We start from the raw sequence: 134,236 nt of genomic DNA, 5'->3' as shown, positions 1-134,236 counted from the left end.
ATTGTCAGTGTTGTCACCTGACAAATTTTGATGGTCCATGTTTGGCAATTTGAGCTGCCTGTTGGATCAGACCACACGGACCAGTCTTCATTCCCCACGCACATCAACGAGCCTTGGCTGCCCATGACCCTGTTGCTGGGTCACCTTGGACTGCTTTTGATAGGTATTTTTATATTTTTCATTTCACCTGTCAGTACTCATTATGTTATGCAAAATCAGCTCAAGTACATAATAAGCCAGTATTCTGAAATGAAAATATGATTCAAATTTTCCTTATTTTTAAGTATAATAACCTATAAAACAAATGCAGCAGGTTTAATAAACACACCCTGCAGATAGTTCATAAAGCAGAAGCAGCTTCTGCTGTGATAAGAGCAGTAAATGCATTTAGATTACCTCATAACGCACTGTTGTCATCCTCTTAATATATTAATGCCTGTTGGGACTTAGGGTTAGGGTTAGGGCAAGAAACTAACATGGTCAAGTTACATGTTTTTGGAGGGAAAACAATATGAATATGTAATGCCTTCAATAAATATGAAGAGATCACTGTTAGAACACTGCTGTGGAAAAAATAGGCAAAGCAAGAGACAAGCTTCCTCATTCCCACCTTTGTGATAGCACTAGGAATCTAACCTTTGAAATCAGCTTCACTTTATAATACTATCTCCTGTGCAGCTGCACACTACTTCTATTTTCTGCCCATAAACGAGCAATAAACAACAAAAAAGGCCAGTCAACCACTTCAAATGGTACAGGGAAAGTTAACACACCAAAAGTGTGTCATGCTGAGAGAATATTAAGTTACACCAAGAATACATAATGTCTTACACTACTATTATTTTAGTGTTACTGAAAGGTTTATATTCCATGCTGGGCTATGCTGAAACAGTTTTGTAAAGTTCATGGACGTTTTTCACCACAAGCTGTTTTTTCTTTTCATAGTACAAATTTTGCTACATTCAAATCAAATCAAAACAAATCAGGAATTTATTTATATAATGACAAATCATAATGGAGTTACCCCAAAGCTCTTTATATAGAGCGTTATTAAAGATACCATGATCAAGCACTTTGTGACAGTGAAGGGATAAACTTCCTTTAAGAGGCAGAGACCTCAGAGAGGAACCAGGTTCGGGGGGGGGGAGGGGGTGGAGCCACCTGCCTCTACTGGTTGGGTTGAGAGAGAATAAGAGCAAGAAGAGACATAATAAAATACAAGCAAAATATAGAGCTGTACATAGAATTAGTGATAGGTACTACTAAATGTGAATTTGTAAATATTAGCATTCATGAAAATAGCATCATGGCTGCTCCCTCTGTGTATGGTAGCTCCTAGTGTGTTCATCTTTCTCTTTCAGTCTCCGTGGTGTCACGCATCAGGCTGCAGATGTGGGTGGATCCTTCTCCACTCTCTGGGTGCTACCTCCACCTCCAATCCTATGTCATGTTCCACTTCGAGTTTTTTAACCACTCCTTACAAGATTGTTGTACTTGCCACAGTGGTATAGGAGCTCTTGGACAACTTATTCTCTTTTGCTCGTATTTTCTGAGGTATAATCTTATCTCTCATGTACCTCAGGGTAATTTGCATGCCATACAATCTCTGGTCGCTGGCAGAAATCAGTGACCAGAGAAGTTCTCCACCATCCCCCAGTCTGCATTTCACTTGTTTCAATCCCTGCCTGACTTTACTTCACTTCCTGTTGTTTTCCCTGCTAAATTGTATGTTACCATGTTGGTTTCTTGAAACCAGAAGAAATCATATTTGGAAAACAAGGTGGAGATGAGGAGAAGTGATTGTGATCCTGATTGTGTGGTACAGTCTGTTAAACATACATTAAACATGCCCTAATGTATCACCAGCTTTATGGTATATTTTCTTCTAAATGGGACCAAAAAATTAACATTATGTTGTACTAAGGACTTGAAACCAGAGATTAAGACCCACTGTTGCCAGCTCCTTGGCAGGGAAAGCTGCTATTGGACATAGGGTTAGGGTTAGGGTCGTTGGGTGGCGTCATCGCATAATCTGCATAATTTATTCAATTAATTTTAATGAAAAATGTCTTTAACTATTTTTCAAAAAGCTTAAGGTTTACAAATTATTATTCAAATTAATGTATTTTTATGCAACAATGTATTTACATTAAAGTTTATAGCTTATATAATATAATGTAATAATGCATCATGGACTGCTGGCCTGCGACAGTTTGATATTAAATGAGTACTAGGTAGTAGTGTGTGTAATGATAATGAAAGGTGACTCAGCTCCTTTAGGATGGGAAACAGGAAGAGACAGGACAGGGGGGACTCAAAATTGAATGTAGGTATGGATGTGATTTTGAGTGGCTGTTTGTCTTTGTCTCTATATGTTGGCCTTGTGATAGATTGGCCATCTGTCCAGGGTATACCCTAACCCTCGCTGAGAACATTAGCTGGCTCCAGAGTGCCCGTGACCCTGAAACAGATAAGCAGTAGAAAATGATTGAAAGAGAGTGAGAATTATTTATTCATTCATTCATTCATCTTCAACCGCTTATCAATTTCCAGATTGCGGGGGAGTTTTTTAATGCAATACAAATGAAACTGAATTGAACTAACACTGGTTTCTGCTCAAACACTTAAGTGTATAATAGGTAATAGGTAATACAATAGCCAACTCTGACTGACCTGTCTTCAAGGCCGATGTGTAGCCGACGACAGCACCTCTCATTTTACTCCTTGTATCACTTCTCTCATCTTAAAGGTAAATTTCTTATGTTCAGCTGCTTATAAAAACTTAGATCAGGGTTCTTTACCCAGTTAGTAGTGCACCCTACCACACAGCAGATTTTGAGCATTTGTTTGTGTTTGCTGGCGTACAGAGAGTGACAAGAGACACCTTCACACAATACAAAGTCAATGGAGAGCTCTTGATTGTTTTCCTCTCAGTTGTGGGCGGGGCTTAAATGCGCTCTGTTTCTATGGAGGAAAGACGTGACAATGATGAAAGCGATGATAAAGAAAAATGTTGATTGTCTCAAATAGGAAAGCAGTTGTTCATTATTAAGTGAAATGACTTATTTTCTCATATATACAATAATTTTCTATAGTTATAATTGCTCTTTAACTACACAAAAATATGTTTTATCCGATTACTCAATTAATCAATAGAATTTTTTATTTGATAGCAGCAGCCCTAGTGCTTCTAAGGCCAAGAAAAGTAGGTAAAAAAAAAACTCTTTGTACCTGTCTCGATGAGAGTCTTAAATTCTTAAATATTACAGTTGATGTTTGGTTTGATGTTATGACTGCTACCATAAGTGGAAGTATTTGTTGCAGTATTTCTTTGTATACATATACATATAAGTAAATATGTAGCTATATGTGCAGTGACTCAGTAAGGTGGAGGCAACATTGTCCAAAGTGCAGTAGTGCGTAAGGTGTGTGAGGTGTGCACATGTATGAGTGTCTCTGTGTGTGTGTGTGTTTGTTATGTGGTGTTCAACAGCCTGATGGCTTGGGGGAAGAAGCTCCTCCTCATCCTCTCCGTGTTGGCCCTTAGCTGTCGATAGCGTCTTCCTGATGGGAGTAGGGTGAAAAGTCCATTTGCCCAGTGGTTGGGATGGCTGATAATCCTCCTTGCTCTGTTCCTGCAGTGGCTGGAATAAATATCCTGCAGGTTTGGGAGGGTGGTCCTGATGGTCCTATCAGCAGAGCGAACCATCCTCCTGAGAGCCAGATAGTCCCTTTTGGTGGCATGTCCCATCCAGTTCGTGATGCTTCCACTCAGGACACTCTCCATAGTGCAAGTTTAGAAGTGCTTCAGTGTCCTGAGTGGAAGTTTGAACTCCCTCAGTCTCCTCAAGAAGAAAAGGCGCTGGCAGCCTTTCTTCACCAGGGTGTTGATGTGACAGGACCAGGAGAGGTCCTGGGTGATGGTGACCCCTAGGTATTTAAAGTTTCCCACCCTCTCTACCTGGGCCCTGTTTATGCAGATGGGTTGATGGTCTCTCTGCTGCTTCCTGTGGAAATCCAATATCAGCTCCTTAGTCTTGCAGATGTTGGGTGTTAAGTTATTGTTCTCACTCCAATCTCGCTTCCACAAGATTAAACATCTCGTGCACTGGAGCAGACTAATCATTATTTGAGATGAGGCCCACCACCGCTTTGTCATTCGCAAATTTCATGATGATGGTCTTGGAGTCTGATGTGGCTGCTCAGTCATACGTGGAAAGAGAATAGAGCAGGGGGCTCATCTGTGGATCTATTGGAACGGTAGGCAAATTGAAGGGGGTCAAGAGTTGCAGGCAGGGAGGAGGTGATGATGGATTTTACTAACCTTTTGAAACATTTCATTACCACAGATGTAAGGGCTATTGGCCAGTATCAGACAGCTGGGCTGTTGTTTCTTGGGCACAGGGACTATGACAGACTGTTTGAAGCAGATGGGGACAGTACACTGAGAGAGGGAGAGGTTGAATTTTACCGTCGGGTGCCAGCTGATTTGCACAGGCCTTGAGGACACGACCTGTAATCCCATCAGGGCCTGCTTCCTGGGGTTCACTCTAGGTGTCCTCCTCACGGATACGTCGGCTTGTTGACCAGGTGCCTCGAAGTGAGCATAAAAGTCATTCGGTTCATCTGCAATAATCAGGGGAACGCGTTGTTGTTTATAGTCCGTGATGATCCGTAGACCTTGCCATTGCCCCTGGGATCGTGCTGTTGTAACTGATCCTCCAGCCTCCATCCATACCGCTGTTTAACCACCTTCACCGCTCTGTGAACGTTGTAAGAGGCAGCCTTATATTACTCCATGTTTCCAGTTAACAGCCCCGTGTTGTAGGTAGAAGTTCATCCCGTCCTGAACAGGTCTGTGTATTAATATTGAGTCAGAGCTAGAGCGCCACCTACTGGACACAGAAAGGAGTTTTCAGGGACCACGCCTCAGATGAATTAACTCCTCCTGCAGTTCATATTCACTAAGTATCATCTCAAGACCATGAAAATGAAAAACTATCAAAATCTTTTTCAACCCTTATTCCTGCAGGGTGTGGTGTGGCATCAATTTTAATGTGTCTCCATAACCTCTTATGGAAAGATTCTTATGGAAATCCTCACAACTCCAGAATACAGTGGGTATGGAAAGTATTCTTAAATTTTTCACTCTTTGTTATAGTGCCGCCCTTTGCTAAAATAATTTAAGTAATTTTTTTACTCATTAAAGTACACACAGCACCCCATTTGACAGAAAAACATGGAATTGTAGACATTTTTGCAAATTTATTAAAGAACTAAAATTTAAATATCATATGGTCACAAGTTTTCAGACCTTTTACTCAGTATTGAGTAGAAGTACCCTTTTGAGCCAACATACCAATGAGTCTTCTTGGAGATGATACAAGTTTTTCACACCTGGATTTGGGGATCCCCTGCCATTCACCCTTGCACATCCTCTCCAGTTCTGTCAGGTTGGAGGGTGAACGTTGGTGGACAGCCATTTTCAGGTCTCTCTGGAGATGCTCAATTGGGCTTCAGTCAGGGCTCTGGCTGGGCCATTCAAGAACAGTCATGGAGTGGAGAGGCTTCCATCAAGCCACTCTGCCATAAAGCCCCAAATGGTGATGGGCTGCAGTGATGGTTGACTTTCCAGAACTTTCTCCCATCTTCCCACTGCATCTCTGGAATCGTTGGGTTCTTCTTTACCTCTCTCACCAAGGCTCTTCTCCCTCGATTGCTCAGTATGGTCGGACGGTCAGCTTTAGGAAGTTTAGGAGCTTTAGGAGTCCTAGTCGTCCATTTCAGGATTATGGAGGTCACTGTGATCTTAGGAACCTTAAGTGCAGCATAAATTATTTTGTAACTTTAGCCAGATCTGTGCCTTGCCCCAATTCTTTTTCTGAGCCCTTTGGGCAGTTCCTTCGACCTCATGATTCTCATTTGCTCTTGCATGCGCTGTAAGGTCTTATATTGACAGGTGTGTGCCTTTCCTAATGAAGTCTAATCAATTTAATTACACACATATGGACTCCAATGAAAGTGGAAAACCATCTCAAGGATGATCAGAAATGGACAGCACCTGAGTTAAATATACAAGTGTCACAGCAAAGGGTCTGAATATTTATGGCCATGTGATATTTCAGTTTTTGTTCTTTAGTAAATTAGCGAAAATGTCTACATTTCTGTGTTTTTTTTGTCAATATCGGGTGCCGTGTGTACATTAATGAGAAAAAAATCTACTACTATCTACTCAAATCAAATCAAATCAAATCAGATTTATTTGTATAGCGCCAAATCATAACAAAGTTACATCAAGGCACTTTACATATAGAGCAGGTCTAGACCAAACTCTTTATAAATTTATTTAAAGAGACCCAACAGATCCCCAGATGACAATAGAGTCAAGGAAAACTTCCTTTAAGAGGCAGAAACCTCGAGCAGAACCAGGCTCGGGGGGGCGGCCATCTGCCTCGACCGGTTGGGTTGAGAGTGGGAGAGAGAGAGCGAGAGAGAGAGTGAGATAGGCATTGAGGGGAGGGTATAGGCAGGAACATGTTGCTGCATGAAGTTCATGGAGTTGAGCTGTAGTGCAGAATTCATGAAATATGGGACCAGCAGGTGTTGTAGGAACATGGGATGGCAATGAGTCACCACCTGCAGGATGAGGACAGGGAGAGAAAGGAGAGGAACTGGGAGAGACAGAGACTTTGGCAGAACATGGTTAGTAAATGCAGTATAAATGCTTAGAACTGGGTGAAACTGTGTTTTTTAAGAAGGATGGTTCTTTTCAACGCATGCAAGGGGGGACGAAAGGAGAACAAGCGAGAGGGAGGGAGGGAGAGAGAAAGAGGGAGAGGGGGAGAGAGGGTGACAGGGAGAGACAGAGAGAGAGAGAGAGAAGCTCAGTCCTTCCCCCAGAAGCCTAGGCCTATAGCAGCATAGCTAGAGTAGAGGACTTTAACTTTTTAACTATAAGCTCTGTCATACAGGAAAGTTTTAAGCCTGGTCTTGAAAATTACTAAAGAGTCCACCCCCCGGATCGATACTGGAAGTTGGTTCCATAGAAGAGGAGCCTGATAACTGAACGATCTGCCTCCAGATTTACTCTTGGAGACTCTAGGAACCACAAGTAAACCTCCATCTAGAGAGCGGAGTGGCCTGCTAGGACAGTAAGGAACTATGAGCTCTCTGAGATATGATGGAGCTTGGCCATTAAGAGCTTTATACGTTAAAAGAAGGATTTTGAATTCTACTCTATATTTTACTGCCAGCCAACGAAGAGCGGCTAACACAGCAAAGATCAGATAGACAGATAGTAATGAGTTACAGTAGTCCAGCCTAGAAGTTACGAATGTATGGACTAGTTTTTCTGCATCATCCTGAGAAAGGATGTTTCTGATTTTCCTAATGTTTCTCAGGTGGAAGAAAGCTGCCTGACTAACTTGTTTTATGTGAGGGACAAAGGACATGTCCTGGTAAAAAATTACTCCAAGGTTTCTTACAGTGGAGCTGGAAGCCAAAGTAATGCCGTCCAGACTGATGAGATGATTAGATAGTATTTTTCTGAGGTGCTTAGGACCGAGTACAATAACTTCTGTTTTGTCAGAGTTGAGAAGTAAAAAATTTCCAGTCATCAAGACTTTTATGTCTTCAAGACATGCCTGCAGTCTGACTATCTGAGTGACTTCATTTGGCTTCATTGATAAGTACAGCTGAGTATCATCTGCATAGCAGTGGAAGCTGATGCTGTGTTTCCTGATAATGTTGCCTAGAGGAAGCAGATAAAGTGTCAAGAGGATTGGTCCAAGTACTGAACCCTGTGGGACTCCATGACTGACTACAGTACATGAGGAGGAGCTGTTAAGATGAAAAAACCTATGTCTATCTGATAAGTAGGATTTGAACCACCTTAGTGCAGTTCCTTTAATTCCAATTTCATGTTCCAGTCTCTGTAGTAAAATATTATGATCTATGGTGTCGAATGCAGCACTAAGATCTAGAAGGAGTGTGGATCTGGAGTGTGGAGGCTGATCCATTGTCTGAGGCCATTAGAATGTCATTGGAGACTTTCAAATCAAATTATTTCTTGCAGCAAGGTAACAAGTGCAAACGGCTTTCCATTTTATTGATATGTGTTTCTCTCAATGCTGAGACAGTTCTTTGTGTATCACAAAGAAACAAATGGGTGTGATACCTCAAGACTTCCTCTTAGACCACCTAACAGCTACATAAGCTATTCCAGCACACATAAATGACACGTGAGTCTAAGAGAGTGTGATGGAAAATCATTTCCCTCTTGTTTATACTTTACCTAACACAGAGGCCTTTTACACTAGAGAAATTAAGGTGATCGAACAATTGCACCAATTTAGAACATTTTGAGTTTCAGTTTTGATACATACATACATTGCCTTCAACTGCTTATCTGTTTCCGCGTCATGGTGGGTGCTGGAACAAAGCCCAATATCAAATCCCCTGAGAAAAGAAGAAATGAATCCATTCAATTTTCCAAACCCTGTTTCCATCAGTTTACTAAGTGGGTTATTGACGTCCGAGTGTTTGTCGAGTTTATTTGAGAGAACTGTTGGTAGCCCTTGGATGGCTCTGGTGATGCTTCCACCAGGGGCTGTGTTGTTGGGGATGAAGGTACAACACCTATCTCCAAACATTCAGCAGACACCCCCTTTCTCTGCCAAGAGAATGTCCAAGGCCACTCTGTTCTGCCATGCAACCAAGCTGGTTTTCTCCAACTGCTCAGCTATGCCTTTAAGACTATCCCATGTATAATTCACAAATCTCAGTTGGTTATAATAAATAAGATTTATCAAGTCCACATTTTTATCAGTTGTAGCTAGGGTGACCAGATGTCCTGAAAAATTCGGGACAGTCCCGAAATTAAAGCAGTTGTCCTGAATCCCAAATCCTGCCCTAATTGTCCCGAGAATCACACTAGAGTAGAGTCTGGAGTAATTTCCTGATAGAACTTTAAAAACTGATCATGGTGGTTGAGTCGTCCTGCAGCAAGATGATGAAGAGAGAGGGAAGGGGCAGCGCAGGCAAATTTTACCCATTCTCACCTGACCCTAGTAAGAGCCCATCAGATAGACACAAAGACATTTTGATTACAGGCTTTCCAGTTGTAGGGTAATATGGATCTGAGTGTTTTGCCTCCACAGAACATACAAACATTGGCGCAAGGAATAGACTGTTTGTCTTTTTTTTAAGCCAGTTGTCCTGAATACCTGTGCTGTTAGCTGTTAATGAAACATTGCACCATGAGAGCTCCCCCACATCCCGCCCCGATCCTTTTTGCTCAATAATTTACCCTTTCTGCTCTCGTCCTCCTCTTCCATGTCATCAGATTATGGGAACAGTGCAAAATATAAAAACAATAATAGTCTGAAACCTGAGCACAGCTAGTTTAATATTAATCATTTCCTATTCTCTAGGAATAGAAGTGGGCAGAATAGTTTGAAGGGCAAAGTGAGCATGGCTGGAGTTAATAAAAATGGTAGATTAGAGGGAAAGAAGCTCCAGGTTTGTCCTTGTGGTTGGCAAAAAGTAACTTCAGTTAGAAGCCTTAGAGTGCATCAGGAAAGAAAGAGATGTGTGGGAAAGGAAGGGCAGTGTGGCCGCATCAATCAGAACTTTTTAAGAAGTCAGTTGAGTAAGTCGGATGAAATCCAGCGACAGGCAGAAAACCAATTGATATCAAAGGATATCAACAACACAGCCACAGAGGTGGAGGAGGAGGTTATAAGAAGGGATGCAGCTGATATTGAGGTGAACAGGCCAGTCAAAGAGAGAAATATGGAGCAGAAAGCTAGAGTTAAATGGCGTAGATCAGGAATGTCAAACTCAATTGCACAAGGGGCCAAAATTCAAAACACACTTTAGGTCGCGGGCCAAACAGGATAAACATTTATTGAACACACTAAAACTAAATGTTTTTGGAACATAAATATGAATAAAAACAGACAGGAATATTATTCTGAAACAAACTTAAACCTAAAATAACTTATAATATAATATTAAGCAATTATAATATTTAAATATTGCTCTCCATAAAAATATCTTGTTAAATTATACAACTTAGAACTTAAATTAAACAATTTAACATTAAAATAACATTCAAATCCTTTGCTCCTTTGTCAATGTATATAAAAAAATAAACTTAAATATCCCAAAAGATTTTGCTCTCCTTAAAAATATCTCCTGTCAAAATTATACAAGTTAGAACATGCTACAAAACCTGGAAATATACATAAAATGTGTGCTTTTCAGCAATGACAATTCAAATCATTCAGTTTTCTTTGCTCTTATGACTCTGATCTGATCATATGCTCTGATCGCAGCCGGACACCTGGCATCTTTTTTTGGCAACAAGTTGGTTTATGTTTGGTGTGAAGTCCTGTGTTGTCGAGATTCTCAGGATGGACTGCAGGTGCTCATCAGTGAGACGACTTCTGTGTGCTGTTTTGTTAATCTTCATCACTGAGAAGACCTTCTCACACAGATATGTGCTCCAAAACATGCACAAGGTTCGAGCCGCATGAAGACGGAGCTGAGGGTTACTGTAGGGATGGAGTGAATGAACTGTGCGGGTCCTGCAGTGTCGTACTTTGCCTTCAGTGTCCCATTACACTGTAGCTCAATCAATTCCATCTGAATCTGCACAGGTGCAGTTTCAACATCAACGGCAAATGGGTTGCGAAGCAACTCAAAACTCTTTTTTTGTGCTTCAAAGTCACTAAAGCGCCGTGCGAACTCCGCGCGTAGTGTGCTCAGTTTGTCGGCAAAGTGGGTTTTGGGGAACACAGTTGCGCCGACTTGGTTCAACATTACTTGGCAACAGGGAAAGTGAGGCAAGTTGCACTGTTGCATTTGTGTCTCCCATAAAAGCAGCTTCACTTGAAATGCTTTCACTGCGTCATACATGTCAGTGATCATGCGGTAACGTCCCTGAAGCTGCAGATTTAAGGCGTTAAGATGAGCTGTTATGTCAGCCAGAAACGCTAACTCGCACTTCCATTTTTCATCCCTCAAAACAATGGAGTCTTTTCCTTTACTGTCCATGAACTGACAGATTTCGTTGGTGAGCTCAAAAACTCTGTTGAGAACTTTCCCCCGACTTAGCCAACGCACCTCTGTATGATAAGGAATGTCGGCAAACTCTGAATCTATCTCCTGCATAAAGGACCTAAACTGCCGGTGATTTAACCCTTTAGCTCGGATAAAGTTTACGGTTTGCGTTACAGTGCTCATTACATGGTCCATCTTCAGGACTTTGCCGCATAGTGCTTCCTGGTGTATGATGCAGTGATATGCTGTTAACTCACCAGTACAGTTCTCCTCCTGCATCTTCACACGCATCCTTCCCACTAGTCCACTTTTTTCACTGCACATAGCCGATGCTCCATCGGTTGTAAGTCCAATAAGTTTGTCCCAGGGCAGTTTCATGTCGGTTACACTTTGACATACGTTTTCAAAAATGTCTTTTCCAGTCGTTGTCCCGTGCATCGATTTAATGTCCATCACTTCCTCTGTTACGCGCAAATTGGAGTCCACTCCACGGATGAAGATGGCCAGTTGTGCAGTATCAGTCAGGTCAGTACTTTCATCCACAGCAAGAGAGTAGGCAATAAAGTCTTTGCTTCTTTCACTCAACTGTGCTCTTAAATCAGTGGCTATCTCACAAATTCGATCAGTGACCGTATTTCTACTCAGGCTTATATTTGCCAGCATCTGCTTTTTGTCTGGACATAAGACGTCGAACACCTTGATCATGCAGCTCTTCAGAAATTCTCCCTCCGTAAATGGCCGCGCTGATTTGGCGATCTCCTCTGCCACGATAAAACTTGCTTTCACAGCAGCTTCACTTTGTGATTTTGCACGGGTAAAAAACGTCTGCTGGAATGTCAGATTCTTCTTTAACTCTTCTGCTTTCTGTTTCTTCTGCTCTGCATCCAGGTCTTTCAGATTATCCTTATGTTTTGTCTCAAAGTGCCGTCTTAGATTGAATTCTTTAGTTACAGCCACATTAGCGCCACAAATGAGACACACGGGTTTACCGGCAATGTCAGTAAACATATACTCAGCCTCCCATCGGTTATTAAAGGCTCTGTTTTCAGAATCAACTTTTCTCCTCGGCATCGTGAGGGGTATCTTTCGCTAACGGCTATCTTCGTAATATCTTGTAATAACTAGACTTAATTGATGCGGGAAGTGCACGGCAAGGCAGCCGAAGCCTTGCATTATGGGATATGTAGTTATCAACGTTTCATATCGACGGGCCATTAATAACGATAATGTAAAATGATCTTTCGGGCCGGATATGATTACACGGCGGGCCGGATGTGGCCCGCGGGCCGTGAGTTTGACACATGTGCCCTAAGGGTATACAAAGGTCTTGGCTACAAATGTAGGCTGACCAAACGTCCTCTTTTCCCCGGACATGTCCACTTTTTACGTACCATCCGGGGGGTTTTATTAATTAATGATAATGTCAGGTTTTCCTTCTGTGTGTGTATATGTGTGTACCCCCTCCCCCGGTTGTCATTGTTTGGGTTAGCGTGTGTGACGTAATCCCCGAGAGGCTGCCTCCTTAACCTGTTCGCTCAGTCCCCCTAGTGTTTGGGACTAACATTAACATATGAAAGGCGTCCTTTATATAACGAAAGTAGGCAGGGTTTAATGCAAATTTCAACGCAGACGTTTTTAACACACTTTCAGCTACATGCACAAAATTTTGAAGTTTTGAGACAATAACTGGGACAGCTCTCTACTGCAACTGGGGCACGGAAAAAGCAAGATGAAGAGTCATAGAGGGACATCACCGGGGTCCCCTGCTGAGGGCGCTGGCGTCCAGCCAATGCCCTCCTGTTCAAACTCGGAACCACACCCCCGAGGTGGATCCTGGGGTCATGGCGACTAAAAGTGTGTTTTTACTGCCCCAAGTTTTAATGTAATTATGAAATTTATAATTTAAAAAAATCAAAGACAATACATGAAATTTCAGAAATTATTATTATTTTTTTTTTTTATTAAATTTATTTCAGAAATTTCGAAGGTCTTTGTTAATTTCAACCATCCCTGATAGTTGTGGGTTTACGTCTGGAGTTCTAAAGCTTCAAAATAACAACATAAAACAGGCAAAAACAGGTCAAATTCGTGTTTGGATAGGTTTTGGACAGGTTTCGGCCCTATAAATGCAATTTTCAAATGAAATTTTACTTTTGTAACTGGTGTTTCTAAAAGCAGTCATGTCTGTGATTGGCCAAAAAAAGTTTTCTGTTAAAAAAAATGTGTATATCACTGAAATCTTGCAGTGTGAATTTTAGCCAAATTGGACCATTTTGGATAGGTTTGGCACACTGGAGATCGCCAAGGGACACTGTTTGGTAAAAACTCTATGGCGGTCCACAAGGCACCGGTTGCAGTCAGCTGTGTGGCGCAGGGCAGCACGGGTCTTCTTCCAGATCCTGCGGCAGCGACGGAGGTGAGCCTGTACTGAAGGCACAGAGACTTCCTCTTCCTGAGCTGGGAACAAAGGGGGTTGATAGTCTAAAGAACTCTCAAAAGGGGACATATCAGTTGCAGTGCAGGTCAGCGAGTTGTGGGCATACTCAACCCAGGGAAAGTGTGAGCTCCAGGAAGAGGGATTTTTTTGCACCCACACAGCAGAGGGCAGCTTCCAGGTCCTGATTAGCACGCTCAGCTTGACCTTTAGTTTGGGGATGAAAACCAGAGGAGAGACTCACTGATGCTCCAAGAGCTCGACAAAATGACTTCCATACCTGAGAGATGAACCGTGAGCCTCTGTCAGACACTATGTCCAAAGGGATGCCATGGAGACGGAAAACATGATGGACCAGCAGCTCTGAAGTCTCGAGGGCTGTGGGGAGTTTAGCTAGGGGCACAAAATGCACAGCCTTTGAGAAACGGTCAATAATTGTGAGTATGGTTGTGTTACCTTCGAACGAGGGTAATCCAGTGACAAAAATCTATAGCAATATGGGACCATGGACGGCCAGGTATTTGCAGTGGGCGGAGCAGACCAGCTGGAGGGTGGCGACTGGCCTTTCCCCAAGCACACACAGTGCAGGCAATAACAAAGCCTCGAGTATCAGCATCCATGGTGGGCCCCCAGAAGCGCCTCTTCCGGAGAGAGAGAGTGCGGCCAATACCAGGATGACCGGCAAAACGAGAAGAGTGACCCCACTGGAGAACCTGGGAACGGACAGCGTTAGGCACAAAAACACGATTAGGGGGTCCGTTACCTGGATCAGGCTGGGTGCGCTGTGCTTCTTTGATGAGGGACTCAATCTCCCAGGTAATAGCTGCCACAACACAGGAGGTAGAGAGAATGGTGACCAGGGTGGTAGGTGAGTGTGAACCGAAAGCGGCCAAAAAACAATGCCCAGCGGGCTTGGCGTGAGCTCAGGCGTTTGGCTGTTTGAATGTAGGCAAGATTTTTATGGTCTTTCCATACTATGAAGGGATGCTCAGCACCTTCCAGCCAATGACTCCATTCCTCCAATGCCAGTTTTACTGCAAGCAACTCACGATTCCCAACATAGTTGCGTTTGGCGGGAGACAGACGGCAAGAGAAAGAAGCACAAGGGTGGAGCTTCTGATCTGAAGCAGAGCGCTGGGAGAGAACAGCCCCGACTCCAGTATCTGAAGCATCCACTTCCACAATAAACTGATGTGAAGGGTCAGGCTGAACTAAAACAGGTGCAGCAGTGAAGTGCCTCTTGAGTTCTGTGAAAGCATGTTCAGCCTCTGCAGTCCAGGAGAAGGGTACAACAGAGGAGGTGGTTAGGGGTGCGGCGACACGACTGTAGTCTCTAATGAAGCGTTGGTAGAAATTAGCAAAGCCCAGGAACCGTTGAAGCTGTTTCACAGAAGTGGGTGTTGGCCATGCTGCCACTGCCTGAATCTTGTCAGGATCCGTCTTCACCTGCCCACCTTCAATGATGTACCCCAGAAAGCTCACTGAACTGACATGAAACTCACATTTCTCTGCCTTAACGTACAGCTTGTTCTCCTGAAGACGTTGCAACACCTGGCGGACATGTTGAATGTGCTCCTCCATGCTCCGGGAGAAAACCAGGATGTCATCAAGGTAAACGAAGACGGAGCAGTTGAGCAGGTCTCAAAGCACATCATTAACGAGAGCCTGGAAGACAGCTGGGGCACTTGTCAGCCTAAAGGGCATAACCAGATACTCGAAGTGTCCAAGGGGTGTGTTGAAGGCGGACTTCCACTCATCTCCCTCCTGTATCTGAACCAGATGGTAGGCGTTTCTCAGGTCCAGTTTACTGAAGACTGTGGCATTCTGTAGGGGCTCGAAGGCGGAGCTAATCAGAGGCAGGGGGTATTTGTTCTTAATAGGCTTTAATAGGTTCTTATTCAGGCCACGATAATCAATACAGGGATGGAGAGTATGTAGACACAAAGAAAAACCCCAGACCAACAGGGGAGGAGGATGGGCGAATAATTCCTGCTGCTAGAGAATCCTTGATGTACTTCTCCATGGATTCTCTCTCTGGACGGGAGAGGTTGTACAAATGGCTGGTAGGGAGGGGGGCTCCTGGGAGGAGGTCAATACCACAGTCATATGGGCAGTGAGGAGGAAGGGATTGGGCATGTTGTTTACTGAAGACCTCACTGAGGTCGTGATATTCGGGAGGAACAAGGGAAAGATCAGAAGGTTCTGATTTGGATGGTGAGGTTGGAGTATCAATGCCCACGGGGGAAAGAGCAGATTGTAGACATGTACAATGGCAGTAGGAACTCCAGCTCACCACTTTTGCTGCTGTCCAGTTGATATGGGGATTATACAGTCTCAGCCAAGGTTGTCCAAGTATTATCGGGGCCAGAGGGGATGAGATGAGGTGAAACTGAATCTGCTCACGGTGGTTTCCTGAGAGGATGAGAAGCAGGGGACAAGTTTTGTGAGTGACTCGAGACAGAAGTCTCCCATCTAGAGCGTCAGCATCCATGGGTTTAGCCAGTGGCTCAAAAGGAATGCCAGCTTGGGAGGCGAGATTAATATCCAAAGAATTCTCATCTGCACCAGAGTCTACTAAGGCTGACAAGGGCAACATCTCAACTCCCCAGCACAATGTGGCTTGGAGCTGCATACGTGGGAAAAAGGAAGTTTGACTCACCAGTACTCCCACAGCTACAGGTGAGCTCCTCCTTTTGGCCGGAGGGAGCATGAGTCAAGGAAGTGGCCCGTCTGGCCACAATACAGGCACTCGCCTGCCCTTATTCTTCGGTAACATTCTGATAGGGACAAATGTGCCCGGCCCAGCTGCATGGGCTCTTCAACAGAGGTGGCAGCACTGGCAGGAGGATTACTGGGGTTGGTTCTCACATTAGGGGGAGATGGATTGTGAGAAATGGACCAGGATGGTGGGCGGCTAACTCTCTCCCTACGACGTTCTCGTAGGTTGATTTTGATTGACAGGGAAATGAGGGAGTCTAGACTGTTGGTATCGTCTCTCGCTGCCAATTCATCCTTGACTACAGCATTAAGCCCATTCAGAAAAACTCCCTGGAGGGACTCATCATTCCAGACAGAATCTGCAGCTATAGTCCTAAACTCAACTGAATATTCTGCTACACTACGGGTTCCCTGACGAATATGGAGCAGACGTCTGGCAGCATCTTTACCTCGGACAGGATGATCAAAAACCTTTCTCATCTCAGAAACAAAGTTAACATATGAGGAGCTAACTGCAGGCTGACCCTCCCACACAGCTGTAGCCCAAGCTAATGCACTCCCACTAAGCAGCCCTATAATGTACGTTATCTTGGACTTATCTGTGGTGTAGGTTGATAGCTGCTGTTCGAAGAATAAGGAACACTGCATCAAGAAGGCCCTGCATGTTCCCAAATCCCCGGAATAGCACTCCAGCGCTGGAACATAAGGCTCTCTGGCTGGGAGAACAGGAGAGGCTGCTGCAACCACCGGTGGAGACTGGCTGGGCTGGGGTTCAGGCGCAGGGTTGGAAAGGTGAGTAGAGAAAAAAAATCCACCTGACTCCCAATTCAAACTACCTGAGTTGAAAGAGTCCTGAGGGTTTCCATAACTTCTTGGAGAAGCTGATCGTGGTGACTAACACGAGCACCTTGGGCAGCAAGGGCATGACGGAGTGAGTCAGAGTCAGCATGGGAAAAAACAGGTTCTCGGGGGGAGGGATCTGTGTCTGTTGGGTCAATTGTGGCCAGATCGTTCTGTTACAATCATTGAGGAGGACCCAAATGCAGAACACAGACAACCGGAGTGTGGGGAGGAAAGAATGGAAGTTTATTGCAGGAATGATGAATGTAGCATGAGGAGAATATGTCCGTGGGATGGAGGCTGAGGGGAGTCGGTAGATGGCCAAGGTACAGAGACGGGGGTGGAAGATCTTAGCTGGCTGGAAGCGTGGCAGGCAGGCAGGCAGGCAGGCAGGTGAGCGAGCAAGCAAGCAAGCAAGCAAGCAAGCAGGCAGGCAGGCAGGCAGGCAGGTAGGTTGTCGATGTCCACGCGTCGTCTTCCACTTCTGATTGGTCTGCTATGAATCTGCATGCAGTGCACCTGTTTTCTCTCTGATTGACCTAACCTCGCTGCTATCTGACTCCTCTTTGTCTGTCTGTGAGAGATCTTTCCTTTCTGTCACAAGTACGCACACTCTCTGTCATTTTCTGACGCACACACTTTACAAGGACATCTACTTCAAACCCTGTGTCTTCTGTATGTTCATTTCTAACGGACACTCTGTACTTTTCCACTATCCAAGCAACTACATATTCTTCATAACACATCAAGCTTGGAAGCACACATCTTAATACAAAAAGGCATACTGGTAATTAACTGTTATCTGAATACATACTTTTAATATGTACAATATCCCAACAGTCCCCCTTTTGGTCTCATTAAACATGAGACCACTTACACCTCGACCTCCGACTCAGAGTCTGGGCTCGGGTTCCCAAGTAGAGCAGTTGTCTCAATCTGAGCCATTTGATAAGGAGGGGGAGGATAAGGACTCTTCTTCTCCACTGCTGCTACTATCATGCGTTCACAAAGAGATCTAATGCATGGGATACAACAACATCCACACAAGCCTAATACAGCAATCATTCCAATCAGGGAGAGCAATACCGAGACCACCAAATTTTTCCACTTACCGAACCACTGCTCAAACACACCACCCAATGGGTTATTGATACCTGAGTTGTCGTGCATTTCTTGTGAGAGGGTGCGTAGCCCTTCCAGTGCTCTTGTCACCGAACCGTCCGGAGCGGTGTTGTTGGGAATAAAAGTACAGCACAATCCCTGAAACATAGAACATACGCCCCCTTTTTCTGCCAATAACATGTCTAAGGCAATGCGGTTCTGCACTGTCATTAATGAGGTAGCTGCCAGCTGTTCTGACAGTCCACTCACTGCATCTCTAGTGGCGTTAGCAAGTCTAAGGACATTGTAATGAACATAATTGATTCTGTCAACATTTTTATTAGGAGTAATAGGGAATAGGGCGGATAATATGGGTATGTTTTCAAATCCTGCGGCTACCTGATCAGCCAGTTTATACTCATCTGGCACTCCCCTAGGGATGCCTATGGAGTCCATGTATGTGGTTGACCCAGTGCCAATTTCGAATGTATTTCTCTTTCTTCTATTGTGTGCAGACCCTGTGTCCCTACTGCCAAGGAGGACCAGGGGAACTGCCAGTCTCACCATGGCACATGTGCCACTCCAGGATGCTGGGAGAGACAAATGGAGAGTCTTATCACCACAATACCAAAACAGATCTCCTCTGGCTATTATCATTGTACTTGCGTTTGCCCAGGTGGTCATATTGATGAGGTGGTTGCACCAATCCATCTGCATATGTCCCATGTCCGTCACTTGGCCTGAGGACAGGTTTCTGTGGAAACAGGTATAGTTATTCTTTTTAGGAGTAAAGGTTGGTGGGACAGTGTGATTTTTTACAACAGGAAATACTGAGCTAAGTGTGCGGCATCCACTAGGTTCGGCAAACCTGGTCATGTTAATCATGCAATTAAATCCTCTTGGATCTTCCTCCGGGAATAAAGGGGCTGGCGTGGTGAACATAGTAGGTCTAGCTGAAGAGCAGGCTACACAGTTTGACATATTCATTGAGCTTGCTGTAGCGGCAATCCAATCTAGCCATAAGTTTCTGTCACCATATCCTGTAGCAATTTTAATCATATCACTGCGTGTCAATTTAGAGTAGTCAATGCTAATTATACCTTCCTTTTGCACTGTCATCGCTGGAGTCGAGGCTGTGTCGGTTTGCGGTGTAGTCGTACTAGTTTTATTCGGAGGAGGCGGTTGTAAGAATGTGATTTTAATTAACCCTTTGGTGTCTGTGCCAGGATGATGTACTCCTAAGATAAAATAAGCTGTTCCGTCTGTTGTGCTGCAGGGGCCACGGGGGAGAGGGTTCTGTGTCAGGTTATATACACTGAGCAATATGGGGTTATGCTCGTGTGAGCCTTGGTGTGATTGATATGTTTGTCGTTGCAAGTTTACCTTATCTCTCGCACACCACTTCCCTTTCTTGCAGGGTCTAGGTGTCCAACTAACACCCGTCCAGGTGAGCACAGAGTCCCAGGTTGGACACCACCTGCCTTTATTTGTTAACATACATAAATATACATCATACCCCCTCCAGTTCGCCTCCTTGTTTCCACAGTTTATTACAGAGCACAGGTCGAACTGGAACCCCGTGTTCTGTCCCATTGTGTACTTTAATTCCATGCCTCCATATCTGTCGATGCAGTCTGTGCTCTGAGTGCTGCGTTTGGAGTGGTTCAGTGGTGGGGTCTGGTCTGCGTCCCTGAAGGAAGATTCATAAAACATTAAAGATACAACAATTACACCTGTTAATGTAATAACTCCCAGCCAACACCACTTATCATGGTGAGGCTCTATTCCCAATCTAGTAAACATCTTAATATCCCGCTAAATCTACTTAAAATGGAATGTATATGTAAATGCAAGCTATCTTTCTAGATCCTGGACTATTGTCTTCTCACTTATACTCTAGGCAAGAATAATCACCTATAGGAGCTTTAAACCTTCTCACCTTTCACAGGACCACCGTCCGCACTTTGCTAATAGTAAAAAAAACTAAAAAGTGTCAGCTGTATGCTACAGCTAAGAGAACTTGTTCCCCCTTTTCAAGTCTTTCAGTTTCTACTCTTTGCAACTTGCTATCTCTTCCAGTGTTCGAGCAGGGGGTTCTGCTGCGGCACACTGACTCCAATGATACCAAGTGTCACCTTTCCCTTGGAGTTTCACTGCGTGGGACGTCCGTTCCACGACTTTGTAGGGGCCAGTCCACCTTGGTTCTGACCACTTTCTTTTGAGCACTTTCAGGAGGACCCACTCTGCTGTTGAGGGCTCCTTTTCCTCTCCACCTTTCTCCGGTTCAGTCACCTGTTTGGAAAAAGCTGACACCAAAGCTGTTAGTTGGTCATAATATGGTTTGTATTTCAAACCTTTCCTTTCCTCCTCTACGGTCTGCACTCCAGCTCCCGGTCCCGGGAACTGCTGACCCGTTTTCAACTCATATGGGGTAAACCCTGTTAATGAGCTGACTGAGCTCCTGATTGACATCAGAGCTAAGGGTAAAGCATCTACCCAATTCATCTTAGTCTGAGCACAAATTTTGCCTATCTTCCCTTTGATAGACTGATTCATCCTTTCTACTTTTCCTTGCGATTGAGGATTGTAAACAGAACCGAAGTTATGTTTTAACCCGAGCATTTCTTCAACCTTTTGTAGATCGTGATTTTTGAAGTGAGTGCCATTGTCCGACCGGACCTTTTCTGGAAAACCATGTCTTGGAATGTAATGGTTCACCAGAAACTTTACCACAGACTTACTGTCTTCCCGCTTTGTGGGGATGGCTTCTGGCCATCCTGAATACGCATCCACACATACCAACATATACCTGTAACCTTGGGCCGGATTCACCATATCTGTGTAGTCTATGATGATCTCTTTCCCTGCTTTTGTCTCAAGAGGGAAACGTCCAGGATGTGGTTCGACTGCTGGTCGAGCATTATACATTGTACACTCATGACAAGTATTTACATGATATTTACACATTTCTTTCAAAAATGGATGCCACCAATTTTCCAGATTCCTCTGCATCTGTGTAGCCCCAACATGCCCCACTCCATGCGCCTCCGTCAGTACTAGTGGTTTTATTCCCGGTGGCAGTCGTGTGTGAAAGTGAGATTAGGTGCCTCTCAATGCAGTGAGTGTGAATGTAGTTGAATTGACATAGGCAACAACACTGTGAGTGGTTAGAATGTGTAGTGGGTGGTCCATGACGATGTGTGCTGTTTTTTGTATGATTTTTGCTATCCCTGCTGCATGTTGTGTACAAAGTGGATGACGTTTTTCCATGTTATCTAGCATTGTGCTGATGTACATCAATACTTTCCTATCTCCCCCTTTTTTCTGGAACAGCACTCCATTCACGCAATGTGCTGTGCCAGAAACATCAAGATAAAACGTGGAAGAGTAGTCAGGGACAGCTAGACTGGCAGCGAATCGATCATACGTGCCGCATCAGGATGATCAGTTTTTTCGCGTCCATGGTGTCGAAAAACCTGGGCATGGTCCATAAGTGCCTGATCAGTGCAAGAGACCTGTATTTTGTAGATTTCAGCAGAGGGGGAATACAACAGTGACGACGCAAGAGGTTTCCAATCAGTTAGTAGCTGCGCCGTTTTCACAATCGAGCCTAATTCTTTAGCTTGATGTTCGGGATGCAAAGCAAGGGAGATGTGGGGAGCAGCTTCATCACTCATCATGTACCACTCTTGTTGTTCAGGGGTGAGTGTTACTTCTGCAGCAACACCAATAGGAGCCACATAAATAGCACATGAATGTAGTTCCCAATTTTGTCCCTCTATGTCTTTATTAAACTGTTCCTCATACCACTGAGTTTCCTGTCTGTCATAAAACAAAGTCATATGGAGAGGGTCAGGAGGGGCCACGTAGGGGCGAATCTGGGAGATCCAGGGCTTCCAGGTGAGATAGGCCGACAAGATTCCACCTTTGTCTACTTTTTCACTGTGCAATAAACCCCAATAGACGTCAGCTGCTTTTTCAGCGATGGGTTGGATGAGGTATTGACTCGAATGTGTGGCGCCGGCGCAGTCACATGGCAGAGAGGTGCCATCAGGAAAAGAGACTGTGAGGCCGTCCGGGGAGCAGAGGATGGTTGCTCCCAAGCGAGTCAGAAGATCTCTCCCTAGAAGATTGGAAGGCACTTCAGGAGAATGCACAAATGGGTGCAACACAGTCTGGTTACCCAACCGGGTAGTGAGAGGCTTGGTGTAAGACAGAGTAGTAAGAACCCCAGAGAAACCCATGACTGTTATGACTTCAGTTGACAACAAGTTTTTTTGTACAGTCTTGATGGTGGAAACGGTGGCACCTGTATCCACAAGGAAAGGCAGTGTGTCTTGATTTACTGCCACTGACAACACCGGTTCTGCCGTGAGGTGCTGTTCAGGGCTTCTCTGTGGGGTGTGTCACTCGGCATCCTGCCACAGGGGGAACTGTGGGTAGGGAGGATGAGAGCCATCTCCATGGCCTCCTCTTTGTTGCTCCCCTCCCCTTCCTCTCAGTTGATATCCACCACGTGCTGAGGCCGGGTTGTATGGACCGTCCTTCATCCAGTGGGAGGAGTCACCACACAGGAAACAGACACGGTTTCGTCCATAAGACCATCCCCCTGAGAACCCTCTCCTTCCCCCGCCCCTCGGACCTCTCCACCCTCTGTTTATTCCTCCCCCCCCTTCTATGGTGCGGCTCCCATGGCGGAGTGTGAGAAAAATCCGGATAAGCCGGGGTGATATCTCCTCCCCCAGACTGTACTGTCTGGGCCATTATCTTAGTTGGCTCTTTCTTGCCTTTTTTCTTTTCATTAACTTCCTCCCTGACCTTGGCTAGTTGCAGTTTGAGCAATTGATTTTGAAGGTCAGTGTGTTCCTTCTCATCTTGTTGTGTTTTATCTTGGGCGGCAGTGAGATGATGAACGAGGTGCTTTTCCCACACACACAGGTGGCATCCCAGCATATCAGGATTGTTTTTCATGGCCTGTTGCACTGACTCAGGGACTCCATTCAAAACAGCTTGGCGGAACCACTCGGCCTGAGAGCCACTATTTCCTGGATGCAGTCCTGTTTGAGTGGTCCAAATGTCTTTTACTGCACTTAAAAATTGACGAGGGTTTTGTTTTGGGTCCCATGTGATTTTAGGTATAGCAGTAGCGTTGGGCAAAGGGAAGTGAGTACGCATGGCAGCTCCAATTTCAGTACAGTGGTTTAAGAATGGGCTATTATTAGGTAAATGGTGAATGTGCGCGTCTGTCTCAGTGTTTTGTGTGTTGGGTGTTTCAAGGCTCATTATGCCTTTATCTATGTAAAATGTTGACACAGGATACATTCCTAGCGCTGGAGGTGCATATGGCGGGGGACATGTGTAGGTGTCAGATGCAGTTACCAGTCCGGAGAGTTGCTCCTTTTGATGCAGGTGTTTGGTGCCCTGCCAGTGAACCAGCAGCTCAGACCACTCCTGTCGCTCCTTCTCCCCCTCCTGCTCCTTCTTCTTCCAGCTCTGTCTCTGCAACATACCTGCGCTCTGACCCTGCTCTGCCGCTTCCTGCTTTTTGTTTATGGCTGCTCTGTCTTTATCTACGATGCCAGATAATAGTTGTGTTCTAATGTTTTTATATTGGTTGCGTACTAATCCGTCGCACCCTCCATACTCCCCATACTCCCTCTCGAACTCTCCCTCTATGGTAATGTAACAATGTAGTCACACTTTTACAAGAATTATCAAACTATGTTCCTTTGTAACTACACGCCACGTGACTGCGACTGCATGCAGATCACCGCGGACTTACTCTTCCCTTTTACTGCTGTGATTCTGCTTCTCAAGTTCCACTAGCTGCAGGCCGACACATCCAAGCTTCTACACCTCTCTCCTAAGAGGGTGCGGGATGCCTATTGCTCGGCGACAGTTAGCTTCTATCTTGAGGCAAAATTACACAACTTCCTCCCTTATGCCCCACCGAACACGACACCGCTCGAGATCCGACAAAGCGCTGGAATTTGGGCCACCTCTACTAGGCCCTACACAGCACTTCCGCCTCGTAAAAATAGCTGGTTGTCGGTAAACCACCCACACAATTTATACCATAATTATTTTATACAAACCAACAATACTTCATATCTTACACTCTCCAGAAATGGAGTGGTTTTGCAAGCCGCTGAATATACGTGTCTCAATTTGAGCGATAGTATTCAGGTTGAGGATCACATGGCACACGCTCCCCCGCTTACAAAACTCCGTAACCTCTTTTCTGTGTTTCCACAATCAACACAGGGGTCTTTCAACCTCTTTTTCACTCTTTAGTACTTCTCTCAGGACGCTCACGACTATACCACCAGCTGTCCAAGGAGCCACCTTATGGATGTCTCCCCGAGCTATCTATATCATTACCTGTCCAAGGGACCACCTTATGGATGTTCCCCCGAGGCGAGGTCACCTCTGTAGAGACTGGATGGCACACCCTAAGTCTCAGGGCCTCTTAGACTATGTTTAATATTTAGGAGATGATTTTATGAATCATTCCAGGGCCATTCCCCCGACTATGTCTCGTGTTTGGAGAGAGTGCGGACTTAAGGTCCGTCTCCGGGCATCTCACCCCCGTCCTGTTGTCGACAACTTATCGTTTTAAGCTTTATTCTTTCTGCTTTAGGTTTACTAGGAGGCTTTAGTTAAATGACAACACACTTTTGGTATGTCCAATTGCAGAACTTTTGATTAAACAGGCGTCTGCTTACCTTTCGTTTGTGGCCGGCCAAGTGTTGTCACCGAACTGCGATCCTCCGCTGTGTACTCTTTTTTTTCCTTTTTCTCCGTCACTTCTCCTTCTTCATCACGTCAGGGTCACCAATTTGTTGGAGAACAGTCTGCTCAATCTACTAAACAACGTACTCTATGTGTGAGCCGTCTCCAGCGCGTTCTTTTATGAAGAGAATAGGAGAAGATATTCGGTCTCAATTCAAGTATTTATTTAATCCAGCAGAAGAATAAAGCTTACAGAGCTCTGGGTCGAAACTTCTTTCCCTAACACCAACAAATGTGTGTCAGTTCACGAAGTCTCACACTCTGTATTTCCCTGACCCAGTATATAAGACGTAACAGTTCAGATAAATGTGCACGCAAGCCGATGTCCTCTTCTGATTGGTCCGTTGTCGATGTCCACGCGTCGTCTTCCACTTCTGATTGGTCTGCTATGAATCTGCATGCAGTGCACCTGTTTTCTCTCTGATTGACCTAACCTCGCTGCTATCTGACTCCTCTTTGTCTGTCTGTGAGAGATCTTTCCTTTCTGTCACAAGTACGCACACTCTCTGTCATTTTCTGACGCACACACTTTACAAGGACATCTACTTCAAACCCTGTGTCTTCTGTATGTTCATTTCTAACGGACACTCTGTACTTTTCCACTATCCAAGCAACTACATATTCTTCATAACACATCAAGCTTGGAAGCACACATCTTAATACAAAAAGGCATACTGGTAATTAACTGTTATCTGAATACATACTTTTAATATGTACAATATCCCAACAGTAGGTAGGCAGGCGATCCACAGTGATGGTGTTTAGATGGCAGTAGGTATTCATTTCGTTTCGTTTATGTATGGTTAAATGTGTATATGTATGTATGCATGTGCACTGAGAAAAATTACAGGAAGTTCTTTGTTGAAGTTTTCTTTGTATTTCATGGTAGGCTAATCTCTATATGTCTAGGGCACATGTGTCAAACTCACGGCCCGCGGGCCACATCCGGGAGTCCTCAGTGTAGGACGAGTTGATCAAATAGGCGGACTTCAAATCTGTGGCAACGGCACGAAACATTTTCTGTTCCATTTACTGCCAAAATGGCGGTGTAAACAAAAGCTATCACGTGACGTCCTGAGCGCTATATGGAACATGGATGTGAGCTAGCTGGTACAACTCACTTTCAATCAAACTACACTTGTAGTTTGTATTACATTTTCCTCTTCTTTTTTGCGTAGATGACTGAACGGAAACAACTTTTTCTCGGTGTATATCGGCCAAGCGGAACCATAACAATGTAAATCGAGAGGATGGGGACACTTTTAATGCGACACCGCAGTGAAGACTTAGTTTCCGTAAATACACAGCTCTCTTCCTTCTACGAAAACACTTCACGTGTGTTTGCTCGGTTCCTGCGTAGTCTGGACCTCGATAAGGAAACATTCATTATCGCATCTGAACGTTGAGCTGTGATACTGATACTGATACATTATTAATAATAATAATACCGTGTATTTTTCGCTTAAGGCCCAAATTGTAGCGGAAGGACAGCTAACGTTAGCTTTACAAAAAGTTCCTGGTTGAATGACAATCGAAATGGAGATAAACGACAGGGATTTTTTAAACAGCCCTCCTGTGAAGACGGTGAGATTTGGGGGCAATGTTGCGGAAATGTTAGTGAAATATAAACGGGTGAGTGCTGACGCCGTGTTGCTCTATTCAGAAGGCGAAGTGCTCGGCATTTCTGATACACACCAGATTCACTTTTCTTTTTCTTCTTGTTTGAAGGGGGACTGCACTGATTATGAGCTACTGAAACATCAGCTGGGTGATCCTGAGATAAAGGTGCCGCAGAACATTGTGATCGAGGTGACCTGGAATCAGTGGCATAAGAAGTCATGTCATGCTGTGTTTGTTTCTCCTCTCCTCAGGATGCTCAGATCATTAACTGGCTTCAAGAAATTCGCAGTTGTGTGACCCAACTGACCAAAGAGCACGAACAGCTCATTTACACGATCTTGGTGAGTCATTTTTCAATTAGCTTTTTATCAATGTAATAATGAACCACTTTCCTAACTTCATATTACAGACACTCTGAAATTATATTGTAAAAGATTTTTCCTACATTGATTAGTTGATAGGACATTCCTGCTGAAGCTAAAAACTGGTTCTGGTCTTTGTCACAATGAGAAGTGAAGACAAGATCTTTGAGCCTCTCTCCTGGGCTTTGGGAAATATGAGCATTTTATAGATAAAACTTTTAAAATGCATTAGGATCGAGATTGAGAATAATTGATAATGAAAATTAGAATTTATTTTGTTAGGTAATATATTGACCAGATTTCCCCAAAACATAATCTTCATATATATCTATATCTATACATCTCTCTCTCTCTCTCTCTCTCTCTCTCTCTATATATATATATATATATATATATATATATATATATATATATATATATATATATATACACATACATACATACCAGTTAAATTATTTTTCAGTAAAGGATTTTTTGTGGTACCCGGGGACATAGATCGGTGGTAGAACTACATGCCTTGCATGCAGAGAGGCCCTGGGTTTAAACCCCAGCCACAAACTGTGCTTATGCCGGTCCCAAGCACAGATAAAAGGGTAAGTTTGTGAAAGGAAGGCCATCTGGTGTAAAATTGTAGCCAAATCAGCCACGCAAGTCCGTGACTTGCATGGCTGTGGTGACCCTGAACAGTGAAAAGCCAAAAGAATAAAATAAGTGTGGTAACCAATTTCATTTTAATAATTGAGATAGATAAAACAATGTGTATGTAAAAATGCATATGTGTTTAAGTGCATGTCAGGTTTTGTAAATTTCTATAGCAACCACTGCAACCATTAAAAACTCATATGGGTTCAGAACTTCATGCAACGGCACGTGACTTTAAAAGAATCTGAAATCCACATCATAAATGTGTAGATACATTTCCGTATCCGGTGCTTCAGTAAGAGGCCAGACCTTCATCCTGGACATTCTCCTGAGAATATTTCTGAGCTGAAGTAGCAAATTCCTCCTTTAATGAAGGTCACTTTGAGATAAGAACATTAGTCCTTCCTGCCCATGTATGAGCACTAGGTCATGATACAAACAGACACCCTGCCAGCTCACTTGGTCAAGCCATACCAATAAAGGCTTTTCTGAATCTCACTGCAGCTATAATAAAAGCATAAAAAACAAAATGCAAGACCTGCATGAAACACACAGTCTGCAGTTGTCCCATCAAAGGGAGAATGTAACAGGCTTTGAATGTTCACATGATGATGACGTCCCTTTTGTGTGTATATGTATGTTCTAGAGGCTTCAGTGGGTAGGTCGGAGTCAGGCTGTGGTGGAGGAGTACCTGGCTTTCCTCAGTAACCTAGTCACAGCGCAGACTGTCTACCTATGTGCCTGCCTCAAGATGGTGGTCTCGCATTTCACTCCCAGTATGTTCCCTTTTAACTAATGGTTACCTAATCCAGTGTCTCATAAGTGAACTTCTGAAATCCAGGTGTGTGCCCTCACATCAGTGTTTGTTTGTTTGTTTGTTTTCAGAGAGAGTGACCATCTGTGAAGCAGGGGTGGATATGTCTGATTCGGATGATGAAGATGAGAGTAAGTACAATTTTCTTTTTATATCTATTTGATTACCTTGGTTGCTTAAAGCATCCACCACCTGCTACTCTCTGAAAATATCCTATTTCTGTACTATGGCTGCCTGCTGAAATTTGGGCAAGTTTAAAAGAGGAGAACACCATTAATTCTAACTTCTCCACTTTTCACTATTTTTCTTCAGACCTCGCCAGAAATTTTGATCAAAGTCACCAAGCACTGCAACTCATCAACAGATTTGTCCCATCGTAAGTCACTTTATGTAAAGTTGTGCCAGTTTCTCTCTGTGCTATCAGGAGTATGAATTAATATCACACTATCCACATTCTCACATAGTTCAAATCTTGTACCTTGAACCTTGTAAGTATTTGCTGCCTTCTTTCAGCACAAGTCGCTTTCTCATGCCCATTCTCCAGGAGAACTTCCCCTTCGTACAGAAGTCCTCCAGAACCCTGGTAAGAAAGAACTGCAAATGCTGTGATTCACACAGGCTGCCAGGGCTGATGCACAGCCATCATGCCCTAATCAGCTAGAACATATGGTCACCTCAGGAAACCGACTTCTAAGCCTGTGGAGGGGCAACGAAGAGATTCAGACAAAGAGGTTCAGAGTAAATAGAATCTGAATAGTTTGATTGGATGTTGGCAATAATCAGTGAAAAATTGATCATCCTGAAATAGACTGTGGAGGTGGATACAGTCATAGTTTTTATATCAATATTGATGTCATCACTAGGGCTGTAAGGTAAAGCCATTCCATCTGCCACCTGCATTTCATTTAATCCATTCAATCCACCGGTGGTAAAAAGAAGTCTATGTGAAAGCAGTCTTCTTCTTACTTGATTTAGTATCTTGGTAAAAGTGTTCCGAATTACTTTATTGTCTCAGTCTCTAATTTCAAGTCTTCTATACATAACATGATTTTTTTTTTTTTAAATGAAGCTCCCATTTAAATGAAAATATACCATAACATAGGGTTTCGATTAGGATGTGACTACTGGTTGACAGACTGTATCACACAATCAGGATAGAGTACAGAGTGGGCCAGATCCACCCCTCAGTCTTCTTCAGCTCCACCTTCATTTCAAACTGTGGAAGCTTCAAAAAAGAAGGTCACAAACCTATGGGTGACTTCACAGGGCCTTACATACAATGATAATTCTCTCCCTTTGCAACAAAAAACCTGTTTCAAGACCCTTGTCTAAACATGGCGCCAAACACAGTTAATGATTGCTGAGATTTGTATATTTACATACAAAACTCTGAATGACCAAGCTCCATCATATCTCAGAGAGCTCATAATTCCTTATTTTCCCAGTAGGTAACTTGTTGTTGGATCACTTGTGCTTCCTAGAGTCTGCAGGGGTAAATCAGTAGGCAGATGTTTCAGTTATCAGGCTCCTGTTCTATGGAATGAACTACCAGTATCAGTCCAGGGGGCAGACTCTGCAGCTTTCAAGATCAGGCTTAAAATCTTCCTTTATGGCAAAGCCTACAGTTAAAAAGATAGCCCTCTCTCTCTGCCTCCACATTCATGTGCATTACAACATTACATGTCACGAACTTTGTTTCTTCCCGTAGTCTGTGTTTTGTCCCTCCTTGCCTCTTCCTGTCCCTGTCCTACATGGGCTTAATCATTGCAATAGTTCCCATTAGTTATCTTAATACACTACTGTTCATTTGCGATTGTTACTTCTTCTGCTAAAAACCCTTTTTTTTCCACCTACTGCTACTATTTACTTGCACACATTAAGTGTTACAAGGCTTCAATCACTTTTTGCTGTCTGTTTATTTTGCTTGCATTTTTTATGGCACCCCGCCTCACCTTTCCTCTCCTTAACGATGTACACCAGTGCTCAAATAGTGGGGTGCACTCACATACCAGGGGGGCCCATGTGACTCCAGGGAAGATGTTTAACTCATATTTTAGCTTTTTCATTGTTGGACCAAAAAAGTGTAATTGCACCCCCACTACCGCAGGTGGCAGTGGCACTTTCATGTGGCAGAAGAAACACCGGTGTATGTTGTGTCTAAAAGACTAGCAGTGGACAGCATGAAGCCAAATAAATTAAGGCAACACTGACATGCATTACAACTGAATCATGCTGATAAGCTGCCTGAGTTTTGCCATTAATCCTGTGAAAGACTTCATCATTTTGATTTAAAAAAAAAAAAAAAAATCAGCACAGTATATTTTTGTAGTTAGTGTTTTATTTGCATCTGGCATAAAAACTATGGCCAAATCAATCATGGAAGTAACAGAGATGACATGTTGAGACGACCCCGAACAAAAAGCCGAAAGAGGAAAGAGAAAAAAGTCCTTTTATTTATTGTCCTCCTGAGGTTATTACGTTTATTTTCCAGTAACAAATGGTTCAAGCGGTTGTTGTAAGTTTGTTATAACTTATTTCCTGGAAGTTGATACAGCAGACACATTCATCTTGTTGGTTTAAAAGTGTTTAATGTTTACCAAGATTTAACTTTGTTGAAGTTAATGCAAATTGATGTACTGTTAATCAATTCTGAAAATGCATTCAGACTGAAAACAAGGTTAATAAAGTCCATCTTTATGTAAGTGGATCTGTACTTCTTTTTTTTATTTATTTAAATAAGCATACAGTGATACGCAGAGGTGTACTTGTAACAAATTTATAAATAAACACAATAACAGTATTACTTGTAAAGTAAGACTACTTATAGTAGTGGTGGGGGGCAAAATTTTTACTGCTTTGTAGTGGGGTCCTAGCAGAAAACAATTGAGAACTGCTGATATACACGCCGTCTTTCTTGATCCCTCCCCCTCCACCTCTCCCCCAACTTAACCAGTTGAGGCAGATGGCAACCCACCTTGAGATTGGTTCCAACTGAGGTTTCTGCCAGTTAGAGGAAGTTTTTCCTTACTACTGTTGCCAAGTGCTTGCTCTTGGAGGGATGTGTTGGGTCTCTTTAACAACTCCACAAAGAGTTTTGTCTAGACCTGCTGTATGTGTAAAGTACCTTAATTTAATTATTTTGTGATTTGGCACTATATACATTGGTTTGATTTTGAAGCACTGATGAACACTGTGGTGTCTTGGTTACTGACAGTTTTGTGTTTTCTATAGGAGTGTTACGTCCACAACCTCCTGAGGGTGACAGTGTACATTCCGTCCATCCGTGGAGAAGTTCTGGAGGTGATCATTGGAAAGATGCTCAAACTGGACGTGAGTTAAACACAGAAAAGTTTAGCACAAAGGGGGAGTCACAGCTTTGTAACAATATATCTTGTGGGTGATGGCAAACAATGGCACCTTTCATTTAATTTGTCAATTAGTAACCGTTACTGTAAATGTGCAAGTGTAAGCCGCATGGCTAATTTTCCGCTACAGTGCTGAGGCAAGATGTTTTCAAGAACCATCAATGGCATCAAAGGCATTGTCACAGAAGTCAAGAGAACAAAGATAAAGTGCTTGAATGAATAAAAAAAAAAAAGCTGTGCAAAGCGGTATACCAAGGCAATAATATGACAACGTAATTAGCATACAGCTGTGCAAACAACACAAACACGCAGATGACTTTGCAGGGTAGTTATAAACGGTAAATAAAATAGTCATCATGGTAGGCTAATCTCTATATGTCTAGGGCAACATCTATGTCACGGCCCGCGGGCCACATCCGGGAGTCCTCAGTGTAGGACGAGTTGATCAAATAGGCGGACTTCAAATCTGTGGCAACAGCACGAAACATTTTCTGTTCCATTTACTGCCAAAATGGCGGTGTAAACAAAAGCTATCACGTGACGTCCTGAGCGCTATATGGAACATGGATGTGAGCTAGCTGGTACAACTCACTTTCAATCAAACTGCACTTGTATCGGTTTAAATTTTCCCCACTTTCATGTCGCGTAATTTCCTCAGACCATCTGTTTAGATTTATTTTCATCTCAATGCTCAAAGGAGCTGCTTGCTCTTTCAGCTTTCCTGCTCAGGCAGTTGTATGAGTAAGGTATGGTAGTTATGGTGAAGCTCTGTCTTGCTTTGAAACTTTCACCCTGTTTACACCAGATTTGAAATTGAGACCTGTATCCTGATTTGTTGACAACACCTGTGTTTACACCTGTATTGCTGTATATTGTTTTTATCCTCATTGACACCATAATGCAAAACCTGCACATGCAGTTGCCAAAGATTGTGCTGACACAAACCTGAGATTCAAGCACAACGTCAGCTAGAGAACTGCAGAACTGGAGATTCTGACATTGTCACAGACCTTTGAGTTATTTTAAGGAAAAGTATTTAAAGTAAATCCAGTTTACCCGCTCATATTTGTAGAATTAATGGTCATGCATGTGCTGTTTAAATGGAGTTTGCACTTTATATAATTAAAGAAACAAGTCTGTGATTGACATACACAATAGGAGAAACGATGAGTGTATCATTCTCCCATGTGTGTTCTAGGTCAGTGTATCCCGGGCTGACATTGAGGAGGCTGAGGAGAAAATGGAGCAGAATCAAGGGGCAGAGGAGCTGAATGAAGAGGGACTCTTTGAAATGGTAATGGTAACCCAAAAAAAAAAAAAAACTCAAGTTTTGTCTTGCTCCTCCTCAACATTTTTCATAATATCAGTAAACACATTTAAAATAAACTGAAATGGAACTGGCTGCCTTCAAATTATCTTCTCCATAAAGGAATGAAATGTAAAGAATAGAAAAAATCGGTGCCAAAAACAACCATGTCTGCTTTTTTTGGTTAACAGACAGTCCTGACAGTCTGCCCAGCAGTACAAAATGTACACTTAAAAGGTGTGAATGATTCTTGTACACAGAGATCTGAACAGAGAAATTCTCTATCTTATATTTATTCTGTGTCAAGTGTTTGATTAGATTTGGTTAGTCTTGGTGATAATTTACTTTTCACAAATACTGCATTGTGCCCTGTTATATCGTGTTTCATTAAATGTGACCATTGAGAGGCTGCAGCCTCTCAAAACACAACAAATGCATACACATGGTGAGCCCTGTCTCTGGGCCTAACCCAAAATGTCAAGTTTTTCCTTGATGCTTCAATACAGCTAATTGTCAGCACTTTTAGTTCTTGGCACATCAAACATACTGAATGCTTATTGCGCGGCTGGCATTAATCAGATTATCTTCTTAGGTATCAAAAAGAAATATTTTAATACTCAATGTTATTGAGACATTTCGTTCTGTGCCAAAAAACATATCAAGTTTTAATACCCAGCCCTACTGCAGCTGTGAAAAAAAAGTGTAAATGGATGTTTGGAAAATAGTCAAGCTTCGAGACCAGTGGAAGAGAAAGAGAAATCCTGTCAGGTCCAACATAAATATGATGACAATGAAAGACGAAAGATTAGTTTTTCCTGAATCTGCATTTTTATGCCCTAGGATGAGGATGTGGTAGCAGACCAGCCCTCCAGGACAGCAGTCATGGGTCATCCAGTGGCTGAGCGGCTGGATGTCCTTATGGCAGTGATGATGGCCTACATCAAGGACATCTGCTTTGTCAATGGTAGAGCACTTGCACAGCATGCACATTTCTCAACACAAGACAGACCACAAGTAGCAATAAAATTATTTTAAAAAGACACAAAATAATGAGGAGCAGGAAAACTTGGCTTGTTTACCTTAAGCGAAGTGAGTCTGTGTATGTACGGTTCAGTGCTTTGCTTCCTTTGTCTTAGGCTCTCTTCATGTGGGCAGGACGAAGGAACTGTTAAGACATTTGCTGTGCGTGTTCGACAAACTCATTCTGCCAACACACGCTTCCTATCATGTCCAGTACACGATCTTTTACCTTTGCAGTTTCAGACTGGTAAGTTCTCCTAAAGGATGCACAATAAGAAAAAAAATAAATCCTTGCTGTTCCTCACATCCACCCCCATCAAAATGTAAGTGTCTAAATCCCCTCTGCTGCTGTGTAAACCAGATAGTAATAAAGACACGTGTGCACACTACACTTGCATGTAGCACCCTATGAGTAGTGTCCATTGCAATGTGACTGATGCACTGAAGCCTCCAGGTGGTTGTGCTGCATGTAGAACTTATCAGTGAGAACACAGTGATGGACTAAGATCAGTGCAGTTGTAGAAATACATAGGACTTATTTTGTTGTTTCAGCCACATTTATTCTGTATTAGTTCTTATTGATGAAACTTTTCTTGAGCCTCTCTGTCTTCTCTGTCCTCAGGCCCTAGCAGAGGCCTTCCTTGATCACTTGTGGAAGATACTCCAGAGCCCCTCTCAACCTGCTGTCCTTCGCCAGGCTGCTGCCGGATTCATGGGAAGCTTCTTGGCTCGAGCCAAGTTCATCCCTGTGCTGTGAGTTCATCTGCGCAAAGGCAGCAGCGCAATTAATTTATTCCTCCTTTTTCAAATAAGTCCCCCCCCCCACACATTCTCTGTCATGTGCTCACCCACAGCACTGTGAGGGCCTGTATGGACCTGCTCCTCTCCTGGATCCATCACTACATTGATGGCCATGACAGCAGTGGTAGACAGGCCTGCTGTGACATCAGTCTGCATGGGCCCTTCTACTCAGCCTGCCAGGCCATCTTCTACACTCTTATCTTCAGACACAGAGCCATACTGGAGGGCAACATGAAGAAAGGCATAAAATAACTCACACATCCCCTCTACACCATTTTCAGTAACAGTTTCTTCCAGCTAGAGCTCAGTCATATCACACATCATATCAGAAATTCCATTTTGAAGGGAATAACAGCTGAAAAATGCCAGTTTTACTTCTGCGTGTGTGTGTGTCAGGTCTGGAGTACCTACAGAATATGAACCTGGAGCGGGTTGTATTGTGTCAGCTGAACCCACTCAAAGTCTGCCTGCCTTCAGTCACCACCAAGTTTGCTGCCATCACCAGGTACACACAACCAGACACTACTTTGTCAGGGGCATCAGTCAGCATTTTGATGATTATTTGAATGTTCATAGTGGAACATGAACAATGATGAACAAGCTTTATCAATAACCAAGGGCTTATTACTTATTAGGATTAACCCAACCAGTCGAGGCAGATGGCCACCTCCCCTGAGCCTGGTTCTGCCCGAGGTTTCTGCCTCTTAAAGGAAGTTTTTCCTTGCCACTGTCACCAAGTGCGTGCTCATGTGGGGATCTGTTGGGTCTCTTTAAACCATTTTATAAACAGTTTGGTCTAGACCTGCTCTATATGTATCAAGTGCCTTGATGTGACTTTGTTATGATTTGGTGCTATATAAATCAATCTGATTTGATTATTAGACTTTATGAATTTTCTGATTAATCTAGTTGACAGATGTAGAGGTGGTCAGTGGGTGCAGCAGTACAGAAGCTGATTGATGAGCTGCTGTGGGTGTGATCAACAGGAAAAAACATGTTTTCATTACATTTTTGGACAGGAAGATCTTAGCGCTGTTACCTCACAGCAAGAAGGTTGTGGGTTTGATTCCTGGCTTGGGGCCTTTCTGTGTATAGTTTGTGCCTGCATGTGTTTCTTCCTGGTATTTGGGTTTCCTCCCACAGTCCAAAGACATGCATGTCTAGGTTGATTAGTTGCTCTAAATTGATTAGTTGCAGTAAAAATTGAGTGAGAGTAAGAGATCTTTCTGTCAAAATTTTTCAATCACTCAACTGACCTGTGGCAATAGTGTAATACAAAAAAGGAGGTTCTGTTTTGGCCCTGGGCTGGCAATTTGCTATGCATGACTACAACACCCAAACCCACAACAAATAATCCAGACAATCACTTTCAGCCCCATTTTACTGAAGTGGAGCTGGTTTGACCTGTTTTTGCAGTGTACAATCAGTACAGTGAAGGGACTAGTGGTCAGGTAAAAAAAAAAAACAAACAAAAAAACAACTCAAACACAGGTTAATTATAACAAAATATGAACTTGTGTGTTTTTTTGTAGCGTTGACCTTATGTTTGGAAAATGTAGTGGAGTAGAGGTTACAAATGAAAAACCGAAGTAAATTACCTCAAGGTTGTACTTCAGTACAGTACCACTGCACTTCAGCTTTATATATTTTTTATTTTGCCAACAGAACTCCAGCACTCACCAGTATTGGCTGCCAGTGTCGCAAAGAACTCCAACATAAGCTCTCCTATAGAAAAATTTGCTCAACCAACTGTGTACAATTAAACTACTTTAAATGTGCACAGGCATCAGGGAACACAAAGGTCCTGTGAGGGTCGTGTTGCATAGTATGAAAACGAGTTATCAAATGTTTTTGCAGGAAGTATCAAGTGGTGTTCTGCTACACCATCATAGAGAGAAACAACCGTAATGTGCTGCCCATGGTTCGCAGCACTGCTGGGGGAGACTGTGTGACCACCAACACCAACCCTCTGGACAGCTACTTTCCTTTTGACCCCTACCTGCTCAAGAGGTACACTGACTGATCCTTCTCTATAATGAATAATGAATCTTTTTCCAATTACTTTCAACTGAAGGGAAAATCCTTCATTCAGTATGAAGCAGCTGTGGACCACAGGTAGTTAGAATGATTGACCTGCATTCCCACAGTTTTGAAGAATATTCTATTAAGTGCTGGTGGTAACCATGGACTCCTATAAAACTGCTGAAAGTACAAAGTAAATTCAGGGCTAAAGAGCCTTAGATAGTCGTTAGAATAGAATGCAGGTTTACTGCATTCAATCTAATGACTGTCAGGGGTTAGCTCTACCAGCTGTAGAAAAAGAAGTCAGGTTGTATGAAAGTGTATGTGAAAACAGCCCCACTTAATTTAGTAGCTCAGTAAGTGTAGCTAATTAGTTTAGGCTTAGTTTAGTCTTTAGTCGACTTGAATACAATGTGATGTTAATTTTTTTTAAATGATGGTCCCATTTAGAGTAAAATAGATACATAAGAACGTAGCTACTGTGTGGTTGACACGGGAACCTACCTAGCAATCTGGAGAGAGCAGAGAGCAGGTCAGTTCCCTCCCTCCCTCTTCTCCAGACATATTTTCAAAAATGTTGAATAATAGATAAAAAATGTCTTTAAAGGAGCTCAGCACTCACTGAAGTTGTTGAATGCATCAAGAAAACTAAGTGGAGGACAAGTTTGGAATTCTGCTGGGAGTGCTGTGTATTCTGATCAGTGCACAAGCAAGGCAACATGGCTCTTGGCCCTTTTACACAGCAGTTGCTGTGTCCTGATCTGCTGAATAGACTAAGTCTGAAACTGTACCCTCCTGCATTAACCTGATCTGCTGAATAGACTAAGTCTGAAACTGTACCCTCCTGCATTAACCTTTATGTTGTGTTTGTACTGACAGGTCTGGTCAGTTGATTGAGCCATTGTACCAGGTCTGGGAGGAACCGGTAGATATGGAACTGCTTCCGGCCAAAAAAAGGCATCAGGTTAGAAGACACATGCTGTTAAACATGGCTCTGATGAGAAATTAGGGAACCTGAGAGATAGAGAAATTGTACTGCTATGACTGAAACAGTGTCACAAAAGTATCTATTCTGTGCTCACAGGAGGAAAAGATTTCTAATATAGGCTGCAAGTCCTGAGGGGATCAGGAAAAGCACAGCAACTTTCACTCCATATCAACATTTTCGCGAAAATGTTGGTATGGAGTGACACTGATTAAGTTTCATGAGTTTTGGGGTATGATGAGACTGCCAAAAAGTTGCTTGCTGCAAAAAGATCTTGAATCCTACAGATCCAATAGGGCTCTTGCATTGGCGAGTGCTTGGTAAATTTAGAACATGAAATCAAATTTGAAAAGATGAGTGAGGTGAGGAGGAAACTTGAAAAAATAATAGATACCAAAAACCTACTCTTGGAATGTTCTGTTGTCTGCGCCATGTTAATTTTTAGTTGTGATGGCTCACTCTGTCAGGGTTCAAGGGAGGATGAAGATGACTTCCTTGATGAGGACACACCCAAGACTGAGGGTATTGTAGGAATGACTCCCAGCTCCTACGACTCCAACCTCCAGAGCCCGAGCAGTGTGGGTCAGCTTCCAGAATCATTATAGTGTCTCACCATGAACCATCATGTTGTGATGGACTGATATCCTTCACCTGAGATGTGAAACCACCTATCAGAGCACAAAGATATTTAATGACAAGAAACTTAATTTTAAACACAAATTGAAGATATGACTCACACCCAGTTATAGAGTGATGCTGTTCAGAATGCAGTCATGCTCGTGAAGAAACAGTTCATGTCACATTTAGACACTACCACAGTCTGCTCCTGGCTGCTTGTTGCTTCAAACTACTCTGAAGAGGTATGAACTATACAGACGGACTCAGAAAGTTGCTTCAGCTTTGACTGTTTTCTATGGGACATTGTTAAACCATGTGGGAAGTAAAATTTTGTTAGGGTAGTTTATCAGTGGAAGTCATTTTACCAAATACATTGAGAAACAAATCCACAAGTCTGTGTGGAGGCCAAGTTCGCTGTATAGAGACACGAACCAGACAGTACCAGATGCTTGAGTTTCTTGGAAAACACGGAAAGCATTTTTAGTTGAAGCATTTTGAGGGTAAGTGTGAGATTGGAGTGGGAAAAATAGTAATGGGAAACTAGTTTTGTGGTGCAGCGTCAAATAGAAAAGGAGATGATGCAACAATGGGCAAACTATAATATAAAAAGCCAGCACAGACTCGAGGAGGGACCAGTGGATGCTGATGGGAAATGCAGCCACAAAAACTTCAAATGTAAATGGCCAGGGTGCAACACTGTCCTTTTACATGTATGTAATAAAATTAACTGTCTCTTATGTGATCCTGTGAAATGGACACATAGTTCTTCATGTTGCTGTGCAGTTATATAAACTGCTGAAGCTTCAGCTGTTTGCAGCTCAATCAGTTTTTTTTTTATGCAGACATTAATTATTTGAAAAGTGGTGTGATTTGTGTTCCAGTTCTGAAGAATTGGTTTTAGATTAATCTGTTGACATTTTTTTTTTTGTTGACTATTTCTGTAAATTAATGTCTATTCATGTTTCTTTTCTCCACCCTTTTCCACATGTTGCCATGTGGTGTGGTTGTGTGCCACAACTCATGCCTCATAGTGATATTTCATCAGTATACTACTGTGCTGTGTAAACATTGCAAAGTTGGTTTTAGACACTGCCTGTGTGGAACTGTACATGGACTGTGTTTGTCATGTTTCAGATTGTTTCCTAGATTTGGGCTGATATTCAGCAAGATGGACTACATGTAATATTTTTCATAACATAAAAATGTATGTTTTTTTTGCTGTTTTGCACTATATCTACTGCTGCTGACTTGTGTCACAGATCCTTTGCATGTGACACACTAATCCTTCAACTGCTGTTTAGTGGCAGTGAGGCTACCTGAAAATATAGGGCAGTCATGATATTTGGGTTGAACCGTATAAAAATATTACATTCTGCATATCACCTCAGTTTGTCATTTCCTCACATCTCTCTGTGGAAATGGGATATAATGAAACTCTGAATAAATATGACTTCAGGTCCATTTTTTAGTTACTCCTTTAATATAAAACAGTAACAGAAATAACATGAGGCCACACTAAAGATGCAGTCTGGCTGAACTACAGGACATGTCAGAGTCTTCAAAAGAATTTGCATAAAATCAGTGTTGTTCCATATTTAACCTATGACTGGCATCTGTCTTGACTCTGACTATGAAACACAAGTTAACACAGCTGGGGCTAAAGCAACATTAAAGCCACCCTGGATTCAGGAGGCACATTGATAAATCCATGCAGTGGCAGGAAGCTTCTTGAACTTCTTGAACTTCCTTCTTTGCCTTTGAAGAACGAGAAGGGCAGGAGGAAAATTAGCACAATGGAAGAATTAAGACTGGTTTTGCAAGAGCGGTTTGTGACTTCTGACAGACCTAAAGAGATGACAAAGGGGAATTGCAAATGGACTAGCTCAGCATTTCCCTTTCAAGGAAAGAACTCCTCCTTTACAGGCCAATCCATGGAATGAATATGTGCAATTAGAAAAAAGTCAGGGAGGATTATTCATGTTCTCAGCAGTGTGTGTGAGGACTTGGTCATGCAGCTCCTCAGACATCACCTGTTCTCAGATGATCACAAAGAAAATACCAGCAGACTTTTAATTTGGCAGAGGACTTCTTGTAGTGACATTTGTATACATGATTAATCGCTGAATGATGAGAGTCCTGCGGTCAGGACAGAGTTCAGCACATTGCACTGCTGAATGCGTCAGTGAGAGGCTGTGGAATACAGCGGGTAACTAAGTATTGAACATGGGTTTTTCTCAGTAAATATATTTCTATAGGTGCAACTGACATGAAATTTTCACCAGTTGTAGGTAACCCATGCAACCCACACATGCAAGGAAGTCAAACCTGAGATGTTGTCCAATGTGCAATAAAATGGAACGATACAGGGAAAAAGTAGTGAACACACTTAAATTTATTTAATACTTCATACAAAAGCCTTTGTTGTAACAGCCTCAAGACGCCTCCTTTCTGTACAAACTAGCTGCATGCATCGCTCAGGTGTGATCTTGAAGTTTCTGCGGGCCTCTTCTATGAACTCTAATCTCTAGTAGTTTCCATAGATTTTCTATTGGATTCAGGTCAGGTGATTGGCAGGGCCATTCTAGCAGCTTTATTTTCTTTCTCTGAAATCAAGTGAGAGTTTCCTTGGCTGTGTGTTTGGGATCATCGTCCAACCTTGTTTCGTCTTCATTATCCTGGTAGATGGCAGCAGACAATCAAGAATGTCTCGGTACATATTTCCATCCATCCTTCCTTCAATTACATGAAGTTTCCCAGTGCCGTATGCCGAAAAACAACCCCACACCATGATGTTCCCACCTCCAAGCTTCAGTGTTGGTATGGTGTTTTTGGGGTGATGTGCTGTGCCATTTGACCTCCAAACATGGTGTGTATTATGGCATCCAAAGAGTTCAGTTTTGGTCTCATCAGACCAGACTCTATTCTCCCAGTATTTCACAGGCTTGTCTTAATGTTGTGCAGCAAACTTTAAACGAGCTTCAACATGCTTTTTCTTCAGTGATGGAGTCTTGCGTGGTGAGTGTGCATACAGGCCATGGCTGTTGAGTGTGTTACTTTATTTTCTTTGAAACAATTGTACCTGATGATTCCAGGTCTTGCTGAAGCTCTCCACAAGTGGTCCTTGGCTGGTTGTGGCTGGTTTATGGTGAAATAATGTTGTTTCCACTTCCAGATCATGGCCCCAACAATGCTCACTGGAACAATCAGAAGTTAAGAAAACCTTCTGTAACCACTACCATCATTCTGTTTTGCAATAATAAGGTTGTGAAGGTCTTGAGAGAGTTCTTTGCTTTTACCCATCATGTTTCTTATTTGACACCTTGGTCATGAGACCGTTTTATAGGCCATCAGTTGGGACTGAACCAGCTGATATTAATTTGCACTATCAAACAGCAGGATTGCTTTCTGATTACTGATAAATTTCTTCATGTGTTCAATACTGTGTCATTCCATTTTATTACACATCAGGTGAAAATTTCATGTCAGTAGAGCCTTTAGAAATATATTTGCTGAGAAAAATGGTGACATGTTCAATACTTATTTTACCTGCTGTATGTCAGAGGAAGACACTAATTTCATATGTGCAAGGAAGCTTTGGCATTAAGATGTTGGCTGTGTTGTCTTCAATCATTGATGTTAACTTATACTTTGGACTGATGGCATCCTGTCTGGCCATTGTAGTGTGGTCAGTCATGGGTTCAGCCTCTTCAGCCTGCCCCGATCTCCCCGCTGTCCCCTCAGGCTCTCTCTTGCTCATATCAGATGTGGGCTGCCGTCTGGGCCTGACGCAGCCTCCACACTATCTGATGCTGCAAATCAGAAGAATACTTTGAGCACATAACAGCAGAAATCACTATCGTTTATATTTTAACTTGCATTTAATGTTTATTTGATATGACTGGTATGTAATTAGGATTTGCTCATTTGTATTTAATATATATGAAATTCTTCCTGTGACATTTCTTATGTTGTTGTTTTTTTTTGTTTTTTTTTGACAGTTTGCTTAATGTGTATGTGAGAGCCACATTTCCAATTTTGTGCAGCCTGCAGATTGTAGCATGTGTCAAATTAAACTTTAATTTGGCTTAGTACTAACAGGCTATCAAAAGCTCCAACATTATCATTTATTTCCTATTGTAATATTTTGGCTGGAATGTCCAGGCCTTCTTTAATGTTTAACATGGCACTAACATAAATGTGTGACATAAAGGGCACTCTCCTGATAATTAGATATTGCCTCAAACCACTGATGCGAAATAAATATCTCACAAACTTCATATACTTTATATAATATCTATAACTACATAACATTTTTATAATATTACATTAATTGTATTGATTTAGTAATGTACTTTGATTTGTGGCCTTTAACCAAAATAAGAAACATCTGCATCTCACTTAATGAGTAGAAATGTAGAGCAGACTACTGTGAACTTATCATGATTCATATGATTCATTCAAAAGCTTTATGCATTTATATGCATATTTATGCTGCAGAGCATGGGGTTTATTTAATACATATATACAGTACCGTAAGTTTGAACACAATTTCCAATTCATTTGAATGAGAAGGTGTGTCCAAACTTTTGGCCTGTACTGTATGCATCTGTGTGTGTGTGTGTGTGCATGATGTACCATATGTACATATGTATGTTACATACCCTAACCCTAACCCTAACCCACTTTTTTAATATTCTTGTTGATTTAATATAATTTAACTGTTACATTTATATATTTTATCTTCTTTGTCAGGTGGCACGACAGCATAGTGGTTAGTGCTGTTGCCCCACAAAAAGAAGGTCACAGGTTTGGTTCCCAGGCCTGGTGTGTGATTCGTTGTTCATCTCTGTCAGTCTCTGTATGGTGGACTGGCGACCCAGAAACGGATCAGCAGTTGAAGATGAATGAATGACTCTTCTATGTCATTGCCTTGCATGTTGGAACATTTGTTTTGATATATTATTATTGATATATAAATTATTCTTCAAGAAACATCTCCAAGATGCACTGGGATGCATAATCAGTGTTGTGGCCTGGGGTCATAAAGTGTTTCGGATCTCGAAACATACACTCTCGCCCAGGCGAACCAGCCCGGGTTGATCAGACCCCGATTTGCGTCGCTGCAGCTACCCACAGATAAACCCTCTTTCACCAAAGTGAGTCTGTAGACTCACTGGCAGATTGAATTGCGCTCTGTGCCTCATGTGTAGTTATTCTTCTGCCTCCTTTTATGATAGCACCTCTTGTCATAGATGTAGGATGATGGTAGAAATGGAGGCGAAAATTAATGAGTTAGAATCCCAGCTAGCTTAGCCCAACCTATGCTAGTGTAGCTAGCCTCCCCCCTGTAGCCGGTGCGGGCCAACCTAGACGAGCTCATACGGCAGTTAAGATAGTTTCCTTCCCCCCAGTGGCTCCCGAGCAGCCGGGATCTAGTCAGGGCGGCTGGGTGACTGTCCGAGACAAGAGGCATAGTCGTAGGCAGCAGCCCCCGGTTCACCACCGACCAGTTCACGTTTCCAACAGGTTCTCCCCTCTCAGCGACACACCCGCTGAAAAGCCGACTCTAGTGATTGGTGATTCTATTCTGAGGAACGTGAAGTTAGCGACACCGGCGGCCATAGTGAAGTGTATCCCGGGGGGCAGAGCAGGCGACATCCAGTCTTATCTGAAACTGCTGGCTAAGGGTAAACGTAAATATGATAATATTGTTATTCACGTCGGCAGTAACGACACCCGACTTCGCCAGTCGGAAGTCACAAAAATTAGTGTGGAATCGGTGTGTACTTTTGCTAAAACGATGTCGGACACTGTAGTTTTCTCCGGCCCCCTCCCCAATCGGACCAGTGATGACATGTACAGCCGCATGTCGTCATTTAACCGCTGGCTGTCGAGGTGGTGTCCCGAAAACAACGTGGGCTACATAGATAACTGGAAGTCTTTCTGGGGGAGACCTGGTCTAATTAGGAGAGATGGTGTCCATCCCACCGTGGACGGGGCCGTTCTCATTTCTAGAAATATGGCCGATTTTATTAGAAATCCAAAACCCTGACAATCCCGGGTCGAGATCAGGAGGCAGAGCCGCAGTTTAACACGCTCCTCTGCGCCTCAGTCAGAGCGGTCACCTGCCGAGAATAGAATAGAGTCTCTGTCTATGTTTAGGTCTATAGAAACTGTGTCTGTCCCCCGACCACCTAAATTTAGAAAAGTTAATAAACCCAAATTAAACAGAAGAGGAGCTAAAAACAAAAACCTAACTGAAATTAAAACAGCCACAAATTCAGTCTCAAATAACACTGCGATAATATGTGGACTGTTGAACATTCGATCATTATCATCAAAATCTCTACACGTTAACAATCTCATAGCTGATCACCATATTGATTTATTTTGTATAACTGAAACGTGGCTGCAGCAGGATGAGTATGTTAGCATTAATGAAGCTACACCCCCAACTCATGTTAACTTTCATATCCCTCGTACCACAGGTCGAGGAGGGGGGGTGGCTGCAATATTTCAGTCAAGCCTATTAATCAACCCTAGACACTCAGACTGGAAAGGTGAAAAACCAGTTCTGTTAGTTCCAGTGTACCGTCCACCTGGTCCGTACTCAGAATTCCTATCAGAGTTTTCTGAGTTTATATCAGAGTTAGTACTCAGTACAGATAAAATCACTATACTGGGAGATTTCTATATACATGTTGATGTAGAAAGCGACAGCCTTAGTTCTGGGTTTCTTTCCCTACTAGACTCAATTGGCTTTTCCCAGCATGTGAATGAACCCACTCACTTCTACAATCATATCCTTGATCTTGTTCTAACGTATGGCCTTGAAATTGACAAGTTAACAATTCTTCCCCAAAATTCTCTCCTGACTGACCATTACCTTATTACATTTGAGTTTACTTTAATGGGCTCCACAGCATTGAGGAATAAATTCAGCTATAGATGATGTTTATCTGAAGCTGCTGTGGCTAAATTTAAAGAGAACATTTGGTCATCATTCCCAACAATGCCATATCTAAATTCAAATGAGGATTTCTCCCATACGCAGGTTGATGACCTTGTGACGAGCACTATGGCCGAATCTCGACAATGCCGCCCCTCTCAAAAAGAAAGTATTCAATCTGAGGAGGATGGCTCCCTGGTATAGTTACCAAATCCGTGCCTGAAAGCAGACATCAAGGAAATTAGAAAGAAACTGGCCCTAACCCTAACCCTAACCCTAGAAACATATAAAAAAGCTCTCCGCAGTGCTAGAAGTTCAAATTACTCAGCACTCATAGAAGAAAACAAGAACAACCCCAGGTTTCTCTTCAGCACTGTAGCCAGGCTGACAGAGAGCCATAGCTCAGTTGAACCAGTGATCCCCTTAGCTCTAAGCAGTGATGATTATATTAACATTTTTACAGATAAAATTCTCACGATCAGAGAAAGAATTTATCAGCTCTTGCCTATGTTAGATAAAAATCTCCTACTGAATACAGCAACTCCTGAATCAACTGCGACGCCTCTTTTACATCTAGAATCATTCTCACCTCTGAATCTCTCAGAGCTAGCTTCTATAGTTTCATCATCCAGACCGTCAACCTGTCTATTAGACCCAGTACCAACTAGCCTCTTTAAAGAGATCTTTTTTTTAATTGAGCCATTCATTTGTCAATTTGATTAATCTGACTTTATTTCTGGGTTATGTACCTCAGGCACTTAAGACTGCGGTCATCAAACCCCAGCTTAAAAAGCCTAATCTTGATCCAGATGTTTTGGCAAACTATAGACCCATATCGAACCTTCCATTTATTTCTAAAATCATTGAGAAAGCTGTAGTAAAACAACTACACGAGCATCTGGATGGGAACAGTTTGTTTGAAGAGTTTCAGTCAGGATTTAGAGCCCATCATAGCACAGAAACAGCGCTGGTTAAAGTCTCCAATGACATTCTAATGGCCTCAGACAATGGATCAGCCTCCATACTTCTCCTTCTAGATCTTAGTGCTGCATTCGACACCATAGATCATAATATTTTACTACAGAGACTGGAACATGAAATTGGAATTAAAGGAACTGCACTAAGGTGGTTCAAATTCATACTTATCAGATAGACATCAGTTTGTTCATGTAAACAACAGCTCCTCCTCATGTACTGTTGTCAGTCATGGAGTCCTGCAGGGTTCAGTACTTGGACCAATCCTCTTTACGCTTTATCTGCTTCCTCTAGGCAACATTATCAGGAAACACAGCATAACTTCCACTGCTATGCAGACGATACTCAATGAAGCCAAATGAAGTCACTCAGATAGTCAGACTGCAGGCATGTCTTGAAGACATAAAAGTCTGGATGACTGGAAATTTTTTACTTCTCAACTCTGACAAAACAGAAGTTATTGTACTCGGTCCTAAGCATCTCAGAAAAAAACTATCTAATCATCTCATCAGTCTGGACGGCATTACTTTGGCTTCCAGCTCCACTGTAAGAAACCTTGGAGTAATTTTTGACCAGGACATGTCCTTTGTCCCTCACATTAAACAAGTTAGTCAGGCAGCTTTCTTCCACCTGAGAAACATTAGGAAAATCAGAAACATCCTTTCTCAGGATGATGCAGAAAAACTAGTCCATGCATTTGTAACTTATAAGCTGGACTACTGTAACTCATTACTATCTGGATGTCCAAACAAATCTCTAAAAGGCCTTCAATTAATTCAGAACGCTGCTGCACGAATATTAACAGGAACTAGGAAAAGAGATCATTTCTCTCCTGTGTTAGCCGCTCTTCATTGGCTGGCAGTAAAATATAGAGTAGAATTCAAAATCCTTCTTTTAACATATAAAGCCCTTAATGGCCAAGCTCCATCATATCTCAGAGAGCTCATAGTTCCTTACTGTCCTAGCAGGCCACTCCGCTCTCTAGATGGAGGTTTACTTGTGGTTCCTAGAGTCTCCAAGAGTAAATCTGGAGGCAGATCGTTCAGTTATCAGGCTCCTCTTCTATGGAACCAACTTCCAGCATCGGTCCGGGGGGCCGATGCTGGATGCTGGAAGCTAATTTTCAAGACCAGGCTTAAAGCTTTCCTGTATGACAGAGCTTATAGTTAAAAAGTTAAAGTCCTCTACTCTTTAGCTATGCTGCTATAGGCCTAGGCTGCTGGGGGAAGGACTGAGCTTCTGTCTCTCTCTCTCTCTCTCTCTCTCTCTCTGTCTCTCCCTGTCTCTCCCTGTTACCCTCTCTCCCCCTCTCCCTCTTTCTCTCTCCCTCCGTCTCGCTCGCTCTCCTTTCCTCCCCCCTTGCATGCGTTGAAAAGAACCATCCTTCTTAAAAAAACACAGTTTCACCCAGTTCTAAGCATTTATACTGCATTTACTAACCATGTTCTGCCAAAGTCTCTCCCACTTCCTCTCCTCTCTCTCCCTGTCCTCATCCTGCAGGTGGTGACTCATCGCCATCCCATGTTCCTGCAACACCTGCTGGTCCCATATTTCATGAATTCTGCATTACAGCTCAACTCCATGAACTTCATGCAGCAACATGTTCCTGCCTACACCCCCCCCTCCAATGCCTGTCTCACTCTCTCTCTCTCTCTCTCTCTCTCTCCCACTCTCAACCCAATCGGTCGAGGCAGATGGCCGCCCCCCCTGAGGCTGGTTCTGCTCTTAAAGGAAGTTTTTCCTTGCCACTGTCACCAAGTGCTTGCTCATCGGGGGATCTGTTGGGTCTCTTTAAATAAATTTATAAAGAGTTTGGTCTAGACCTGCTCTATATGTAAAGTGCCTTGATGTAACTTTGTTATGATTTGGCGCTATACAAATAAATCTAATTTGATTTGATTTGATTTGATCTTCTTGGCTGCTCCTGTGACGCCCAACCAAGTGAGGACCACACAGAAGAATATCCTGCAAATCCTCTACAGCCAACTTCTATGGGCTGGTAGAATGTTTTCCTGCCCCTGCACTCCTCCACTAGTTCCTGGTACTTGACACGTCCTCTCATTGGTTTCTCAATGTGCTCTTCCGAAGTTACTGTCAGTTCCAGCATGATCAGGTGTGTTTGGGGTTTGGAGATGATGATCATGTCTGCACGGAGTGAAGTTGTTGTAGTGTGCTGGGGGGAAATATCAGCTGCTTTCCCAGGTAAGCCTGCAGCTGCCAATCAGAGGCTGTGTGAAGGAAGCCTGTTAATGGTTTTTATCTGAGTCTAGGGTTTCTCTCCAGCTGTAATAAAAGTGACTGCTTTCTTTGTTGTGCAGTGGTGTTTGCTGGTGTTAATGACTGACGCTAAACTCTCAGCAAGTGCCTGAAGCACTTGGTCATGTCGCCACTAATATTCGCCATCTGCCACAGCTGTGAGAGATGTGAAGGTTTGCTGGGCATCTGCTCCAAGATCCCTGCTGCCAGAGTCCTACTGCCCTGCTCACTCGCTCTTCCTCTTCACCTGTTCTGACCTCTTCCTGGAGAAGGTGGTGCCCACCATTTCCTTTTGTCTCAGGTGTGACTCTGCCACTTCCCCTGTCTTTTCTGCTTTCCACTTCGTTCCTGTCCTCACCAGCTGCTGACACTTTAGTGTCCCTGAAGTCCCTGTACTGAAGGACTTCCTGTGTGCAAGCGACCATGAACTCTTTCTTGGGTCCACTGAATGGTAGCTGCAATGTGTTGCTTGCACAATGCTGCACTGGTGAAGCTGTGTGAAAAGCCCAGCCACTTCCGGAGAAAGCAATTTAGCTTCCTTTTGAGGAAGTCAACTGATGTTATTGGGACTGTGAATACCAGCAGGGGCCACAATACTCTGGGACTCTGGGACTCAGGATGGAGTACTGGTAAATCCAGGCTTTGGTCTACCAGGTAGACCAAACCTGTCAACCTTGGTGAGCCAGAACTGCGTATCTCTTAAGCTTTCATCTAAGATTTTCCCCAAACTCTCAACCGGTTGCTCTGTAAAGGATGGAAGGACTGTTCCTGAGATTAGAAATCAGAATATGTCAGTCACTTTCCCCTTCTTCAACACCACGGACCTTGACTTGAAGGGCTAAAAACTCATCCTGACGCAAGTGATGAGTTTCTCAAGACCTTGCAAGATCCACCTGCACCCTGGGGCTGACATTGTGGTGATGGTGAGGTTGTCCACATAGGCTCTTATCGGTGGCTGTCATACACCTCACTTGGTCAAGGGTCCTCTGCATTCCGCCTCAGCTGACTCGACCACCATGTTCATGGCAAGGGCGAAAAAGGATAACAGAGATGGTGCAGCCAGTTATTGCTGCTTTTTCAAGATGATGTCAGTCTGATGTTTCAGACCCAGAAGTTTTTACTTGTTGCAGATAACAGATTAAATGGGGAATGAACAAGTGGTTTCAATGTGTAAGTTCATCGTAATCGTAATTAGTCTTTCTCAGTCAGCTAAGGTGTTTTTTGGTCTGTGCTGTTTTTTACCGTCAGGAGTGCTGCTGCTGACTCCCTCCACCAGCTCCTTGGCCTCTACAGCCAGCTGGAAAGCAGGATCGGGAAGGGATGACGGGGTGTCAGGGCTGTCAGTGACTGGAGATGACTTGCCACTCCTGTTGTATACGCACACACAGGAGGAAGCATTAAACTGGGACTGCAAAATTGAGGGGATTGCTGATATGACATCATCATATCATAGTTTCTTACCCGTCTTCTCCTCCAAACAGGCTCGGTTTTGTCAGCACTTTATGCACATTCTACACCAAAAGACAACATCACAATTATCCACCATTCTCTGACTGACGTTTTCTGTCAAAGGTTCTTTGTGAAAGGTGATAGTTCTGCTAATGTTTATGCAACAAAAAAATCTCTGACAAGGGTTCTGTGTCAAAAGGTTAAGGATATTAATAATAATAATACCTTTAATTTATATCGCACCTCGTATTAGAAACAAACCTCAAAGTGCTATTGATATAAAATAGAAATTATTTTTTGACAGCTCATTTTTAGATTGGTGCTTCAGATAGTTGTTATTTGGGTTCCTCTGGGTGACCTTACACAGCAGACAATCGTTTATCTTAAATATTTCACATCTTCTTTATGTTAGCATTTAAGATCTAATATTGGCCATTAACCTGTCATCAGCTGCTCAGCAACCAGCCACTGTCATTTGACAGAGCTCAATCATGTGTTCTGAATCATGTATGGACATGAAGTCTGATAAGTCTGTACTTCATGTTCATGTAAACTTCATGCATAATGTTCCTGCCTACACCTGTTTTGTTTCTCCAGCTCTCATTCTCACCCTACACTGCTGCTAACTGCTCATTAAATAGTCAACTCAAAGCTATTTGAATATTCAAAGTATTTGCGTGATTTTGGATAGTACGTGGCCAGTTTTTTCTGGACTCACGATGTCATGTGATCTTACTAATGCACAAAAATTAATAAAATATAACTGTGATTTTAAGTCTTAAATGTCAAAAAATGAGAGGGAGTGGACATCAATCAGTCCCCCTGAGCCTGGTTCTGCCCGATTAAAGGAAGTTTTTCCTTGTCATTGCTTGCTCATCGGGGAGCTGTTGGGTCTCTTTAAATAATTTTATAAAGAGTTTAAACTAGACCTGCTCTTTATGTAAAGTGTCTTGATGCGACTTTGTTATGATTTGGTGCTATACAAATAAATCTGATTTGATTTGATTTGACACATACCTGAGCAAAACCCAGCAGTTTCTTGTTGGAGATCTCCAGGTGTTTTCTGCTCAGCTCTGACATCCTGAGCTGACAGTCTATGGTCATTAGCTTTTTGCTAAGTTCCAGCACCTCCTCCTGACATGCACACACACACACACACACACACACACACGCACATCAGTAATGTGTGTGCACTTATACTCCAGGGATTTTGTTTATGAACTCTTCCTGAAGTAAATACTTAATACTATGAAGACTCAGTCCTCAGCCATGTCCTTAACCCTGCCCATCTTGACCCACCATCCAGACCTTGTAGGTTCTGGTTTTTACCTGAAATCTGCTATATTTTTATTGGATTGCTTAGAAAACAGTCAGCAAATCCAAAGACAAGCCTGAGAGAGAAGATGTAGTTGTTTTCTTAAGTAGTTTTTTTTTGGTTTTCAAAGCAACAAATATGTATTTTTTATAGCAACACTTCAGTTATAAATGGCAGAAGTTCAAATATTGACCTTTAAGAAGAACCCATAAAGGAACACATGGTTTCCCGGGATAGCAACACAATCCCTGAACTGTTGAAAATATGAACCCACTTAAAAACATAAAAACATTATCTAGACCAGCAGTCTCATAAAATAGAGATATTTGGTGATGGGACAGAGTGTCTCTGGTGATATTAACACAAATGTATTCTCAAATATTGATACAAATTGCTTACAAAAAGTTGCATAATTTCTATAAACAAAGAAGGAACATGAATGAAAGATAGAAAGATAAAAGTTAATCAAACAATAAATGTTTTAAAAAATATGTTAAAAAAATGTTGCAGCAGCTGTCACTTTTTTGGCAAAGAGCTGTCAAAGACTCACATGCAAAGACTGTCCGCATTTGCATCATTCTTTTATTTTCTTTGTCACTGGGTAGCCTTTTGCTTCTCTCAAAGCAAAGGCTCTGTGCTAGTGGATTTACCATGTGAGATGAAAAGCTAGAGAGCAACCCTCATAACCATCAAAGCAGGCTCTCAGTGACAAGAGAAGAGGAGTTTACAGACAGGTTGGTAAGCTTGTCATAAATGTAGCTTGATGGGTTTGTAGTTGAGGCTAGAAACACAGGCAGCTGGCTCAGCATTGGAACAGAGAAATAGCCATTTGTATCAAGCAGAAATCCAGCTTAACTGCCCTTAGACCTATGAAGAAGACTTAACCTCTTGCTGTTAACTTCTGATCTGTGTCTGGATGACTGGTCTGAATGATAAAAAAATTTCAATGCAGACATTAGCTATTGAGTACTTTCTGAACCAGCCTTTGTTCCTACACTGTTGGACCAGGTACCAGGTACTTGGTAGCTTTCTGCTCTGAGGCCTCCTCACATCCATTTTCCCATGGGACGGTCAGTTCAACAGTCAGTTCAACCGCCAGTTCAACCGAATTAGCCCTTCTCCCCTCCTCCTCCAGGTGTCAGCCTGGATGATGTCTCTCCTCTGGCTCTGGTCGGGTTTCCCACACTGCTGGAAGTAGGTGGATCCAAGCTCTTGACTCCCTGTGGACGGGTTTCCAATAACGTCCTTATACTTCAGTATGGCTTCAGCCTGGGCCACTGAGCTGCTGCCCCCTTACGCCCTGACCTTGCAGTGATGCCTGTGGGCTGACCTTTTTGTCGGTGGAGTGGCAGAACATCATCACAGCCCTGAACTTTGCCACCTGGAACTCTTCCACCCAGACCGTATGTAGAGCCTGACTGATGTGAAGCTTGGTACTATTCGGAGCCACTTATGGAGATATTTATTGATCCGCCTCTTGATTCATTCCACTGATGTCATACTTCACTTCATAAATCGTCAAACAGCCACGAGTCTAGGTTTTTGGCCATGCTGGTAGAGCCAGGTCTTGAACTTCCATTGCAAACTTGAGAATTCAATCTTCCTCAACCAATCGTCGGCCTCCTTCTCAGTCGAAGCAATTTTACTTCGGCCAATGAGATTTGCATCGTACCATTTCCCAAGACATTTTATAGGGTTTCCTTCAATTGATTGTATGGCCTCCCCCTGAACTTGGAGCTGAAACTTGCTGGTCACCTTCTCATGCCTGATCACCATGCTTCTTGATTTCCATGGTTCAAACTTCAGGCAACATTGTCACTCCCTTTGAACTAGGAAGTCCAAAAAACCTACCTACGTAATTTACAAAAAGATCTAATTTCCCTTGTATAGATATTGATTGCTGGTTTATGTTGTGTTATTTGATATATTTGACCAGATTGTGCATTAATACCAAATGTATCGCTAAAAAAATCCAAGAATCCATGAAAAATCCAGGAAGCATTTAAATAAATAAAGGCAATGATAATGATAGGCAATTTTTGGTAAAAGAACATCAAATGAGATAGAGACAGTTAAGTTCCAGTTTAAACTCACTTTGGCGGCCTCTGCTTCTTTTGCCTGTCTTTTGCTAGTCAACTGATTCTTCAGGTCTCTGATCTCAGCCTCCAGCAGCTGGATCACATCCTCGTAGTCCTGCTCAGCACTGGTGGTCTGCCGCTGACCTGACACAACCTCAGCTGCTTGTAGGCGAATCTTAAGTCGAGTATTTTCCTCCACAGTCAAACATGCCTTCTGAGAACAACAGAAATAATTCAAATTAAAGCTGTTAGCAATGATGAATGGCCCTTTACTCCCCCGTGAAACTCTGAACACCCTGGACTTGCCCTAAAACACCCTAGAACACCCACCAGTTATACCTCATGTGGTAGTGTATGATATAGAGAACACAGAGCCAATACATTGAAATTGGATTCTGTTTTTGTTGGAAGCTGACTTCTGGTGTCCAGTAGGTGGCGCTCGAAGTCTGAATCAGTATTGACACAGACACATTCAGGGCAGGACTATGATCATGTTTGATGAATGTGGAGGAGACCAGACAATATATGCTGGAACTATATGGGCTTAGTGTTTAATGGTGTCTATTTAAAATTAATGAGATTGCCACACGCAGCAGGTGTGGTGGACAAAAAAGATTTTGATACCTTTCAATCTTCAAGGTCTTGAGATGATACTGAGTGAATGTGAAGTCATTTGGATGAAAACTGTAGGAGAAGTGTGTGGAAATCAGCAAAATCAGCCAAAAATCTAAATTTCAAGTCAAAATTGTTGGGGCATGACACCAGTCCTGATATGATGACCTGGTTTTATGAGTTTTGGGGTATGTTAAGGTCCCGAAAAGGCCTGTCAAACAGCAATGGAACAATAGTAATCTACAGATGTGATTGGGCTCTCCCACTGTCGAGAGCTCAGGACCTAATATTAAATCTCAGTGGAATCTAAGTAATTCGTTTGGATATTAACATAAAGACAAGGACTAAAAATAACACCACATGAAGGATATATCATGGAGGGCACTTTCCTGGCTCCTCTCTCACCTCTGAGGTCCTTTGCAGCTCCTCCTCCAGGGTTTTCTTGCTGTGCTCCATATCTTTCAGCATCACCTGGCAAAAAAGGCAAGGAAGGTTTTATAGGCTCACTGAACCAATGCGTCCTACAACTGCGACAAACCAGGCACTACACTACATTGAATTTTGTTATTTTGGATTTCATATTCACAATCTACGACTGGAGATGGCAAACACTTCTGTTTTAATCAGGCAAATCTCATTGAATGTTCTCAGCACCAGATTTGTCTTTCATGCCCCAATAGAGAATCTTTGACAAATTGTAAATTACAAATGTCATAATTGTGGCTGATTGGAGACCACTGTCACTTCATGCGTGTGTATCTGTGCTCACCTTGAGCTGTTTCATCTGGGTCTGCAGCTGCTTCACCTCTATCTGAAATTGCTCCATCTCCTCACTGCTGTAGCTGCATTCTGATTCATATGTCTGTGCATGTGTGCATGCACACACCAGACACCACACACACAGAGAAAGAAATTCTGTTTAGGATTCTGTGGGTCTCCTGAAAAGAGGCTGGGAGAAGCAGTGAGTGGTAGTGAAAGGTAGTGAGGGGCAGTGAGAGCTACTTACAGGTGAGTGGAATGCAGATGTGTCCATCAGACTGGCGGCTTCATGATAGGAGAACATGAAGGGACCCACCCCTAAACCCAGCTCCTCGAGGTTCTCCTGGAAGGTGGTCCGCGTTGCCTCCACAAAGTCTAAGGGCCAACAGACAAACATGGGGAACAACAAGAAAATGTTTGCTATGAAAATACTAGAGTAACCATAGTAACTAGGAGAGCAATTATCACATCCAAATATACAAAATCATGAAGTGTTTATTAAGAAACTATAGAAGAAAATAAACACATACTTTCCACACATTGGGAAAATACATGTCTTATGAGGCTATTCAGCTCAGTTTTGATTATGGCAATTGTATAATCTATTAGAAATTAGATGTTCAAGACTATTTCAGATTTAAAATTCTTGAAGCCAAAATCTACACTGACATGCAGTCTGCCTTTATTTAAAAAAACAGTCACAAATAAATTGATGTAGAGACCTCGTTAACAATGCAGTAAAACCTGAACAAAAGTTCTTAAGCAACAAGATTAAATGTAAAATTAGAATGGAAATGGTTTGCCCCCATTGCCCCAGGAAATATGATGAGATTATCAACTGCAGAATACTTGCAGGGAGGGCTGGTAATTGTGAGATAACATGCTATTATAACATGCTGCTAAGCCCTCCCTTACCTTTTTTAAAAAAATGGGAAAATTGTTAAAAACATATAACATATTTCTTTGTAATTTTGGTGGAAAATAGGGCAGCAACAGTATCAAATAGTCACAAGAAACAGTGGATATGTTTAAACGTGTCAGAGTTTGAGTTTGTCATGGATTTAGCTATTATGTTTGTGTTGGTCATTTCCTGATTTATTTTGAAAGTCTTGTCTCCCCTTTGTGCTATCTTTTTACTTCCTGTTCTTGTTCTGGTTACCTCTTGTTGACTACCTTCCCTGCCCTATTGTGGTTCACCTGTGTCTTGTTTAGTTCACTGTGTATTTAAGACCTGGTTTCTCTTTAGTCCTTGACAGATCCTCGTTACCTTCTGTGTGTGTCTTCGGTGCCTTGTCTTTTTCGTTGTCCTTGTTCACAGCCTCATTCGCGCTTCTGTTTTTTGTTTTTTGGGGAGCCCATCTGGCCCGGGGAGGCCCTCGCTCATTGAAGCAAGCCTTCAAGGCAATGGTTTCCCCAGACCAGCCTGTTTATCACTGGCCACCAGTGGAGCCAGCTAGCCACCGGCCATCTCCCGCTCCTGTCTAGGTAGGGCCACCGCCTCCAGAGTTCAAGGCGCTCCCCCCGAACTCCGCAGTACCTCTACCGCCACCGCCCCTTCCAGAGTTCACCACCGGAGCCAAAGGCTTCCCTTCTGGTGTCAACCCCTCCTGAGCCCAGGCCTCCTCCCTGTGTGTGTGTGTGTGTGTGTGTCTTGTCTCCCCTTTGTGCTACCTATTTACTCCTTGTTCTGTTTCCCTTCTGTTAATTGCGTTTCCTGTCTAATGTGGTTCACTGTGTATTTAAGTCTTGGTTTCTGTTTAGTCCCTGTCAGATCCTCGTTGCCTTTTGCGTGTGTCTTTGGTGTTGTCTATGCCTTGTCTTTTGCATCATGCTTGTTCCCTGTCTCATTTGAGCTTCTGTTTTTGTGTTTTGGTTTTTTTTGTCATTAAAAAGATTACTGTTTCACCTCAACCTCCTTCAGATGCTCCTGCATTGGTCCTCACACTCTGACATATGTGACAAAATTATTTGCTACACAAAGGTAATTTCAATGAAGATCCACAAACTAGCTTCCAGGGAGGGCTGCGGATGGTCACACCCACGCACTAAAATAATGAAATATTTAGCTAAAAGTCCTAACACCATAGTCTTCTTCTTCTTCTTTATGTTCTTTATGTTGCTATTAGTGATAATGATTTCTGTTTATCATGCTCCTAATATTTAAAAGGATAAAACCTCTGTTACTAGACACAACATGTAGTGTGCACAGCTGTGGCTACCTATGGGACATTACAGAAAAATCTCATTGAACTAAAACCTTGGAATTCAGGAAGGAGTTTAGCCATCTGATTGTTTTTGGAATTTTCGGAAGCTCAGCTACATTTAGAAAATGGTTGGGTCTATTATGGGCTCATGTTGCTCAAACATTCAACAGTTCATAGTTGTGAAATCATTTTGTCACCTTTTGGTGTGAGCTACGTTTGATTTTAGCACAGCCACCTACACAAGATGGAAATGAATAAAATTCACCGAAGGCAGTACTTTGCTGCTGGTTAGCACTGTTACCTCACAACAAGAAGGTCGCAGGTTTGGTTCCAGGCCTGGGACCTTTCCTTGGAAAGTTTGTATGTCCCATGATTACATGGGCTTCCTCCAGGCATTCTGGTTTCCTCCCATGATCCAAAGACATGCATGATTTTGGTTAATTGATGACTGTGTGAGTGGTTGTTCTGTGTCTTTCTCTGTGTTTCGGCCCTGTGATGAAGTGGCGACCTGCCCAGTGTTTACCTCGTCCTTGCCAAATGTGTTTGGGATTGGCTCGGGCACCCCGGACCCCCTCTCCCCAAACGCTCCCCGGAAACGGATAAGAAGTAGAAGATGAATCAAACCACACTGTGTTCTGTTAGGGTCAGCGTAGCAGCATAGCAGTTAGCGCCCTCAAAGCAAGAAGGTTGTGGGTCGGATTCACATTGTTTCCATGCTCTCCTTGTTCCTGCTTGGGTTTCCTCCGGATACTCCCACAGTCCCACAGACTGGTATGTCTACGTTGATTGGTGTTGCATCTTCATAAAATTATCCATTGTCCACAAAAGAACTTTGTGTCAATGGTCTTTACTGAACCTGTTTTGGTTTTCTTTATGTATGACTCTCTTTGCGCCTACAGTAGTCTACTTCTTCTGCGTGCATTGACTTTAGCAACTCAAACAGTCACAGTTCTGCCCTCTGCCGGGCTCTTACATACTGCAACATAACCTGCAAAGACTCATAATTATCTCTGTAGGGATCCCTACAGAGATAATATCAGTATATAGTATATAAATAGTATCAACTGTAATTAACATTAATATACAAACATCAAATGATTATCTGTGATTCCAAAATTGGGCACTCTAAATTTCACGTAGGTCTCAGTGTGAGTGTGCGTGGCCGTTCATCATTGCCTGTCTATATGTGTTGGCCCTGCAATTGACTGGCAACCTGTCTAGAAAAGATTTATATTTTTACAGCTTTAACCCTCCTGTTGTGTTCGGGTCAAATCTGACCGATTTACAACTTAAAACACTCACACTAAATATTGTGTTTTACATCTGATTGCCTCAAGGCCTTATGATGTCTTCCACACTATGCACTTGAACATATAAAAGTGATGATCACCTCTTTCGTTGAATTTTGAGAGTTTTCATCAACCTTGTTACACCTGTGGTGTTCCCGGTCAAAACTGACAGCCATAGGAAATGAATGGGTATCCAGACTATATTCATCCATCAGACAGAAAACATCCCCATACACACCAGCCCAACTCACTCACTCACTCACACACACATTTCAGATTGAACAATGTGTTTTGCGGGTACACATCTCTTTCCCGCGCTTATGTGCCAATCCTCCCATGTGAACCAACTTCCCGATGAAACAATGCATCATATCTTCACACAGACTAGACAGGTGTCTGTTATGTGAACCCATCTCTTTCCCACGCTTTTGTGCCTATCCCCCACATGAACCACACCTTCCAGACTAATCAATGTATCATCTTCACACAGACCCCATATATATAGCATGATGTTTGCTTTGCACTCCTTTTACTCTGAGCACAATGAGTAGGCCACTGACCAAGCAGTTCTCTGTCGAAGAGGTTCTGGTCCAGCTTTTTGGACATGATGAAGAGGGCACTGAAATTGAACCAGAGATAGAGGAGGATGTCTCGGAAGTAGAAGACAACCTAGCTTTTGATCCAGACTTTGAGGAGACTGACCAGTCAACAGATGGAGAGGGAGAGGCACCTGAAAAACAGGAGACATTCCAGTCCAAGAGTGGATACTTGCTCTGGTATTCATCCCCCCAGGACAGAGGAAGTAGAGCAAGAGTGGAAAACATCATAAAGATGACACCAGGGCCAACACGGTATGCAACATCTCGTGTGGATGACATTAAGTCCAGCTTCCAACTCTTTTTACCAGAGTCCATTGAGGGAATTATACTTGAGATGACAAACCTGGAGGGGAAGTGTGCGTTTGGGGACACCTGGAGAGAAATCACCTGGGGAAAGCTTGGTGACTCCTCTTATTCAAAGGCGCCAGCACATTCCCCGCACACCAGCCTCTGCCAGTCTGGTCAGGAGTATGCAAGCCCCAGCCCCAGCCCCAGCCCCAGCCACTTCCAACAAGGACATGGGCAGGAAAGGAAGCGCTGTGAGCTCTGTGCCCATAGAGACAACAAAACAAGTCTGAGATGCTGCAAATGTGATGCCTATGTTTGCAAGGCCCACTCTGAACACTCTGTCACATGCCACTCGTGCACGAATTCACATGCACACACGACCTCACGACGAGTTTGGTCTTTGGTTTTCCATTTAGTTTTTACATTACATGTTCATTTTGTAATACATTTTCAGTGCCTATTTGTATTTTGGTGGTGAAAAATGTTTTTTGTGCTAATTTAAGAGCAGTTAAAACAGACCTGTCAATTTTGACCGGGAACACTAAAGTAAGGGGTGGGAGGTGAACACAAAGGTTAATCAAAAGGGAGGTTAATCATCTTTGATCTTGCTCTTTGTAAATGGGCATCTAGAGACAAGACAGACAAGAATGTCCAGCAAGTCCCAGAAATGCTGCACAAACTGACACAGAGCTACATGGTTACACAATGTGACAGTGCACACATGTGACACCCTGGACAGGGTTTCAACACAGATCTTTCACGTTACTGATGACACAACTGGATAGGTGTGTGACTTGTTTTAGTGTTTCTCTGTCAGTGTTTATAAGTGTGCTTCACCTCCATAGGCCACAGTCCCTTGTGGGTCTGTGGTCAGGTTCTGCCATAGCTTCTTCCTCTTCTCCTCTGTGATGTCCAGCCCGAGGAAGGACAAGGCCTTAAACAGACAAGATATAAAAGACTCAAAGACAGAAACATGGAGGTATATTCATCATGGCGCCATTGTGACATCACTCTTAACAATCTCCCTGTCTCTCTAGTTCCTGTTTGTACTCAACATTTCCTGGGGTAATAGGAGTGTTTCTGCAGTCCTATTAATCAGAGTGATCAATAATTTCATGAAAGCAGAAGTTACTATTAACAAGCTTTTCTAACAAGAGTGGTTGCTTCAAATAAGGACACAAAACTCAGTGTTAGGAGAATTTTAAAAATGCAACTTGAAGCTGAAATTCTTCATTACGGAAACAAATAAAGCTTGATGCAAAAGCGATGTGTGCATCTCCACAGATTTATGGAGTGTAACTTAAAAGAATAAAGTGATAATATTCTGAGAGTAATGTTGTCATTGTCCCCAGTAAAAAACATAACCCTAACCCAAGATGAAAATTGAAATAGAATGAGAATAAAGTTGTAAATTTAGTGGTTTATTTAAGAAGAGCAGTATCAGATGTTCCACTGCAGTGAAGTGAGGGTCATGGAGCTCTTTGTTAAACTAGACTTTACTAGACTTAGTAAAGGTTTCACAAATAAAGAAAATACTTCATGTTTTGGCACATCAGCACCAAATTATCTGCTGGTGTTATGCTTGTTTACTTCTGTTTCAGGTTGAAATAGAAAATAAATTCTACCACAGGTATTGTGATATCATAACCTACAACATTATTCCCATAATATTGCAACAATTTTCTTATAAAATTATGACCTTTTCATATAATTATGACCATAACTTTTTTTAATTTTCAATTAAAATTTTATTTATTTTTATTTTATTTTTTTCCACAAACTAGCCCTAAAACTCTGTGAGACTAAATACAGGAGGTGAAATAAATGTTTCCTGGAAGCAACGGGCATCAAAACACTTTCATTTTTCTTTATTGCTAATCTTTTACAATTAAATTGAAGCGTTTTAGGATGATTGTAGCTGATATCATCTTCCCAATAAATTAGTACATGTATTAATTATAGCAGCTTACCTAAATAATAGATACACAAATAAACTCCTGCCATGCAACATATTTAATAGCATGGCTCTATGCAGTTCATCTGACAGGACTCACCAAGTCTAACTTGTCTGATTTGAGGCGAATGTAAGGGTCCAGTGTTATCTTTGGTTTGGCCCCCATTGCTGACCTCTGGCTAGTTGATCCTATAGGAGGACACAAAGAAACAATAAAAGGAGAGTGGGGGGTGGTGAAATGAGGAAAAACACAGTTGGTAATATTAAATTGGAATGAGGCATCACACAAAGAGCTAGTGGTCTTTCAACAGCACGAGGAGAGTTTGCAGTCCTGAGCAACATTTTATCTATATCTCTCTTCTCCTGAGGCTCTTGCTTTCCTTTTGTCTTTGGGCTCCTTCCTCTTGGTTCATGGATCCTCTCTTGGTTTGGATCTTCTGAGGCCCTTGGATTAGCTCACCTAGCTAAGAGGTTGGGCCTGAACTCCTTTGCAACTCTTCACTCTTCCCATGGTAGCGATGCGATGGCCTGCCCAAGATTTCTAAGCATGGACAAGCTGAATGTCTCCCTGCTCTTTCCTGGAAGCAAGGGGCCTCGAGATAGCATAAATTTCCAACTTTAATACAACACTGGCAACACAGCCAACTTGAGAAACTAAGGAGGAATTCAATTATTCCAGCCTGCCTTTGTAATCACATGAACCATGTGGCCCCAGCAGCCATCTTGCTTGTAGTTTCATTGTCTGCATTTTGGTCACTATCACACATGCACACAAATGCACACATACATGTATATAGTCTGGATATGGGCTATATACATGTAGTACCCGTGTGTTTGTATAAAGTATAAAAGTTCTTAAACACAACCGCTAGTAAATTTGATGTTGCACAGGAAGGAATATTGCCAACCTCTTCTCTGCAGAACTCCAAATTGTTCTACCGTAATATGGTAATTCTGCTGTAGTTATTAATTAATTATAGTCAGAGATCTGAATTAATAGTATTTCATGAGACTAAATTGGTGATTGGGCTATTTCCCTTTTTAGGGTGGTGCGCCGAGGTTAACTTTGATATTAATAAATGAAACATTAATATTTTTCATATTAATAGTTTAGTCACTTTTGATGGCCAATCACCAATAAACTAACTAGGCCCAACAAAATGGTACCCCATGTAAAGTGTATCACAATACCACATAAACAACATGAAAAATGCCATGGATTATCTGTGTTATCAGAGTGGATGGACAGACATTCTCTTTGAATTTGGTAGAACTGGGTGGTTGTGGTTGTGTGTGTGTGTGTGGGATGGGGGGGTAGGTGGGTAAGATGAAAAGCAGATGATTAAAAACAGTGGAGTGGGGGTAAGGTGGATGATTATATAGACAGAGTGAGGCAAAACAGTGTGAGGAGGGGTGGTTTTGGGCAGACAGTCCAGGTCCAACATTAATTTGATGAGTTTGTATGTCCCATATTTGTGTGTCTGCTTGCTGTGGTGATTGCGACCTGTCATTGTGTGTCTGCATACTCCCTGTTGCTAGGTGTATGAGCTCCTCCTCCTCGTCTCATCAAAGGATTTATACTGCCCCACCTCTACTAAATGAACTTTGATGTGAGGTTACTGCTGTAAGCTAAAATGAGATGGTTTCGTCAGGAACCAGGAGAGGACAGTTGTGTGCAAATGGGTTTTGCACATATTGTCACAGGTGATTTTATCTTCCTAAAAGGATTAAATGCCTTTGATGTCCTGCGCTCCGACCTCCTGCTGTGCTTCTGGCTGGGCTGGACAACAGGAGGGGAGGTTACACTATCAGAATCAAGGACATGCGCATTGTAATGACCCTTGCCTAATCTGCCCATCGAGTTTTTGTTTGCGTTTGTTTTAGATGCCTGGTGAGTATAGCCAACTGGGAACACTGCACATAGTTCTTCTGTTGCCTTAGTTCCCATTTCCTTGTATTTCTCAAACCTTTACTGTTGCTCTTTTTTCCAGGCTCTGAAGGCCTCCATGAACATTCTTCAAGGGGGTGAGAAGGTACAGGCATCAAGACCTTTTTCTGAGAAATGTCTCCCTGCTCTCTTAAAGACAATAGTATTAACAACGGCTCCTGGTATCTTTCTTTCCACCTGCTCCCTCTTCTCTCATCCACATTTCTCTCAATTCAATCCAGCTGGTTGATGCAGAGCCCCTGCCCTCATGGAAGAACTTTCAGTTTCTACCTATAATACTGTCAGGTCTATGTGTTTCTGCTATACAAATATAACTGAATAGAAAATGAAATATGAAATTGAGAAATCTTATATAAACTGAGTCAGTGAGACTGCTTCCTTGATTCCATAGGACTTGTAACATAATTCCAGAAAAATTAACACAGGAACTGCTAACCTCTGCTCACTCCAGACATCACCTGGCTTAAGCAGAAGGAGTCCAGGGTAGCTAAGTGGTCACCACACCTAAGAAAGAACCTTAGTGGTAAAAATTGTGGTAATCCACTCCAGCAGGATTGGCTGGAGGATTGGCTCTGAGCTGAGGACCATTGCAACCCTTAACATCAGCTAGTTTGGTTCAGCTGGTTCAGCTTTAAACCCAAAATGACACCAAATATATGAAGGGAACACCACTAGAGCCATTCTTTTCAGTTGTTCACCTGAGGTTTATATACCTAACCCTAACCCTCACATCCTCAAGCTGTTAACTTCGCATCCCAAAACTGAAAATTGAAGATACCTACCCTACCTTAATCCAGCCCTGCACACTTTCAGGCACACACTGCTGGACTATGGAAGTAAAAATTTGGTTTGGAATTCAATTAGGCTACAGTAAGGTGCTGTACCTGAAATCTGAATATCTGGTGAGCAGATGTCAGGAGAAGGTGAAGACACTGGCACTGACTCCTCTGTACAAATCTGTAAAGAAAGTGCACAAATTTACTAATTTTTGTAGAAAAGAAACAAAGATACAAAAAAAAAAAAAAAATAAACAACTATCGATGATAAAAATGAAGTGATGGCTGATGATTGATTAGCTGGGCTCTTATGTAGTGATGATACACAAAAAATGGGAAACATATGCCATTTGTAATAAGTTATTGTACTTGCTTATTTATAGGTAATTATTTCAAGTAATATGAAATATTAAAATGTCAACATCTCATCAACTTGTTTGTTTTTTCTTTCAAAGTTTACTATTATTTGTCGGGATTTTTCAGCACTTTGCTGCATGTTCTCCCCTCTCATTCTGCTTTTTTGGATTCCACTGTTGCAGCAGTGCAAGAAACAGGAGTAAAATGCAATGAAATCATTGTGAGAATGTTCAAAGTGTTGGTGGGCTGACCTCAGGTGATTTAATGTGGGCTTTTAAACGTCCAGAGTTGTGGTTGTTCCCTGGAGCTCGCTGGACTCCGTTGTAGAGTGGTGCGCTGCTGGGAAAAAGTCCTTTACCGGGGATAAAGGCAATATCCACTGTACTGTCTTGGCTGGAAGTGAGCAGAGTAAAGAGGTACAGCTGTCGAACTGTAGTTTATCGTTTCCCAATTGCATCACTTTACGATACTCCACAAACTCATATTTAATCCCAGCATCACCCACCTGAACTTGACCTTGTTCAAAATACTCTTGGCCTCCTCATGTGTCACACCTATCAGTGACTCTTTGTTAATGGCAATGAGCTGATCTCCAGGCCTCAAACGTCCATCCTGCACAAAAGAGATCAAGGCTTGAGTCAGAATGAGCCAAAGTACCTGGTGCCTCAGATAAAATCGATCAGGAATAATAATAATAATAAAAAGATAGAAATAAACATGTATGCTTTTAAATTTTTTGCATCCATGGCCAGTGAGTTGGGCCACTGCTGTGGTCATTTGAATTTCAGAGGTCCAGGTACATTCATGTTACAGGGCTGTTGAATCTGATGTGTCAACTAGATGTGACATTCACAATACATCATGAACTTAACCACAAAAAACACAACACCTCTCAATATTATTATTGTGAAAACAATAATGTGCTCATTTGTGAACCTATAAAGGTAGGTCCACATATGGCACAGAAACTGATTGCAAGACAAATAAAGTGGTTGGATGTAATGAAGCTTTTAAAGGTCATCGGTGGGCTTGTGCTGTATCCAGCAGCTCTTGGGATTCTCCATCAGTGTTTAAAACTATACGGTGTCTCATTGACTGCAGTGTAATTGAAAAATTTGCAACAAACTTCCAAAGTTCCTTTGCTTTCCATAGGAGTCATATGGTGGCCAGCAGGTGCAAACCAACATTACAAAATCACACTTTTACAAAACTTTTACAAACACCGGGACAAATTTACAAGTCCCTAAACAAACCAGAAAGGGAATGTCCCAACTCTGGGGTTGAGCCGGTCGTGATACCGGGAGCGACACAACCAGTTGGAGTTCGATGTAGTTCATGGATAGCAAACAAGTGATGTTTTTCCCCGTTTTGTGGCAAACACATTCCGTCTGGTCTGTGCCATGCACTTCCTTACATACAAAAACATTCGATAAGAACATGTGCATTTTACAATACAAAATAGAGTGGATATTGAGAGATACAGAGGAGGAAATAGAAGACTAGTTAGTGGTAACAATGAGTAGAATTAGAATAGGACATGTAATATCACACAAGAGGGAGTGTTGCTGTGCAGAATATCAGCACTGGTGTGATTCAGTCGTAAGCCAGTCGAGACCGCAGATAATCATAACAGCAGTTCTACAAGCGCATTTAATTAGTTTGTTTATTTAATCATTTATTTTGCTCTGCCAACACAAATAGTTCCACAACTGGAGGGGAGACACGGCTGTTGCCAGGCGGCACACAAACATTTCCTACACACAAGCTTGCTAATCTCTGTCTGCATATTACTGCTACTTTGTGTCATTTAGTCTCTGAATGTTCCCATTTATTGTGCAACCACTGAAATAAGAGTCTGTTGACAAACACTTTGGTGGCATATGTGTGTTTCTGATGATTAACAGCTCAATCAGACAACTCGCTGTTTCATTGTTTCGGGCTAGTAACTTTTTAGCGAGCTGTTGTATTTTATGTTCTGCAACACAAATCAAATCAAATCAACTCAGATTTACTTGTATAGTGCCAAATCATAACAAAGTTACATCAAGGCACTTTACATATAGAGCAGGTCTAGACCAAACTCTTTATAAATTTATTTAAAGAGACCCAACAGATCCCCCGATGAGCAAGCACTTAGCAACAGTGGCAAGGAAAAACTTCCTTTAAGAGGCAGAAACCTCGAGCAGAACCAGGCTCAGGGGGGGCGGCCATCTTCCTCGACCGGTTGGGTTGAGAGTGGGAGAGAGAGAGAGACAGGCATTGGAGGGGGGGGGTGTAGGCAGGAACATGTTGTTGCATGAAGTTCATGGAGTTGAGCTGTAATACAGAATTCATGCTATATGGGACCAGCAGGTGTTGCAGGAACATGGGATGGAGATGAGTCACCACCTGCAGGATGAGGACAGGGAGAGAGAGGAGAGGAACTGGGAGAGACAGAGACTTTGGCAGAACATGGTTAGTAAATGCAGTATAAATACTTAAAACTGGGTGAAACTGTTGTTGTTTTTTTGTTTTTTTTTAAGAAGGATGGTTTTTATCAGCGCATGCAAGGAGGGAGTTAGAGAGAAAGAGGGAGAGGGGGAGAGAGGGTGACAGGGAGAGACAGAGAGAGAGAGAGAGAGAGAGAGAGAGAGAAGCTCAGTCCTTCCCCCAGCAGCCTAGGCCTATAGCAGCATACCTAAAGAGTAGAGGACTTTTTAACTGTACGCTCTGTCATACAGGAAAGTTTTAAGCCTGGTCTTGAAAGTTACTAAAGAGTCCGCCCCCCGGACCAATGCTGGGAGTTGGTTCCATAGAAGAGGAGCCTGATAACTGAACGATCTGCCTCCAGATTTACTCTTGGAGACTCTAGGAACCACAAGTAAACCTCCATCTAGAGAGCGGAGTGGCCTGCTAGGACAGTAAGGAACTATGAGCTCTCTGAGATACGATGGAGCTTGGCCATTAAGAGCTTTAGACGTTAAAAGAAGGATTTTGAATTCTACTCTATATTTTACTGGCAGCCAATGAAGAGCAGCTAACACGGGAGAGATGTGATCTCTTTTCCTAGTTCCTGTTAATATTCGTGCAGCAGCGTTCTGAATTAACTGAAGGCCTTTTAGAGATTTGTTTGGACATCCAGATAGTAATGAGTTACAGTAGTCCAGCCTAGAAGTTACAAATGCATGGACTAGTTTTTCTGCATCATCCTGAGAAAGGATGTTTCTGATTTTCCTAATGTTTCTCAGGTGGAAGAAAGCTGCCCGACTAACTTGTTTTATGTGAGGGACAAAGGACATGTCCTGGTCAAAAATTACTCCAAGGTTTCTTACAGTGGAGCTGGAAGCCAAAGTAATGCCGTCCAGACTGATGAGATGATTAGATAGTATTTTTCTGAGGTGCTTAGGACCGAGTACAATAACTTCTGTTTTGTCAGAGTTGAGAAGTAAAACATTTCCAGTCATCCAGACTTTTATGTCTTCAAGACATGCCTGCAGTCTGACTATCTGACTGACTTCATTTGGCTTCATTGATAGGTACAGCTGAGTATCGTCTGCGTAGCAGTGGAAATTGATGCTGTGTTTCCTGATAATGTTGCCTAGAGGAAGCAGATAAAGCGTAAAGAGGATTGGTCCAAGTACCGAACCCTGCAGGACTCCATGACTGACTACAGTACATGAGGAGGAGCTGTTGTTAACATGAACAAACTAATGTCTATCTGATAAGTAGGATTTGAACCACCTTAGTGCAGTTCCTTTAATTCCAATTTCATGTTCCAGTCTCTGTAGTAAAATATTATGATCTATGGTGTCGAATGCAGCAATAAGATCTAGAAGGAGAAGTATGGAGGCTGATCCATTGTCTGAGGCCATAGTCATTGGAGACTTTAACCAGCGCTGTTTCTGTGCTATGATGGGCTCTAAATCCTGACTGAAACTCTTCAAACAAACTGTTCCCATCCAGATGCTCGTGTAGTTGTTTTGCTACAGCTTTCTCAATGATTTTAGAAATAAATGGAAGGTTCGATATGGGTCTATAGTTTGCCAAAACATCTGGATCAAGATTAGGCTTTTTAAGCTGGGGTTTGATGACCGCAGTCTTAAGTGCCTGAGGTACATAACCCAGAAATAAAGTCAGATTAACCAAATCTAGAATGAACGGCTCAATTACATAAAAGATCTCTTTAAAGAGGCTAGTTGGTACTGGGTCTAATAGACAGGCTGACGGTCTGGATGATGAAACTATAGAAGCTAGCTCTGAGAGATTCAGAGGTGAGAATGATTCCAGATGTAAAAGAGGTGCCGCAGCTGATTCAGCAGTTGCCGTCTTCAGAAGGGGATTTTTATCTAACGTAGGCAAGAGCTGATAAATTCTTTCTCTGATCATGAGAATTTTGTCTGAAAAAAAAAAACTAATAAAATCATTACTGCTTAGAACTAAGGGGATCACTGGTTCAACTGAGCTATGGCTCTCTGTCAGCCTGGCTACAGTGCTGAAGAGAAACCTGGGGTTGTTCTTGTTTTCTTCTATGAGTGCTGAGTAATATGAACTTCTAGCACTGCGGAGAGCTTTTTTATACGTTTTTAGGCTGTCTTTCCAGGCTCTGTGAGACTCTTCTGACTTACTGGAACGCCAGTTTCTGTCTAATTTCCTTGATGTCTGCTTCAAGGCACGGATTTGGTAACTATACCAGGGAGCCATCCTCCTCAGATTGAATACTTTCTTTTTGAGAGGGGCGGCATTATCGAGATTCGAACGCAGTGTGGCCATAGTGCTAGTCACAAGGTCATCAACCTGCGTATGGGAGAAATCCTCATTTGAATTTAGATATGGCATTGTTCGGGAATGATGACCAAATGTTCTCTTTAAATTTAGCCACAGCAGCTTCAGATAAACATCTTCTATAGCTGAATTTATTCCTCAATGCTGTGGAGCCCATTAAAGTAAACTCAAGTGTAATAAGGTAATGGTCAGATCGGAGAGAATTTTGGGGAAGAATTGTTAACTTGTCAATTTCAATGCCATAAGTTAGAACAAGATCAACGATATGATTGAAAAAGTGAGTGGGTTCATTCACATGCTGGGAAAAGCGTATTGAGTCTAGTAGGTGAGGTGAAATGGGGAAAGGAAAAAGCTCTTTGTAAGTTATGCTCAGCCATTTTTGACTGGCCTTAAAGGATATAAATTGTGTTGTACAAATTGTAGGTTTAGGCCGACAGTATACAAATTCAGTTTTGTGCTGCTGTGGCTCTGACTCTCTGCTGCTGCTGTGGCTCTGACTCTCTACTGCTGCTGTGGCTCTGGGTCTGTGCTGCTACTGCGGCTCCGACTCTCTGCTGCTGCTGTGATTCTGAATGTCTGCTGCTGCTGCTGCTGCTGCTGCTGCTGCTGTGGCTGTGGCTTTGGGTCTGTGCTGCTGCTGCTGCTGCACTGATTGCGACTATAGCTGCTAGCTTGAAAATGCCTTTGCTAGCTTGCACCAACCTGGCAAGTCAGGTGTCGACCTTTTTCTAGTCTAGACCTATCTAGTTTTGCCTGAAAAGGCAATCTTGAAATAGGCGTATCCCAAACATAAGCCACACAATCGTCTTCTTCTTCACTAGCTCCTGCCAAACCCTGCTCTCTAAATCATCTTCTGTCTCTCTTCCCTCCACTCACTCACTGCTTTAGTGGGTTGCTTGAATTATATATGTTCTCCTAGGTATTTGCGAAAAATTTTTAATTAAATATATTTATATAGTAGTTAAAAAATTCTTTCAATATTTTTTCTTAGGCCTTCACTGAATACCTTGAAGGCCCAGAGGGTTCCCATCTGCCTATATCCACGGTTATTAGAACGCCTGTACAGTGGAGTGATAATGTCTTGAAACAGTCCCAGTGCTGTTATACTCGATCAGCACTCAGGGAATGTCTCTTGTCCAATCAAATTACTTGGTGCTAACTGTTGTATAAATTAATTTAAACTTGACACTTTATATCATTGGAAAAGATCCAAATGGTGTGTGATATCTGTCCACAAGCTGAAACAACACAGCATGCTATTATAAATTGGAGGAGATATGTCCAGGAAAGATGGAAAATTTTGACAAGAATAGCGTAGTAAGGCTTCCACCTGACATGCCACCATTAGGGGAGATAGATCAGGAAATGGATGTTAGACCAACTAGGTGGAAGGAGGTTGAGGAGGTAGTTAGGCGTACGAAGGCTTCTTCGGCCCCAGGGCCAAATGGAGTCCCCTACCGGATTTCTAAAAGTGCACCAGATATCCTAAGGTTGTTGTGGAGGCAATTAAGAATAGTTTGGAAGAAACAGTCTATTTCCAGAGTATGGAGTAGGGCAGGAGGTGTTCTTATTCCTAAGGAGAAGGAGTCTTCAGACCTCTCCTGAATGTAGATAGGAAGATTTTCTTTAGCGTAGTTGCACGGAGACTAGCTAGTTATTTAGAAAGGAATGGCTTAATAGATACTTCTGTACAGAAGGCAGGAATAACAGGTTTCTCAGGGTGTTTAGCACACACTAGCATGATTTGGCATCAGATTCAGGCAGCCAAGAGTGAGAAAAGAGACTTGCATGTGATATTCTTGGACTTAGCAAATGCATTTGGGTCAGTGCCACATAGCCTTATTTGGGAGGCGTTTGACTATTTTAGAGTGCCTGGAGTGGTTGTTAATTTTGTAAGGTCATATTTCCAGCATATCAGACTATGCTGAAGTAGCTTTACAACAGGTTGGTAGTGGCAGGGTGTACAATTTCTCCATTAGCATTCACAATGGTAATGGAGGTAATTATTAGAGCTTCTACGTGGGTTGTAGGTGGAGAGAGGCGGCAGGATGGGATGCGCCTTACACCATTTTGGGCATACATGGATGATATGACGTTGATAACTACAACGGTGCCATGTATGAAAAGAGTACTTGAGAGACTTAATAAAAACTTAAAGTGGGCTAGTATGAAAACCAAGCCTAGTAAGTCTAGAAGTATCTCAATAAGTAGAGGGAGATTTAGTGATCAAAAGTTTGCAATAGATGATTAAATGCCAACAATTACAGAAAAAACAGTAAAGAGTCTAGGTAGGTGGTACAAGGCAGATTTGCATGACGGAGAACGGGTAGTGCAGTTTCTTAAGGATGTTGCTGAGGGACTGGATAGAATAGACAAATCAGAACTTCCAGGAAAGTTGAAGCTGTGGTGTTTGCAGTTTGGATTATTTCCCAGGTTGATGTGGCCACTGTCAGTGTATGAGATTCCAATATCTGCTGCAGAGAAAATGGAAAGACTAGTAAGCTTTTACATTAGGAAGTGGCTTGGTCTTCCAAGATGTTTAAGCACTGTGGCACTGTATGGGAAAGGCATACTTCAGCTCCCAGTATCTCATCTAAAATCTGGAGTAAATCTGGAGGCAGATCGTTCAGTTATCAGGCTCCTCTTCTATGGAACCAACTCCCAGCATCGGTCCGGGGGGCGGACTCTTTAGTAACTTTCAAGACCAGGCTTAAAACTTTCCTGTATGACAGAGCGTACAGTTAAAAAGTCCTCTACTCTTTAGGTATGCTGCTATAGGCCTAGGCTGCTGGGGGAAGGACTGAGCTTCTCTCTCTCTCTCTCTCTCTCTCTCGCTCTCTGTCTCTCCCTGTCACCCTCTCTCCCTCTTTCTCTCTAACTCCCTCCTTGCATGCGCTGATAAAAACCATCCTTCTTAAAAAAAAAACAACAAAAAAACAAAAAAAAAACAAAACAGTTTCACCCAGTTCTAAGCATTTATACTGCATTTACTAACCATGTTCTGCCAAAGTCTCTGTCTCTCCCAGTTCCTCTCCTCTCTCTCCCTGTCCTCATCCTGCAGGTGGTGACTCATCTCCATCCCATGTTCCTGCAACACCTGCTGGTCCCATATAGCATGAATTCTGTATTACAGCTCAACTCCATGAACTTCATGCAACAACATGTTCCTGCCTACACCCCCCCCCTCCAATGCCTGCCTGCCTGTCTCTCTCTCTCTCTCTCTCTCTCTCTCTCTCTCTCTCAACCCAACCGGTCGAGGCAGATGGCCGCCCCCCCTGAGCCTGGTTCTGCTCGAGGTTTCTGCCTCTTAAAGGAAGTTTTTCCTTGCCACTGTTGCCAAGTGCTTGCTCATCGGGGGATCTGTTGGGTCTCTTTGAATAAATTTATAAAGAGTTTGGTCTAGACCTGCTCTATATGTAAAGTGCCTTGATGTAACTTTGTTATGATTTGGCGCTATACAAATAAATCTGATTTGATTTGATTTGATTTGATCTAGTGGAAGAGTTTAAATGTACTAAGGTTAGGACAGAGCTCCTGTTATCTGGGAGTAAAGATGTGGTAGTTAGTAAGGTCGTTCCAAATCCAAACAAGGGGTGAAAATAGAATCCAAGAGTGGCAGTGCAGGAAGCGAAAGCAACTCTTAGGCATACAGAGATTGTGGGCAATGTACAGATAGGCTGGGGAGGCTTGGGGATTGGCCCAGGCAAAACAGTGTGGAGTAGAGCAGGTCCCAAATAGAAGAGGAAGCTAGTTGTGGAGCAGGTTCGTAGACAGGAGGAAATATTAAGGAGTGCGAGGGCAGTGGCTCAGGCTAAGCAGGGACAGTGGTTGAACTGGGAAGGTGTAGAGAAGAAAAAGCTTAGTTGGAAAGAGCTGTGGAGTATGGAGGAAAGCAGTATCAGATTTTTGATAGGGGCAACATATGATGTATTGCCAACTCCCCACTCCACCTAAAACTCTGGGTAAATGGAGACCCGCTGTGTTCGTTGTGTTCAGGTACTGCAACTCTAAAGCACATCTTGTCATGTTGTAAGGTTAGTCTGTCACAAGGACAGTATACGTGGCGACATAACAAGGTTTTAAAAAGCTTAGCTGCAGGCATTGAAGATATACAGAGGCAGGCAAATTTAGCAAGGTCTAAGGCAAAGAGAGTGGCAATTCAGTTTGTTCAAGAAGGAGGGAAAGTTAATAAAATAACAAGGAGGCAAGGCAGCTTAGAGGATGCTAGTGACTGGGAGATGCAGGTGGATTTAGGAGGAAAGCTTGTTGTTATCCAGGAAATAGCCTGTACAAAGCTAAGGCCTGATATAATTGTGTGGTCTAGGAGTAGAATGAGAGTATATTTCATAGAGCTGACTGTGCCGTGGGAGGATTCAGTTGAAGAAGCATATGAAAGGAAAAAGCTCAGGTATGCAGATCTAAGTAAGGATGCTGAGCAACGAGGGTGGAAGGATCGGATTTGTCCAGTGGAAGTAGGATGTAGAGGGTTCTTAGCCAGATCGTAGCCAGTTTGTTGAGGGAGTTAGGAGGAAGGGGACAGTAGGTGAGGAAAATAGTGAAGTAAATGTTGGATGAGGCAATAAGATCCAATCAGTAGATTTGGATTAGAAGAAGTAATAGTAGCTGGGGGCCCAGCAGGGGGAGCTCTTAAGATAGACAGACTCTAGGGAGAAGCAGAGGTAGAAATCCAGGAGTGGAGTATGATGGGTCCAGGATTTTAATGAAATTTTGGAACCCTTCATCTTCAACAATAGAAAAAGGCTGACTGTCTTTAACAATCATGTCCACCAAGGCCTCATCCAGCTTCTGTTTTCTGGACACTGTGTGGGAGAAAGGTTGCTATATGAATATGATACACAACATCTACAATAAATAGACACACACACATACACACACATCTCATCTTCAAGTTGCAGAGGTAGCAGCTCAAGCAGATGACCCCAAACTTCCCTTTCCCCGGCCACATTGGCCAGCTCTGACTGGGGGATCCTAAGGTGCTCCCAGGCCAGAGTGGAGATATAATCTCCCCACCTGGTCCTCGGCCTGCCCCGTGGTCTCCTCCCAGCTGGACATGCCAGGAACACCTCCTTTGGGAGGCGTCCCAGTGACATCCTTAACAGATGCCTGAACCACCTCAACTTGCTCCTTTCCACACGAAGAAGCAGCAGCTCTACTCCGAGTCCCTCCTGGATGGCCGAACTTCTCAGCCTATCTCCAGCAGCCACCCTCCTGAGGAAACCCATTTCAGTCGCTTGTAACTGCGATTTTGTTCTTTCTGTCATGGCCCATCGCTCATGACCATAGGTGAAGGTAGGAACAAAGACCGACCAGTAGATGGAGAGCTTTGCCTTCTGGCTCAACTCCCACTTCATCACAACAGTGCGCTATAGCGAAGGCAACATGCCCCTGCTCCTCCGATTCTCCGGCCGATCTCAGAGAGACAGAGACTTAAAAGCGTTCTTGAGTGTGGTGAGAGAGGACAAAGCTGGAAATATTTATTTTAATTTCTCAGAAGAACAGGATTGTTAAGGAAAACTTAGGTAATAGATGTAATTACTTTTAGCCGGTGGCAGAAATGCAACTAACATGATGCCAGCTGCCTTAAAACCTGAAAGAAGAAGAAGAAGTTGGGACTTTCCTTTTCCGGTTTGTTTCAGGACTTGTAAATTTGTGTTTCGCGTTTTGTTAATTTGTTTTCTGAAATGTAAATTTGTCTCAAGCTTTGTAAGTGTTTCAGATTTTGTAATGTTGGTTTGCACCTCCCCACGACCATAGTACGAGTAAGGCACTGAACACCAAAGCCTTATAAGTCTAAAGTTACAGGATGGTATAGGTTACAGATTTTAGACAGGACAAGGTCCAGTGATGATTGTCTGACAGACACAAATCAGAACAGAGAGCAGAGGCAAATGTAAAGATTTCACCTAAATGCAACACATGGAAATTGTTGGTTGTGGTTAGCTACAGCACACATCATCAGGGACTTTAGAATGGATGTGAAAAAACAGCAATACCCTGTATTGTGGCAGTATAGAAGGTCTTGAGGGTTAAGTTATTATTGCAAAACATGGCAACATGAGGGGCCATTGGTGCCTCTTTTCCACATGATAAACCCAAGAAAATATTTGCCTACTTGATGGTGCATCAGCTCTATTTGTCTAATCATGAGTAAAGGCAAAAACTGTCATCATTGAATGCGAACCTGTTGTAATTAGCAAATTCTTAATGAACCTCAACCACAACCAGGAAGGGGCCAAATTGATCACACAGTGAATCAGACTTTAGTCCATTAATGATGTCCACCAATAAAGTTCATGAATGCTAGCCTGCTTCCTATATAACACAAGGGTGTTATGGGTGAAATGGACAAACTACCTCTACAAGCAGAAGACGGAGAATAAGAGAGGGTGAGTGTTGGTTCCTTGTGGCAGTATGATGGACATACCACCCTGTCTCTAACACAGACGCACACACGCAGCCATACTACTCTGTAACATCTGTTATTGAGGATTTTATGTGTGTCATTGAAAAACAAACATGTCTGCTGCTCTGCAGGTCCATCACTGAGAAAATCCTCCAGAATTGATGCTGGATTAATTCAGCATCTGTGGAGAAATGACCACAAAATTGAAAACCTTTTACAATTTTACATGCAGCTTGTAATATTAAACTATTTATGTCTTTTGCTTCGTTAATTTGCTCTGCACCCTCACTTTAGAATTTAGTTAACTCGTTGAAACTAGTCAACTAGTACACTGAAATAAAATAGTCAAATTTTATTGCAGTTCCAGAATTTTACTCAAGTAAAGATATGGAGGCAACTTTAAGGCTGTATTGACGTTGTCACCCTGAATCGCTTTGTTTCTTAGCTCTGTTTTTGGTCCTTTCCAGTTGCTGAGGTAAATGCACCATTGTCTTCAGCAGTATTGCTATATGTGTAGAAAAATCAGAAAGAATGCATTAAGATGGAATCCTGGCCATTTATAGCTTTGGCTATGGTTAGAAGAAAATCAATAATAAATCAATTCCACAAGATCATTCTTTTTTGTTTTCGTTAACAATCTATCAATCAATTATCAATTGAACATTGTAGAGGGCCTGTAAGTAATATAACATAGAACAATAGTCTAACTTGTTTGAAATGAAGGTGTTCATAGGGTTAGGGTTAGGGCTAGGTAGGGGTAGGATTGGCTGGTCAACAAGTATTTAATGTATAGATGAAGGGTGTTTACAGTTGATCCTCACACTTCTCTTAAGTTTTCAGCAGTAGTGGGTCAGGGGACATAGAAGGTTAGAGGTGAAGGCAAAGTCCGAGGCCTTTTGAACTAAAATATACTTTATCATCAGCAGATGTGGCCATAATTTTAAGCAGATATCCTAACCTAATGTCCTAAGCAGATGCCTCTGTTTAGTTGGTTCTTTATCTTTCATTTGAATATTGGAAAAAAATGCCTATTTCAGTATGGAATTTTGGTGTCTGATCAAATAACACGTATGGATGCGCTTATTAACTGGTTTTACTATTAACCATGATTTAAGAGTTCAGAATTATCCAACCATAGCAACTGAGTAATACAAAGATTTAAAAAAAGGAAAAAAAGAAAAACCAGGTGATGAGCTATGTGCAATTTTTCTTTTTCACAAAAAAAGGGGGACATTAATGTTAAATTACTATTGAGAGGCTCTCAGCATAATTTCGTAATATATAAATTTTTTTTTTTTTGTCTTTCTAATGGACAGAATAAAAGTTGGTGTGCATGCTGCCTAAATTGCCAATGAAGCTAACGCTGCCACAGAAACCACGGCAGATGGAGCAAGCAAACTTACTGTGACCAAAAACGAGTGAAATCAAGAGTGGGAGTATTTCGGTTATAAAAAGGGTGACAAGGGGGTTGTTCAGGATGATGGTCACCCAATCTGGAAAATCTGCTGAAAGAAAATTGCAACACATTCAATTTGGTACAAAATCTAGGTGATGACCATTCAGAGATATAGATTAGGTACACAACAGTTTAACTGCACTGCATAACACTGTGTGGTTTACAACTGAGAGTGTGCATGGTAAATAGATTTTAAAAGTGAATTAAAACATTTGGCATGAATGACAGTTTATAATCATACCATCAAAAGCTATTATAATTACAATAAGCATGAAACCTTAGATATTTCTCACTATATTACATCAAAATCCATAGCCCATTCCTACTGAGTAGCTTGTTTGAAAAAAGACAGTGGGTGTTCATGTGACTCCTGTGAGTTTTCATTTGTCATTGTTAAAGAGAGGAAATCGAAAACACCTACTAAAATGAGCCACAAGACATAGCCCTTTCCACAATGATAACCTGATATTTTCTTAGCTCTTCTTCTGAATGCAACGTATGTAAAACCTAGCAGGACATGTACTCAGACATGGGTTTCTTGCAATACAAAAACACAAAGCAGATTCCTCTTTTCTCTGCTTCTGCCCGTCGTTTTTCCTGCTTTCTTCTGCAGATGTGTCGCCACAGTTGGCGGTTAGTGGGCGTACAGAAAAACGGGCAGGATGGGATTGAGGAGAAGAGAGCAAGAGGAGCACTGATATGTGCAAAGAGAAGGGCTGTATATATATACAGCGTTATGTTATGTTGTTGGAGCGTCTTCCTATAGGATAATCGTCTCCCTATCATTTATATTCCCCTAAAATATCAAAGGATAAACCCTAACCCTCAGGAGACAGTTACTGCCTTTTGTATTGTGTTTCATTAATTCAACTAATAATTCTTATCAGCCAATGATCACCGTATATCAGTGCACTTCATCAGAATGACTACAGGAAACTGATCTCATCCGATGGCAGCTGCATGGCACAGTCATTGTAATGTCCTGATGCAGTGAGTGTTCACTTGCTGCTGTCTCTTTCACCAGACATCAAAAAGGCTTCCACTGAGGTTACAAGAACTTGTGGACTTGGTTTTATTCAGCAGAAATGGATGATTGTTCCCTCTGATGCTCCAGGGGGCAAGGGTGCAGAGCTTATCCATCATGATTGCCTGCAGCTTCCTACTAGGAAACATTCAACATTTGCAATTTTTTCTTTTGCACCTCAAAGTTCACAACCTGTCTTACAGTATCAGGCTAGTAACCAATGTAACAGGTATCAGCTGCTTTTAGAATATAAAAACTGGATGTGTAAGGATGCAATGAATTAAGTAGAATTCTGGTGACTGTCTATAGCTTCCATTTTTGTGAACAAAAGAAAATAACAAATACTGAAGATGACTCAATCCTGCTGAATACTAGACCTTCCTACTTCAGAGACCTTTCCATGAGATAGTTAGGGTTGATTGCTACACACAAGGCAATGACTGCAGCTACTGTTACTGCTCCTGTAGCAGGTCGAAATCTACAGTATGCTGCAGGTGACTTGGGATAGCAGCAGCATGGTGCTGCCCCTGGCAGAGTCCCAGCCTGACAGCTGACCTTCACACTCTGGGATTTATAGGAGAAGCGCTGACACCAAATCAACACAGAGTCCCTGAACACACAAACTACACCAATACCATGTAATGAAGAAAGCTGTGTTTAATATTCTTAAATCCATCTTGAATTGTTTAAATATTCAACAGCATTTAAGTAACTGGCAGGAATTTATTGTTCATTTTATGGTAATATCCTCCATTCTAACAGAAACTCTGTCTTTAGAAAGCTTTTTGGCAGAAGCCAGAAATGTGCTTTTTACTGGTGTTAATATTGTTATAAGGAGTTTCACCTTTAGAGGATCCCTCAAAGCAGGAACTCACCAACTGCTCATCTTTCCTACAAATAAAACCTGCCTACCAAAGTCCATGAAGATCGTTATTTAGAATAATTATACATTATGGCAATAGTTGTCCTCATGGTCAACCCTAACCCTAACCCTTTACACAATTTACTACACAATAACACAACATAGTGTGGTTCAGAAAATCCAGAAGAATCATGTTGAGCCACAGTAAATACCCTGCTGCAGTTTTATCACACAAAAATGCAGTTGCACTTTTATAAATGTGAAATCACTGCACTTATTATCTGGCTCACTGTAGAAAGGATTCCTTACAAATGCATGCAGTTTTTGATCATGATTTTGCAGCTTTACCACAGCAGTGGACATCTATGTCTCTATGAATGTGCCTTGTGTTGTGTTGCCTCACTGTAGACCAGCTTTGGATCAAAACAACAATTTTTTTTTTTTTTGTTAGTTTCACTAAAAAGATAACAATGAAAAAGATAGCAAAACAGTGTTCGTTCTAGTTTTCTGTATAGTCATATTTTATGGCCAAGAAAACTCCAATGAAAAATGAAACAACATTGTATTAAGACAAATCAAAATTTACCTGTCCAGGGGTGTCATTCCCACCACATAATACTTACTTGTGTTTCAGAGTTGATTTATATAGTTATTATACTATTTATATTGCATGCTTCATGTCCTTCCTAAGTCCTTCATGTTGTAGTTTGGTGAAACGTTCCGTGCTTCACTAAACCCTTCAAATGATTCTGTATCTGACTTTTAATGATACTGCGTGCATTTGACCCTTTTTACCTGGTGACAGTCTCCTCCAGACAGAACCTCCAGGATGAAGACAGCAGGGCCGTCAGACCTGTTGGAGCCTCCTCCGATGGTGATGCCTAGACTGCTGGATCGTGCCACTGAGACAAGCTGAATTACTCCTTCACCTGGATGACTGGCAACATACAAACAATGAAAACAAAATGATACCTCACCTCTGACAGCACATAAATGTATAAGCTAGAGAAATCCTTCAATAAAAATATTAACGTGATGAGATTTTAAAAATCTCAAATATTATTGGCTCATGGCAGGCGCACTGTGTTCCTATCCTCAAATCAAGAGTGCCAACATTTACTGGTCATATCTCTTACCTCAGGGAGCGCAACATAGGCCCACCGTTGTACATGTTCTGAGATCCTGCTGGGCTCAACAACAGAGGACTCTGAGAGCGAGACGAGGAACCTGACGATGTACTCTCCAGGTAGCGACCACCTTTACATTGACACAAAAGAAACACACAAAACAGAGTGGCTGATGGTACACCAGCAAAATGGCACCCCTGCTTTCCAGCTTTACAGTAAAAGAAGACATGAGCTGTCTACATCTTTTCATATGCTGATGAGAAGATGTATAGGGCAGTGGAATACAAGTGACATAAGTACGTTTTAAAGAACTGACATGCCACTGACAACCAACACATTCATATATTTTGCTTCCTTAATTGCTAAATGAGAATGGGAGAAAACCTGAGAAATTTCAAGAGACATAGTTGGCTGAAAATAAACTAAAATCCTAAAGCAGAAGCTGCCTCCTTCTCTAGGCAGTCAATAGATTTTTTTGATGAACTTTATGTGTGATCTTCTTTGTTATAGTCTTTGGACAAAACTTGGATGACTTGCTGGTATATGAGAGCTTGTTGCTGTGTGTGTTGTGCGCATGGTAACTACTGTGGGGAGATAGATGATGACGGGTGGGGACCACCAATCTGGAAGCCGTTGCTGACACAAGTTCAAAAAGTAATATCAGCAGCCGCTACAATATCAGATTAAAAAAAAAAAAAAAAAAAGAAAGAAGAATTTGAAAAGAAATAAGAGGGAAATTTGAAGAGGCTTTAAAACAGGCTGGCAAAGATGGTATGGAAATAGAAAAAAGAAAATGAGTGCAAGGAGGAGAGGGATAAGGCGAAGCAAGAGGAAGAAAAGGCGAGCATCATGAAAAAAAAAAAGATGTTCATCAACTCAGAAGCATGGAGGAACAAATGATGAGGGAGCAACAGGAGGGAAGGGAAACAGAGAGAATGAATAGGAGAGGTTCACAGGGAGGAGGATATAATCAAGTCAGATTGCACCTGACAGGTTTATGGCAGGATGGGAGCGCAGGGCAGGTCACAGAAAAAATGAGCAGACAGTGGGCAGAAAGCCAGGGGACGCCTGGCTCGGAGGAGAAACTAGAGAGCCCAAAGAAGAAGCAGAGGATAGTGAGACAGGTAGCACTGATGGCCTAGAGCAGATGTTGGAGGCATCAGGACAATTGCTACAGCATATACACCAGAAGTTAGGGGAAAGAGGAGAGACTGCAAAAGAGACACATACAATGACTCTGAGATCCAAGCAACATAAGGGGCCAGGCCATGCCATTACTGTCAATAGCACAAGGACATAAATGCTGACCTTTCGGACTATGAGATGTTCAGGCCATAGTGGACAAGCTACCCCCGTGTCAGAGGGAGGAGCATTGTGGTTAGGGAAACTGAACAGTTTGACTGCGGGCCAGATGCTGGCTCTAGGTGACTTCAGAGCAGTGGCAGGAAGATCCATGACTAACGCTGACATGAGAGAAATAGATAATCAGGCAGGGACACTGCAACATAGAGACGACAAGAGATTCACCAGGTTTAGTGACCAAATAGGAGGCGGCATATGCGCAAAATACCCCCTGTCCACTGCAGCGGCGGTACCTAAGTTTAAGTGGGAAAATAACCAAAACCCCAGAGATTTTCTAGATAAATGTAAAGATAAGTGGATCCACTACACCGGCGCACACCCTGGTAAGCCAGGGCTCCAGAGAGAGCTGTACTGACAGGCTGTTCTGGAGGGGGTGCCCCAGCAAGTTAGAGAAGTTATGAAAGACAATCCAGACATGGCAGGGTGCGAGTTGCACACGTGGGACAGGCACCTCATACATCACCTGACCAAGGCTCAAGACAAAGGTAGCCAAGAGGAGGAAACCTCCAGGCAGAGGTCATGATGGTTTCGGGTGGATCTGACTTTCCGGACCTGGATCACACTCCACCTTGAGAAGAGCCGACACACCAGGAAACACCTCTGGTGATGTTCCAACAAGGATCAGGAGCACCCTATAATCGGGGTTCAGAGGTCGGGGCGGCCGAGGCAACTTCTCGGGAGGAGGGAGCAATGACCGGTGTTGCTATTGTGAAGAAGAAGGGCATTGGGCTCGTGAATGTCCACACAGGTCACGGGGACGAGGCACAGGATATCCTCAGATCACATCTCGAGGGCAACGTGGCTGTGGAGGCGGTGGGAATGTTCCTGTCCGCCAAATGTCAGCTTCAGGTGGCCAGTCCTGGCCATCCCATGCCCAGTGACACACCCCACAGAGAGACTTGGGTGGCATCTTAACGGCAGACCCGATGCTACCCGTCTCAGTCGACAAACAGGTGCTGCCATTTCTGGTTGATACCGGCACAACGTGCTCCACGATGAACACATCTTGACCAGCTGCACTGTCAGACCAAACTACCACCATCATGGGTTTCTCTGGGGAATCACAAACTCTGCCATTGACCAAGCCACCGTTAACCACCGTGGGGAAGCAAAGCCTTATACATCCGTTCATTTACTCTCCAACCGTGCCTGTCAATCTCCTAGGTAGAGACTTGTTGATAAAACTGGGGGCATCCATAATGTGTGGACCAGATGGACTCACAGTGACTCTACCAGATGGGACTGAGTTGCCCTGTTTCAGGAACCCCTCTAAACAAGGCAGTTATCTCCTCCAGCCAATGCAAGGTTCCTATGCAGACATCTATTGGGCCATGCTGAAACCTGAAACTACTGAACACCGTGGCATTCTCTCAGTCTTCATGAGGTGGAAGCCCTGGATCGCGTCCCTCGAGCCTGACATGCCTCCCCCTGATCCTCCACACGTAACATTGTTTTAAGATCATAACCAAACAGAATGGTTCCAGGAAAGGTTCCGAGAACAATTAGAGGGGAAGGACTGGCAGATCTCCACCCGAAACATATACGTCGCTCCTGTGGGAGTGGCAGCAGCGGTGTCTCTTACACCAGAACAATTGCAGTGATATCAGATGTCAGAGGAGGCCGTCCCACATGTGTCTCAAGCCTTACATCCTAAACATCAGGCTAAAGAATTGGGTGGGATGGTAAAATTAGTATTAGCACAGGATGATTGGGTTTTAGTAACTACAACCATACCAGTGCCTAATCCCTATGCGGTCCTGACTAACCTGGCCCCATTGCACGAATGGTTCACCTGTATTGATTTGGCCAACGCATTTTTCTGTCTTCCTTTAGTGGAGGATCGCAGGGATATCTTTTCATTTACTTTCAAGGGAACTCAATGGAGGTACACCCGTTTACCTCAAGGCTTTGCGCTCTCCCCAGGACTGTTTAATCAAGTCCTTAAGAATGTGTTGTCTGAGTGTGAGCTCCCAGAGGGGGTCACACTGGTGCAGTATGTGGATGATTTACTTCTGGCCGCACCTACGGCAGTAACCTGCCTGGAAGCCACCTCACAAGTGTTGTTTTGCTTGGCGAGGGCAGGATTTAAGGTCAGTAAGTCGAAACTTCAGGTGACCCGTAAACAGGTCACATTCCTAGGTCGTGTACTATCTCAAAAGGGGGCCAGTCTCTCACCAGCACACAGAACTACTATCTTGCACCATCCACGGCCGCAGAAGGTCAAAGACATGTTGTCATTTCTAGGTCTTACGTCGTACAGTCGTCAGTATGTCCCCAACTACACCGGGTTAACTCAGCCCTTGAGAGCCTGTATTCGGGAACAGGGGATGAGAAACCTCAATTCGGATGTCGTTTGGTCTCAAGAAGCGGAGCAGTCTTTTATTGCCTTAAAACAGACTCTGGCGACTGCTGTGGATCTGGCTACCCCAGATTACAGCTGCCCATTCTTCCTCGATGTTTCTGGAACAGGAGGAGTAATGAATGGTGTCCTGTTCCAGGAAAAGAAAAGTGTTGATGTATGTGAGCGTAATGCTAGACAGAATGGAACAACGACACCAAGGTTTGGCCATGTTGATTCAGAAAACCGCCCACATAGTCATGGGACACTCCCTGAAAGTTTTAACAGCACATAGTGTAGTAGCATATGTACACTCTCATTTACATTAACCTTGCTGCGGCAAAAGAAACTGAGCAAAGTGCTGGATGCCCCCAACATCACATACACACATGAGGGAATCAATAAGGCAGAGAGGATAGGGGTAGGAGAGCCACACATCTGCGAGGAACAGGTAGCAAAGGAAGAGAAAGTCAGACCAGATCTACAAGCTGAACCCTTAGAAGGGAGAGTGAACCTCTACACAGATGGATGTTGTTATAGGGATGAGAAGGAAGGGTTAAAAGCAGGATATGCAGTTGTGCAGGAACAAGCAGGACAGTTCACTGTGAAAAAGGCAGGAAAATTGAAAGGAGCAAAGTCTGCACAGAGAGCAGAAGTGAGGGCGGTAATAGAACCGTTAAAAATGAGTGCGGGACAGAAGGTGAACATCTATACTGATTCAGCGTACGCTGCAGGGGCAGTGCATGTAGAATTAGGCCAATGGTTGAGAACTGGGTTTCTGACAGCCTCCAATAAACCTATTAAGCACGAAGCAGAAATGAAAGAATTGGCCGAAGCATTACTATTACCAAGATGAGTAGCAGTCATCAAGTGCAAGGGACATGACACCACTCAGTCATTAACAGCCAAGGGAAATGAGGCAACAGATAAGGCGGCTAAAGAAGTGACAGGGTACCAGACTAGGTTAATAATGATCTGTGCCGAAACGGAGGAAAGGAAAGATATGGAGAAGAAGAAAGAATCAAAGAAATGCGGGAAAAGACTTCACCCCAAGAACTGTCAGTCTGGAAAGCACGGGGAGGAAGTAGTGAAAGTGGAATGTGGAGAGGCCCAGACGGACGACTCATACTACCACCAGCATTAAGACAAGGGATGTTCGAGGAGGCCCATGGGGTAGGACACGTAGGAGTGACACAAATCACGAGAAATCTGAAGGAGTGGTGGCATCCTTACCTGAAAGAGATGACAAAAGAATGGGTAAGTGGGTGTAAGGTATGTACGCAGTATAACCCTTGGCCGACCATCAAACCAGAGATAGGGAGATATCTACTGCAGACATGATAGTGCCCCATAAAGGCTATAGGTACGTCCTGATGTGCGTTGACGTGTACACAGGGTGGCCTGAGGTTTGCCCCACGAAAAAGGAAGACAGTGCATCAGTAGTAAGGTTCCTCATCAACCAATACATTCCGAGACATGGGTTCCCAGAGAAAATCAGATCAGATAATGGAACCCATTTCAAGAACCAAGATCTCCAAAAAGTGGAGAACCTGTTAAGTCTTAGACATGCATTTGGGACTGTGTATCACCCACAGTCACAGGGAAAGGTTGAACAAACTAACCAAACCATAAAAAACAAATTGGCCAAAATCTGCGCACAGACTGGAATGGATTGGGTAACTGCATTACCTTTAGCACTAATGGCTATAAGGTCAGCCGTAAATGCCAGCACCGGGTTCACTCTGTTTGAATTACAAACGAGGTGTCCTTTCCCCGGACCTCAAGGTCGGGCTCCTGGAATGAGGAAGTCTGAGGCAGAAAACAGACCTCCGAAAGCTTATTTTGCTGAATTACAATCATTGTTGTCCGCTTTCTCTAAGCAGGTCGGCGAGCAGTGCTCAGGTAACCAGGCAGCAGTCATTCCAGGACAAGAGTGGGTCCTTCTGAAGGTGCACAAAAGAAAGTGGACTGAGCCCAGGTGAACGGGTCCTTTCCAGGTGACGGAGAGAACGTCACATGCGGTAAGAGGGCAAAGGTGACACCTGGTACCATTGGAGCCAATGTGCAGCTGCGGAGGAACCCCTCAGGCCTACAAGAAACGTGCACAGAACCGGCTGGTTCTGAAACAGACCACTCCGACAAAGAGGCAGAATAATCCTCTGGAGTGGTCCGCCGGGACAAGGTAGTCTACCCTTGTACCCAGAGATGAGGGGGAGGTGAAACAGCGCTCCTCCTCCGACACGTAGCGTGCCAAGCTACCACCACACAGATTTGTTCTGAGACTCAAATATGCTGTGAGACACCAGTGGGGCAGCAGCTGTGGAGCAAGTAGAACAGTTCCGAGGAGCCTTTTATTGATCTCTTATTAGAGATCAAAAGGGGGAATTGTGGGGAATTCACATAATATGTTTGAGTCGTAATCTGGTACTGTAACAAGTGTGAAAATTCATATAATATGTTTGAATCATAATCCTGTACTCTAACAATTGTAAAAATTCATATAATATGTTTGAATCATAATCTGGTAGTGTAACAGTAAAGCAGAGCAGCCTGTCTTCGCATTAATTTAGACTTTGGGACAGCAACCATGAGAGAAGCATAGCAAGTGTGGTTGCAACACTACACTGCGCTTTTCATAGGACAAATAAAATCTGGAAAATCTTTGTGCTGATCTTGGTTCCTGGTGTGGTTAGTATTTTTTAGCACGTGAGCTACACACTGGTGGCTTCACTGATGGTAGCAATGCAATATACCAAGGACAATGCTACAGATATTTTTGATATCTGTTTAGTCCGCGTCAGATCCTTGTCCACTTGGTGGTGTTTGTCTTGTTTGGCCTGCCATCCCTCTTTCCTGACTCTTGCTGGTCTCTTTACTTGTGGTTGCTTCTCTCTGCCCATGCCTCTGCCCGTGTCCTTCGGCCTGTTGTCTCTGCCTGTTGTCTGTGCTTCTATACCTGTTGTCCCTCCATCTCAGTTTTGTAGTTTTTGGTTTTGTGCTTCGACACAGTGCCTTTTGTAGTTTTTTGGTTTCCTTTGCTATTAAAGTATTTATTTTTCACCTCCATACCCAGTCTAACTCCTGCATTTGGGTCCTCATTCCACCACTATTCCCTCACACAACACCCCGTGTCAGAACTGTTTATGAGGCAACATTTACAGTTTGACTATTGGTCCTGGACTCCAAGTGGTGCTCTACATTATTAATTGAATTGAATTTTTTTTTATTTTTTTTATAACTCCTAATTATCTCTGTTAATTATCGCTGATAACCAAACACACCCTTTTCAAACCCAACACCCTGAAGGCTTAGTCTTTAATCAGAGAGATAGATGTTTGTTCTCTAGCAGCAGGAAGTTGATTGGCATCACCCCATATCATTCATACAGGTTTGCTATCAACTTGAAGTTGTAATTACATCTTACTCCAACTTTGGCATATTTAGTCTGAAACCCCCAAAACCCACTCAAACTGAAATCACATGATGTTACAGCCTCTTTTTGTTCTTTCTTCAGGAGCCTGAACATAACAACTCTGGTAACAGACCTACCTTGCTGGATGGGAGAGTTGCGTGTTGATCCTGTGCTGCCGTTGGATCCATATTTCTCCAGAAGCTCAGCAAATTCCTTCCTTTTCCAAAAAGTCAAAGGAAAAAATTTCAGATAAATGCTGCAGTAATGATGAGGGACTTATTGGCTGCTCTGACACTATGTTGCCTCCTCATTGCATTTAAATTAATCTCGAGTCTAACCATAGTTGGAGTTATTCAAGTCTTGGAATGTGGACAAATGAAACGACTCCCTCATTATATCTAAACAAGGTCACTGTGGTGAAACAATTTTTAGGCCATATAAACGATAAGTCAGTCTCTTTTCAGTTAAAGATAAAGATAGTTAATACTGGATTAACCTACTCTTGCTTTTTTAAATCTCTTTTTTTTTTGTTGTTGTTTGTCTATTACTTCCTGAACTAATCATTTTCTAATCTTACTTTCTGCTTTATCTGTGGATTTTGTCATCAAAAAAAGAGAACATCTTTTCATCTACTATATTAACCTATTTTACTGTTCACTCAATACCAATATTTTAATGGCACAAGTTATGAAAATTAAAATAAGGTAAATGGTAAACATGCCAGGGCAGCATGGCGGCATAGTGGTTAGTGTTGTTGCCCCACAGGAAGAAGATCATAGGTTCAATTTTCAGGCCTGGGGTGGATTTTATGTGTTGGCACTGCGATAGACTCGCAACCTGTCCAGGGTGTATCCTGCCCTTGTCTGGAACATTGGCTAGGACTGGCTCCAGCAACCCCCTGTTACCCCGAAACAGTTAAGTGGTAGAAAACCCGTGAGTGAGAGTGAGAGTAAATAAATATGATAATTGGGAATACATATATGAATTAACACAAATTCATTGGTTCACAGTCATAATAAGGTTAATTATTATATTGACACATCTCAGTTTGATAGTATCCTCTGACTGTAAACACTGTATCTACTCTTGATTTTCTTTTCTGAGCATTATCATCTGCAACGCAACAATTTGAAATCCCCCCTGTGGCTGGTGATTTGATTTTGGTGTTTCTAAGCAGATTATAAAAAGTGCAGGCATTGGGTCCAAGATAAATGAAGACACAAATTGCTCTTGAACAGCACAACGCCCCCCCCAACAAACAAAAAAACAAAAAAACAAAAAACCTCAGGCTGCACCTGTTTCATTACCAGTAGCAAGAGATGATTGGGTCAACCACCAGCAGCAGGTATGGCCCATTAATTTCAGAGCAAATAATAATAATAACAATGAATGTGTCATCAACTGAACTTTCATTGTTTGATGGTGAAGCTAATGGAGGGCAGGAGGTGTGCAGTGAGGGTTCAGGTACAGGACTGGTGATCTTGGCCAAAACCAGCTGGGATTGACTCCACCCTGTGACCCTACAATCAGGTGATATAGATAATGGATGGTGAGGTAGCAATGAGTGCTAACCTAGTTTTAACTAGTTTTTACTGACAGACAGACATAATCCCCCACCCCATCCTCCTCTTTCCTGCTGTCCACTCCCCTCCCCTTCAATAGCTGTGGTCTGGCCTGCTGGGTAGGTAAAGCATAGAGCACAGATTAACACAGACATCTCATCTCATCAGGAGCATTGCCCTAGGTTAAGCTCTTTACCCTTCCTGAATCTGTCACTCCGCTATATGCAACACAGTGACATGGTGGGGTGGGGGTAGGGGGTTCACTGGTGACACCATTTTGTGAGAATCCATTACATAAGAAAAATAACATGTTGACATTTTTTGTGCCATCTACACATACATATATTGGTATCTGCCCAGTAAATCCATTCTGTTACTAGTGCTTGTGTCATAAAACTGACTGGTCATGTTTGACATGCATTGTCTCAGCTAGGGTGTAAATCTATCCTGACTCAGGATTTATAGGCAGGAAACAACACATTCAAATGCTACACCTTTGCTTATTTAAAAATACAAATTCACCACCACATATGTCAACTTCTTGTTAATGGTCAAGGTACATTGCCTAAAATGGATTATAAGGGTAGACAAGGGTGTGTTAATGATAGCGGGTACTGACCTGGTTTCCCCCCAGACTGGTTGTCATACAATTAGATATTCGATTGGGCACTGATTCTGCCAGGTATCTGCCATCAGTGACACCATGTCAATGTAGTAACGTGTTGTGTACAGTTTGCACTTTATCAGCCTATGATCTTATGATTGGATAATTAGGAATGGCTAGAAACAGAACCTGGAAAGGTGCCTTGTAACACAGTGAAGAAACGTGTGTGTTTTTGTGCATTCTCAGCACACAAATACACAGTAACTGGGCAGCCACTGGTTTAGGACAGAGTGGACCCTTAGGTGAATCTCTTTCCAAGAGTGAGGAAACAGGCCAGAGATAGCAGGCTAGCATGCTAACCTCAGTAAAAGAAAACATGGTGTTGATACAGAGTTAACACTCTTGGAGCTGTTCTTGGATGGAGCCCTTGCTTCTGTTTAGCTGCTGTATTTCACTCACTCTCATTACATTTCCAATTATTCACAGGTAAGAATAAGATGTTCAAATAATAAAATATTAAGCATATAATATAATGAGCACATTATGTTGTAAAGTAAGCTTGAAGGTTTAAATCACACGTTGGATCAGTAAGTTTGTAAATTTAGTTTGAGAACTAGATGAAAAAAATGTACCAGATCTGTGTTTTGATAATGGATCTAACACTGAGTACCACAACAGGACATCTGCTTACTTTGCCTCCTCATCTCTGGCAATGAGAAGACGCATGTGATTGGTTGCAGAGGCTGCTCTCAAGATATCCACAGCTCTGTGAAACAGAAAGAATTATATTGCTGTTATACCATCACCTCAGTCATTGCAATACAAACAAAAATAAGAACAGCGAGATTTTACCTTTCACTTGTGACTCCTACTAAACTGTCCCCATTCACCTCTAAGATCTGGTCCCCTGGCATCAGGTTGCCTATGGTCAGATAATACAGGAAGAAGTGGTTAAAACAAAAACACCTAAAATTTTTACATTTCTAGTCTTTTGTGGATAATCAGGTATCACCAGGTGTTCCAGGACAAATAGTACAAAGACAGCAGTATCAAGATTCTTTCCAGAAAACATCAGCATCCTCTGGAGCCTGGACATTTTTATGTTATTTCTACTGGTGCACTGACTTCCTTTGATTTAGAATTGACAGCCTATGTATGATGTGTGTGTTACCATGTCAAAGACTATATCAGGTAGATACTGTTCATTCAGGCGATATCACTTGTGGCACTCTGAGTCAAGGAATAATGTATAAAAGCCCTTTATTTAGAACACTGGGGTAAATGTAAAAGTTTTTAAAACAACACTGACCAGACATTGAGAACAACTTGATATCTGATGCCTGATCATGTAACCTTTTCTCTGTATTTACTGGTGTTAGTCAGCCACCTGTTTCTAATCATGCCCCAATGAAGGCCTGACATGGCCGAAACCGGTTGGCGTTGTTTAAGTAAGGGTTAACCCATGCGGAGGCAAATTCCATGTCGGGTAGTTCTTTGCCTCCACATCGTGCATGAAAACCATTTGAAGCACATCTACTCACGGTTTTACTTGCTTATACTAGGGATGTCCGATATTAACTTTTTGCCGATATATGATATGCTAATATTGTCCACTTAATTTCCGATTTCCGATATCAACCGATAACAACATATGCAGCCATTTTTCCCCCAAACTATTTTTAGGTCACATCACATATCTCCTGTCATGGACTTTACACATTACCTGTTTTTATTGTGATACCCTACGAGAGGCACTCCAAAAAAATTCCAGACCATGGACATTTTGTGTAGCAACAAGTGAGCAAGCTTGTTAGCCACGACTAGCCACACAGTGTTGTTGTAATTTTACCTCCAGGTGCGGTAGGATGCTAATATTGGGCTGATAATATCGGTCGGCCGATATTATCGGACATCCCCAGCTTATATCATGGCAATTCACTTCAGTTTTTGAAGCAAAAGCTTACCATTGTCATAACAAGGAATAAAATAGTCCCCTCTACAACCACGCTGATTTCAAATCTGTGTTCTTTTGTTTTTGGCAGTGGAAGCCTGTCAATATCTGAACTGCCTATTTTTAGAATTTATGTCGTCTTTCTCCTCCTAATACTAACCCTCTTCGGGTGTCACTTCCTTTTGTCTTTTCTTCTCCATTTCTTTTTCTTCTGCAGCATTAAACGGTTTACCAAACCCTAACCAATCAGAAAAGAGTATTCACACTGAACATGGTATAAAAGTTTTTATATTTACCCCAATGTTCTAAGTAAATGGCTTTTATACATTATTCCTTGACTCGGAGGTGCGTGCCCTAAGTTACATCGTTTGACTGAAGCCACCTATAAGAAGATTAGCTCTAAGTGCACTCCTCTAACTGGAATATTCAGAGCACTCGATTACCTTTCTTTCTTTTCAGATACTGTTCATTACTCCAAAGTGTTTGAGTTTTGAATAGATTGATGGGTTCCTGTGAGCGATCTGACAGGCCAGATACACTGAAACTGTAACAGCTGACATATCATACATAAATTTTGTTTTTATTTAATGTTTGTTTATACAGGGCAAGCACATAGCATGAGAAACATTGCCCTGCATTTTTGAGACAAAGTAATTCCCAGTGCGTTTAAATTCCATTAATATTATGCTAAACACAGAATGCGTTAATGATTGGCAGCAGATCACTTGACTATTTCAATCTGAAATTACCTAAGTCTGATATTAATAATATTAATGGTAAAATCTCTGAAATTTGAGTAAAAAGAATTAATTTCATTAGAGAGAAAGTATATTGTGAAAATAATTTTATAGAAGCAAGCATTACAAGATTGCATTGAATCAAGGCTGTTTCATTTGAGTAATGGACCCTACAAGGGTAAGCATGTTAGTATGAGTGCTTACTTTTGGTTCAAGGGGTGATACTGTCAGTAAGGTGACTCAGACCAGCCCTCAGTATGGGGCTGGTCTGAGTCCCGAGTGGCCCTCTAAGGATAAGTGGTATAGATGATGCTTGGATTTTCCCTATTCTGTCTGCCTCACAAACTTAATTAGGTCCAGACAGAAGAACGGGTGTTATCAAGAAGATCATTTCTGTTGTCCTTCCGTGTGAGAAAAAGCAACTAAGCCCGATCATGATTCATTAATATAGTCTTACCAAGTCTGTTACCTAGTAACTCATAATTATCCCACTCTGTCACTTTCCAGGGTTTACCTGTCAGATCTCCCGTTGCCTACCCTGCCTGTTCCTGACCTGCTCTCCACGTCTGCTCCCCAGGGTATCTGCCTGTCTTTCGTCAACGACCGCGAGTTCTGCCTCAGTGTCTTCAGCTTCGGCTCATCCTCTGCTCTCTCCTCGACGGCACTTCAGCACCGGTGACCGGCTCTGCAGATGCTAGTCTTCATCTCTCCCTGGCAATAAAAGTCATTACCAACTGTCTACCTCTCTTCTGTGTTCTGCTTTTGGGTCCAAACCACCCCGCTGTCAGTACAATGTGGCCAGACATGGACCCAGCAGACCCCACCTCTCCTTCGTCTCACCTTGCCAGAGTGGAGGACATGCTCCAGTGCCATGATACGCAGTTGACATTCTGCTTCGTCTCTGGAGCAAGCGCTTACCATGCTAGCCGCCTAGGTCTTACAGATGGCTACCACTATGATGCAGCAAGCTGCGTCCACCGCAGCTCTGCCCCCTCCAGCTCCAGCCCCTGTGCTACCTCCGGTCACCATATCAGAGCCCTGGGTGGGGGCGCCAGAGTGTTACTCCGGGGATCCTGAATGCTGCAATCCATTTCTGATGAACTGGAGAGGTACATGTCAGCCTGCTCAACGTTCCAGGCCTTCTCGGTGGAGCTACGAAAGGTTTTCGGTAATGCTTCTCTGGGTCCTGATGCCGCTGGTGGCCTGATGAGCCTGAGGCAGGGGAACTGGACAGTAGCTGACTATGCCATTGACATCCGCACCCAGGCCCGGCTCAGCAGCTGGAACTCTGCAGCCCAATGTGACGATTACCTGATGAGGCCTGCTCCCCACATCAAAGATGAACTGGTGGCATTTGAAGGTCTACTCCCTGTCTGCCCCTGAAAGGGAGGCCATGGAGACCTACATCAGCGACACCTTGGCCGCAGGGATCATCTGACCATCCTCGTCACCCACCGGAGTGGGATTCTTCTTTAAGAAGGATGGGTCCCTGAGACGCTGCATTGACTACAGAGGACTAAATGACGACATGGTGAAGGACCGTTACCCTCTCTCCCTCATCGCCTCAGCTTTCAAGTTGCTTCAGGGAGCCACCATCTACACCAAGCTGGACCTCCACAATGCCTATCATTTGGTCTGGATTTGTGAGGGAAATGAGTGGAAAACGGCCTTTAACACACCTGGTGATGCCCTTCAGCCTTACCAATGCCCCGGCTGTCTTTCAGGCCCTTACTGATGATGTGTTAAGGGACATGCTCAACAAGTAAGTGTATGTCTACGTAGACAACATTCTGATCTTCTCCCGGCCCAGGCAAGAACACATCTATGAAGTCCAGACTGTTATGCAACGCCTGAGAACTTCCTGTTTGTTAAGGCAGAGAAATGCGAGTTCCATGTCATTGGTCAGAACCGAATGGAACTGTCAACTTCTGGCCTACCCCTGACTCCCATTGCAACGTTTCCTGGGGTTCACTAACTTCTACAGAAGGTTCATCTGGGGCTACAGCACTGTGGCTGTACCTGTCACTGCCCTCACCTCCTCCAAGGTTTGGTGTACCCAGGCTGCTGAGGAGGCGTTCCACCATCATAAGGCTCATTTCAGTTCGCCTCCCATCCTTCTGGTCCCTGACCCAGAAAGACAGTTCATAGCGGAGGTGGACGCCTCCAACATAGGGGTTGGGGCAGTTATTTCCCAACTTTCTGTAGAAGACCAGAAGCTGAACCCCTGTGCCTTCTTCTCCAGGCGCCTGTCCCCGGTGGAGAGAAATTATGACATTGGCAACCGAGAGCTGTTGGCAGTGAAATTAGCGTTGGAGGAGTGGCAGACCACCTGTAGTGGGCCCACAGTTCCCGGCTCACCTGCCACCCTGGGATTCAGCACACTGAAGAGGTCTTGCAACAACGGTTCTGGTGGGCCACACTGGAGGAGGACACCAGAGACTTTGTTAATGCCTGCCCCGTCTGCAAAAAGCACAAGACGCCCTGCAGGCCTCCAGCACATTTTCCGACTCTGCGGCCTCCCAACTGATATGGTGTCAGATCGAGGGCCCCTGTTCACCTCTGTTCTGGAAGGAGTTCTGTCACCTTATTGGAGCAACATTGTCAACATTGTCTAAACACCACAGGGCTCTCCCCCTTCCAGTGCGTCTACAGCTTCCAACCCCCACTGTTTCCTGCTCAGGCGAAGGAGACTCCCTGTCTCAGGCCCGCGCTCCTTCATGCTGCAGACCGGTATTCGACAGCTGCCAATCGCCGTCGCTCCCAGGCCCCCCGTTATATGTTGGGACAAAAGGTGTGGCTGTCCACCCGGGACCTACCACTGAGGGTGGAGTCCAAGAAACTGGCCCCTAAGTTCATCGGGCCATTCGCCATTCATGAGGATCATCAACCCCATGGCTGTTTGGCTCAAGCTGCCCTGCACCATGAGGATCCATGTCTCCAGGGTTAAGCTGTTTCGAGAGAGCCCACTGTTGCCTGCCTCCCAGCCACCACCTCCTCCTCAAATCATTGATGGGGTGCCTGCCGACTCGGTTCACCACCTGCTTCGTTCTTGTCGTTGTGGAAGGGGCCTACAGTACCTCATTTATTGGGAGGGATGTAGCCTGGAGGAAAGGTCTTGGGTCCCGGCCAGCCAAATCCTTGATGCAGGGCTTGTATGGGAATCCCACCGCCGGCACCCTGACCACCCCTCCAATGTTACCTCCCCTAGGAGGGGCATCAACATGGAACCCCAGTCCTCCCCTGCATCCGAGGCATCTAACAAAGAGGAGGCTGAGACAGACGCTTTGGAGGAATTCTAGCCCGCCTTCCTGTTCCCCCTTCCTCCCACCCTGGCTCCCTGGACTTGTTTTTGGGACATCGGGAGCCGTTCCTTGAAGTTGGGGGGGTTCTGTCACAGCTGCTCCTGTCTGTCACCCTGCACTCAATACCTTTCCACTACTCACACGACACCTGTCCTTACTCAGCCATCAGCAGACCTGCAGTCCATCACCCCCAATCAACTCAGGAATATATTCTCCAGCTCCACACTCCCTCCTTGCCAGATTGTTCTTTGCCGTGTGAGACTTTCCAGCATTTACCTGACAGATCTCCCGTTGCCGACCCTGCCTGTTCCCAACCTGCTCTCCATGTCTGCTCCCTGGTGTACCTGCCTGCCTTTCGTCCCCAACCACGAGTTCCTCGGCTTCTGTCTGCTCTCCCAGCTCTGACCCATCTGCCTGTCTCTGACCGCTCCTCTGCTCTCTCCTCGTCAGCATTTCAGCGCCGGTGAAGCTACTTATTAAAGACTCAATGTAACTGAGCAAATCAAAAAAGAGAGGGATCCATTATTTGACTCTGATCTTCCAAAAAGGCTTTTCATTATGTGCGAGAAATAAGATTTAGGTAGAGCCACAAAGAAAATAGAAGAAAGGGAATAGTTTTCTTCAACAATCATTTATTCTGTAACCCACTCACTATAAGTTAAATTTTCTTGTCTTTATTTTATTACTTTTCACTCATTGTTTTCATGGATTAATCAATCAAAGCTTGTGTTTTTTTTGCTCCTTGGAACACTTCTACCACAGCTTCTAAATTGGCAATCCAGCCAACAATTGGCCGGACTGACTGGATATGACTATGACCTGGATGAATGAGAATAGACACCAATAAAGAACAAATCACTGAGACAAAGATTAATTTTTTTCAACTGTCTTTCCTTTTCTGGTCGTATTCTGGTATTTCACAACCTTTTTTTAATACAATATTTTAGTAAATTTATTTTCTTCTCAGGACAGCAGAGTACAATTTCAAGTTTAATTCACTAATTTGAATAGCAAACTCATTTTAATTTGAAGTAGTGATAACAGTATTTACCATCACTTGAAGCAAGGCCACCTGCTAAAATGCGCTTGACGTAGACTCCAAACTCCTCCCCAGTCAGCTCCTTCACTCCACCAATCACTTTAATACCTTGTAGGAGAAGAAAAATCATTTGGTAAACCGTTCATAAGACAGATGAGGGCTGGGAGAGTATTTAGATCTTTTGAATTATCCTTGCTCATTGCCGGACAAAAAAATAAATAAAAATAAAAATAAATTTAGAATGGTAAGCATAGTATGATGAAATTATTGTGTCTGGCAGCATTGAAACCAGTGATTAAAGATTAAAGCCCTCAGGGCCTCTTTTAATGTCTGATGATGTTTGATGCATTCTTCATTTTTAGTATTGCTACATATTTCATTAATTCTGTATCATTTAACTGTTTCTAATGACTTGCCTCCTGTTAAGCATTGTTAAAAGCACTTTAGAAATAAAATGCATTATTATCATTGTTAAATGCCATCTTCAGGTGCAACTTGAGCTCAATGCAGCTCAGTGATATTTTTTCCACATAAATCACTATAGGGCATCTAATATTACATTTCTCTATTATAGTTTCAGTATTCAGTATGACTACAGGAAAATGTGGATCAAAGGGTAATAATTGCATGTAAATGAATAATAATTAATTGGTGCAGATAGGTCTTGAATATTGTTAATGTGTCATTGGACTACTGGTCCAGTGAAACAGGAGTACTGTGGCGGAGGATGGATTGGAAAGTGGGAGTGGTTTAAAATAGTTTCAGCTTGTGTATAGCCTTGTCCTGTGTGGTTCTATTCACTTTCTTAAAATATCTTCATTTGCCAGTTTAGGTCAAGAGTGAGTAAGTAGTGTGAAGCAAACATTTTTGAAGCTCTTGTGGCAACTACACCGTTTTACGTACTTTATAAACAAAATAAGCTGATTTGCCAGTGATTCCAGTCCCCACCCCACTTTCATACTCGCACTGAACAAAACCAACTCTAACAGTCCCTCAAGTTCTTCCTCATTAATCTTCCTTCACTGTGTTCACTGGAATCACCAGTGTTGGGTGGGTTACTTCCAAAATGATTTTTTTTTCCTATAACTATTTACTAGGGCTGTTGCTATCAAATATTTTAGTAAGCAAGTATTCTACAGAAAATTTAATTGATTAATCGAGCGATAACATGGCATATTTTTGTCTAGTTAAAGAGCAATTCTAAATATACATGAGAAAATAAGTAATTTCACTTCATAATGAACAATTGTTTTCCTTTTTTAGACAATCAACATTTATCTTTATCCTCGCTTTCGTCGTCATCATGTCTTTCCTCCATAGAGGCAGAGCACATTTAAGCCCCACCCACACTGGAGAGGAAAACAATCAAGAGCTCTCCATTGACTTCGTATTGTGTGAAGGTGTCTCTTGTCACTCTCTGTTGTGTGGTACTACTAACAGGTATATATATATAAGTATATTATAAGCTGCTGAACAGAAAAAATTTGCCTTTAAGATGAGAGAAGTGGATACAGACAGCAAGATGAGAGGCGCCGTCGTCAGCTAGACACCAGCCTTGAAGACCAGGCAGTCAGAATTGGCTGGTTGGCTGGTATTGTTAGGTTGTTACTATCCTTTTCTCTGAGAAACTCAAAGTATTGTGAGTTTAACCACTTGAAAAATGTCCTCTGCTGTTGCCAATACACCACAGTTCCTCTTTGAAGATTTTTTGATGGTGCAATGGTAATTGCACCACATCATATTACTCAAAACCTATTACCTGAAAATGGTAAACAACTGTAATACATTACTTTTCAAATGTGTTACCTCAAACACAGGTGATTATTAGTAATATTATAAGTAGCTGCTGAAGTTGAACTTATTTAACTACTAGACCACCTTCTTCATCTGAAGCCGGTCTGTAAGCATAGAGACAAAATGGTAACACTAATTGGATCTGGAGTGAAGGGGCACATGTTAATTACTGTCTCTTGGAAGAACAGGGTTATAAAGGTCCTTGTCTCAGCCGTTCCTCCATTCTTACTCTTCCCTGAGGAAAACAGTGCCCTTTTCTTTTGTTCCACTTCAAAGTATCTTCCCTTTGCCTACCATCAGATAGTAAAAACATAATTCTAATGCAAAGCAGCAGTAGCAGTTGTAGAGACATGCCTTGCTTTCTCTCGTTCAATTTCACGTTTAGTTTTTCCAATTATTTCCTGCTTAAAATGCATCGAGGACAGGACAGGAACCCAACGTTCCAACAGGCCTTGCAAAAATGGGAAAATTCAAAGTGATAAAAAAAAAAGCTCAAAATCGCTTGCCATACACCAGATGAGAAGAGAAACATAACATGGACTTTCCACTATGGTTGTTTGCCCCCACTAATCAGTCAAGCTGCAGTTTATCCAGACACAGATTATATAAGTAGGGACGACGAAAATGTATTAGTTATGTTTTCTTATAATTTGTGTAAGAATTCTTGAATTATAGAGACATAAGAATGAGATTAACAATCGAATAGATTGGAGAGAGATGTTTGTGTATCAATACAGACTTCTATCTAGACACCTGACGATTGAAACACTTGTTATGGATTCAACATGTCCACACTATTAACTGTGACGAAGACGATTTTTACTATGGAAACATTCTCCTGGCCTCATGCTGGGGTAATAAAGGGATTAGCATGCTGTCCTCAGTACAGGACAGCAGGAGTGTTAGTGTGCACAGGATCCACTACCCTGATGGTGATGTGCAGAAGGGGATTTTATACTTCAGTTTCATGTATCAGAACAGTGTGCACACTTAAAAGTGGTCACCTTGGATGACAATAAGCTGATTTGCTTTTCACCTTTGTGCTTCTTTCAGTCTACACACAGCTCACATGCTATACCCTTCACTGTCTGTATGACATCATAGTCTTTCTAATCACATGGTAGTAATGGAGTTATTCAGCTCTAGGCCTGGAGATAAATAAAAAATATCATGTGATTTTTTTCAGGCATATTTCATGAGCTGCTTATTTTAAAGCGTTTTTGTTGTGCACCTTTAATACTAAAAGAGCAACGAAACAGTTTGTATTGTAAGAGGCTTTGGGTAAACGTAAATATTAAATTCTTTATGGATAATGAGTGGCAAGACCTTTCTTATGAATTCATTGATTTCTTTGATTGTAAAAACAATCTCATTCACATCCACTGTTTTCATGTTACTTACCACTGGAACAGTGGAGTTTTGAAAAAAATGTTCAGTTTTGCTCACTGATCTGTTCATTATTAGACATTACCAGTCAGTGACTTAATACTGGACCGACTATACTGAACTTTGCAAAGAAGAAAAAAACTCCATTCATTAAAAACATTTTAAATCTATTTTGGGAGTGTGCATCAGTACATAAACGCATTGTGAGGTAATGTATTATTATCTAAATCCACCTATAATTACATATATATATATATATATATATATATTTCTGTAATTGCACTGCCTAAACATCTTTGTAGTAAATAATTTAGTCCATCTGTAAAACTCATTGCAATATGTCGATTGAGTTATCTTATGCAATACTATAATTCAAACAGCCAGTCAGAACAACAATTCACAGCAATCGTGCATATCTTCGCAGCAAAGTACTGCCTTGTAACTCTATCCATAAACGTCAGTGCTATGAGAAGTCATTCTTTGCTATGTTCTTGTCTTAAAGGACAAGTGGATGCAATTGGAAAATTCTGCACTACACTTCCACCCCAAACCTCATATGGTGCTCAGGTCCCCTTCTATAAAGAAGATTTATTTCATCAAGCTCACCATACCCTGGGTGGATCCCATGGACAAGGCATTTGAGCGAAAACATCTATGCTATACTGAGCTGGCTGCTGAGGCATAACATCATGGCTGGAACACGGACGTCCACCCAGTGGAGATTGGATGCAGAGGGTTTATGGCAATATCTAGCACCAAGTGGCCATGAGGCCCAGAGCCAGTGTGCAGCCATCAAAACTGCATCAGAGTCAGCAGACAGAAGCAGCCAGTGGCTCTGGATGATGAGGAACAACCCCTGCTGGGGCCCCAATTAGCAAGCCAGGAGGAATGCAGTCAGTTTATATGGCTGTGATATAATTTTCATCCCAGTTAATCTAATGTTTATGTACTGCTCTCGTCAAATAAATTCATATAAACATGTTATTTTCAATGGTCTTTGGCACAATGATGGTGGTTTACACCCGGACTTTGTTGCCCTTGCAACACTTTCAATGCACTGACCCTCACTTGCATTCATTACATGTACCATGTATGTTAAGGAGACAGAGGAATAATTAGACACGAGACACCCTCAGCAAAAGAGAGGGAGGGAGGGAGAGAAGAGAGAATGACAGAAAAAGCAACAACACATTTATTGTAGCTATTCGGTGCAACAATAAAAGCATTATTAATATATTAGAGAAAGCGACAGGTTTTGCACATTTTCTTAGGATTATGAAGGTACTTTTTATTATGATCACATGTGCTCTTCAGCAATATATTTTATAGTTTGACTGTAAATGCATTCATGTAGATTGGGAGATTTATCCTTGAGTAGGCACAAGCTTCACTAGAGTGGTGTGTGAGTGAAGCAAGGATAAAAAAAAACAAAACAAAACAGTTGCTCCTGCATTCTTAACCCAACTGAGTTAAGTGGGTTAGGGCTTTGCCATGTGACCTGCTTTTCTTCCCAGGCAAAAACACAGATACTTAGCTCGGGTACCTACTGTACTATGCGGAGAAAATCCCTTTACATTTAGGATTTATATTATTTCAGCTATTCACACATCAGGCTACACTGCCAGCTATTGCAGGATAATTATGACTATGCAATATGATATGGATTCAAATAAGATAAATTAAAAGTTGCTGATTGACTTATAGTAGGCCTTTATTTATAAAGGGCAGTAGTAGTGGTATGCCAAACTTAACTAGTGAAATAAATGCAGGAACAAAACCAAAAAAATTAAAGAAAAAAATTAAAATCTGAAATGCAGTGCTTCCACGATATGGGGAGGTTCAAACATTGGGAGAAATTTAGTTTCATAACAAATTAAGGCTGGGATTAGAAAAGTACCTACACTAAAGTGTTAAGACACTTTGCTATAGCAAGAAGAACACCTCAGTTATGCGCCTGTATTTCACATTAAATGCTGAGAATTCTGTGGGATCAGCCTTGAATGTGATCTGGAGAAAGTTTCTCCAGTTGCACTAAATGTTTTTGCATTGCCAATGGATCATGGTCGAGTAATGTAGGTATTTTTTATAGCACTCTGCAGTTCCACAGATCTGTTTAGCATCTTCCACAGTTTTATTCTTATGATTTCAACTCACAGTTCTGATCAACTTGTTTGCAGGCAAAAACTCAGATGAACAGATGTAAAAAGCCTCTTATGCTGGCCTATAGTCAGTAAACTTGGACTTTATAATGTCTGCAAAGTCATTAATATGCTTGAGCATATCAGAATAGATGCACAAAGCAACAATGAAATAGCTGTGTGACAGATTTCCCAAACTGTCTCTCATCTAATGAATGCTGGGATATACCCAGGCCCCAGAAACCATGACATTAGACATCAAATAATGATGGGATTTAGAGGACAGCATTTGCAGGAACAAATGTTTCAACCCTTTGTTAGTTGACTATGGAAAGCATTTGAGTGAAGGTGCATCAATTGCAGGTACAGAAGTCTCTCCTTTATCACCAAAAAGGAAAAAATTGACTTACCTAGGCCATTCTCGCAGTCTGTAAACTCCATGGAATGAACAGCGCGATCGACTCCGTATGGACCCATTAACGTCCTGTCAGATATGGCGGGTTGAAGAAAATAGAGAAGACAGAGGAAAAGACAAAATAGACAAAACATTACGTGTGATATGAATTTAGCTGTGAAAGCTAATTGTGCTTTTCTTGTTTTTGTCAGACTAGGCCCTTTGGATGTGAAGCTACCCACTACTCAGTTCTCTGAAGTTTAACTTTGACCTCAATTACTGACTAAATCAGAGTATGTTTGAAATAATTTTATATATTCCTTCACTCAAATCAAACATGATGTGTGTTTATGTGATATTGATTGTACTATATCTTAAATATATGAATATTAAAAATTGATCCTATCCATGGAAAATCTTCACTAAAGCAGAGTCCTTCAAATATAGCTGGGTAGCATAGACTCAAACAGGGGGAATTCTTCATTGCCCACAGGATCCCAAGATGCATTGAATACTGATAAAAAAAAATAATTTGGAAGTGAACAGCACCAACTTTAACACAATCTTTACATGTTCCATTTCAGCTCAACTGAACAGATAATGGGACAATAGAATCTGTGTACTAGTTGTTCTTTTCACTTTCAACTCAGAATCCTAAGTTGTAAAATGAAAACATGGAAATTATTGGGCCAGGATGAGTTTTAAGCCCTTCAAGTCAAAGTCCATGGTGTTGAAGAAGGGGAAGGTGACTGACAAATTCCAATTCCTAATCATAGGAACAGTCATTCCGTCCATTACAGAGAAACTGGTCAAAAGCTTGGGGAAGATCTTTGACTCAAGCTTGAAAGATACCGCTGCCATCCAGAAGTCCATGCAAGAGCTTGACTCTTGGTCAAGTTCTGGTCAAGTTCTGTTCTTGGTCAGAGGGACTCCGGCAGCAGGGAGCTTGGACCAGATGGGTGAGTACACTGCAGCGCAGGATCACCTGGTCAAAGATCATGCAGGCAGATTTCTGTTGTGTCCAGATCCTGGTGCAGAGAGTCTATGACTTGCCAAGCAGATACCACCTCCGGCAGATACCACCACGCACAAAAGAAAGCAGTCACCTTCATCACAGCTGAAGAAAAACTCCAACCTCAGATAAAAACAATGAACAGGCCTCTTCAACACAGCCTCTGATTGGCAGCTGCAGGCTGACCTGGGAAAGCAGCTGACATTCCCCCAGCGCATACCAACAGGTTCACTCCGATGATCATCAACTCAGATGCCCAAAAACACCTGATCATGCTGGAACTGACAGTACCTTGGGAAGAGTACGTTGAGGAAGCCAATGAGAAGAAGCACGCCAAATACCAAGAACCAGTGGAGGAGTGCAGGGGCAGGGGCAAGGACAGGAAAACATTCTAAGAGCCCATAGAAGTTGGCTGTAGAGGATTTGCAGGATATTCTTTCTGCAAGGTCCCAACTCAGGTGGGCATCACAGGAGCAGACAAGAAGAGGGCCATTTAATTTGCCAGTGAGTCTACAGAAAAAGCCACTAGTTGGCTTTAGTTAAAGAGGGCTGATCCATGGGTAGCTGTGGGGGTAGCAAGTTCAAATCAAATCAAATCAAATCAGATTTTTTTTTTGTATAGCGCCAAATCATAACAAAGTTACATCAAGGCACTTTACATACAGAGCAGGTCTAGACCAAACTCTTTATAAATTTATTTAAAGAGACCCAACAGATCCCCCGATGAGCAAGCACTTGGCAACAGTGGCAGGGAAAAACTTCCTTTAAGAAACCTCGAGCAGAACCAGACTCAGGGGGGGCGGTCATCTGCCTCGGCTGGTTGGGAGTGGGAGAGAGAGAGAGAGAAATAGGCATTGGAGGGGGGGTGTAGGCAGGAACATGTTGCTGCATTAAGTTCATGGAGTTGAGCTGTTGGGTCCTGATCAACCCTAGCTGAGTCAACAGGGCGAGGGTGTATGTTCAATAACCTGAAACACCTTATAACCCAAGGTCACAACACTGATGATGCATTCCAGTGCATCCTGGAGGTGTTTCTTGAATATTAATATTTTGTGATCTGTTTATGAATCTAAAACCAAATAAGTTTGTTTTTCATACTTTTCATTTTATGCTCAGACCCAAAATTGGCCTAATTCAAAATTCACAGCAGAAGTCAGGAGGGGGTTGCTAAGACTTCTTTCATTCTCCACATTCCCCTCATTTTCCTATTCCCACATGTAGCCAGATCTATCAAACTCTAAATCACTCAAGGACTTTTATCAGACTGAACAGAAAAATTACAGCAATAAAAATTTGACCAAGCACAGGAAAAAAGCTGTGTTGGGACTAATGCTGGATCTCAGGAGTAAAGGTGTGAATTATGCGACTTCATTATTATAAAATCTGCTGCTTGGTATGGATGGATGGTATGTTGTCTGGCACTGGACTGGAGTTTGGAATTTGGCGAGGGCGGTTGCACTCCTCCTCTTCTGTCTACCCTCTCTATCTTGTCTTGTATCTGTCTCAACTTGGCTGTGAATCCTCCTAACTTCAACAAGGAATTGATCAACTGGTCACTCAGCGCTATTGACACCATGATTTTGACAAAATCAGGATTGGAGGAGCCTGCTTGCCTGGACGGACCCCATCAGGTGGGCTATGTCCTCAGATCCTGGGGAAGCTGGCATGTAACATGCTTGGCGCCATTCTCCATAGAGGATATTGAGGACCTCTATTTACTTTGATTCACGGTTGGAGGACTCCTCCTTCTCGGTTTAGTTGGTGCACTCGCATACCGCAAAATTGGCAAAACGATGGCTGCCACCAAATCTGAATGTCCACATCTGCCCCTCATGATTAATGAGGTTGGCAAAGTGGTGCGGGAACAGACTGTGTTAATTCTTGATGTGAAACGCAAAATGGAAACCATTTGCTAAGTTGACCGCTTTGTGATGAAGTTGTTGTTGAAGATGGGAAAATATGGATCACATTAATTGGAACTGACAGAAAGAGGAGACGTATTGAAATCTGTGCTCCTCTGCTAAACCCAAACACAGCAATTTTTATCAGCTCTGAACAACATCTGCCCCATTGTTTTATCCTCCATCATTATTCCATCTGTGTTGGAGACGCAAATCTGCTCCCTTTCACTAACCCCCCCTACAGTTTGATGTCGCCTACAAGATCACTCGGATCTTACATACACACAGACAAAGACTGATACCAACCACCTGCACACATGGACATCGACATGAATGCACATACCCACCCCCCATCCTCCCCCCACTTCCTTCCCCCTCCCTCATGTTACTGCCCCCCTCACCATCCTGCCTCTGCCCTTACCACTGGGTGGTAGTTGGCTGGATGGCAGCACCCAACAGAGGCTGCAGCCAACTGCCTCCTGCCCCTCTCCAAGCTCGACTTGGCGCGATGCATGTTGCGACTGCTCACACTCATAATGCCTCTATTCGGACAACAGACTGTTCGAATTTAGTGTACATACACAATCAAATGTATATTTGCTGTTATATACATTCTGATGTGTGCCATTATTACATTCAACAAGTAAACCAGGAAAACAATGGCTTTTCTGGTTGTGTACTGGGCGGACGGTAAACGTGTTGCGTCATTTCCGGTCACTGGCGGTTGTGCTCTCTGCTGTGCGCTGTCATCTCGTGTGTTGTTTCCACTGTTCTTCTGCTACTATTTCCTAATTCACTCGATTAATTAGACAGCAAATTATTGTCACATCAACACTAGGTTTAAAAGTCAATATCTCCCCTTTCTCCAAAGATTATAACCGGTTCTGCTCCTATGCTAATCAAACTACCCGATTAGCAATGTCCTCTAGCTCTCTGTCTCCACTCTCTGTTCCTCCTTCTCCTCCTCCTCTCCTCTCCTGTTCTGTGTGCCTCATGCGTAGTTATTCTTCTGCCTCCTTTTATGATAGCACCTCTTGTCATAGATGTTAATGAGTTAGAATCCCGGCTCTGCACTTTAGCTAGCCCAACCTATGCTAGTGTAGCTAGCTCCCCCCTGTAGCCGGTGCCGGCCGACCTAGATGAGCTCATACGGCAGCCAAGACAGTTTCCTCCACCCCAGTGGCTCCCGAGCAGCCGGGATCTAGTCAGGGCGGCTGGGTGACTGTCTGAGACAAGAGACATAGTTGTAGGCAGCAGCCCCTGGTTCACCACCGACCAGTTCACATTTTCCAACAGGTTCTCCCCTTTCAGCGACACACCCGCTGAAAAGCCGACTCTAGTGATTGGTGATTCTATTCGGAGGAGCGTGAAGTTAGCAACACTGGCAGCCATAGCGAAGTGTATCCCGTGAGCCAGAGCAGGCGACATCTAGTCTTATCTGAAACTGCTGGCTAAGGGTAAATGTAAATATGCTAATATTGTTATTCACGTCGGCAGTAATGACACCCGACCTCGCCAGTCGGAAGTCACAAAAATTAATGTGGAATCGGTGTGTACTTTTGCTAAAACGATGTCGGACACTGTAGTTTTCTCCGGCCCCCTCCCCAATCGGACCAGTGATGACATGTACAGCCGCATGACGTCATTTAACCGCTGGCTGTCGAGGTGGTGTCCCGAAAACAACGTGGGCTACATAGATAACTGGAAGTCTTTCTGGGGGAGACCTGGTCTAATTAGGAGAGATGGTGTCCATCCCACCATGGACGGGGCCGCTCTCATTTCTAGGAATATGGCTGATTTTATTAGAAATCCAAAACCTTGACAATCCCGGGTCGAGACCAGGAGGCAGAGCCACAGTTTAACACGCTCCTCTGCGCCTCAGTCAGAGCGGTCACCTGCTGAGAATAGAATAGAGTCTCTGTCTATGTTTAGGTCTATAGAAACTGTGTCTGTCCCCTGACGACCTAAATTTAGAAAAGTTAAGAAACCCAAATTAAACAGAAGAGGAGCTAAAAACGAAAACCTAACTGAAATTAAAACAGCCACAAATTCAGTCTCAAATAACACTGCGATCAAATGTGGACTGTTGAACATTCGATCACTATCATCAAAATCTCTACTAGTTAACAATCTCATTTCTGATCACCATATTGATTTATTTTGTATAACTGAAACGTGGCTGCAGCAGGATGAGTATGTTAGCATTAATGAAGCTACACCCCCAACTCATATTAACTTTCATATCCCTCATACCACAGGTCGAGGGGGGGGGGTTGCTGCAATATTTTAGTCAAGCCTATTAATCAACCCAAGACCAAAATCTGGCTGCAGGTCATTTGAAAGCCTCACTCTTAGTCTTTCCCACTCAGACTGGAAAGGTGAAAAATCTGTTCTGTTAGTTGCAATGTACCGTCCACCTTGTCCGTACTCAGAATTCCTATCAGAGTTTTCTGAGTTTATATCAGAGTTAGTACTCAGTACAGATAAAATCATTATACTGGGAGATTTCAATATACATGTTGATGTAGAGAGCGACAGCCTTAGTTCTGGGTTTCTTTCCCTACTAGACTCAATTGGCTTTTCCCAGCATGTGAATGAACCCACTCACTTCTACAATCATATCCTTGATCTTGTTCTAACATATGGCATTGAGATTGACAAGCTAACAATTCTTCCCCAAAATTCTCTCCTGTCTGACCATTACCTTATTACATTTGAGTTTACTTTAATGGGCTCCACATCATTGAGGAATAAATTCAGCTATAGATGATGTTTATCTGAAGCTGCTATGGCTAAATTTAAAGAGAACATTTGGTCATCATTCCCAACAATGCCATATCTAAATTCAAATGAGGATTTCTCCCATACGCAGGTTGATGACCTTGTGACTAGCACTATGGCCACGCTGCGTTCGAATCTCGACAATGCCGCCCCTCTCAAAAAGAAAGTATTCAATCTGAGGAGGCTGGCTCCCTGGTATAATTCCCAAATCCATGCCTTAAAGCAGACATCAAGGAAATTAGAAAGAAACTGGCGTTCCAGTAAGTCAGAAGAGTCTCACAGAGCCTGGAAAGATATATAAAAAGACATAAAAGACATATAAAAAAAAGCTCTCCGCAGTGCTAGAAGTTCATATTACTCAGGACTCATAGAAGAAAACAAGAACAACCCCAGGTTTCTCTTCAGCACTGTAGCCAGGCTGACAGAGAGCCATAGCTCAGTTGAACCAGTGATCCCCTTAGCTCTAAGCAGTGATGATTTTATTAACTTTTTTACAGATAAAATTCTCACGATCAGAGAAAGAATTTATCAGCTCTTGCCTGCGTTAGATAAAAATCTCCTACTGAATACAGCAACTCCTGAATCAGCTGCAACGCCTCTTTTACATCTGGAATCATTCTCACCTCTGAATCTCTCAGAGCGAGCTTCTATATTTTCATCATCCAGACCGTCAACCTGTCTATTAGACCCAGTACCAACTAGCCTCTTTAAAGAGATCTTTTTTTAATTGAGCCGTTCATTCTAGATTTGATTAATCTGACTTTATTTCTGGGTTATGTACCTCAGGCACTTAAGACTGCGGTCATCAAACCCCAGCTTAAAAAGCCTAATCTTGATCCAGATGTTTTGGCAAACTATAGACCCATATCGAACCTTCCATTTATTTCTAAAATCATTGAGAAAGCTGTAGTAAAACAACTACACGAGCATCTGGATGGGAACAGTTTGTTTGAAGAGTTTCAGTCAGGATTTAGAGCCCATCATAGCACAGAAACAGCGCTGGTTAAAGTCTCCAATGACATTCTAATGGCCTCAGACAATTGATCAGCCTCCATACTTCTCCTTCTAGATCTTAGTGCTGCATTCGACACCATAGATCGTAATATTTTACAACAGAGACTGGAACATGAAATTGGAATTAAAGGAACTGCACTAAGGTAGTTCAAATTCATACTTATCAGATAGACATCAGTTTGTTCATGTAAACAACAGCTCCTCCTCATGTACTGTAGTCAGTCATGGAGTCCCGCAGGATTCGGTACTTGGACCAATCCTCTTTACGCTTTATCTGCTTCCTCTAGGCAACATTATCAGGAAACACAGCATCAACTTCCACTGCTATGCAGACGATACTCAGCTGTACCTATCAATGAAGCCAAATGAAGTCACTCAGATAGTCAGACTGCAGGCATGTCTTGAAGACAAAAGTCTTGATGACTGGAAATTTTTTACTTCTCAACTCTGACAAAACAGAAGTTATTGTACTCGGTCCTAAACATCTCAGAAAAATACTATCTAATCATCTCATCAGTCTGGACGGCATTACTTTGGCTTCCAGCTCCACTGTAAGAAACCTTGGAGTAATTTTTGACCAGGACATGTCCTTTGTCCCTCACATAAAACAAGTTAGTCGGGCAGCTTTCTTCCACCTGAGAAACATTAGGAAAATCAGAAACATCCTTTCTCAGGATGATGCAGAAAAACTAGTCCATGCATTTGTAACTTCTAGGCTGGACTACTGTAACTCATTACTATCTGGATGTCCAAACAAATCTCTAAAAGGCCTTCAGTTAATTCAGAACGCTGCTGCACGAATATTAACAGGAACTAGGAGAAGAGATCACATCTCTCCTGTGTTAGCTGCTCTTCATTGGCTGCCAGTAAAATATAGAGTAGAATTCAAAACCTTTCTTTTAACATATAAAGCTCTTAATGGCCAAGCTCCATCATATCTCAGAGAGCTCATAGTTCCTTACTGTCCTAGCAGGCCACTCCGCTCTCTAGATGGAGGTTTACTTGTGGTTACTAGAGTCTCCAAGGGTAAATCTGAAGGCAGATCGTTCAGTTATCAGGCTCCTCTTCTATGGAACCAACTTCCAGTATCGATCCGGGGGGAGGACTCTTTAGTAATTTTCAAGACCAGGCTTAAAACCTTCCTGTATGACAGAGCTTATAGTTAAAAAGTTAAAGTCCTCTACTCTTTAGCTATGCTGCTATAGGCCTAGGCTGCTGGGGGAAGGACTGAGCTTCTCTCTCTCTCTCTCTCTCTCTGTCTCTCCCTGTCTTTCCCTGTTACCCTCTCTCCCCCCTCCCTCTTTCTCTCTCCCTCCGTCTCACTCGCTCTCCTTTCCTCCCCCCTTACATGTGTTGATAAGAACCATCCTTCTTAAAAAACACAGTTTCACCCAGTTCTAAGTATTTATACTGCATTTACTAATCATGTTCTGCCAAAGTCTCTGTCTCTCCCAGTCCCTCTCCTCTCTCTCCCTGTCCTCATCCTGCAGGTGGTGACTCATTGCCATCCCATGTTCCTGCAACACCTGCTGGTCCCATATTTCATGAATTCTGCACTACAGCTCAACTCCATGAACTTCATGCAGCAACATGTTCCTGCCTACACCCCCCCCCCCCCTCCAATGCCTATCTCACTCTCTCTCTCTCTCTCCCACTCTCAACCCAACCGGTCGAGGCAGATGGCTGCCCCCCCTGAGCCTGGTTCTGCTCGAAGTTTCTGCCTCTTAAAGGAAGTTTTTCCTTGCCACTGTTGCCAAGTGCTTGCTCATCTGTTGGGTCTCTTTAAATAAATTTATAAAGAGTTTTGTCTAGACCTGCTCTATATGTAAAGTGCCTTGATGTAACTTTGTTATGATTTGGCGCTATACAAATAAATCTGATTTGATTTAATAATTGTGATTAATTGATGTAGTTGTATGAAGGCTAAGGAGTGTGTAAAAATTGTGTTGTGCTTATGTACAACGACAATAAAGGCACTCAACTCATTCGACTCACTGTAGGGGTTACTGTAAGGTGGAAAAAGTATTCAGATCCTTCACTTGATTAAAGTACCAATACCGCAGAATATAAATACTCTAAGTTCTGTGTGAAAAAGCCAATTTAAATGAAGTTAAATATGTATTTAGCAACAAAATATAGTATTAATTTAAATTCTTGGATTAGTCCCTTAATCCCTTAATTCATATACTGTTACATCTAAAATTACTCAAAGATTAGTACTAAAGAATCAATGTGGTAGCTGCATGTTACAGCTGGGGAAGCAAATATGAACCACCTTATGGTCTGCAAAGCCATATTTTGATTCACTTCTGCTGGCCCTGTTAAATTTATTACAAGTAAATACAATCTTAACACTTAATGTAACCATTTCATATTAAAAACCATTCATTGGGCTTTTATTGAGATTATGTTTGGAGTTTACCACACCTCTGGCCATAATTGACAACCAGGCTTGTAATTGTAATTGATAACTGCATTTTTTTTGAATTGGAAGAATTGCAACAGCCACCACGATTGGTGTCGCTTCAAGCATAGACAACAAGCCTTTGAATCTTATTTTGAAAAGGCTATTTGTACCCATCTTGAAGCGCACTGACAATGTTTATCACTTTAAATAGACTGAAGCTAAAAACCCTGACCATGTTGTAAAGTTTGGAAACTGACATCACAAAATAAGGCTCATTTGAAATTATAGCCAATAAAGACCCTTCAGGCCCTCATATCCTCCTCACAGAGAGTCTGAGCTTCAGTCTTCAGGCTGCTACACACTGCAGACTAGATAATAGATGGCTGAGGGCATATTTTGTAAAAAATAACCATCGCTATGATACACTAACAATATAATTTTCGTTTTTTTTTTTAAGCTTTAAATTATAGAATTTCCGAGGTGACTTTTCCTTTGATTTCGTCCTCTCCCTTTAGGGGGGCAGGCTGTTAATGGTTTAAAATAAATGAATAAAACAACATCTTGGTTAGAGTTCACACATGTACAGTAATCTCCAGAAGATGAGGTTGGCAGAAATTTTTGCAGTGTTATGTAACAGCACTGAAAAAGAACTGGCTGCACAGTGTTTTCTTAATCCATCCAACACTGTAGCAAGAAGCAATCAAAAGAACATTCATTTGCTGAGATTACACACAACAAAAGGTAAAGTAAAACACCAAAAATTAACAATTGAAAGAAGTGCTAGGTAACAGTTAGCCCTGTAATGCCTGACCAGAAAAATAATGGACAGAAAATTACATTTTTTATCTGAAATCTCTGTTTTGCCCTTTAACAAAATGTAAAAAAAAAAAAAAGCATATTTGCCTTTTTGTTTACATCATATTTGTTCATTTTTTTGTTTATTTTATCAGGCATTACACCCACTTTCAAGCAATAGTAAAAACCTCTCTTCTTGGTCATCTGTAACATCTGAAGCTTTATTTATTTATTTTTTTTGGGGGGTAAACTTGGGTTGTATTGGTTTCCTGGCAATGACACACATAGGTCCTAGTTTGCTTGCTACCCGAATGACAAGGCTTATCATTTTTCATATGCAGCTTCACCAGCAAGCTTCCCTCCTGATAGTGAAACAATGAAAATAATTGAGGACAGAGAATAAAATCATTCTTCCTATGAATTCAATCACCACAATGTGACAAAAGAAAGAATGGGCATTATTTTCTACATCCGCCCTCTCTCTGTCTATACATGTGTGTGTATATGTGCAACCTGCATCTTGGCCTACACTCTTGTCCACCATTATGCGGATGGCTGAAACAACTGTTTATATGTATTGTTATTGTAAACACGCTCTCTCTCGCTCTCTTTCTCTCTGATACACACACACACACACCATCTTCTCCTAGTAAAGTCCATTTCAAACATCTGTCACCAATCAAAAATATGTATCTATGTGGCAGAGCATGAGAATCAAAGTGCATATTGACCTAATTCATAATTTTGCATTTTTCTAACCCATTTTAAAAGTGCAACATAATGAACAACAGTTTTTAACAGCTCTAGGCACTATTATAATGAGAAAGACTAAGTAATGTGTTTTGTCAGTACAGTCTTTCAACCTAACCTAATGATTCTAATCCTATTTGAGGAGATTGTCCTCTATAACTACACTCCCTTTAATGAAGATCATTTGGCACCAGAGTTATGAACACAAAGATTTCCTCCTTAGGTGTCAAATATTTTTGTTCTAGCTAAATACTTAAACTCCCTTTAAGTTTGAGTTACCTGAAAATAGCGCAACATTATATTTTTGTCAAGCATCATGATGCCTTAAACATATTGTTTCCGAACCCTGAACTGAAAACAGACACAAAGATTAAACATAAAAGCATAATGAAAGGTTTTGCATATTATTGGAAAGTCAGCCATTAAACACAGACACAATAAGGTACAATCAGAGATTTATTATCACAACAGTGACTCATCATTAAAATTTAAGAGTAGAAACTGCTCCAACTGCCAGGCTGACTCCTAACCTGTTCACATGTTCTTTACTTTGTCCTCCTATTATCCTCAAATATGACAACGCATTTGATCCTTGGGGTGAACCTGACCTTCAGGATATCTACTTACATTAAATGATTTTAATTAAATTACTGGCCAAGTTTTTGTGTCAGGCTCTTTGTATATTGGGTGAACACATAAATAATCCCTTGGTAATTAAACTTATTAACAAATTTCCTGTAGCACCACCATCAGGCCAAACTTTCAAATTGGACAGAATGTATTTTTAAAAGTTTTCATTCAAATCTTTTCAAATTTACTGACCGCATTAATGACCACAAAAAAATTTACCTTACTGGTTTTGGTGACCTCATCACCTTTCATTTACTTATCTCTATTTTTTTTTTGTACGTTTCAGTAATAATAGTAACATTTGTGGTCAGTCACCATAAAGTCTCACTCACCCCTCCTCTCTTCTTATCTGGGTTCGTGACTGATGGTCCGCGTGTGTGGGGGTGGGTGTATCGGGGTACAGGCATGGGGCGAACATTCAAACTCCACACAGAAAGACCCGAAGCTCAGGAACTGAACCCACAACATTGAGGCAACAGTCTAACCATAATGCTGCTTCGTTGCAGACATATTTCTTGCATTGAGCACATGTCATACTCACCTTTGAATCACTTTGGGTGGGGCAAACCTGGCACCTGCCGTGTTACCTGCCTGTGGTTTATACCATTCAAGGTGTAAGGGTTCCTCACCAAGGCGTAAGATGCCAAAAAATTGTAATGTTATGCCTTTAGGGTCCTTCGTCCCTGTCAAGCAAAACCCTCATGCCCTGATTTTTTCAGGTGCTTCCTCAGGGGATTTTCTGTGTAAACCTGCATATTACCGACACCTACGCATGCAAAATGTGTTCATGTGACAAACACTGAATCAAATTAACCTCAAGAATGATAGGAGGGTTAAATGTCTCTTCTCAGAGGAAACTACAAAATCTGACAACAGCAAGAGGAGCCATACAGGAGAAACGTCCCAACATTTTGCTGCATGCATTTATTCAACAGGGCATCACTGGAAATCTGATGTTCCCCTGTCTTCTACTATGATTTCAATTTCGTTTGAGTTTTCAGCAACAGCTCAAAACCTCAAAATCAGACCAACTTTTTCTGATGGACTGTAAGAAAAGAAAAGGCTTTGTGGTCATCGACTGTACGGTGGAGATGTTCTCCGGGCGAGCGGTCCCCAATATAACAGCAGCAAACACACACACACACACACAGAATGTGAAAGGATAGCACATTTTCGCCTCCACTGGTAACACATTGCGACAAAGCACGTCCCTGGTTAAACCGCTGAAACCTTTTTTTTTTTAATCGAAACAGCTTTTGGCGCGAGCCCCTTAAATCCAGCCCCGTTGTTGTCGCAGTAACAGTTCAACCGACAGAAGCCGCGAACGTCATCCGGCTCCACCACAGCAGCAGCTCATCACCTGACAGAAGTACTGACATTTCCCCCACAAAGACTGCTCCACCCGGCAACCTTCCGTCCGCTTACCTGCTAATGATGACGGCCCCCTTGTACATGACTGAGAATGTCGGCATGTTGACATGTAGCTCGTTTCTCCGCTCAGACGGTCGGAGCTTCGCTTTCACTCTCCAGCGTTCAGCCTCATCGTGAGCTGCCTCCAGTCAGCCTCTAATTCAAGTGAGCAGTGCTGTCCGCTCCGAACCTCTACACATTCACTCGCACCATTCATTTCTTATATAACCATAGCCGCCTGATTTTAAGGGTCCAGAAATCATTTTAACCAAATTCATCATTGCAAACACTACCTGACAGCTGTCTGCCTGTTGGACTTCCAGAGTTTTTCTTTTAATATAATATAATATTTTGAGGAGGATGTGATGCCAAAAATTGTATGTGCAACTTTCTAAATACAGTGCTCTCTGTGTGTTTAATTTTTGAAAGCATAATGACAGATTAAGTCGGCATTCTTATTATTTTTCTCATTCTCATCATCTGTGGCTCAAGTTCTCTGGGGATCACCTTCTTTTTCTCCCACTTGACAGTGTTAGAATCCATCCATCATGTTAGTTTAAGTTTAACAGATGTTAGGTGTGCTTTTTATCTGTGTGTTAATGCAGCTGTCCACAACCCTACTTAAAGCTTTAGTATTTAATGTAACTGATATGTAGTAGAACCTCAGTAGACCACTTGCAGAGTGCATGTTGACACAGGAAGCCACAAAGAAAAAGCGTTAGACGGTTTGTGACTGTTTGTCAATAAACAGCTACCTGAAGTTCAACTTGATTTTTTATTCATGGAACATTATATAGTACTAGGAGTGGAGTAGAGAAAAAGAAGCGACCCAACAAAATGGATGCAATAAAGCCGCCAGGTTCATTGAAACTGGAAATATAGATGCAAGTTGGAGGGCTTTCAAACAGCAATTCCTGCTGCTGTATATTGCAGCTGTCGGAGTGGATCGGCAGGCAGATGAGAGAAAACTAGCCATGCTGCTCACCATCACTGGTACAGAAGCAATAGAAATCTTCAACATATTTGTGTTTGCTCAACCTGATGACAAAGACAAGTGTGATGAACCACTGACGAGCACTGCTTGTCAAAGAAAAATGAAACATACAAGAGGTACACATTTCGTTCACGCTTACAGCAAGGGTGAGACATTTGATTATTTTCTTACCAACCTCAAGATTCAAATTCAGTCCTGTTTAATTTTGATAATCCCAGAAACTCTATGATAAGAGATCAGATAGTGTTTAGAACTAATGAGAAGAAGCGCCGGGAAAAACCTGACCAGTCAAAAGTGCAAGCCAAATTGAACATGCCTGCCCCCACTGACAAAAAACGAGTGCTGTGAGCAATGCGAATGATCAACCTCCTGGGTAAATTCATTCCTAATCTTACCTCTAAAACAACATGCCTCAGGGGGTTGCTACAGCACAACACAGTGTTTGAGTGGACTGCTCGCCATGAGAAAGAGTGGAAAAAATTAAAAGAAACTAACTACAGAGCCAGTCCTCACATTTTTTTGATCCAACAAAAACAACAAAGATCTCCACTGAGACAAATGGCAACCTGTGGCATATGTGTCTAGCTCAATGGATGGAGCAACATCATGTGCAAATAGAAAAAGAGGCTTTAGGCTTAGTATTTGGATGTGGAAAGTTTCACAGTTATGTGTATGGATTGCCAACCTTTACATCAGAGACTGACCAAAAACCACTCATATCAATTAGAAAAAGAACCTCAATGACATGTCACCCTGAATTCAATGAATGATGATGGTGTAACAGCATTATGATTTTGACTAAAGGTATCACCCATAGGTGGCAGTATAAGCCACAAAGAAAAAGCATGTTAGACGGCACAACTGTTCGTGAATAAACAGCCAGCTGAAGTTAGCATACAGTTCCACTTGATGTTTTATTCTTAGAATTCTTATAATTTATTCTAAGAATATACTAGAATTTTACTAGTACTATTGACACTTTTGATGCACTTTTGAAAGTTTTGATTTTGTTTATAGTGGGGTGGACACAAGGGGCTCGCCTCTTTTCCTGTTTTCACTTTGGCTTTGGAGTTGAGGAATAAAACTTAAAACTTGTCTTTGTCTCCTGTGTGCTTCCTCATCCTGCCACATTGGTGACCCCAAATTGAACATGTTTGGAGCAGATGAAGAGTGTGATTCCACTTTGGCCACACCGCCCCCATTTCTCACAGCCGGCCATTCTACCTGTGAAGCTCCCGGAGATTTGGCTGAGCGACCCAGCTTCGTGGTTAAGGCATGTGGAGATGCTGTTCCACCTGCAGACGACTCCAAATACATTTTGGTCATTGCTGTGCTGGGCCAGCAGTCCACACCATGGGTCGTGCAGCTGTTGCGCGCCACCCCACAACATGGTAAATATGTCACCCTCAAACATCTTCTGCTCCGGATGTGCAGAAGGTGGTTTTCTATTCCCACACATTTTCCTGCACCAGCTCCCATCTCCGGTGCATGCGGCACTGGCTAACTCCCCATGTCTGGCTGCCGGTGACTGCCAAGGTTTGGCTGAGGAGGGCGATTGACTGTTGGCTACCAGACAGTTCACTGTCCAGAGTGCTCAAGCATCAGAGCGTCTGCCAACAGTGTCAGGGGACACGGATCTGGCCATGGTGGCTGGAGTGACTGCCTGGAGATGGTGCAGGAATGGCCTCTGTTTTTTCCACCAATGGTTCGACAGCAAGGCCACACACTGTGTCCCTCCGTGCTCATTTGAGGTGCTGGGAAACTCAAGGGCCAGCGCTCAGGAGCAGCCGTGGGCGCTGGTGGACACAGCAAGCTGGTCTTCATTAAGGACTCAATGTCAGGAAGAAGATGGGATCTGGTGGACTCTGGCTACCGAAAGAGCCTCCTCCCTCCTGCTAGCACGGACAGGTCTGCCGTAGGAGGCGGCCTGCTACTAAGTGCAGCTAATCGCCCATTGCAACATTTGGCACAAGGTTGGTGACTGTTTGTTTTCACGGACTCCATTATTAGTAGGACTTTTTAGTGGCCTCCATTACTGTTCCCATTACCGGCACAGGTTTTCTGTGTGCAAATGGTCTGCTTGTTGATGTTTCAAAATGCCATTTAATTGCTGTGTGTTTCGCCACTTTTCCGTGTGAGATGGGGAGCCAGGCCTGTAACACACGCTAACTTTTTAGCATCAGGTGATGTTTTTCAGAACCTGCTAGAAAACTTTCCATCGCTAACTACACCTGCCATTTCCACCATGGTTGTGAAACACACATTCCCAATGTGGGATCGCCAGTTTTTGTGCCTGTGCGGCGCCTTGACGCAGTAAAATTGGCTATGGCTAAGGAGGAGTTTGCCTCCATGGAGTGTCTGGGCATAGTGAGGCATTCCAACAGCTCGTGGGATTCGCTGCTTCACATGGAGCCCAAGACGGCTGGATTTTGGTGGCCTTGCCGTAACTTTTGCTGCTTGAACGACATCACCACAAATGATCGCTATCCCATCCCTCACATACAGGAATTCTCCACACGCCTGGCAGGCACCATTATTTTCTCTAAGGTGGACCTGGTGCATGGCTATCATCAGGTTCCCGTGCACGCAGAGGATATGCCCAAGACTGCAGTGATCACCCCGTTTGGGCTTTTTTAGTTCATGCACATGCCTTTTGGCTTGAAGGGGGCAGCAAAAACCTTCCAGAGGTTGATGGACTCTGTGTTGCGTGACCTTGCCTTTGTTTTTGTTTATCTGGACAACATATTGGTGGCCTGTCCGTCAGCTGAAGAGCACCTGTTGCACCTGAAACAGGTTTTCTGTTGTCTGGATGAACACGGCCTGATAGTCAAGCTGGCCAAGTGTCAGTTTGCACTGCCGGTGATTGACTTCTTGGGTCACCACATTTCGCCACTGGCTGCGATCCCATTGCCTTCTAAGGTGCAGGCGGTAGCAGAATTTTCTCACCCATTCTCTGTCAAGGTATTGCAGGAGTTCTTGGACAATTTTTATAACCGTTTCCTCCCTCATGCTGCCCACCTCCTTCAGTCATTGTATGGAGCCCTGCTGCTTAAGAAGGCAAATGACCATGTCGACTGAACTTCCAAATATCTCCAGGCCTTTAACAGAGCTAAGAGCACCCTCACTAACTCTGCCCTCCTCCCCCATCGCAAACCCGCTGCATCTATAGCTTTAACAACTGAGACATGTCTGACATAGCTGTGGGGGCAGTGGCTGAACAGCCCATAGCAAACACGTGGCAGCCACTTGCATTTTTCAGCCACAAACTGTGAGATAGTGATCGCAAGTACAGCATTTTTGACCAGGAGTTGTTGGCGCCTAACCTTGCAACCCGTCATTTCTGCTTCCTGCTGGAAGGTTGCTCCTTGATGGCTTATGTGAATCATAAACTGCTGACTTTCACCATGTCAAAGGTGACTAAGCTGTGGTCTGCTCATCAGTAGCGCCACCTGGCAGCTCTCTCTGAATTGACAACGGATATTCAGCATGTGGCCAGGAAGTCCAACCCTGTTGCTGATTGTGTGTCCTGTACACATCGGGGTGGATTTCTCTACTATGGCTGCTGACCAGCCTGGCGACCCGGATGTCCCCGACCCATTTAATTCCAGTGGCTTGGTGCTGTCGAGTTTTTGAGTCAATGCACTCCCTCTCCCACCCTACAGTTTGGGCATTGGTGAAATTGGTCAGTTCCAAGTTCATCTGGCCTGGCCTCTGGATGTCAAAGAGTGGGCAGCTGCATGTGTGGCATGTCATCGTGCTAAGGTCCCTGAGCACACTAATCCCAGCCAGACGCTTCAACCATGTGCATGTAGACCTATTTCGCCCTCTACTTTCTTTGCAGGGTTTAATGCATTTTCTGTGGCCGTTCGTGCCTGCAGGGCTCATGTTGATTCGGTTTGTTTTTGGAAGACACGTTCACTGCTCGGCTCTCAAACCCCCATAAGATGGCCCATTTTCGGTTCTTGAGACAGGTCCGAAGAGATTTGTGCTGGATATGAATGGGCATAGGGAGCATGTCATGCTTTATAGGCTTAAGCCAGCACACTTAGTGGCAGACAAAGTTGTGTTTCCATGTATAGTCACTTGCCCAATAAAGGGTAATGTACACTTGATCAGTGCATTTTTTCTTGTTGTTCATGAAAATTTGTATAACATATGTAGAATATATGACTGAATTAAATATTTGCAGGTTCAAATGGGTGTTCATGTTTTAAAATAAATGCTTTAAAACTTCCGTTATTGTTGATTGTACTTGTCACTATTATTGTAACAAATTTTATTTAGATTTGAATCTTTTTTTATTTTTGAAATCGTTTATATCACAGTTTTATACACTCACCGGCCACTTTATTAGGTACACCATGCTAGTAACGGGTTGGACCCCCTTTTGCCTTCAGAACTGCCTCAATTCTTCGTGGCATAGATTCAACAAGGTGCTGGAAGCATTCCTCAGAGAGTTTGGTCCATATTGACATGATGGCATCACACAGTTGCCGCAGATTTGTCGGCTGCACATCCATGATGCGAATCTCCCGTTCCACCACATCCCAAAGATGTTCTATTGGATTGAGATCTGGTGACTGTGGAGGCCATTTGAGTACAGTGAACTCATTGTCATGTTCAAGAAACCAGTCTGAGATGATTCCAGCTTTATGACATGGCACATTATCCTGCTGAAAGTAGCCATCAGAAGTTGGGTACATTGTGGTCATAAAGGGATGGACATGGTCAGCAACAATACTCAGGTAGGCTGTGGCGTTGCAACGATGCTCAATTGGTACCAAGGGGTCCAAAGAGTGCCAAGAAAATATTCCCCACACCATTACACCACCACCACCAGCCTGAACCGTTGATAAAAGGCAGGATGGATCCATGCTTTCATGTTGTTGACACCAAATTCTGACCCTACCATCCGAATGTCGCAGCAGAAATCGAGACTCATCAGACCAGGCAACGTTTTTCCAATCTTCTATTGTCCAATTTCGATGAGCTTGTGCAAATTGTAGCCTCAGTTTCCTGTTCTTAGCTGAAAGGAGTGGCACCCGGTGTGGTCTTCTGCTGCTGTAGCCCATCTGCCTCAAAGTTCAAAGTACTGTGCGTTCAGAGATGCTCTTCTGCCTACCTTGGTTGTAACGGGTGGTTATTTGAGTCGGTTATTTGAGTTGCCTTTCTATCAGCTCGAACCAGTCTGGCCATTCTCCTCTGACCTCTGGCATCAACAAGGCATTTCCGCCCACAGAACTGCCGCTCACTGGATATTTTTTCTTTTTCGGACCATTCTCTGTAAACCCTAGAGATGGTTGTGCGTGAAAATCCCAGTAGATCAGCAGTTTCTGAAATACTCAGACCAGCCCTTCTGGCACCAACAACCATGCCACGTTCAAAGTCACTCAAATCACCTTTCTTCTCCATACTGATGCTCGGTTTGAACTGCAGGAGATTGTCTTGACCATGTCTACATGCCTAAATGCACTGAGTTGCCGCCATGTGATTGGCTGATTAGAAATTAAGTGTTAACGAGCAGTTGGACAGGTGTACCTAATAAAGTGGCCGGTGAGTGTATATTATAATAGTGTTACATTATTGTAGTAAATAGTAGTAAATAAATAAATGAAAATAATTGGCTTTGAATAAGGGGACATGAAAGCCTTCGAATAAAATGGTTGAATTGTGTTAAAATTTTAAAGAGTTAAATCCACTTGATTTCATCATAATGCAGTCATTTTGTATCCACACAATCTGTTTATGTTACTTCAAAATTAAATATTTGTGTTGATCTGAGATGATCACTTTCTGCCAAAGCAAACAAGTTGTGTGCCACCAATGTCCACAATTGCTGTCCATGCAGAGACAGCAATTTAATCCTCAATTGTCATCCATTGCTTAGAATTTCCATTTGTCATTCAAGCCTGTGGCATTTGTTTTGTTGCTGCGAATTCCATTTGCAACTGAATTATTGTCCCTTTCAAACTATTTATTGACTTTTTATTTTAATGTGTTTTAAATATATATACTATATTAAGGTGAGAAATGGCTGCATAGTTTAGTATGTTAAAATTATGTTCCTCTGATTTTATTTATTTATTTATTTATTTGTACAAGGGAAAACTTTTATATAACTCACCTATTGACATTTTATTTCGGCTTAAACCTCTGCATGATTTGAGTTTCGCTTTGGCTTTCAGTGTCAGGTGAGTGAGCAGGTGGCATGCAGTCAAGGCGAACAAGGCAAGCACTATTTGATAGACAGATTACAATAATACTAAGGTGGAAGGGATATTTCTGATCTCAGTAGAGCATTCTGCCCACAGTATAGTTCTGTTTATGCTCAGTTCGTGAAGAAGCAAAGCCAGCGCTAAATTTGGAGTTTTTTGCAATGAGGATAATCCCGTGGTCTTTGTCATGATGACTTCAGAAGCTATCTCAATTGGAGAAACAAAAACTTATTTAATCATCAAATATTAAACAAAAGTCCGTGCAGTTTTTTGCTCACGTGAAACATAAACAAGAATATCAATGTTAATGAAAAGTGACATAAAATATTACCTTTTTTGCAAATCAAAATACTGTGCATGTGCATGCACAATACTATTAATATGATGCAACGATTTTACTTCCAATCTTAATACAATGACAACTGCTAAAATACCAGCTCATTTCAGATCAGAACTGGCCTCTTAATCCCTGTCATAGGGACACAGGAAGCATCATTGAGTGAATCCCTGCCTGACTGAAATGGGTGAAAACATACCTGGCAAAACTCAGAGGTACCTTCAACTTTTGGAACATGTCTCTGTTTTGCGGAAAAGCTTGGATGCCTGTTTCCCACTGCTAATAGTGGCTCTGCATATTCCCTGCCATGAAGCACTGCAGCAAGCACACATGAAGAGGGCCAATCGATGAGGACATGATAGGCTTATGCCAAAAGGATAATACACACAAATCCATATGGAACAAAATACTAAATATAGGGCCTTGTAAGAGGGCTACTCAATTACTCCCAGTACTAAGCAGAGCTTATTCTACTCAAGCTGTACTCTAATTTAATAGTGCACAATTACTAGTATATGCTTATATGGATTTACAGACATTTTTCACTTGATCTGTATTGTAGAAAAAGAGAAGTTGGACTTGCTTTGGTTTCCAGCCCTAACAGCTGTTAGTTCACCCCAAGTGTTAAAAGCTTAATTTAATTCATACCTTAAAGCTACATTAACAGGCTTTGGGTGTTAAGATCTTTATTTGTCACATGTGGTGCACCCACAGAGAAATGTAAATCCATACAGCAACCCTATGCAAACTGTGCATCTAAGAATGGAATCAATAAAATAAAGTGCACATAAGTCATACAATATGAATATAGCTATGAGTATAGAACATGAAGTACAAAATATAAAATGTACAATTTACATAAGGGAGGTGTGAAAGAGGTGTGTGTTTGGAGGGCTTGGGGAATGGGGGGGCTGAGTGTTTATGTGTGGGGTTGTAAGTTCAGTGTTCTGATGGCCTGGGGGAAGAAGCCTTTCCTCAGCCTCTGTGTTTTGGCCATGCAGGAGCAGATGGCAGCCATTGAAAGAGTTTGTGGTGGGGTAGTGAGGGTCGTCCAGGATCTTCCAGGCTCTGGTGGTACAGCGTTTGGTTTAGATCTCTTGCAGGGTGGGCAGTGCTGTTCTGGTGGTACATTCAGCACAGTGGATCACTCTGGGCAGAGCTTTCCTGTCCAAGGCTATACAACTACTGTACCAGGTGGTGATGCTCCTGGTGAACACAGACTTGACTGCTGTGGTGTAGTAGGTCCTCTGCAGCGCTGTGGAGATCTTGAATTTCCTCAGCCGTCTGAGGTGGTACAGGCACTGCCTCGCCTTATTCACCAGGTTGGAGATGTGGGTGGTCCATGTTAAGTCCTCTGAGATGTGGACACCAAGGTATTTGTAGGTTTGCGCTCTTTCCACCGGCGTCCCGTAGATCCTGAGAGGGGTGTGATGTTCCTCTGCTTCTCCCTCCTGAAGTCCACGATCATCTACTTGGTTTTGGAGACGTTCAGGTCCAGGTTGTTCTTCTGGCACAATGATCACAGTGCATCCACCTCCTCCAGATAGGCCATCTCTCTAATGTTAGAGATCAGTCCTACTACTGTCATGCGATTTATTGTAGCTTTGCCACTTACTATCCCAGTTCTGCAAATTTTTTCTGTTGTATTTATGTAGAATTTATATCTTGCATAGTTTTTGGTCAAAATAAGATATTTAATAGTTTCTTGGTTTCATTTACTTGGTTAGGGAGAGGCTTGGGAATTACCTGAGTGGTGGTACAATCCAGCTGCAATCAGGGCTCTATTTAAGATGGCACTTGAGTCTGTTGGGGTACTTTTGTTTTTGTCTTTCAATGTGTAGCTGTGTGTATGTCACTTTTACTTATTCAGAGTTCTGCTTTTGATTTAAATTGTGATCAGTTAAATCTAGTTAATTATTTAACTCCTTTTTTTTCTATATATTTTTTTTACATATATGTGTATATTAATGACATGGTGACACCTGTAACTCAATCACTTTGCTATAGGAGCATCTGCCTCCTACAACAATAAACACTTGGGGCTCACAAAAATCAACAAATTTTAAAAGTTATTTTGGTGAATTTATGAAATTGAACTATATGTTTGCAGGCAGGACACCAAAACAATAAGCTAAAAGGCTTGTAGAGTCATCTATTTCTATTTTCCGGGTTTGTTTTAACCTTGTCTACCCAACACAAAGCATGACAGCCAGGCAAAGATTTCTGATGTTTATCCAGTTGTTGAGATTAGAAGCTGGAAATTGTCCAGCCTATTACATAACCAAGTCTTGTACAGGCTCCAGAGACAGGCTTTGCGAGGACAGATGGAAGCTCGGTTAACACTTGACTGGTATAGTACCCAACTTGTTACTGCTGTAATCTGTCATGTGATTATTACAGTGTAGAAGAAATGTGCTCAGATGTTCCAACCCAGGAATTATTTCTGAAAATAAGATGGAAACTTTAAATATGCATTGAAAGTCTCAGAGTCCTTTACAAGCAAATGCCATGATATTGTTGCTGTATTGTTCTCTTTTTTCTCTTTGTGTTCAGACAAATAAGTAGAGATGTTTTTACCTGCTTCACAGTTTCGACTATGACTCAAGTCTTCCTCTGAAGCGTAATCCAACATGCTGCTGATGTGTCATTTATCAGTTGGCCGGCTCGACAGACCTGTCAAAGTCTGTTGAGCCAGCCATGCTGCTGTATACATAACTGCTTCGAGATCTGGCAGCGCTGTGGGAAAGGTTACTTCAGTTAAAAAAAAAAAAAAACAAAAAACTGTGACCTTGTTAGGTTTAAAGAAATATCAAGATTTTGATTAAAATACACGAGATTAGTAGATTTTTGTCATTATGATTACAATGACAAACTCAGTGAAGGTTATATTGTCTCAAGAAAGATTCTTTCTGGACTCTTAAACACCAGTTAAACAAGACAGCAGCAGGGAAACCCAGGATAAATAGGTGTTTTTTAGGAAGATCTGGCACAAATGAGTAGGGAATGCAGAAGATGGGCCTCCACTCACATGACACAGTCAGTGAGCAGATAAAGACAACACAGTCCAGCCCTTCTCTACCTGAAACAGAGAAATACGGATCTTTGCAGGCAGAAGAGTAGAACTGGTGGTGATGGTTTGATGCAGCAGACCCCTACAGGGAGGGAATACAGACACACAGGAAAAAGGCAAGGATCACGCAAAGATCAAGGTCAGGTTCAGAGGGCAGGGGTGTACCGGGGCAGAGACAAAGTAGTCTGGTCAGGGGCAGGTGAGGTCAGCAGTGAGAAATCAATCTGGGTCTGAGCACTGGAATGTCTTGCATAATGCAGTCCCTTCAGTATCTAATGGATTGCAATCCTGAGTTGAGCTGCAATCTCAGGATTGCAACTCAACTTGCACGAATTGGGAAAAATTGCATTCCAGCATACTGTACATCACAGCAATGCCACCTCAAAGCTTTAAAAAATGTCATGTGATGAGGCCAAACAATACAGAGATGCTGTCTCAAACTTACCCATGATCTCTTTTTCCTCAGAGAATTATGCATATGCTTCAAAATGTGTTTTTACAATTGTGATTTGGGGACACAATTACCCAAAATTGTTAAAACCTGAACTTCAGAACTATCTGAGACAATGAACAAAGAATTACAGCTGTGTTCAGGACAGTTCTTTCATTGTGCTGGCAGTCTTTCAGAGATACATGCCCTGCATGAGCATCACCATAAGCCATTCATTAGCATCTTCCCTCTTCTGCTATTCAGGTTTCTGTAATTTTGTTTTTTTCCACTTGAAAAGTCCATCACAGGGCCAACACACAGAGACCAACAACCACTCACACTCACATTCAGACAATTTAGAGTCTCCAATTAACCCGAAGTGCATGTCTTTGGATGGTGGGAGAAAACCAGAGTACCCAGAAGAAACCCACGCAGGCACGGGGAGAACATGCAAACTCCCCCTTCTCATTGTGGGGCAACAGTGCTAACCACTATGCCTCCATGCTGCTGGGAAACAAGGTCATATAAGTATTTTTTGGAGGGTAGAAATCAATATCATTAACCATTTACTGGCGATTGCATGTGTAACTATCTCAAGGAACAACGCCAAAGACATAAATTACTTATTAGAAAAGAACAACGGCAGATGAAACTGAATATATACATTCAGATGTAGTGCCTTTTAACAAATAACTCCTTACAGACTTATCCCCCACGGTGACACATTTATGGAGGTTTATGTTTGTTGTTAAAACAGAAGGCACTTGCATCCGTATGTCAAAAGCCTTTAAGTTTACTCAAACAAGACAAACAAACAAATTTCCCTTTGCTACATTTCATCACATCTGGATTGTTATAGTAAGTGTAAAAGCGATCCGGACAGAACACCAGATTTTATTGATCATTGATTGTCTATCTTTACATCTCTATTTGAAGAAGTGTTAGCTGGCATGTTGCAAAATGTTGTAGACCAGCACAGAGCAAGTAGAGGTCTCAAATTTCAACAAATTTTTGTTCTTTGGTCTAAACTCACCTTCTACTTTTCACCACTTCTTGAAATTTAAAACACTACCCTACACACTATTCACTACCACACCTTTGAACAAAAAATACAAATATTTATGAAGGTATGTGAACACTCTTACATTACCCCTACTACACACTCTCATTACACAGATTTATTCCCCTCTATTTGGCAGCCATGGCAACAACCATTTGCCATAGAATTTTAATCACTAAATCTGCACAGTGGGTTGTTATCAGATTATGGGATTATCCAATCCACATAGAGAAAATCAAACAGGCCAAGACAGATAAGCATGCACACATGCTCTCTCTGTCTCGCCCTTCCACTCACTCACTCATACACACAAACAGACACAGAGAGAGAGAGACAGCACAAGAGAGTGCCATCTAAAGAGAAGACAAAAACTATAGAGAGGATGATCACAAGTGTTTCAAGTTGAAAGGCTGCCCTCTATAGATGAAGAAGATGAGATGCAGTTCTGTCTGCCTGAGCTGGAACCTAGGAAGCCCCAACAGTGCTCATTCAGTCATTCATCTTCTACTGCTTATCCATTTCTGGGTCACAGGGTGCTGGAGCCAATCCCAGCTCACATTGAGTGAGGCCGAGGTACACCCTGGACAGGTCACCAGTCCTTCACAGGGCCAACACACAGAAACAGACTCAGACCACATACGGACAATTTAGAGTCACCAGTTCACCGAAACATGCATGTCTTTGGATGGTGGGAGGAAACCCATGCAGAAAATAACTGTTGCCTGATTATTTGACCTTCCGGTAATTGGCCTTTTGAATAAACAGACTTTGATTCGGCTAGAACCCTCTGACTCAGTGGTTGTGTTGCCTTTGAGTTCTTGACAATCCAAAAATAACTTTTCTAGACAAACAGGATAAAAAAAAAACATGAAAGACTTCTCTCTTCTATAACATAAATTTTAAAAAATTACAACAAGGCAGTTCTCAAAGGCTATTACACAGCACCACAGTGTTGCTATACAGCTAATTAAACCAGGTGCATGTAGGATTACTTCACCAACAGTCTCCTGCCCACATTCACTTGGTAGCATTGGTGTGATTTAAATTGTTAACAGGGAGGATAAAGTGTCCAACACATCTTTCTGGCATCACCTGTAGCTCAACCCATTTTACACAAGCCTCTTACTAAACCTTATGCTGTATATAACATCAGTCAGTGGATTCAGAGGCGGACAGATGATCTGCTGACAGAAGGAAAAAATAACAACCCCTACATGGTTCTTTTGAAATTAAAAGCTTTGTGTCTGTTAATGGAAATGATGAAGATCGTTTCTATGCATGTCAATGTGTAGAGGAACAATCATACAAGATGTTCCTTTGTGGACTTTTTAACAGCTTGTAATAGCTCTGTGAGAAGTTTGACTTGGGGAGCTCTAATGTTTTCTCTATATAGTCTTCTCTATTGCAGACAAATGACTGCTGCAGCAACTACGAAACTCCCCACATATTAAAGTTTACAGATGACACTGTATGTGTTATCAGTCATCACTGGTATTGAATGAAAGAAAAACAAACCTGCATTTATTTTAGATGACATCTCCTGACAGCAAAATAATTACTGATGGCCTAAATATAGAAATAGTAGAGTCCTACTAGTACTTGGGAACTATCATAGACCACAAACTAATATTTGAGATTAAAACTGCCGACTCTTATTTTCTAAATTTCATGCTGAGAGAAAGCCATTGTCACACCGTGGTGAGGTTGTCTCGTCTTGGTTTTATTGTGTCTTGTCATTTCCTGTTTTATTTTGAAATTTCTAACTCTCCTCTCGTTTCACAACACTTGCCCTTCCTCATGTATCCTGTGCGTCTTCATGATTACCAATTGTCTCCACCTGTTCCCCATTTCCCCCACGGCTCAAATAGTCTGTCTTCCACTTGTCTTGTGCCAGTGTGTCATTGTTTCTTGTCCCACACCAGTGGTATGTCCATGCCACAGTCCCCGATCCCTTTGTGTAAGTATTTGGTCCTTGAAAGAGTGAATTTGAGTTGTAACTTTGATATCCTCGTTTAGCTTCTTTTTTTTTTATAGCTTTAGTATTTCCTCTGTATGATTAATTTTTTTTGTTTGTAGATAACTTTCGATAGATCAATGTTTATAGCCTTTGTGATTTTCCTCCATTCGAGTGATTTTGAGTTTCCATAACATTATATCGATTTACCATTGATCCTCCACTTAGAAGCGTGAGAGTTTTTGTTTGGTCTAGTCAGGGTTTTCTCCTTACGGAGTATTTTCTGTTTTTCCCGTTAGGTCCCTTTAGTGTAGCCTTATCTGATTTTTTTTTTTTTTTTTAACTTAGAACCTAGTGACTTCCCTGTAAATATTAAAGTTTGATACCAATGTTTGTTTCTTCACTCGGTTCTAAGATCATTGCTCACACAAATAAAGATCTGAGCCTCGCTGCCTCTGCATCTGAGTCCTTTCTGGGTCCAGGCCTGACAGCCATGTCTTTTCTCACATCTCTATTATTTGCTGGTTTCAATGTCTGAAAGTCAAAATGGAAAATACAGTATAGTATACATGTATCTTGAAAAAAATTAATTTGGGTGGATTTTTTTTTTTAATCATTTTGAATTGTATTCATAAGGTAAATCCTTTCACGTAGTCTTAATTCATCAAGTAGTATTTTGCTTTAATGTTGATTATTAAGAAAACTAAAAAGGAGTAAACCAGGGTTTTTTTTGTTTTTTTTTTTTTTTTTTAATAAACAAAAACCACACACAGCCTTCATCGGGGTACGTTCACACTGCAAGCCTAAGAACTCAATACAGATTTATTTCTAGATCTGATTTCTGCATGCAGCCCTACATTATTATATTTTAAACCTAACCCTGGACTCCAATGTGAACTGGTCATAGCCCAGATCTGAATACAATAAGACTTCAGACATAGCTCTTTATGGAAGTGAACAAGTTTGGAATTAGAGACATGAAGGCCACGGTTGTTAGTGTTTACAGTTAAATAAGGTCCAATATGAGGGCGGGGGGGGGACTTCCCGTTCTGCCTTCAAGAGGATGACAGCCTAACTTTTTGAGCTGCCTGATGGTTTTGTAAAATAACTCCCTAATAACTTAATATTATCAAACCCATTGAATAATGGAGTTGAGGGTCAGCACCAGAAGTAGGACGGCGATGAACATGGCTGAAACTTATCATGAATTGAGTCAAAGCAGCCGAAATAATGCTCCGAGCCCATATGCATTTGATGAAGACGGCCCTGAAGTTAGCTTGCGTTGCATCCTCCATAAACTCCATGAGTTTAGAAAAGACAACACAAAACACAGACTGGACGAAGCAGAGGGTAGGATTGATGAAATGGAGACCATGCTGCTTGCAACATCCACGCGAATAAAGTGGCTAACCCAACGCCAGGCTAACCTTGAAGCTAGGCTAATAGACCAATAGGGCCGTGCGCGGAAGGACAACCTAAGGATCTACAGGATACTGGAATATAAAGAGGGCAGTGACTTGATGGGCTTTTTAGATAAGTTGCTGAAAAATGCCCTGGATCTCCTGGATGACTTTCCTCCTGAAGTGCTGAAGAAACGTGGTGAATACGCCGAAGCCAAGAAAGTGTTGAAAGAAAAACTGATCAAGTTCCAGACATCCTATCCTGCAAAGATGCACATCTTTTACAATGATGGCACCCGCCAATACCAGGATGCAACGGAGGCGACGAGAGACATGGCTTCACGGCCTTTTTCAGTGGCTGTGGTGAAATCCTCCAGAGCTCCAGATCAAGGGAAAATCAGGCTCATATCTGCATGGCTGCAGGCAGTGGGGAGACAGTGCGACCGCCACGTGGATCAACCCAATGCATCGGACACAACCCAAGAGAAACACCCGCTTCCAATACTTAGAAAAACTCCAGGAGTTTAGGAGGCAGGTGCTCGGGGCAGGAGACTGACTGACTACAGCCACGCTATAGATGCGGATAAGCCATATTTCTTATGAACATGAACATTCTAGAACATGTGCTTCAACAAGAAGCAGCAACGTCTGCCACGGCATCCACCATGGCATCTTCCACTTGCGCTGGCTTCCCTACACCAGCCACCAATTGAGCCCTTGGCACAAGCAGAGCTGAAGTGGATTACCTGTAAGACTGTGCTCCTCCTGGCCATTTCCTCTGCAAAGCGTGTCAGTGAGCTGCACTCCCTGTCAGTCAGTGACTCGTGCTTAAGGTGGAATTCAGATGGCTCAGGGGTCACTCTGTGACCACTCTGTGGGGCCCTGAGGGCTTACATTGCAGCCACTGCATGCATTGGGAGATCTGACCAGCTCTTTCTCTGTTATGGTGGCCCTAACAGGGGTTGCGCCATCTCCAAACAGCGCTTGTCCCACTGGATTGTTAACGTCATCGCCCATGCATATCGGGCAAGTGACTGTCTCCTGCCATCTGGTGTGCAGTGCTACTTTCATCATGGGCTGCCCTGAGGGGAGTGTCCCTGGAGGACATTTGTGCAGCGGCTTCGTGGGCATCGCTGGCCACTTTCTCCAGATTCGACAGAGTGAATGTGGCCACTGACTGGCTGTGGTCTTGCGGCAGGAGGTGGTCTCGTGGTCTCAAGAATATTCTGTCGGAAACAATCCTCAGGTGACACCGAAAGACATGCGCAAAGGGAAATATTCAGTGCTTAAAGCACCGCCTCTGGTGGTCATTCTGGATTCATAGAACCATAGTTACATTTGTAACTTTCTTTTTCGTGGTTGCCGTGCTGGTGCAAGGGTGAAGTCTAGGAAATGGAGATATAAAGCCTTTCTGCTATTGATCGTCATGGGAAATCTCAACTCTGCCCAACAAACATGGTGAGATGGAGATATTGGTGAAGTCTCAGAAAGTATACTGTGAGTGCAGCCTCATGTGTTTTACTGAAAACTGGTTGAATCAAAACATCTCTGGTTCCTGTGTGAAACTACCTGGCTTCACTCTCATACAGATGGACAGAGACACTAACGCTAGTGGAAAGAAAAAAGAACGAGGACCGGCTTTATTAATGTCAAGGAGAAGATGTGCTGTTGGCAGTTGGTATGAGACCATACTATGTACCAAGAGAATTCAGTCATAACAATGCTTGTGTACATTCCACCCAAGGCAACTGCTGAAGTTCCATGTGAAGTTTTCCATGAAACTGTTGCCAGGATACAAACTAAACATCCTGAAGTACTTATCTTAATATCTGGAGATTTCAACCCCTGTTGACTGGATGTTTTGTTTATATATATATATATATATATTTCGATGAGCTCCTGACTAGGTGAATTTCCCCTTGGAGATTAATAAAGTTCTATCTATGAGGACTCAGATGCAGGAGACGCCGAAGGAGGTCGAGGTGGAAAAAAATTTATGTTTTTAATGACCAAAAAAATAAATAAAAAAACCTAGACGCTCGAATGTGAACAAGGATGACAAAAAATACAAAGCATAGACAACGATGATGACGAGTATCCAAGGGCTCCGGAGGCTGCGGGAGGCCCGGGCTCAGGAGGGGGTGGCACCGGAGGGGTAGCCTTTGGCTCCAGAGTGCAGCTGCTCACCTTCTGCAGCCACAGTGAACTCGGGAGGTGCCAGGGACTCAGGAAGGGATGTGGTCGCGGGAGCTCTGCAAACTCTGGAGGGGGCGGCGACGGGTTAGACCTCCAAGGGGAGCGCCTCAAACTCTGGAAACGGCGGTAGTGGTAGTGCCGCGAAGTCCAGGGGGAGTGTTGTGCACTCTGGGACAGGGACAGGAGGTGGCAGCGGTGGCGGCGGCCCAGCCGGAACAGGAGCAAGGGATGGCTGTGGCGGCGGCCCAGCCAGTACAGGAGCGAGGGATGGCTGCAGTGGCGGTCCAGTTGGAAAAAGAGCAACGGATGGCTGAATGGGTGAGTTGGAGGTCCGCTGCAGGTGTCCGCGAAGTTCCTGCAGCTGGGATGACAGCCGACCAAACTGAGCCATCACTGCCACCCTACTCTCCACCTGGTGGGAGAGCCGAGCCTCCTATGCCTGCACCGCAGCTGCCAGCTAGCTGGTCTTTACTAAGTCCTTACAGATTCTTTTGTAAGGAATGTGTGGATGAGGACTCACATGCAGGAGACGCCGAAGGAAGTTCAGGTGGGAAAAAAAGTAATCTTTGTAATGTTTAAAAAAAAAAAAAACCCAGAAGCTCAAATGAGGCTGTGAACAAGGATGAAAAAGACAAGGTATAGACAACGACGAGAATCCAACAAAGACTAGAACGAAAACAGGACTTAAATACACAGTGACTAAACAAGACACAGGTGAAACACATTAGGGCAGGGAAGGCAATCACACGGGAGGGAGACACGACTTTCAAAATAAAACAGGATGTGAACAACACAAACAGAAAACTCAATCCCTGACAGTTTTATATAACTACGATTAGTCCTAAAATATAATTTTGACTAAATAAGAGTCGGGACTTGTTAGTTAACACGACTTGTTAGGCAAACAATCATCAGAACATGAGAAACTTCAAAGAATGTCATTCTCAAGGGTATATCATTCATCTTATTAATCAGGGCATAGAAGAAGCGTGGCAATTTTGATTTCACAAAAAGTATTATTTAACACATAAAAAGGAAAAACTACTAAAAACTAAAAAAACCTCAATAAAGAATTAAAAGACCTTGAGATACAACATAAAAGAGAACAGAAATTGACTGTGATGAAAAAAATTAAGAAAATTAGAGACAAAATAAATGCTCTACTCACAAGAAATTGAGAAAAAAATTATATTTGCAAGAGAGAAATACTATGAATCAGGTTCAAAAATCAACCAAACTTCTGGCAAGGAAGCTACAAAAACAGCAAACAGACAGTATAATATATAAAATAAGAGACCCGGATTCCAAAACTATTTAGTACAAACAAGATGAAATACTACAAGTTTCTATATACACAACCCCACTTGCTGATGCCAAGCCTTCTGCGTGCCTGCAACACATAAGTGATGAAGGCTAAAATGCCTCCATCATGGAATGAAGCAGTGATCTCTGTAATCCTAAAGGATAAATTAGAATGTGGGTCATACAGACCAATATCGGTGCTAAATGTCGACTATAAATTATACACAGCTATCCTTGGCAGACGATTAGAAAAGATTCTCCCCAGTTAATACATAATGGCCAGACCAGATTCATTCCACAAATACAGACTCATGACACTATCAGACGATCACTACACATCCTAAACCATATCCAACAGAACAAAATTTAAACCTTCTTAATTATCCTAGATGCTTAGAAGGCCTTCGAGTCAGTGAGTTGGCCTTTCCTATACAGAGTCTGAGAAAAATTTGGGATGCATAGGGGTTTCGTCAAGATCATCTGTATGCTGTACAGTAAACTGTCAGCATACAGATGATCTTAAAAAATAAAAAATAAACCTTTCAGACGCCATTACATTAGAACGTGGTACTAGACAGGGCTGCCCAGCCTCA

At 42.6% G+C, this 134,236-nt stretch overlaps 2 protein-coding genes across 4 annotated transcripts; one reads left to right on the top strand and one right to left on the bottom strand.

The window, feature by feature from the left end:
* The first annotated feature begins 26,227 nt into the window (after positions 1 to 26,227).
* rrn3 (RRN3 homolog, RNA polymerase I transcription factor) lies at positions 26,228 to 39,965 on the top strand. Of its 3 annotated transcripts, none has more exons than XM_029508043.1 (17): positions 26,229 to 26,581; positions 26,678 to 26,734; positions 26,821 to 26,910; positions 28,220 to 28,349; positions 28,459 to 28,518; positions 28,700 to 28,763; positions 28,901 to 28,970; positions 31,619 to 31,717; positions 32,951 to 33,046; positions 33,899 to 34,022; positions 34,195 to 34,325; positions 34,701 to 34,831; positions 34,933 to 35,120; positions 35,276 to 35,384; positions 36,737 to 36,889; positions 37,781 to 37,882; positions 38,362 to 39,965. In XM_029508043.1, exons 1-17 carry the CDS (start codon positions 26,474 to 26,476, stop codon positions 38,489 to 38,491), a joined length of 1,842 nt encoding a protein of 613 aa, XP_029363903.1. In that variant the 5' UTR covers positions 26,229 to 26,473; the 3' UTR covers positions 38,492 to 39,965. The 3 variants fall into 3 exon arrangements, with proteins under 3 accessions (XP_029363904.1, XP_029363903.1, XP_029363902.1); XM_029508042.1 differs by having other exon boundaries at positions 26,230 to 26,581; positions 37,781 to 37,865; positions 38,354 to 39,965; XM_029508044.1 differs by lacking the exon at positions 26,821 to 26,910 and having other exon boundaries at positions 26,228 to 26,581.
* A 35-nt stretch (positions 39,966 to 40,000) lies between these two features.
* LOC115047239 (syntaxin-binding protein 4) lies at positions 40,001 to 114,790 on the bottom strand. The gene is made up of 21 exons (XM_029508041.1): positions 114,701 to 114,790; positions 102,002 to 102,075; positions 96,286 to 96,381; positions 90,097 to 90,166; positions 89,936 to 90,010; positions 87,216 to 87,295; positions 79,976 to 80,096; positions 79,635 to 79,776; positions 64,818 to 64,924; positions 64,564 to 64,705; positions 64,064 to 64,136; positions 61,332 to 61,420; positions 60,115 to 60,211; positions 55,145 to 55,272; positions 54,908 to 55,000; positions 54,544 to 54,609; positions 53,543 to 53,740; positions 51,151 to 51,267; positions 50,146 to 50,195; positions 49,927 to 50,051; positions 40,001 to 42,313 (listed from the first exon to the last, which is right to left on the bottom strand). The coding sequence occupies exons 1-21, from the start codon at positions 114,745 to 114,747 to the stop codon at positions 42,258 to 42,260; spliced, it is 2,046 nt and encodes a 681-aa protein (XP_029363901.1). The 5' UTR covers positions 114,748 to 114,790; the 3' UTR covers positions 40,001 to 42,257.
* Positions 114,791 to 134,236: the final 19,446 nt, after the last annotated feature.

This window comes from Echeneis naucrates, chromosome 8 (assembly GCF_900963305.1).
Source record: "Echeneis naucrates chromosome 8, fEcheNa1.1, whole genome shotgun sequence".
NCBI classification, from domain to species: Eukaryota; Metazoa; Chordata; class Actinopteri; order Carangiformes; family Echeneidae; genus Echeneis; species Echeneis naucrates.
The sequence above is the reverse complement of the archived record's forward strand: the minus strand, read 5'-3'. Positions and strand labels throughout refer to the sequence as shown.

What these genes read in the sequence shown, in the direction of transcription:
- rrn3 (XM_029508043.1), top strand. Translation starts at nt 26,474, where the DNA reads ATGACAATCGAAATGGAGATAAACGACAGGGATTTTTTAAACAGCCCT. An exon ending in AGAAGTCCTCCAGAACCCTG is followed by an intron (nt 28,971 to 31,618) that starts GTAAGAAAGAAC and finishes TGTTTTCTATAG; the next exon opens with GAGTGTTACGTCCACAACCT. An exon ending in ACCTTTGCAGTTTCAGACTG is followed by an intron (nt 34,326 to 34,700) that starts GTAAGTTCTCCT and finishes CTCTGTCCTCAG; the next exon opens with GCCCTAGCAGAGGCCTTCCT.
- LOC115047239 (XM_029508041.1), bottom strand. Translation starts at nt 114,747, where the DNA reads ATGCCGACATTCTCAGTCATGTACAAGGGGGCCGTCATCATTAGCAG. An exon ending in CAACTCTCCCATCCAGCAAG is followed by an intron (nt 80,097 to 87,215) that starts GTAGGTCTGTTA and finishes GTCAATGTAAAG; the next exon opens with GTGGTCGCTACCTGGAGAGT. An exon ending in CCCAGATGAAACAGCTCAAG is followed by an intron (nt 54,610 to 54,907) that starts GTGAGCACAGAT and finishes CTTTTTTGCCAG; the next exon opens with GTGATGCTGAAAGATATGGA.